Source organism: Rhineura floridana, chromosome 1 (genome assembly GCF_030035675.1).
Source record: "Rhineura floridana isolate rRhiFlo1 chromosome 1, rRhiFlo1.hap2, whole genome shotgun sequence".
In the NCBI taxonomy this organism is placed as follows: domain Eukaryota; kingdom Metazoa; phylum Chordata; class Lepidosauria; order Squamata; family Rhineuridae; genus Rhineura; species Rhineura floridana.
The window spans coordinates 163,244,667-163,370,618 of NC_084480.1; the positions used below are offsets into that span (position 1 = coordinate 163,244,667).

Sequence of the window (125,952 nt, forward strand, 5' to 3'; positions counted from 1 at the left end):
TGCAGCCCCTGGGTGCGGTCATCAGGAGTTTTGGAGTGCGTTGCCATCAGTACGCTGATGACACGCAGCTCTACTTCTCCTTTTCACCTTCTTCAGGTGAGGCTGTTGATGTGCTGAACCGTTGCCTGACCGCGATAATAGACTGGATGAGAGCTAATAAACTGAAACTCAATGCAGACAAGACTGAGACACTGTTAGTGAGCTCTTTCCCTGCCCAGATGGTGGATGTTTCTCCTGTTCTAGATGGGGTTACACTCCCCTTGAAGGAACAGGTTCGTAGTTTGGGGGTCCTTTTTGACCCTTCCTTGTCGCTTGAGGCTCAAGTGGCCTCGGTGGCACGGAACGCGTTCTATCATCTTCGCTTAGTAGCCCAACTACGCCCCTATCTGGACAGTGATGATCTCGCCTCAGTTGTTCACGCTCTGGTAACTTCTAGACTGGATTACTGTAATGCGCTCTACGTTGGGCTGCCCTTGAAGACTGTTCGGAAACTGCAGCTAGTGCAAAATGTGGCAGCCAGGTTGCTGACGAGGACCAATCGGTCCGCGCATATAACACCTGTCCTGGCTCGCTTGCACTGGCTACCTATTTGTTTCCGAGCCAGATTCAAGGTGCTGGTTTTGACCTATAAAGCCTTACACGGTGTGGGACTGCAATACCTTGTGGAACGCCTCTCCCGCTATGAACCTACCCGCTCACTTCGTTCAGTATCTAAGGCCCTCCTCCGGGTACCAACTCACCAGGATGCCCGGAGGATTGTTACTAGATCTAGGGCCTTTTCTGTGGTGGCCCCCGAACTGTGGAACAGCCTACCGGAGGAGATATGCCTGGCGCCTACGGTACTTTCTTTTAGGCGCCAGGTTAAGACCTGGTTATACTCCCAGGCATTTTAATGTTCAATGTTTTTATGTTTAATGTTTTAGTTTAATTTTGTTGCTTTTTATTACTGATTTTATTCTAATATTGTATTTTAATCTTGTTTTGTACACCGCCCAGAGAGCTATCAGCTATGGGCGGTTTAGAAATGAAATAAATAAATAAATAAATAAATAAGTAATTTAGCAGGATCTACACCTTTTCAATGCATTTCCATGGCCATTTGATTTTTCTGCATACATAGAAAAAGTGCAGGAGCACTGTCCTGATTGGCACCTGGTCTCCTAAAATCTGAAATTATGCACAGACAGGAAAAGCAATGTATTTTTCTAAGTGTAGTTACTTGTTTAGGGTCAAATTGCATTGGATATGTGCTGCAGGTAAAGAGCTGATTAAGCATTCCATGACAGCTCCATTCCATTTAAATGTGCCTAAGGAATACATCTGTGGTGGCCAGTGGTGTAGTTGTGCTAGGTTGCATTGGGCCATCGTCCCCTTACTTTTTTGGCACACAGGACCCAGCCAGTTCCCTGTATCTCCAGTGTCCTATGAGCCAATCAGCATGCTGATTGGAGCCACAGTGAAATGGTGCGAGTCAGCCACTTAGAAGACTTTTATCTCATTTTTTGATTGGGTAACCTCCCTGGTAGGCTGTGGGAATGTTGTGGACATAATACATCTCGACTTCAGCAAAGATTTTGAGAAATTGCCCCATTATATTCTGATTAGCAAGCTAGCTAAACAAGGGCTGGATGGAACAACTATCAGATGGATCCACAATTGGCTACAGTATTGTATTCAAAGAGTACTTATTAATGGTTCCTTCTCAAACTATGGGAGGTAATGAGCAGGGTACTCCAGGACTTGGTCCTGGGCCCAGTGCTCTTTAACATTGTCATTAAGGAGGTGCAGGAAATGCTTATCCAATTTGCAGATGATACAAAATTGGGAAAGATAGTAATACCCTGGAGGACAAAAACAAAATTCAATGCTGATTGGCTCCTAGGGAACATCTGTTGTGAGAGAAAGTGTATTCAATGGGGCTTACTTCCAGGTAAGTGTAGAACATTCTGATAATGCAAATGAAATTACATGTGACTGATTGTGGGGGTGGGGGTGGGAGGAGTCCACTCAAAAGAGGTAACTAAAACCCTTCTTGCAGCAATGGTTCCAAGGGGTGCACCATTATTTCATCACAGCTCTTAATTTTCTTTTAAAAATGAATTATATTCCCAGCAATTAAAACACTCTTAAAATCATGGGTAGCACCATCTTTTACTTGTCTGCTCAGCAGTAGTTCACACTGAGTTCAGTGGCGCTCGCTCCAGCAGGACCAGGAACAGTAGACCGCTGGGATCTGCCCTGCATGGACAAACACACAAAGGATTCTTTGTTTGTGTATGAGTGAGTGAACATAGCTAACTCTCTTTCTTAGCTAACCCAACCCAACAGGAAAAAAAAGTGAAGGTGGGGGAAAAGATGTGTGGTTTTGTTCTAGCCCAAATCCAGGAGTTCTGGGCGAGCGAGTGTGTGTGTAGTTCAATCTAGCTGGGTGTGAGTGTGGATATTTCTGTTTGGTGAGGGGCAGTTATGCTTCTGTAGGCCTTTCACCTGCTGATCTTAGGCTGGCAATGGTACATTCAGTGCAAGACCAGGCATTGCATTTCAGATGGAGGGGACTGAAAATGATTTACAGCAATTCTGTTCAGATGCTCATACTGAGATAAATTCAAGATTTAAATAGTTAATTCGAACACCAAGATCTCCTGGTCCATCTGTTGCTGCGCAGTTGTGAGCTAAGTAATGGTTTGGCTTAGTGTATCATCCAAACCTGGGCTTGAGGTTTTTCTTTCAAACCAATCACAAGCTGTAAACCCAAGAAGAAACTTTGGTTACAGTTTGTGGTTTGTGTGGAGTGAGACAAACCACAACCACAGATTCAGACAACAGGCGGTCAATCCATGGCTTGGTTCACAGCAAGGCTGAAGGAGCAAAACAGCTGCACTCTCCTCTTTGGGAGCCCCCACTCTTGTGCATTTGCGCTAAGCCAATTTGGCGTAGCATTACAGGCCAACCAGGCCATGCTCCCCATCGTTCATTTATTTTTATTTCACCAGTATTTATTTAGTGGATAAAATTAATTAAAAAAATAAAAGCAGAAAACTTCCTTAAAAAGTTTGCCAAGATAGAAAGGTCTTTGTGAAGCATCTGAAGTTCAACACGGAAGGACTTTGTCTCATCTCAGCCAGGCAAGAGTTCCACAAAATCAAGCCCCCAATATTGAATGCATGGATTCTAGTGGATACAAGCCATACATCTGAGCTATGGGGGACCTCTAACAGGTACTCCCCCAAAGACCTCAGTGACTGGGCAGGGATATAATAATAATAATATAATAAATTTTATTTTTCAGTCGTCTATCTGTCCGGGTTAGGGACACTCTAGGCGACTTACAACAAGATTAAAAAACAATACCACAAACAAATTTAATCAGTTGGTCCTTAAAGAATCCTGGACCCAAGTTTAAGGGCCTTGTAAATTAATACAAGAACCTTGAACTTGGCCCAGTAACATATGGGCAGCCAGTGCAAGCTTTTAAGTACCCAAGCTATGGGCTGGCAGGAGTCTGTCCCAGAGGAGTATTACCATGCATAATACTTAGGGGTACTGGAGCATTTTCAACCTCACTCAAGAGACAGGAACTTTACTTGTGTTCAGAGGTATTCAATCAAAGGTTCAATCCAAAAAATTGAATCCTAGCTAAGCTACACAGATTCCTAAACAAACAGGAAGCCCCACTGTGGAAAAAATACCTGGGAATTTTCCAAATGAGTGTTCCGAGTCTGCACTTTGCACCGATTTTGCAGCTCAAAGTGAGGGGCTGCACCATAGAATCATAGAGTTGGAAGGGGCCTTGTAGGCCATCGAGTCCAACCTCCTGCTCACAGCAGGAAATCCACAGCTAGAGCTTTTTAGAGTTGTACGAGGACTCTTACATTCTGGTCCTCAAGATACCATTGAAACATCTGAAGCTCGCTGTAACGACATTGCAGGGCACTTCCAAAATAAAATCGCATGCATCCGTAGGGACCTAGACTCTGATGTTACGACAGATGAATCCATTGAAGTGTCCAGAACACGGTCTTGTCTTTCATTATTGGATGAGTTTCAGTTGGTGCAGCTTGAGGAAGTGGACAAGGTGCTTGGAATGGTGCGGGCGACCACGTCTGCTCTAGATCCTTGTCCATCTTGGCTGGTCAAGGCTAGCAGGACTGGTACCACCGGCTGGGCCAAGGAAGTGATAAATGCCTCCTTGAGTGAGGGAGTAGTCCCTAGTAGCCTCAAGGAGGCAGTAGTGAGACCTCTTTTGAAGAAACCTTCCTTAGACCCAGATAACTTGAACAATTATAGACCGGTGGCAAATATCCCCTTTTTGGGCAAGGTTCTGGAGCGGGTGGTTGCCAATCAGCTCCAGGTGCTCTTGGATGAGACCGATTATCTGGATCCGTTTCAATCCGGTTTTAGGCCTGGTTTTGGCACTGAAAGAGCCTTGGTCGCCCTGTACGATGACTTCTGTCGGGAGAGGGACAGAGGGAGTGTGACTCTGTTGATTCTCCTTGATCTCTCAGCGGCGTTTGATACCATCGACCATGGTATCCTTCTGGGGAGACTCGCGGAGTTGGGAGTTGGAGGTACTGCTTGGCAGTGGTTCCGCTCCTACTTGGCGGATCATCGCCAGAAGGTAGTACTTGGGGAACATTGCTCGACACCTTGGACTCTCCATTGTGGAGTCCCTCAGGGGTCGATTTTGTCCCCCATGCTTTTTAACATCTACATGCAGCCTATGGGTGCCGTCATCAGGAGTTTTGGAGTGCGTTGCCACCAGTACGCTGATGACACGCAGCTCTATTTCTCCTTTTCATCTTCTACAGGTGAGTCTGTGGATGTGCTGAATCATTGCCTGATGGACTGGATGAGAGCTAATAAACTGAGACTCAATCCAGACAAGACTGAGACACTGTTGGTGAGTGCCTCCCCTGCCCAGATGGTGGATGTTCACCCTGTTCTAGATGGGGTCACACTCCCCTTGAAGGAACAGGTTCGTAGTCTGGGAGTTCTTTTCGATCCTTCCTTGTCTCTTGAGGCGCAAGTGGCCTCGGTGGCAAGGAATGCGTTCTACCACCTTCGGTTGGTAGCCCAGCTACGCCCCTATCTGGACAGGGATGACCTCGCCTGTTGTTCATGCTCTGGTAACTTCTAGGCTGGATTACTGTAATGCGCTCTACGTAGGGCTGCCCTTGGAGACAGTTCGGAAGCTTCAGCTAGTGCAAAACGCAGCAGCCAGACTGCTGACGAGGACCAGCCAGTCAGCACATATAACACCTGTTCTGGCCCGTTTGCACTGGCTACCTATTTGTTTCTGAGCCAGATTCAAGGTGCTGGTTTTGACCTATAAAGCCTTACACGGCATGGGACCGCAATATCTTGTGGAACGCCTCTCCTGCTATGAACCTACCCGGTCACTTCGCTCAGCATCTAAGGCCCTCCTCCGGGTACCAACCCATCGAGAAGCCCGGAGGACAGTTACTCGATCTAGGGCCTTTTCTGTAGTGGCCCCCGAACTGTGGAACAGCCTCCCCGAAGAAGTACGCCTGGCGCCTACGCTTCTATCTTTTCGGCGCCAGGTTAAGACCTGGCTATGCTCCCAGGCATTTTAAGCGTTTATGTTATAACTTAAATTTTTTATTTATTTATTTTTCTTTAGTTGCTGCTTGTGTTGTTTGTTGTCTGATTTTATTGTTGATATTTTGTATTTTAACCTTTTTGTACACCGCCCAGAGAGCCACTCGCTATGGGCGGTCTATAAATGAAACAAATAAATAAATAAATAAATCTCCCGCAGACAGCTGTCCAGCCTCTGCTTGAAGACATCCAGCGAAGGGGATCCCACCACCTCCCTAGGCAGTCGGTTCCATTGCCGAACCGCCCTTACTGTCAAGAAGTTCCTTCTAATATCCAGTCTGAATCTACGCTCTTGTGACTTAAAACCATTAGACCTAGTCCTACCCTCTGGGGCAGCAGAGAACAAATCTGTACCCTCCTCTATGTGACAGCCCTTCAGGTACTTAAAGAGTGCAATCATGTCACCCCTCAGCCTTCTCTTCACCAGACTGAACATGCCAAGTTCCTTCAACCTTTCCTCATAAGACTTGTTCTCCATACTGGCTATCATCCTCGTTGCCCTCTTCTGAAGCCGCTCTAACTTGTCTATATCCTGCTTAAAATGAGGCGCCCAGAACTGAACGTAGTATTCCAGATGAGGCCTGACTAATGCAGAATATAGTGGGACTATTACTTCCCTCGACCTGGAAACTATAGCTCTGTTTATGCAGCCCAAAACCGCGTTTGCCTTTTTTGCCGCAGCATCACACTGCTGGGTCATGTTCAACTTGTGATCCACTACAATTCCAAGGTCCTTCTCACACGCACTACTGCTAAGCCAGGTATTTCCCATCCTGTAGCCGTGCATTTTGTTTTTGTGGCCTAAATGCAGAATCTTGCATTTGTCTTTATTGAATTTCATTTTATTAATTTCAGCCCAATTTTCTAGTCTATCCAGGTCCCTTTGGATTTTATTCCTGTCTTCCATTGTGTTAGCTATCCCTCCCAGTTTCGTGTCATCTGCAAACTTAATAAGGATTCCCTCCACCCCATCATCTAAGTCATTGATAAAAATGTTGAAGAGTATCGGCCCCAGGACAGAACCCTGTGGCACTCCACTGGAAACCTCCTTCCAGTCCGAAGCAGAGCCACTGACGACCACTCTTTGAGTACGGTTTTCCAACCAGTTGTGAATCCACCTGACAGTATTTCCATGTAGTCCGCATTTGACTAGTTTGCTAATCAAAAGGTCGTGGGGGACTTTATCAAACGCTTTGCTGAAATCTAGATAGATGACATCTACAGCATTTCCACCATCTACTAAGCTAGTGACCTGATCAAAAAAAGAGATGAGATTCGTTTGACAGGATTTTTTCTTGACACCCTTCTCCAATGACAGAAATACACATCTAACCTTCGTGTTCTTGCCTTTTTTCTCCTGTAAGAGTCAACAAAATGCTCAATTATACAAAGTCCTGAGGTGAACTGCTCTACCAAGCAGCTGCAGGAAGCTACAAAATGGGTCATGTTGGGGGGCTTATTCTATTTCCCTGTAGGCCACTCCATATCTCAATTATTTTTCCAGACCTGCCCAGCAACCCATTGGAGATCAATCTGCCTCAGCCAATATATAGGAATCCAATCCAGATCTAGAGCATGGATTGTGTTGGAAGTCAATTAGCTGCCTCAAATGGAAAATCTCCCAGCTTCTCACAAACAGTATTAAAAAGTACTTATTCAAGCATATACACTGGGAAGGGAGGCTTGGTGATGAGATCGAGAGGACAAGTCTTATATGTCTTCAGAGTAGGTTTGGGAAAGGATTACGTGAAGAAATGTACTACTCATGAGAAATTACATCTGAAGGGAAGTGAACTCAAAATCTTGAAGAAAATGAATGCTTTTTATTTATTCACCATATCTAGTTGAGTCTACAAGAACAATACAATGAGCAGCAGAACCCTAGAAGAAAATAACTTTCAGAGCAGATCTTTTTGCTTCGTTCCACCATCTTCCAGGGCCACTACGGCACATTAATGGTGCTGCCCTCCCCAGTTCTCCCTTTCTGTTTGCTGGATTTGCTTCTCTGTCAGAACAACAGGCTTGTATTTCTCATCAAAAAGTTTCTCATTGGCTTCTGAGTGCAGGTTATGGAAAGAAACTGTCCTGAGATGGTCTGGCAGGTACTGAAATTCCTCATCGTTAATGTCCAAATCCCGCAGTTTGGAGTGCAAAATCCACCAGCGTCCCCAGAAGCCCACATCAATGACATGGCTGGAAAACTCCGTCCACTGTGGCTTCAGGTACTTGCAGTGCACTCGGTAGAGATCCGCTCCTGCATCGAAAGGCGCCTCATAGACAAGGGCAAAGAAGAGCAGGCTCTGGAAGCGCAGCTGGCCCCGGTTCCTCAACTTTAGCAGGCGCTGAACGTGCCCTTCCGATTTGCTGCTGCGGGTCCAGGGCGAGAGGAGGAGGAGGGCGCCCGAAGCTTCCAGGAGGCTGGCCTCAAAGGACGCTTCGCAAGGGCTATGCAGGCAGCAACCCACCGCTCCGGCCAGCAGCGAGACGTAGAACCCGGCTTTCCCCGGCCGCTGCCTGACGCCCAAGGCCACCTCTTTGCAGGCTTCGGCGTAGTCATGCAGAAGACTCTTCCACCACGAAGCTGGGGAGGGGAGAAAAAAGAGGAAGGTTAAGGAGAGCCTGGACCTGCGTGTGCCGGGAAGGGCCCGGAGCAGGAAAAAGAGACGACCCTGGGCCGAGGGCTCTTCCCAGGCCTGTAGGGTCTGAGAAAGCAGCAGCGCCCAGCAGCCTCCCCTTCACTCTCCGCCTCCCAGCTAACCTAGGCGGCCGCTGCGGAGCCGTTCCCAGAGACGCCGCTTTTGCTCGGCCCAGCCGGGACTTTGAGAACCCGCCATGGCTGGCTGGCTCAGGAAGGGCTGCTAACCGGACCCAAAAGCAGTACGGACCAATTTGGCCATGACCAGAAGAAGGAAGACACGGCCATCATAGAGATAGAAATGAAGAATGGCAACCCTTCCCGGCTCCTTTTTAATGGGCACCTCCGCGTTACGCTGTTAGGGGGAGTAAATACACTCCTCCATGAAAGTGAATGGAGCTCAAGGCAGCTGATTTCACAGAAGGCCCGCCTGGGGTTGGAAGGCGGGCTGTGATGGAAACTAGAATGACCTTTATTGAAACCTGAGGTTTGTATTGTATTGGGGATTTTTTTATGGTGGTTGCTGGAAATCCAAAATCGGTCCCGAGAGATAATACCTAAACAAATCTGCCGCCCTGTCCTGTGCTCCTTCTAGGAGGAAGGGGGGATATACATTTAATAAATAAACAATCAAATTGTTAGGGTGCCTCTGACAGAAATATAGAACGCTAAACTACACTGCAGGGTTATTGTAAATCATGTTTCTCAGAGTTAGTCCTACTTCTAACCTGTAACCTGCACTGTTAACAGGACTGTCAATAAGTCACTCGCTCGTGGCCTCTGTGCCTCCCCCCGTCCCCGCAATGTGGGGCTAATAATACTGTTATAAAACTACTTTACCCTAGCTGGCCATAATCCGTATGTGAATACTAACACTGGACTAAGTTATTGGCTCTTTATAAACACGAGTCCCGTCTCAGCTCCCACTTACGGGAATAACAACAACAGTGAACTACATTCCACTGTCAGGTGGATTCACAACTGGTTGGAAAACCGTGCTCAAAGAGTGGTCGTCGGTGGCTCTGCTTCGGACTGGAAGGAGGTTTCGAGTGGAGTGCCACAGGGTTCTGTCCTGGGGCCGATACTCTTCAACACTTTTATCAATGACTTAGATGATGGGGTGGAGGGAAGCCTTATGAAGTTTGCGGATGATACGAAACTGGGAGGGATAGCTAACACAATGGAAGACAGGAATAAAATCCAAAGGGACCTGGATAGACTAGAAAATTGGGCTGAAATTAATAAAATGACATTCAATAAAGACAAATGTAGGATTCTGCATTTAGGCCACAAAAACAAAATGCACGGGTACAGGATGGGAAATACCCGGCTGAGCAGTAGTGCGTGTGAGAAGGACATTGGAATTCTAGTGGATCGCAAGTTGAACATGACCCAGCAGTGTGATGCTGCGGCAAAAAAGGCAAACGCGGTTTTGGGCTGCATTAACAGAGCTATAGTTTCCAGGTCGTAATAGTAATAGTCCCACTATATTCTGCATTAGTCAGGCCTCATCTGGAATACTGTGTTCAGTTCTGGGCGCCTCATTTTAAGAAAGATATAGACAAGTTAGAGCGGGTTCAGAAGAGGGCGACAAGGATGATAGCCGGTATGGAGAACAAGTCTTACGAGGAAAGGTTGAAGGAACTTGGCATGTTCAGTCTGGTGAAGAGAAGGCTGAGGGGCGACATGATTACACTCTTTAAGTACCTGAAGGGCTGTCACATAGAGGAGGGTACAGATTTGTTCACTGCTGCCCCAGAGGGTAGGACTAGGTCTAATGGTTTTAAGTTGCAGGAGCGTAGATTCAGATTGGATATTAGAAGGAACTTCTTGACAGTAAGGGCGGTTCGGCAATGGAACCGACTGCCTAGGGAGGTGGTGGGATCCCCTTCGCTGGATGTCTTCAAGCAGAGGCTGGACAGCTATCTGCGGGAGATGCTCTAGCTGTGGATTTCCTGCTGTGAGCAGGGGGTTGGACTCGATGGCCTACAAGGCCCCTTCCAACTCTATGATTCTATGATTCCAGTGCTGTGGGGAGTCGCTCTCAGACACAGCATTCTGCATCTGCAATATGAAAGGACTATAGTTGCAATATGGAATATATTTTAACTTGTAGCGCAATTTTTAAATGTTTAAAAACAAAACAAATGACTTGTTGTACACGAAACATGACTAGAGTTAGAAGGAACATAAGCTTTGTTTCTCCCTTCTGGAGAGAACACGCTGTAGCACACTAAAATCCTGGATTTATCTGTTGTTTCCTATAGACAACTGTCACCACCGCAGGAAAGGACAAAAATCAGTAAAAATCAAAAGTATCCAGGCAATCCCATCGGCAACCAATGGAATTGTCAGTCTACAGTGTTAAGTCTATGAGCACCATAGACTCGTCAGACGTGCGCCGGAAGAGGAGGAGCTATGGGGTGCCCAAGTGGCAGCTGCCGTCCGCAGCCCTTCTGAGCTATTGATGGTGGTCCGGTTTTTCTTTCTCTTTCTCGCCGCCGCTTAAAGGTATCTCTGAGGGATTCCCACGAGGTTCTAAGACCCGTGTCGAGGCTTTGGGTGGGGCCGATCTGAATGCAGCTGGCCTTGCCCAAGCGAGGGGCAATCTCGGTTTGGCAGGAGATTAGCCGGTGCTCAGCCCCGGAAAATATGCGTTGCCGCTGAGCGCTTTCCCACAATTACTGTCTAGCCTCAACCCACCCCCAACAGATAAGCTAATAACACGCTTGGGGTCAGGGTTGTTTCCTTCCATTAGGCAGCCATGCGCGGTGCTGCGTACTGTGGCGAATTAGCAGGAGCTGGGAACATCCCACCCCGTCTCTTTAAATCGAAATGGCTAACTATGGGCCTCCAGAAGTTGTTGGATTACAACTACAATTATTCCTGGCCACTGCCTATGGTGGCTGAGACTGATGGAAGTTAAACAACATTTGGAGGGCCACAGGTTCTCCACACCTGGTTTAAAAGTGCCTTTAACTGTAAGTATTTCCATTTTGCCCAACTCAGCCTCATTACTTTTGTGCGTGTATGTATGTAATGGGTTACATCCAATGCTCTTGTTCTGCTAGCACAAGACAGTTGTACCAGCAGAATGGAATTTTCCCTCCTCTCCCATGCAGCCTCAGGTGTTCTCAAAATCGGCTCCAGAGGGTTGGAAGACCCTCCAGAGAAGATTTTGGGTGTTGGGGGGGGGGGAGAAGATGAGACAGGTGTGCTGCTGCGCCAGCGGAACTCTTCTGATGGAGTTTTGGATATGACCTATTAGATGCATCGACCAGTTTATGGTTACACTTCATGCATCTGATGAAGTAGACTGTGGTGCACAAAAGATAATGCCTTAATGCTTGTATTACTTTTTAAGATACTACAAGATTCTTTGCTGTTTCTGCCCAGTGCTGTCGTTTCCTCCTCCAGGATAATCCAGTTACATCATGGCTGCCCCAGATGAGCTCAGATTTCATGGTGAGTGTTTCCTTCCTCTGAGAGAATTATGGACTTTGACAGGCTTTTGGCCCTTGACTGTGCAGCGTGCTTCCCCCCACTCCACTGAACCTCAATGGGATTTATAGTGTAAGCTTATGCATGTCTTTTCAGAAGTCAGGCTTTAATTCTGAACACATAGTAGGGAGTCAGCCCCACTGAACACAGTGGAATTATTTCTGAGTAAACATGCGCACGAGTAGCTGTGGTGAGACTTGAACTGGGGATTCTTCAACTCACAAATCAGTATATACAGCATCTCTCTCCTACGTTGAGGAGAGCATGAGTCATTTTTATGCTTGTGCTTGAAGGCAGGAAAGACTTTTGAGGAAAGTAGGCAGATCTCTGAGAATCCAGTTTGCACCCTAGCCAAGCTTGAAAAGGATCTACATGTTTCATTCACAACAAAGAAAAAAGAAACACAACCTACTTCCCATTTAACATTAACTAGCCTGACCACTGTTGTCCATGCACTGGTAACCTCCAGGCTGGATTACTGTAATGTGCTGTATGTGGGGCTGCCCTTGAGGTTGGTCCAGAAGCTGCAGCTGGTGCAAAATGTGGCAGCAAGACTGCTCACTGGGGCAGGGTGTCGCCAACATGTCACCCCACTACTGAAAGAATTGCACTGGCTGCCCATTTGCTACCGGGCCAAGTTCAAGGTTCTAGTTTTGGTGTACAAAGTCCTATACAGCTCGGGACCAGGATACCTGAAAGACCGTCTTACCCCTTATATACCTAGTCGATCACTGCGCTCTGCAGGTGAGGGCTTCCTGCAGATACCATCTTATCAGGAGGTTTGTTCTGCACAATATAGGAAATGGACCTTTAGTGTGGCAGCACCTACCCTGTGGAATTCCCTCCCCTTGAATATTAGGGAGGCGCCATCTCTGCTATCTTTTCAGCGCCTTTTGAAGACTTTCCTCTTTCAACAAGCCTTTTAAGTTGAGACCTATCCCAGTCTGCATCTGTGTTAGAATTGCATGTTAATATGTTTTTTACTGTTTTAAACCCTTTTTTAAAAGATGTTTTTTAAGCTTTTTAAAAAATGTTTTTGTTTTGTTTTAATGTATTTTAAGATCTGTTTTTATGATGTTTTAAAGTGTTTTTAGCGCTTCTGTTTGCCGCCCTGGGCTCCTGCTGGGAGGAAGGGCGGGATATAAATCAAATAATAAACTAAAAAAAAGCTAGAAAAAGTAATATATGGTATTGTTGGCAGCCAAACTGAAAATTAGGGTGAGCCATGATGACCTTCAGTTACCAGTGAAGTAATGTCCTTTCAAGTAAAAACCATGGTTCCGTCTCCTATTAGCATTGAAAGTCACCAGGTTGGGGTGTACTACAGCTATCTACATCCTGGGTGGGACAAAAAACTACAGCTGCCTATTAAGATGGCAGAATGTTGTAATACTCTCCTGCTGAAAGCTGCCTCAGCTGATGCATGCTGTTCAATTTTATAATGTTTTCTGATCATGAAATGTGTTGCTAACATGGCATACCTCAGGAAATGGTGGCAAATGCTGCTATGGTAGCTGCTACCCTAGTGGTATGTGTAGTCCGATTGTTTGGAAAAGGTAATTTTATGGTCTTGTAGGCCAAAGCAATAGAGACTCTGATCTATCTAGACAAAGTCATCACCTTTTTACCCAATGCAGAGAGATGAAAAGAAACAAGTATTGAGTCTCCATCTGAAAGTCTTTGTCCTAGAAATGTGTATCTTAAGTGCCATATGGACATCTAAAGAATGTCATGCCTACTCCAAGTGATATGTAGATGAAAGGCAGAAAGTTGGTAGGACTAATTCCTGTTGTATGGAAACGAATCAATACTTTAGGAACAAATGTAGGATCGAGTCCTCAGCATTACTCTTTATTTACCTCCAGCTTAGAGGTAGGCAAGCCTCCTAGTTCCTTGGATTCTCAGGAAAACACAAGTTCTCTGGAAATACTCAAATTTTGTTTCTGCCTTAACTTATGCAGCTTTTTACAGGACATATATTGTAAATGCACTTGCTTTGCATACTTGCTCAGGATGAATGTTTTATTCTGAATGGGATAGTCGCATAGTGAGGGAAAGCATGCTACATAAAGGGGGCAAGGATGGAAACTAAGGGGCAGAAATACAGAAGTTCTGCTTACCAGACAGTGGGGTCCTTTACCTGCCCCAGGATACATGTTTTTTCAGGACTCCAAATTTTGTATTGGGTACCAGATGCACATGAAATTGTACACAAACTGTCTGTATTAAAAGCATACAAGAAGAAAGTTGTCCAGGGTTTTTCATCTCCTTTGATAGCATCCTTCTGGGATCTTAAGCACCAACTAGGTGAAAACAATAGTGCAGTGATTGGCTAGCAACTTCTTCCAGACAAGTAGCTTGGCAGCTTTACAATAGGCAAAAGGGCTATTTATTTTGAAGCTATTTCTGCCTACCTGCAGGACTGCTTTCATTAGTGCTGCACTATGGAAGCCCCTTCCTAGCTTTGAGCTACAGGGACTCTAGAATGAAATCTAATTGAGCTGGTATTTCTGTCTTGATTGCCTGGTGTGTATTTTTTGCAGAATTTGATGAAGCCATAGATTTGCTGGCTGAGAATGCTGATGCCACCACTCCTAGCATCAGTGAGCGACAAAGCCACACAACTATAAACATGTCCTCCAGCTATAATGAGGAACATGAGCCAGAAGAAGAGGATGATAAAACTGAGGTGCAACTGTTGCAAATTTGTTTGTTTGTTTATTATTTGATTTATATCCCGCCCTTCCTCCCAGCAGGAGCCCAAATTCTGTCCTGCATGTTGATTAATAGTTGGGTGGAGAAGTAGCTGTTTTGGGGCCAGAAGGAACCATGAACCCACCCTAGGGGCTACTTTTTATAGACCTGGAAGAGAGTGGGAAGGAAACAGTCGCTCATATTGGAGCTTTGAAGTAAGTCATAGTGATTGGCATCCGTGAGGACAGGGGTTGCACATCAATGGAGGCTGACTTTGAAGTACCTCTTCCCAACATCCCAGAGAAATGGGGGGAGGGCACATTTCAAGCCCTATGTGGAAAAACTGGCAGTTAGGAAAAATTGAATTTAATGTTGGAAAGATTAGCATAACCGCTGTTAGGATCTATAGAACAAGACAAATGAGGGCCTATTTCTCACTAATGGTGGTAAGGTGGGGATTCACATCCTATACTGTATGCAAACATTTCTACTATCAGTAAAATAGTATGTTATGGAGAAAGATTCTAGCCTTGCTTTCTCCCAGCCCTGCTATCTCATGAGTATGCATTGTTTTCATGTGGGAGCATGCTGTCTATCTTTGCAAGTGGTCCAAAGGGTGCTGTCTCTCATCCACAATACATTTCCTATCCAAGTGCAAAGCAGTCATGTTTACTTTCATCCCTGCAGCTCCTGAGTTTCCAGAAGAAACAATCCAATTTCTGGACCTTTGAGTATTACCAGGCGTTCTTTGATGTTGACACAGATCAGGTAATGGAACTCGTGCAGTTCTGGCTTCTTAGGCCCAGCCAAGAATCAAGCACAGTTGGTGAGATGGAGGAGTGTAGGAAGAGAGCTTGCAAAAGCATTCTGGGAGACCTAGTAGGGGCTTGGCAGGCATCTGGGAGGTTTTAAGTGCCATACAGTTTGCAGTTGGCTTAGATGATCCATAGAGTCCAGTTCTTTTTCTGGGGGGGCCTGGAAGCAGTTCTGTGATCTGAACCTAATCTGGCCCCATCTGCACTATACCACTTTAAACAGTCATGGTTTTCCCAAAAGAATCCTGGGAGCTGTAGTTTGTTAAGGGTGCCGAGGGTAGTTAGGAGACCCCTGTTCCCCTCACAGAACTACAATTCTTAGTGGCTTAACAGTCAAACCATCTTATCAGGGAACTACACAACTGTAGCTCTGTGAGGGCAATAGTGGTCTCCTAACAACTCCTAGCAGCTTTAACAAGTTAAGCTCCCAGGATTCTTTGGGGGAAGCCATGACTGTTTAAAGTGGTATAATATTGCTTTAAATGTATAGTGCATTTGTTAATATTCTGTTATGAATATTCTATTAGGAATGTGGTAGCAGAGTTAGAACCATTTTTTTATTGGCTACAAATTGGGGGTCTTCCTGTGTAGATTATATTTTCAGTAACTGGAATCTCAGTGGTGTATGGGAATGGGCGCATCTTTCACTAGAGATTTTTAACCTTAAAGTTAGAATAACTCTAAAAAATGAGGACAATAGATTTGTGCTGCATCTCATTAACATCAGTGTGGCTCATTAGCCGTAATATTGGATTGAAACCAAAGTTCAGTCTTCCTTCCACCACAACCTTGCTTGGGCAATCATATTAGTCTTATATCTGTTCCCTATACCTGAGCAATGGGGTCTAGTGAAAGGCATAGAAATGTCCAAGACTTCCAGTAATCTCTCTGCCATCTCAGATGGAGAGCAAAATGCTCCGAATCCTTGTGTATCAGGAACCATCTCCATGGGGGCCATTTTGCTGAAGCAAGGCCTGTTCCCGCTTATCAGGTGCTGCACAGGATAAAGGGGTCGCTGCTTCCATTCCCAGGGAAGAACTTTGCATGGCATCATTTGCGGAATAACCCTGACCTATATGGTGAGTATAGAGAAGCTCAGACTGATGCAAAGCATGGTCCTTGTTTTGCAAAGGCTAATAAGTCCAGGACAGAGGATGCAACTTGCTCAAACCGTGCTGCAACTCAGCATCCTGACCTGCCAAAAGCAAGACCAGATTAAGGCAAGCAAAGCTTGGCTATTTTCTTGCAATTCCATCTCCATTTACATGTGCCATCATATTTAAGAACATAGGAGTGTAGTCATCTTAATCCTACTCAGAGTAGACCCACTGAAATGATAATTTTGTATTTTCAAAGACTATGCTTTGAGAATGCAGATGTCACCCTAGGGCCGCCCACTTCACCAGATAGCCTCCAGCGATGTTCCCCTCCTCCTCCCCCTGACCCCACTCTTTAGCAGCTTCCTTATGCTCTGGATTTGGTGAACCAGTCAGCAGTTGCCAAGTAGCGTTGAACCTTTGCAGAGATGAGAGGCCTCCTGTATCTTTGGGAAAGGATTTCTGCCCCTCTTTTTGGCCTTCTAATATTTTATTTCTGCTGCTCACAGGGCCCTTCTGGATCTGTGCCACCTTGGTATTCACACTGGCTGTCAGCGGTAACTTGTCCAACTTTCTGGAGAAAAAGGGTAGCTCGTCCTTCCAGTACAGCCCCCAGTTCCACAAAGGTGAGGGATGGACATGGAAGTATCTTTTACAACTTAACTTTTCCAGATAATGTGTCAAGTGTTTTGTTTAATGCAGTTTTAGTCCTTTTATATATTGGGCATTGTAGCCACATCAGGAATGGGCAAAATAGAGGCTGCAAAATTTTTTGAGCAAGCTGCCGTGCATCCTAGATGCAGTCTTGGCACAAAACAAGAGCAGTAGCAATGACTCCCCCCTTTACCAGTTTCACACATCCCAGGTTGCCCTTGATTTACATAGCATCTCTCAGAGCTGAGATGGAGATGGACTGTCACACCTGCCTTCTGTTTACTTGTAACTTGGTACTACTTTGAAAACTACCTTGCAGTTTATGATTACATTGTTACAGATAGCTTCTACTCCAATCTTGTCCTAGAGGAGGTGAGGGAGGGTAGAAGATAGGGGGGGTTGCTGGTAGGTCTTGCCCTCCAGTGCTTTTGCCTTGGAATGAATGCTCCTCTTAATACTGAGTTTTCCTCTTCTGCAGTGACTATTGCAGCAATAGTTATCTACTGCTATGCCTGGCTGGTGCCTCTTGCCCTGTGGGGCTATCTACAGTGGCGGAAAGGAGTCCACGTCAATGTAGACTCCTACACCTTCCTGGAGACGGTGTGCATCTATGGTTATTCCCTATTTGTGTACATTCCCACTGCGGTGAGTAGCCAAATAAGGTGACAGGGAGAAGACTGGTTCATATTTTGCTTTTTTTCAGAACACAGAATTCAACTTTCTGGTACAAATTACTCAAAGTCCTGCTCCATTGTACTTTTCTCAGTATTGCTATTTTTGTGCAGGTATATTTCAGTATAAAGAATATGAATTCCTCAGCGCTGCCACTGGCTGATGCCCTAGTCCTCGTGAATAGTGTATATTTTCTTCATTTGATTAATTAACTTCCCACCACCTTCATTCATAGGTCCTGTGGCTGATCCCTATACCTTGGCTGCAGTGGCTGCTGCTCATCTTTGCAATGGGGCTCTCTGGCTCAGCTCTAGTCCTTACCTTCTGGTCAGTTATCCGCTCAGACACCAAGCTGGCTGCTTGTGCCACAGTGGCTGTCATTGTTTCTCTCCATGTCCTCCTGGCTATTGGTTGCAAGGTACGTTCTCTTCTCCTTCCTTTATTCCCTCTAAGTTAGGGCGAAGTTTGGAGAGTAAAACACTACTTGTGCTAACTTCCTTGGAAAAGATCCTGTTGAGGGTGATAGAGGAATGAAAGGCAAAGGGAAATTAGTCATGCACAATGCACCTAATTCTGCAGCTTAGGCTGCAATCCATGTCTACTCAGAAGTAAGCTCCATTGGGTTCAATGGGACATATTCCCAGGTAAATGTGTACTGGATTGCAGCGTTAATGCGTTAGAAGGGAGCTGACTATTTTAAACTAGTTTTAAGCTTCAGAGGTTGCAGAGAGTTTACAACAGAATGGCAAAAATACATAGGTTTGGAAACTGGAAGGCACTTTTAACCCACACATATGAGATCTTTTAATAAAATGTTAAGGTAGTTTATTAACGTAATACTGCTGCTAGGGTCATTACACAATTTTACTATCTATTAAAGGCACATGGGATTTGGAATAAGGATCATAAGTTTGGATACCCAGTGTTAATTTAGTATTATGAATAGCTCTAAACCACCTTTCACCAACCTGGTCATGCTGGCTGAAGTTGGTAAGGATTGTCTGGAGGGCACTAAGTTGACAAATGCAATATTTGAAGTAGCTTTATATTGGACCCCTGAAAAAAAGGGTTAGAATATGCTGCAAACATTGAGTGATGGGAGTATGGACAAAGTAACGTGAAGTATATCTTGGTGATGGTTGTGCCCAAAGTTAGAGGTGAAGAGCAGGCATTGGATTAAATAAGAAATAACAGGCTGCGATTTATCACTGGAACCTTTATAGGAACAATAATGAATAACATTTTTAAGGCTAACTAAATGTCAGCAGTGAGCTAGCTTTTGAGACCATCACAACTTTTCTTCAGGGTGGGGGTGGGGAGAGAAGTGAAAAAATTGCTGCTAGATATAATGGGAAGGTCAATTCTGGTGCAAAAAGAGTATATGACATTTCCTTCATTTAACTAATTAATGTTAAAAGGCATCCTGGGGAGAAGGAGTGAAGATAACAGAAACAACATTTGGTTCTTTTGCTGGTGGGGAACTTTTTTCCAACCCACAGGCCACATTCCCTCATGGGGAATCTTCCAGAGGCCACATGGCAGCAGTGGGTAGGCTTAGCTTTGTATACAACTCTCCATCCAAGCAAGCATCCTCCATTAAAAGACAAATTCCAGACAGGTAAAAGCACGTCAAGCATATGCAGCAGGATTGGTGGGGCAGGGGAAGAAGCATGGAAGGTTGTGTTTGGTCCCTGGGCCTGAGAGTCCACACCCCTTGTGTAAACAGTGTATTTCATGAGGATTTTAAAGTAATTAATATTCACTAATGGGCGAAAAAAACCTTGCAGTTTAAGAATAGCCCACAGATATTTCTATCAAACTGTAAAAAGCAGGGAAATTGGGCAGCTATAGTGAATGCACCAGGGGAGCAGGAGTCCTGACCTCCTCTCTGAGATATTAGACTGCCCTTCAAAATTGTCAAAATGCAAACACCATTGGGGTTGGTATTTCACAGTCCCATCCACTTCCTGTGTAGCTTGGAAGAATTTGGTAACGTGTGCCTTTTCATTCTACAACAGGCACATGTAGTCTTCCACCCAAATTTAAACCAAAGCTGTCAATGGCCACATCCATACCAGACCTTTATTTCACTTTACAGTCATGTCTTATCCCAGAGAATCCTGTGAAGTGTGCTGAGAGTTGCTAGGAGAGGCCTTATTTCCCTCATAGAGCTACAATTCTCAGAAAAGGGGCTAACTGTTAAACCACTCTGGCCACTGCAGCTGTGTCAGGGGAAAAGAGTCTCCTTCTCCAACTCTCAGCACTGTTCACAAATGACACTTCCCAAGATTCTTTGAGGGAAGCCATGACTGTCTAAAGTGAAATAAAGGTCTGGTGTGTGGGTGGCCCCGATTAACCAAGCCAAGCAGCTGTGAGTCTGGCTTTTAGAACATTGATAGTTGGCTCTTATTGAGCGTGCCTGGGCTTATCATTGACTCCAAAGTTAAATTTCTTAATTAAAAATCGGCTAGGCATTTTTAAAAACTTTTAAACTGCAGAAGGAGGTATGGGGCAAGGTCAGTAATAGGATTACAGGCACTCTGTGAACCAATTAATTTCAACTATTATGAGAACACTGACAGAAAGAAGTCCAACAGGGTTCTGATTCCCCCCCCCCTCTTTTTACACTTTGAACTCTCGATTCTCTCTGACTGTTTTGTGTATCACCATGAAAACTTAAGAGGGTTGTTAAACAAGTGTTTCTGAGTTCAGGATTATAAGTTTTGTAAGTTTTTTTTTTTAAAAAATTAGCTTATGGGAAGCATCAGAATGGCCCGTGGGGGGTATTTTCAATTTAACATTGTGGATAGTGAAAAATCCATGCTGTCTGTATAATATTGGTGCTGATCACTAATTTGCAGTAAGATGGAAAATGTCTGCTGCATCAGCTGAAGCCAAATTTTTCAATTATGGAACATGGCTGGAATGGTGAAGTTGATGAAGCCAGTAAGACCCCACAGTGTTACTTATCCAGACCAGACATCTGCAATGCTCTTTATGTGGGGCTGCCTTTGAAAATGGCTCAGACCATTCAGCTGCTGCAAAGTGCAACAGACTAGATGCCTGTAAGTCTCCTCTCTCCATTTTATCCTCACAACAACCCTATGAGGTAGGTTAGGCTAAGAGACTGGGACTGGCCCAAGTTTATCCAGCAAGCTTCATGGCTGAATGGGGATTTGAACCCTGGTCTCCCAGGTCTAGTCTAACACTATGACCACTACACTACACTAGAAAAATATTGGTGCAGTATGTTCTGTTAGTTTCACTGGCTGCCTATTGGCAGCCAATTTAAGGTGCTGGTCATAACTTCTAAAGACCTGAACAGTTTGGGACCATTTTACCCATATGAGTGGGCAGGGCCCTGAAATCAGCCACAGAGGCACTGCTTGCAGATTTGTCACTAGGTACAGTCAAGTTGGAGGGTGCACCAGACAGGGCTGAGATATGTGTTTTAAGACTTTCAATACACTTTTCAGTCCTTTTGGTTAAGAAAATGGGGATAGTTTTTAGTCTAGCATTGCACTCAAGTATAGTAGTATAGTGGGCGGCTGTGATGATTTTTGTGTTTTTTATACAGCTCTAAGTTTGTATTTTAAGTTCTAATTTGTATTATTTTAATGGGTTTCTAAACTTATTTTTTAAAACTTTATTATGAACTGCTTTCAGAAAACATGGTCTTGAAATGAGTTAAAAAATAAACATTTGGGGGTAAGGTGGGAACCACTAGTATTAATATTTGAATATTCCTTAAAGTCTTCTCTTTTTACTGTATGTTTTCATTTTATATTTTTATACTTTTGCGTCTATATGTACAACTTAAAACAAAAACTTTTAGGCATATTATAAAAAATGAAAATACACTTATCAGTACAAACTAAGCTTTCTCTAGGGCAGACTAAAGATTTTCACGTTCATACATTTCAAAGCTCTGAAACTATACTGTACAATGAGAGATGGCTGCAAGCTGCACTGGATTGGCCATATGCTGCCTACAGCAATGAACACTGAACTAGAATTGGGACTCTGATGCAGATTGTTTGTCCCCACCTTGTTAGAGACAATACCAACTTCACAGCCCAGATCCAGCAAGGATGTGGATTATTGTTCTTAGCTCATGCATATTCTCCAGGGCTTGCTTGGACACCCCAGCCAAAGTCCTAGTCTAAGAATGGAAAAATGATGATAGATGTCCAGCTTTGTGTGGGTCAGGTGGATTAAATTACAAACTAAAATGTTTCCCCACTTCAAGTATTTCCTTAAGTCCATTGTAATGGCAAAACAGGTAGAAACATCATTATACTTCTCTAGGAAATGTCAATTTCATAAAACTTATTTTAGAAAATGGAGCATGATTTATACTTTTTGTTGTTTGTCCAAATGGATTAGGATGGTAATGAGGAAAAGTGTTACACAATGTTTCCAAACATGGATTTTTCTTTGTATATAATCCAAGGACATTGATAAATCCATTTCTTTCAGTGCATGTACCTAAGTGTTCAAGAAACAGGCTCTAATGGGAAATAAATAGTAATGCTTACTCACAAAGCAATAAGCAGAATTTGGACAGCATTGAACCAGCATACATTGTTACCAGTGGGTAATCTTGGATCCAAAATCTATTTTGCCATTTCTAGAATGCTTGAATTCAAAAGTTTTTTCGAAAAACTGGCCCAACTCAGTGTATTTGCCGTTAGGTCACATATACAGTTATAAATATGTAAGTTTTGTTTTTACTTTTTTTGTTTTCAGGTTTTGATTAAACCAGGATATTCTTATAGAGCAGTTCTTAATATTAAAAATAACTGATTGTAGGGGGAAGAAGACAGACCTACTTGATTTCTGTTCCAGCTCCAGCTTATGTAATGTTTTCTTCTTCTTGAAGATGTATTTCTTCCAGAAACCAACCAACACATCATCTCCTCCCACAACAGCAGCCCAATACAGCAGAAGCACACCCCCTCACCTGACCATCATCTCAAACACCCTGCATATGTGAAGGGCAGCTGGTAAGAATAAATGACAAGCAAGAGATACTGAAGATGCTGTTGAGTTTCAAATACAGTTAATGCACCTACTGTTCCCTCATCCCCACCCCTACCAGCGGAAGCATAGGACCCAATGTGCTCTTGGGAGAGAGAAAGGTTTGGCATCTCTGATCTGTTTCCCCCAGTGCTTCTCCTACTTACAAGACTAAACCCATGGGAGAACTTGAGGAAGGCAACAAAATGTCTACAACACCCAATATTTCTGCTTCTGTTGTAGGCTTTGATCATGAATGTCTGGTCTCAGGGAGAGCCCATGGACAGAGGAGAGTACACACCCGCTTATGTTATCCACTCAAGAGGCAGAGATGGGCCTGCAGTAGTGAAATGATTGCAGAAAGGGACAGCACGAAGTGATGATCTATTGTGCCCCTTCTAGTTAAACTTTAAATTTTGGGGAAAGTTGGAACATAACAGTCTGGAAACAGTTGAGAATATTTAGATTCTCAGATGGTGAATTAGTGTGGATTTTCAGGATAGAATAACAGCTTGTTTGGAGGTAAGCTGTGTGGATGACAGGAAGGAGGATCACGTAAGATTACTTGGATTTATTTCAGCCGATTGTTTTCTAGGCAAAGCTACTTTAAATAAAACTATCTGCTTTCTAAGAACAGGATGGTTCTTTCTTTCCAGCCAAAGTTGTCCTCTGTGGGCACGCAATACAATACAGTATCAGAAAAAAGTATCCATTTAAGACACTATGCCTGTCCTACATTGTCTTGAAAGAGGGTTACTTAATTTGGTAGAAAAGCTGCAAATATCATGGTTAGTATACTGCTAAGTTGTGTGTGCTAGGCTTCTTTCACAAATTTTAGCTGTGAATGGTAAAGGACACTAGTGAGGAATCTAACCAGTTACTAGGGCTAAAGGGGGCCTTTGTGCAAATGCCTACACCTCAAAAATAAAGACTTGAAGATGTGAGCTGAAAGAAAATGAGCTTTGTGGTGTTGTATCAAAACCTGGGGGTGGGGAAACCAGCCACTGTAAACAAGTCTTCAAAACCCTCCCAGTTTTATTCAATAGTCACAAAATCAGCCAGACCTAACAATTGACTGTGTAGATCTCACAATTCAGCCACTAATGAGCTTATGCGCAATACCCATCCCCCCCAATTCAGCCCACCAAACCCCCGTTGGGAGCCAAAGGAAATGGCTTAAGTAAAACACATTTTTTCCTCCATAAAATGGGTCCCTGCCAAGTCCTTTCAAGTTCACCAACTAGTGGCTCTTCGAAAGGAAAAAATACCATAAATGGTTACAGGTTACACATACAAAGACTACAAAGAGGCTTTTATAACAGATGCCAGAACCATCTACTCTAGAGTCCCTGGTGGCTACTACAGGGAGCAGGCAAGCCTATACACTAAGCCACTTGGCACCCAGTGTCCACTGCCTGCCCAACTGAAGAGAAAGAGGGACTAGAGAACACAATGTAGACAAACGGGCCAGAAATGGGCGTAGCCAACAAGGTGATCTGAGCAACGAAACTGATACAAAAACTGTTCACTTTCAGCCAGCAACCTTTTTTGGTACATTCATGTTTTAAATTTTTTAACCCTTTGATGCTACATCAAGATTTCCCCAGAGACAGGCAATCATCAGACCGGCTGATAAGATACTCGTGGCACAACAGTTCATCTCGTCTCAAATGTTCTTCCAAGGCCCAAGAACTATAGCAGTGAAATGCTGGAGCGCCTCACGCAGCCAGGAGAGCCTGGGCATTGCTATTCCCTCACAAGAGGAGGAAAACACCTCCCTTAAGTCTTAGCAAAGCAGCAAACATTAGCCCAGAGGGTAGGCCAAGTGAAGAATCAACATGTGGACGAAGGATGCGTAGCTGGATTTTCATCTGCGCCCATTCTACAGCCAGCTGCAGCCCCTTTATTCAAAATACTGGGAACAGAGATGAAGGCTCAGGTTACTAAGCACAGCTGCTGGGCTGCCCACAGTACTGCTAAAGGCCCTGTTGCAGTGTTGCTCTATAGCCTTTGTCTAATGTCGATTAGTCATGGACGATTGAAGAGTGACACTGTTAGCAACATGATTGGTTGTAAGACACAGTGAGCGCAGGAACTCAGTCACGGTTGAGCAAGTTGAAGTTTCCAACATTTCATAAAAAAAAGTGTACAAGTCTGCTATCAAAGAACAAGTGGGGGCGTCTTCTATCGTACATTTCTGGTGAGCCTAATTTTTCTCTGGGGGAAAGGGGAATAGAAGAGATCCAGAGAAGCAACTGCCAAACTGAGGGGCAGAAAGGCAGGGGGGTGGAACTTTTTCTTCATTTGGTTTCCTGGTGTTGTCAGTTCAGAGGATCGGGTGTGGGTCTCTTAGCTCCCATAATGCATTGTGTTGGTGGTGATGGACATGGGGGATGCCATGGAAATGGCGGGGCCTCCCATAGTGAACTGACTGTTGACAGGGTAGTGAGCACTTGATGTTCCTCCACTTTGACCACTAGATGAGCCTGCAGAAAAGAGAAGATTCATAAGTCTAATCTTTGTACAGTAGAAGGAATCAAGCCAGGTTTCCAGCAAAAACAAAAATCCTGAGTAGCCACCTACTTTTTTATACCGGGGACAGACGTCAAGGAGCCAAAGCAATTTCTGAATTTGCAAGTTTCAATTTTAAGTTCCAAAACTCCTAACATTTTGGTGTTATCTGCATATACATTTAAAAAATGAATTTCAACATACACCCCTCGGGGCAGCTACTATATTTATAGAAGGGGGGGACAAAGGGCTGTGGCACAAGATTCTATAGGCAAGAGCCTACTACCATTGATACATGAAGGGGACAAAGGAACTGGTAGGCAACTGAAGCTGTCATGATATACCACCCACTAGCTTCTACGCCCACTTCATGCATCGGACACAGTAAGCTCTTTGCTTAAGGAAATTTGTCATAATAAGCTACTCATTCTCCCCACCCCCAATTCATCTGTTAATTCGCCAGTCATGAAGCATTTTTGGAAAAGTTTACTTTCAGCTTCAGGGATAAGAGTCTTTACAATTAACATGGCAGCCTTTGTCCTCTCATTCCAACACCTCAAAACCCCAAAGAGGAGAGAAATGGACACAGACACCTTTCCCCCTCAACTTCAAGAGAGACCAGGCCAGGTTTACCTTGGACAATCCCTGTGCTCATGATGGATCCCATCCGGGAATGAGTGTGATTTACAATCCCAGTGTTGGCTGCTTAAGAAGAAGAAAAAAACACTCAGACAAGTCCACTAGGCTGTTCATGACAATTTTCAAGCAGCTTACTTTACCTCCACTTCCCCAATCTGCAAGTGTGCACGACAGATGTACTGTTTCCAATGCCACCTGAAAGTAGGCTGTAACCCATAGTGAATACTGCTCTGATTGCTTCTCTCACCCTGCCTCTGGCTGCTAACAACTCAGAAGAGGTAAACGACATGAATCTCCAACCAAGGTTTTGAGTAATGATGCCAGAACTACATGAGCCTAAGATGCCTTGAACTCAATCCAAACGGGCCCAACCAGTAACCAGTTCAAAATAAATAGCTCAGCAATTTAGTTCACAAACAATTCTACTGGAGGGGAGATAACCCTAGAGAGATAGGCCAAGAGAGTCAGGAAGCAGGGAGGAGGTGCTCTGGGACTGGTAGTTCTGCACTGAACTTGGCCTCAACTGCAAGCCGCTTGTCTCAGGGCAAATAAAAAGCAAATTTAATTTAAGTGTGGGTGGCTGAATTTCTAAAGTTTTATATTCCAGTGATGGACTGAATGTGACCGATCTGCATTCATTCTGCCCACCCCACCCCACCCCACCCCACCCCCCAAAAAAATCTCAGTTTAGAGTATAAGCTTCTTAGGGCAGGTACATGACTATTGCCTATGTTAGTCTTATGCCAGCTCACATTTTGTCACAAGCTCCAGAGCTCCTTCAAAGTGACAAAGAAAGAAGCCAGGATGCGGTTACAGACAGGAGTAGGCCAGTTTGCCACAAGGGGCAGGGAGTAAATATATCTCCCCACCTAATAGGGTTCCAGAATACACCAATTTGCTTGTTTGCCCATAAAGGTTAGCAAGTACCATTTATTCCCAGGAGATCAACAAGTGCAGCCTTAGGGGACAAGACTGCAATAAGGGCAATGTTTGCTTTTCAATCCTGACAGTGGATAACCTGACCCTCAAAGGTATGGATCCCACAACGGAATGCATCACCCTCCCCCATCAGTTCTTATCGTAGCAATGTATAAACTCTCACACCCTGCACCCACCTGCAACGGTGATGGATGCTTTGCAAGAAATAATGAGAGAACTCTAAATATGGAAACTTCATTTAGCTATTATGACTGAGAGCAATCAATAGACTCCTCTGTGAAATGTGTCATTTTTAAAAAGCTGGCTATGTGATTCACCACAAGATAAAATAACTGACATTATCTTAGACTTAATGCTGTGTTCTGTGAGAAGTATGTTCTTTTGCCTGCCCTGAGTCTAGCACCAATACATTTCATGAGTAATCCGCAGGTCTGCAGATGTGCCCATGTTTCTGGAAATCATTTGCCCAGGATGCTTAGCCCAAAGTGGAAGGTCTCCCCAAATTCAGCACATATTGCAGAAGATGGGATGAGACTCATCCCTCCCTATATACTTGAAGAATTTGTACAAGTGGTCAGGCTCTCTCTGAACACTCAGAAGCAGCAAGTTATTTTTATGGTGTTGATATATTCATGTATATGGGTTGTATATGGAACCAGCACAACTGGTTCAAGAATGTTCTAGAGGTGGTTTTCACTCACTCCCATCTCCAGAATAAAGTTTTAACCATCTGTGCATGCCTGTAAGGATGGGCTGACCATGTTCCACTTCAGCTGTCTCCTGACCCCTGTTGACTGAGCAGGAGCTCAAGGGATTTGCTTTCCTGCTGCAAATATTAGCAGCTTTATCAGTCTCACTTTTTAGATTAGGAAACTTTTTTCCTCTTAGTGTAGTAGGGCATTGTCCCTATCAGTGTTTCTTCCCACTTTCTTCACATGCGTGTGGTAGGATTCTGCACCATGATATTCTAAGTTGAAGCCTCCTAGTTTTGAAGATCCAGCCATCATAGCTTACTCTGACAAGTTGCCTCTTAGCACTACTAGAAAGCTGTTTATGAGCAAATCTTATGGGCATTAAATGTAAGTTGATTCACTCACTTTTCTAGCTATGAGTTCAATTCTCTCACTGGAGGTGCTCCAGAACAAGAGTGAGAATCAAACTCATGCCTTCCAACAAAATCAGTGTATAAAGTCCACTGGTGCCCTCACCATTTGCTCATAGATCACTTTCTAGCCCTCAACAGAACTTGTCAAAGGTTGGCGGAAGCAGCTATGAAATACTCAGGTGTCACTACACCTTTGTTGCAAGTTCAGGCTGCTGCAATGCCCACCTAGTACTCTCCTGTTGAGAATTGACTCATTCCCCTCCCCCCTTCCAATTATTTAAGGGGTTACATAACCTGTAACATATCACCAAACCATCTATCCCTGTCCTGGCTCCCAACCAAAGAAGCAGACTCCGCACTAGAAGACAGGATTTTTCTGCAGGAAGCTTTATTCAGGAAATCGGTACAGGAGCATAGCATCATACTCTATGCATGAATCAGAATACTGGAACTTCTTTCAGGATACCAAACAGTCCAGGGTTTTCTTAGAAACAAGTCATGGAAGCAATAGCAAGGAGTTGCTGCAATAGCCTTAGACAGGCATTACCAAACTTTTATATCAGAGAGGGATGGGGACTTATTTCTGTGTTAATTCTAGGTCTTTCTTGTTTTTGCTATGTCAAAAGCTCCTTCCAGGAGCTGAAAGCATCTTCTGAAGCCATCTCTTATCTATCCTCCTTGACCTTGGTGGAAGCACAAACTCCAGCTTAGACTGACTGCTTTCATTTTGCTCTCTCAGCTGTTCATTGAGTTCTACAGCTAAACTTGGGCTGGGTGCCTGGGCAGATTCACAGTTCAGGAGAAAGGAGATAGGGTTCTGGGCTTTTCTCAGTAATTCTATTGGCAAGCTGACACACTTCTGAAGACCCTTCCTCTGTGCCTCCTTCATTCGTTTCCACAGTACTGGCAACCTCCCTCCCAAAGATCCGTACCTCACTCTTCATCCTCCCACTCTTGCCAAAGGTCCTCCTTGGGGCCCATGACATTATCCCCCTCCCCCAAAACTCAGGTTTAGGCTGATGGGGGTGTTGTCTATGAACGTTTCTCACTAGATCCAGTGCATGTATGTCTTCTTCAGCTTCCTAGGAGCACTGGAGTCTTCCAGTGGATATCCCTTACAGTGAATCAGATACTGTAGCTGGCTGCAGTGTCAGCAGGATTCTAAGATCCACTCGACTTCATACTCCTCTTGTCCTTCGAATATTTTCAGGTCCTGGGGGCAGCTCTTCCTTCCAATAAGGGTGAGTTGGAGCCTCTGGAGTTAACAGGGATCGGTGAAAAACTGGATGCACTTGGCAGTTCCAGTCTAAACATGAGAGTTGATTTAGGCCTCTACCACAAAAGGCCCAATGTGGCGAGCATCCAACTTCTTACACGGTAAAGAGGTGGGCAGGTAATGGGTAGACAGCCAAACTCGGTTGCCCACCTTGGTATCGCATCCCTCCAGTCAATGCCAGTTGGCTGCACACTTGTATGCAGCCTTGGCCCTCTCTAGTTGTTCTTTCAACAGCTGCTGCACAGCTTGTAGTTCATGAATGAAGTCTGTGAGTGTGGGAACTGACAGGGTGGCTGCAGAGTTCAGAAATGATTGCGGGTGGTACCCACAGCTGGCAAAGAAGGGGGTTTGCTGGATGGAAACGTGAACGGAGTTGTTATAAGCAAACTCAGCCAGTGGAAGTAGATTCAGCCAATTGTCTTGCTGATAATTCATGTAGCAGTGCAGGTACTGTTCCAGGGCCAAGTTGGTACATTCCGGTTGGTCGTCAGTCTATGGATGATGGGCCGAGGAAAGGTGTAGCTCAATCTCAAGTAACTGGAGCAGGGCCTTCCAGAATCGGGCCATGAATTGAAGGCCCAGTCTGAGACCAGGCTATCAGGCAGTCTGTGCAACTTAAATATACTGTCCACAAAAGCCAGGCAGTCTCTTTGGGCAAGGTAGGCCCACACATGGAAGGAAGTGGGCTATCAGTTATAAAGTCCAAAGTTTACATCTTCCATGGGCCAGAGGAGTCGGGAGTGGTTCCAAGGGTCCGGGCAAGGAGCCTAGAGCAACTTTAGCTCTGGTACAGACAGGATAAGACTACACGTAATGTGCCACATCACTCTGTACTCTAGGCCACCAAAACACTCATGTCACAGCCTAGATAGTTTCAAATCGTTCAAAGTGCCCTGACATAGGAAAAGTCACTGTTTCAGAACTCGGGCATGTAGCTCTCTGGGTGTATGTACAGGGCCTGGTAGTGGTATAGAATTGCCTGCTTCTCACATGGAACACTGCAGCTCATCTGGGGGCCACTTGGGGATTTCCTCTAATTTCTCAAGAACAAAAGGATCTTTCTGTTGGGCCTCATGGAGGTCCTCAAGCCAGGAATCCGCACAAGTCCCTACCACCTTGCACTCAGATGGTGTAATGTAAACTTGATCTTCATGTCTGATACCCTCCTCACCTCCCAGTACTTGGTTGGCAGGCTGCCATTAAGACCTTTCAGAAACAGCTGACCAGCTGTAACTGTTAGCAGTGGAGCAAGAGGCTGGCAATGTTTTTGACAATGTTCAGAAGAAAACATGAGGTTATCTTTCTGACCAACTGAGATTTCCAGGATAGGAAATGCCTGACGGCATAAAACATAGCACTTTCTTTGTGTCCTAGGAGCTCCAGCTTCATTGCCACAGTGACTTGGTCAATAGCTCCCAAGATTATCTCCCATCCATCAATGGTCTCCTTTGAGTGGCTGGGACAAGGACAAAGTGGGTATCTTTGTGCTGCAAAGCAAAGTCCATATCCATAAAGTTGGTGGACGCACCAGAATCCAACATAGCAGTAGACTTCACTTTCCTTCCGCCAGGCAAAGAAACTGTGGCAGGCCAGGGAATAGCTGGTTTGGAGGTCGGAGGTACATTCGGAAGCCCCCTCTTGGCCATTGCTCCTAGCTCTTAGACCTCTAGGAGAGCTGGGATTTGAAGTTATATCGGAGCCAGTGCTTTCTCTTTCTTGGCAGGGCAGGCCTCAGCGAAATGGTCTGATTTTTCTGCAAAACAGACATAGTCCAGCCTTGTGATGCCTCTCTCTTCATCCTCTGTCAGGTGCGACCACACTCCCCCAATCTGCAGTGGTTCTTCAGGTGCTGGCAGAGTTCTCAAGCGGAGACAGAATGTCATGCGAGGCAGCAGGACTGGAGGTGGAGGTCTTAAGGCCACAGGCTTCCATGTGGCTATCAAACTGGAGGTGGAGCTGTAGCATCTCATGCAAAGTCCATGGGGCTTGAACCCTGGGCCAGCTCATCCAGGACATCCACACTGAATCCCGACTTATACTGAGCTAGTGGGGCAGAGTGAATCCAGGTCAGGTTCTGTGAAATCTGCAGTAGTGTACGCACAGTTTTTTCCTTGGCACAGGTTCTGCGGACTGGGAGTAGCATTCTCCACATGCTGGGGATCTCGCAGTGTTTGGGCCATGGCTGCCAGAAAACCATCATAGTTATCAAGAAGAGGATCAATGGCCACCAGCATAGCGATCACCCATTTAGCAACCTCTACCTCCAGTAGACTGATGATGCAGGCCACTGCATCCTGGGGAAAGTCCTCATGACAGACCCTTATACAGAATTCACACTGGACTAGAAACAGAACACTTATAGGAGCAGGAGCAGGACCAAGTGCCAGCGCTTGCTGCAGAACAGCCACGGTGTCCAGAACAGCCACAGTGTCCGAGATATGCTGCACCTCTTTTCTCAGGGCTTGGCTCTTGATAATGAGGGAGTGCATGAGAGCCGCCAGTCCCTCCACTGTCAGTGGTGCTGCTGCACCAGGTCCATGGGATCACTCACGTCTCCACTTCCACAACCAACAGGGATAGGTACTGGCTGCACCAAAATGTCCTAGCTCCCAACTGAAGAAGCGGACTCCAGAATAGAAGACTGGATTTTTCTGCAAGATGCTTTATTCAGAAAGTCAGTACAGGAACACCACATCGTACTCTAGGCATGAAACAGAATACTGGAACATCTTTCAGGATACCAAACAGTCCAGGCTTATCTCAGGAACAAGGCATGCAGGCAACAGCAAGGAGTTGCTGCAACAGCATTAAACAGGCATTACCAACCTTTTATATCAGAGAGGGATGGGGACTTATTTCTACAGGTCTTTCTTGCATTTTCTGAAGCTATCTCTAATATTCTTGATCTGGGTGAGAAAATGAGATGCCGGAACTCAGCTTAGACTGACTGCTTTCACTTTGCTCTCTCAGCTGTTCATTGAGTTTTAAGTATTCCACAGATAAATCTGGACTGGGTGTCTGTGCAGATTCATCACTAGATGGTTCAGGAGAAAGGAGATGGGGTGCTGGGCTTTTCTCAGCAATTCTATTAGTGAGCCCACATGCTTTTGTGGCTCTGTGCCTCTGTGCCTCCTTCATTCCCTTCCACAGTCATGGCAACCCCATCCCCAAGATCTGTACCCCATTCTTCATCCTCCCACTCTTGCCAGAGGTTCTCCTTTGGGCCCATGACAAATCCAGCCTGGGTCTATTCCTTTGATGTTAATCACAGCTCATGTGAGATCTCTATCAAGACCCTCATTTTTCTCAACAGCGAGTTCAAACTTGTTTCAGCGGTCACTCTTCTACAGAATTGCCACTTCCTCTACATTTGCCCAATGCATGTCTTTTCAGTGAACTCTGCAAGGATGCTACTTAGCCCATACCATTCACTTTTGTAAAAAAATTATCCTCCGGCAGGGCTCTCTTTTTATGAAGACATCAGCACCTAATTTCAGGGATGTCAGCTTGCCAGTTATGCATATGTGAATGCACAGAGACCACAAGGGGGGTAGAGAGGGAAAGGCAGAGAAAGAAATCAGGATGCTTACCTATAGCAACTGTTATATGTGCAGTCACACCATCTGTATTCCTTCCCCACTGCAGTTGCCTTTTCTTTGTGATACTGGTATCCAAAGTAGTACTAAGGAATGAGCCCGGTCAACATAAGAATTAACCCTTGCGCAACAGGACCTCCCCCCACCCCCATGTTTCACCTAAATCTGTTCTAGGGGGCGGAGTAGGAGGTATCCTGTTGCAGAAGTGGAAATCCTTGTGCTGAAGAGACATATTAGTTGAATACTGCCCTTATTCTTGACACTTATGTGGCGGTTGCAAACACAGTTCCCACCCGTTGTTGCACATTCAGGGTAAGCTTCCTCTCAAGGGCACCAGTTCTCAGGAGAGAGCTCTAGCATGTTCCTGAAGTTGGCTCTGCCCAGGCACAACACCTATGTGTGCATGACAGCACAGAGGAGACATTAGAACATCGGGTACAGGTAAGCAACCTGTTGAATCTCTCGTCACTTCTGCTACTGGAACCTGGCACAGCTCAAACTTTTTGCAAAATACAAACCAACATAGAAAGCGCATCTTTCTGTTCCATCAGAAATCAAGTATGATTGACAAATCTTCTGACAGATAGGATATTAGATATCAGATTTCATATTAGTGCATGAAAACAACAGATTTAAGAAGAAATAATTCTTAATAATAATAATTCAGCAAATGAGTTATGATAGTCCATGAATTATATTTAAAACCAATTACTGAACTGTTTTTAAAATTTTAGTGTCTGAACCATAGATTAATTAATAGAAATGAATTGAAACCATTTTTTAAAAAATAGTTCAAACTCCAAGCTCTCTCGAAACAGCAGGGACACTCTTTCTTCTACAATTGGGCTTAACAGATTAAGAGCAATCTGTGGCCAAGGGCATGTATACCCTTACTGGACATTCAGAAGTCCAGTATTTCACTTGGATGAAGCAGGGCATGCTAGTCTTTCAAAGGACCTCCTCATAAGACCTGAGTCAGGAATACAACCCAAAAGACTGGATGCTCAGGAGACTGTGACTTTGGGCCTTCATCTCGTCCACTGACTCATGTTTCCTAGGATCTTCCCGTTTAGATATAATCTGCTCCACATTGCAGATAAACTCACCTAGAGGAATAAGGTTGTTGTGGCCAACATTGGTGCCACCAGCAATCACGCTGCTGAGATCATAGGCTGTGGGCATCCCTGCAGCACGGGGTAGAAGGGAAGAGGATGAGAAATGAGGAAGGCACTAACCAAGACACACATACCTAGACCTTCAAACATCTTGCCCAGCCCTTTTGCGGCAGGAGAGGCCATTACACTGAACGTGTTACAGACCCATGAGCTTCTTGAGGAAGATTCACATGCTGCACACCCTCCTCCCACAAGCCACTGTTCAGAAAAGGCAGTCTGTTCCAGGCAGAGATGGAATTTTGCATGCAGCAGCTCTCCTGGGCAGATGCTGCTGTGAACCCAGGTCTTACAGAAGAGCAAGAGAGAGGCTTCCTCACTTTGCTCCACAGAATTTGGATGCTCTCTCGTTCCCTTCTATGTGGTCTAGAGGTGACAGCAAGAAACAAACAGGAAATGCTGACAGCACCAGTGCAACAGAGACTCCTCAGCCTCAGTGTTTCATTCAGCAGAAGGGGAACAGCAGTTAACATAAAAACTGTCAACTGGAGGAGGAAAGGTCACATCTGCCGTGTAAGTAAAAGCATCTTCACATGTGTGCTCGGGGCAAGGCAACCACTGTTTGATGCTCTGGGGTAATCTCCAACAGAGTAGAGGGTGCACATGCCCCATGATGATATGCTGTAAAAATGCTACCAATAAAATAAGGGCAGTGGGATGAACAACCCAAGGTTTTCAAGGGTAGTGATTATGTGAAAGCATGATATTCTGCTTTACACACACACCAGCTCTGCACAGACACAGACATAGCTGCTGCACCCCAAGCAAAACTACTCTTGTTGCAAATTACTGCTTCATTAACACTACAGCCACAGTGTCAGAAGAACTCACCCTTCAATGAGAAATTCTTTTCCCCATCACCCCTGAGCAGGGAAGCACTACTCAACATCTAAACTTTGAGACAAGTCAGCCAGAAAACCCTGCCTCTCAAGGCAACAAGGCCGTATGGCTACTTGCTGTGCTTGCCTCTGAAGACTGCTCAATTCAGGGTACATGGGCCTAAGAGGTTCTTGCACTTCCCTGCAGCAAGGACTTTGAATCACCAGGCCTGGATTAAGATACACATACAAACAAAAGCAGATTGCTTGCCACAGGGCATCACTTTACTACATGGGAAGCTCCATAGCCAAACCATCCAGTGAACCTTCAAATAGAGAGCAAAGCTTGAGCCTTGTTGCGTTCAACACTTCTGGCTGATGTCTGGACTGTTCAGACCCCAGGCCCCAAAATGACTGAGGAAGAGTGACCCATCAGCTTCGCCCAGGAGTGATAGACAAGAAGGTACAGTACCAGCAACAGCCATCCCTGTGCTCATGTTGTAGGCGCCACCTGTGTTCCACATGTTCTCTGAAGGAGATGTGTAGTGCGAGCCTGGTGGAGGTGAAGGAGTTGTACCTGTGTACCTGGAAGACACATATTACACATACACTCAAACACCAGTTTAAAGTCAATACAGTGGAGATTATAGTCCCAGCTGATCAGCATTCTAGACAACATGGCTAATTTCCAACCATTATTCAAACTAGCAGGAGATATAGTATATGATTTTCTATACAAACCTCAAATGCATTCTAGGATTTTTTTTAAAAAAAGCTTTAGCTTAAGAGAAGAACACAGTAAAGCAAAATTCTGCCTTTATCTTAGAAGGGGGGGGCTTACTTGAATGTACGTACAGATACACAACTGTTGTTTCACGTACTGAAATACGGACAGTAGCACGCACACCCAGAGTTCCAAAAGGGCAGCAAGAACTCCCTCTAAGTTTTGCACATACACTGTGGGCTACCCTATAGAGACCCAACACAATCATGCCAAAATATTCAGTTGTCTACAGCAACAGGTGCTACTCCTGCTTCAGAGGGTTACTTTTGTAGAGTAGAGCTTGAAGCATTATGAAAATATGAACACACACAGTTTGACTAGAGACTATGGCAGGACACATACAATGCCTGCCCCCCTCTCTATATAATACTATTTCTGAAAAGCTACTGCCAATGTAAAGGTAGTGCCAGAAAGCCTGTATCACCCTCTGGCTCTCTAATCCAATAATAGCCAGCGTGGTGCCATTCCATCAGTGGTCACTAAACCAAGTACTCACTGCATGGTGCAAATCTGTGCTGAGGAAAGGGTGGGTGGATATTTTACAACACAGACTTTGCCCTCGTACCCACCACCAGAAAACAAAAGCAACTGTTCTGATTGCCACTATTTTAAGGGCTCTTCTGCCCTCAACACAAGATCCAGAGAGGCAAGCATGATACTGGAGTTCGAGGGCTTTAGCCATTAGAAAAAGGCCACAAGAAAATGTATGTAAACATTTGTATACTAACCTTCTTTCACTCACTCAAGGTAGATCACAACATAAATTAACATGATGTTGTCATGAAATCAAAACAAAAACTAAATAGATATGAATATCTTAAGAAAGTAAAGTCTGAGCTACAACACACCAGGACCCAAAGGAGATTACTAATCAAAGGCCTTTTGAAAACAGGAGCACCTAAAAACAAGAGGTTGCAACACTAGAGAACCTCTCGGAGGAGGTTACATGAGATTCAGGGTTATATGGCACAGTGGCCTGGTTTGTACATAACGCCAAACCAAATGATGGCAAAGCATGAATGAGCAAATGTGCTCATGCACAGTTAGGAAACCGCAGCCACTTTGCTCCTCCCAAGTCCTACTGGGGCTGTACTACCAGGAACCAAGCCACAGTTTGACTTAAGAGTTGCATGAGAACTGGGGATCATCCTTTATCTCACTCCAAACAAACCATGACCTCTAACCAATTTTTGTTCTTGGCTCACTGCCCACAGTTTGAGGGAGACAATTCACAAGCCCGGGGTTCATACCTTTCACTAGGCCAAGCCACTGCTTAGTTTCTGGTAATGTGGCAGGAGCAGTGGACAAGTGAAGCAGTTATGATTTCCTACCTGTGCACCAGCATGCTTGCTTACCCTTTGTGCCATTGTTTGGCTTAGGGTTACAGGTGAGCCTGGCCAGGGATATCTGGGCTACATTGCACCAAAACTGGATCATGTTACAGCCTTCTTCTCAAGCATAATTTTCTTCTGGTAGCTACCAATCAAGTCTCACTTCTTACTTACCAAGATCTTTATGTAAACCGCTTAGAGATATATCTATATATTTTATTAAATGGTATATACATCTTGCAAAAAAATAAATAAATGCATCTCAAGAGGGCAACCGGCTGATCATATTTTTTTAAAAATGAAGAATGCTGCAAGTTGTGTTTGGGTTCACAGAAAGCCTCCCAAACATTTAGAAAATGTGGACCCTGAAACTGCTCCTACTCAGACCCTAGAAGGCCAAGCGGCGAAGTAGCCAAGTTTGTGGAGGAGACACACTTCTTCCAAATCTGGTTGGCCATGAAGGACATCCAAGTTAGGCACAAGTAGCTCCCTGAAAAGCTATCAGCTGGGTTTCTAAATCCTTTGTTGGTCACAACATAAATTACTCTGGAGGACCTCGGGAAACAGTGAGAGCCCTACTCATGAAAAGTCCCCTAGGAAGTTTATTTTTAATTCTGGAGGAAGCCTAAAGCACAAAACAGTCTCCCCATAGTGACCCTGGACTGAAAACTGCAGCCGTTTCGTTTTTCTTTTCAGTGCATCTCACAAACCCTCTTAAGGTCTGGACCTGGCAATCTCATAAAATACAACACATTAATTATGTTTAAACAGATCAGAACTACACGTATAGTTACAGTAGGGCCCCCTTCCCGGCACTTCGCTTCCTGGTGTTCCACTAATGCGGCGGCTTTCATTTTCCATTTTAAAGCCGATTTTTGTTCTTTGGTGACGTTTTGTGACATTTTGGCGTCATTTTTGCACAATGGCCCCATTATAGTCTATGGGTTCCACTTTACGGCGATTTCCGCTTTACGGCGGGGGCCTGGTCCCTAACCCACCGTATAAGCGGGGCCCTACTGTATCTTACTTTGAATTACAATGGCTCCTCCTCACACATGCTGCATCCTCAGGACATCAGCATTTCTTATTATAGACCCAGAAAAAAGTCCCGGGGGACTCACTGTGACATACCTGAAAAATGGGTTTTTCAGGTCAAGGAGGTTGCTGGACTTAGAGCCTGTCTGATCCACTTGAGCAACAATACTGATGTCATAACTCTGCCTGAAAAAGAAGAGAAAGAGGTACTGATAAAAGGAAGCACCAGTCTCTTTTGACAATTCATCAGCCCATTTCTAATGGAGAGCAGGACTGAACAGAAAGATGAGATAAACTCGCTTATTCAGAAAGGAAATGAAGCAGATACTGGCAGAAATTCCAGCAACATATCCTTCCCAAGTGTTTCGGAGAGCTCCAAAGGTCAACAAGCTGGCTCACCTTCTGCTCTGCCAGCCACACCTGGTTGAGGGAATCTTATTTACGTGGCAAATCTATAGCCTGCTTTTCAGCAACTGCTTTAAGTGAGTTAGAGCTAAATATTAGAGAAAAGCTAAAACTGTAGTGATAATGATAAAACAGCTGGCATTAAAAGCAACATCTTAATTGCAAAAGGTTTGCCTAAATGGATTTTAATAGCTCATTTAAAAGAGCCAATCTCCCAGATCTGCCACAATGAACTTGGTAACTGATTTAAGAACTTGGGGGCCATCACCAAAAACGATAATCTGATGGCAGCCACCAACGTGATTGGATCCATAAACCCAGGGCTTTTCTGTGGTGGAACTAGGTGGAACTGAGTTCCAGCACCTCTTTTTTTGGTGCTGCAGGAGGGGACAGCATGGACACAAATTATGTAAGGTCTCACGTTTCCATTCTTTAAAAAAAACTGTCCAAACTGTACCAATCATAGGCATGGACTGAGTCTGAACTAGACCATCTAGAAACCCTCTGAAAAAGCTTCATTGATTGGTAACAATGTGATCCTGCAGATAATACAAAATACTCTGGCAGAGGGAACTGAGCAGACCATCCTGCTGATTGCAGAGAACACCAATGCCAATCTGACTCTGGCTTTGCTTTGCCTCCACTGAATCACCTGGCTGAAGAAACAACTTGTGCAGAATGAAGTGGGGGGCATGGTTATCCTGATTTCTTGTGCTTTTTTACTCATATGTATGCCCCTCACCTCTGAACCCACAAATACCCAAACAATTATACCTTATGGTGTCAAGAGTTGTCCTATTTCTTCTGTGAGCTAACAGCAGTCAGTACTGATAGTCTGCATTGCAAGCCCTGTTGAGTGCAGTGTAAAATGGAATAGTTTTAAGCCACCAGCTGAGTGGTGCTTATCAGGCAATCTTGGTGAAAACAGACGCCCAGTGTTTGAGGCAGCACAGGTTTGGTGAGGCAGCAGGGATAGATAGATAACTTTCAGGATGATCCAATGGTCCTTGCACTGGTGTGTCACTGCATTGGGCTTTACACAGGTACAAGAGACTGTCCTGTTAGTGAACCAAGGCAGATTCATATATGAATCACTTCTGCATAGTAGGTAAGAACCACTGACTCCTATGAAGAAACTGCCACTGATACAGGGAGCAAGCAAGGAGAAAAGCATGCTGTGTGTTTGTGCAGTTGGAAAATTTGCTTTAAAAAAACCCTGTGTCATTCACAGCATGAGAAGCAATAAGCAGCAAATATCAGGCTACCTGATTGCTGTCTCTTGACTTGTGGTGCCTTTCTCTTATTTATTTATTTATTTATTTATTTATTTATTTATTTATTTATTTATTTATTTATTTTATTTAATTTATATACCGCCCGAAGCCCGAAGGTCTGGGCGGTGTACATAAAAGGTAAAAGCAAGGACAATATATAAATACAATAAATACCATAACTCAAAAAACAAAAACACACAAACAATACAAGAACCAAACAACATCCTGAATACAACATAGTAATAAAATACTATAAAAATACACTTTAAAATGCCTGCGAGTATAAAAAGGTTTTCACCTGGCGCCAAAAAGATAGCAGCGTTGGTGCCAGGCGCACCTCATCAGGGAGACCATTCCACAGTTCGGGAGCTACAACCGAAAAGGCCCTATTTCTAGTCACCACCCTCCGAGCTTCTTGATGGGATGGTACTCGGAGGAGGGCCTTAGATGTTGAGCGCAGTGTACGGGTAGTTTCATATTGGGAGAGGCGCTCCACCAGGTATTGCGGTCCCATGCCGTGTAAGGCTTTATAGGTCAAAACCAGCACTTTGAATTTAGCCCGGAAACAAATAGGAAGCCAGTGCAGACGGGCCAAAACAGGTGTTATATGAGCGGACCTTCTGGTCCGCGTCAACAATCTGGCCGCTGCATTCTGGACTAACTGTAGTTTCCGAACTATCTTCAAGGGCAGCCCAACGTAGAGCGCATTGCAGTAGTCCAATCTAGAAGTTACCAGAGCATGAACGACTGAGGCGAGGTCGTCACTGTCCAGATAGGGACGTAGCTGGGCTACCAATCGGAGATGGTAGAAAGCATTCCGTGCCACTGAGGCTACCTGAGCCTCAAGAGACAGGGAAGGATCGAAAAGAACTCCCAAGCTACGAACCTGTTCTTTCAAGGGGAGTGTAACCCCATCCAGAACAGGGTGAACATCCACCATCTGGGCAGAGAAGGCACTCACTAACAGCGTCTCGGTCTTGTCTGGATTAAGCTTCAGTCTGTTAGCTCCCATCGAATCCATTATCGCGGCCAGGCAACGGTTTAGTACGTTAACAGCCTCACCTGAGGAAGATGCAAAGGAGAAATAGAGTTGCGTGTCATCAGCGTACTGGTGACAACGCACTCCAAAACTCCTGATGACCGCACCCAGCGGCTTCATATAGATGTTGAAAAGCATGGGGGACAGTACCGATCCCTGTGGGACTCCACAATGGAGAGTCCAGGGTGTCGAGCAGTGTTCCCCAAGCACTACCTTCTGGTGACGACCCACCAAGTAGGAGTGGAGCCACTGCCAAGCAGTACCCCCAACTCCCAACTCCGTGAGCCGTCCCAGAAGGATACCATGGTCGATGGTATCAAAAGCAGCTGAGAGATCAAGGAGAATCAACAGGGTCACACTCCCCCTGTCCCTCTCCCAACAAAGGTCATCATACAGGGCGACCAAGGCTGTTTCAGTACCAAACCCAGGCCTAAAACCGGATTGAAACGGATCAAGATAATCAGTGTCATCCAAGAGTCCCTGGAGCTGGCCGGCCACCACCCATTCCAGAACCTTGCCCAGGAACGGAACATTTGCCACAGGTCTATAGTTGTTCAAGTTATCTGGGTCCAAGGAGGGCTTCTTCAGGAGCGGTCTCACTACCACCGCTTTTAGGCAGTCAGGGACCACACCCTCTCGCAAAGAGGCATTGATGACCTCCTTGGCCCAGCCGGTGGTTCCGGTCCTGCCAGCTTTCACCAGCCAAGAGGGGCAAGGATCCAGCACAGACGTGGTCGCCCGCACCAGTCCAAGGATCTTGTCAACATCCTCAAGCTGCACCAACTGAAACTCATCCAATAAATGAGGACAAGATCGTGGTCTGGATGCTTCATTGAATCCAACTGCTATAATATTGGAGTCTAAGTCCCGACGAATGCAGGCGATCTTAGTTTGGAAGTGTCCAGCGAACTCATCACAACGGGCTACAGATGAATCTATAGTATCCCGAGGGCCAAGATGTAAAAGCCCTCGTACAGTTTTAAAAAGCTCCGCTGGGCGGGAGAGTGATGCCTTAATACTGACAGCAAAGTAACTCTTTTTTGCTGCCCTCACCGCTGCTGTATATCGCTTAGAGCAGGCACTTACCAAGGCATAATTGCATTCGTCAGGAGTGCACCTCCATCTGCACTCAAGCCTCCTCCTCTCTTGCTTCATCGCTCTCAGCTCCGGGGTATACCATGGGGCTGTATGAGCTCTACATAGGAGGGGGCGCATTGGAGCGATCGTGTTAACCACCCGGGTCATCTCCGTATTCCACAGTTCAACCAGGGCTTCAACAGGAGTGCCAGTCTTCTCAGTCGGAAAATCCCCCAGAGCCCTTTGGAAACCCTCAGGATCCATTAGTCTCCAGGGGCGGACCAATTTAATAGGTCCCCCACCCTTGCAGAGGGAAAGGGTCGCCGTAAGCCTAAACCTCAGCAAGCGGTGATCTGTCCATGACAATGGGGTAGATGAAAAACCCCCAACCTCCAGATCACCATCTCCCTGTCCAGTGGCGAAGATCAAATCAAGGGTATGTCCCGACACATGCGTCGGGCCAGTAACAAACTGAGACAGCCCCATGGTTGTCATGGACGCCATGAAGTCCTGAGCCGCCCCAGATAAAGCAGTCTCGGCATGGACGTTGAAGTCCCCCAGTACCAACACTCTAGGGGACTGCAGCAATAGCTCCGAGACTACCTCTGTCAGCTCAGTTAGGGAATTTGTTGAGCAGCAGGGCGGGCGGTACACCAACAAAATTCCCAACCTGTCTCTCTGGCCCAGCGCAAGGTGGAGACACTCCAAACCAGTCGTCACCTGTACAGGGTTCTTGGAGAGTGAGAAAGAACTCCTATAGACCACGGCAACCCCACCTCCCCGACCTTCGGCTCTACCATAATGCTGAACCATGTACCCAGGTGGGCAAAGCTGGGAAAGAGCAACTCCTCCCATATCACCCACCCAGGTCTCGGTTATGCACGCCAGGTCAGCCGCCTCCTCCACAATTAAATCATAGACAAGGGAGATCTTATGTTGTACCGACCTGGCGTTTAACAACAGCATATGGAGATCCGAAGGCTGACTGATAGGACAACCAGCAGTCCTGGGGATGTGAGGAGAACCGGAACAGGTCACAGACACTACTTGTCTGGGACGAGTTCCCCTTACCTGGCATGTTCTCCTCACAACACCATACCTCCCATTACCCGTCACTACGCTAATTGGGGCCCCCGAAGGTCTACCCGGTTGATGTATAATACACTCTCCCAGGCACATATTAAAACAGATAAAAGCACCAATACACACACACCTGATCACATTCATACCAAATAATAACAAATAATACCAAAAATTTATATCAAAATACACAAAAATTCACACACATACACGCACACTTAATCAATAATACAATACAATAAACATACACTCAATACACTCAAACAATATTAAACTACAAACACAATTCCAACTAAAGACTCACATAAGTAACAATTCAATCATTCACAAAACATAAACACATTCAAAGCTATTTATTACATCCAGGTGGTAGCAATGAGTTAAGTTGTAGTGCGGGTGGTTTGATTGTTTTTGTGGCTTTCTGACCCCATTCTCCTCACCTTTCTTACAAATTTGAGGAGTTCAGGCTGTGAGCTGGACTAGATTGGTCATTGCTTACGCTCTTATATTCACTGCTCAGCCAATCCCAATGTAAAACTATCTACCATCCATCTCTAGGCAGAAGAACAATGTGGTTGTTGTGGAATCATTCAATACAAGTGGAGATTCCTCATTGGTGAGGCAGGTGCACTTTGTAGATGATCTTCCTATTTATTTCTGAGGCTGATAATTCCAAATACAACCTGCACATTTCCCTTCTCAGTAAGCCAATTGGCAAAAGCATTGTCTTTACATTTTTTAAAAAAGCCAACCCTCCAGAAGATCTGGGAGTCTAATTTAAAATTCATTTTTTCTATGCCACAGGCTCATTGCATGGTACTGGGTATATTTTACTCTGGTAAAGAGCATTAAAACACTTTACAGGATTGTTATGAAGCTAAAGAGAGCATTAGAACACTTTGGCAAGTCTAAACTGCTATTTCAAAATGTAGGATGGTGCAGGGGGTGGTGCAGAGCCTATACGTAGTACAGGAGCATGGATTACATCCTGCTTCCACATCCCAGCGAGGCAGTCCTTCCTAGAGGACAGCCATACACTGGATTTGCTGAGGACCTACATGTAAAATCCAATATTGCTCCCCTGGGCTCCTACTGGGAGAAAGGGCGTTATATATATTTCGTTCATATATATATGAATATATATATATTTGTAGACCTTAATATCCTGGTTGTGTCCTGGTCAGATTCTTTTTTCTTTGGTTTTTAGGGTGGGATTTTTCATGATTCTCAACTTGGCCACACAGATTTCCCCAGTTCAAAATCAGGGCAGGCACGCTGGTGATAAGCCTTTTTATTATTGTCATTATTTATTTATCAGCACTGAGTTTGTATCCATTCCACGTTTCCTCCAAATGAACTTCATGACCAAGTGCTGATTTTAGCCCTGGTCTCTCAGGTCCTAGCCCACTTAATATCCCTCTACCTTATTCCACATTCCAGGGGGAAAGATTTAGAAGTGAATAAGCTGAGGGAGGGGATTAATCTTTTTTCCACAGGTCTGGAAATGTATGGGGTCCCTTATTAACAGTCCTGTGTGACCCTTTTAAGACTAACCAATTCAGGCTACAATCTTGCAAACTTTTCAGGAAGCATTCCCCATGGAATTCAGGTGGGCTTACTTCTAAGGAACTTACAGTTATTGTGGCATGAGCCTGACACTAGAAATTGTGACAGAAAGGTAAGACACTTAGACATTAAACAAAAACTGCAGTGTTTAAGCATTCTCTGTTTCTTTGCAAAGGAAGTAGATAGGGAGACAACTGGAATGGGAGTGGGGGCACACACCTGTTGTCCCAGTAGAGAAGCAGCCATTATAGCAGGGACCCCTTCTAAACATGTTTCAGTTTACTTAGTAAGACACTTTTCAGTTTACTTGCTGTTGTTGTTATGTGCCTTCAAGTCGATTACGACTGATGTCGACCCTATGAATCAGCATTTGTACAACTGCAATGCTTAAGTGTCCATGGTATCTTTGCAAGTGAGGAAGATGGGGAGAAAACTAGGACAGCTGGCTATGCCCCTGTGACCTCATTGCCTACACCTCTATGACTTCCTAGCAGCCCCACCAGGTCCAATGATTATCAGCTGTCACCTGGGAAGGGACACAAGAAATGGAGAGGGATGGGAGAGGCATCTTATAATTTATCAAGATATGAGTTCCAGCACCTCATTTTTCCAAAAAAAAAGAAAGAAAAAAAGCACTGCATAAGCCTCTGGGGTTGGACCATCTGCATCTAAACTATGGGCCTCCCTGATCCTATTTTTTCAGCAACCCTCACATTGGAAATCAGCCAGCTGGCAAGAAGAAGTGTAACTGAACTCAGACGAGGCCTAAAGTCAGACTCTCGTAGCTCAAGAAGGGAATCACAAGAGAAAGTGAGGCAAATCCCAAAACTACTGGATTCTGAGAAGTTGCACAAAACACCACAATGGCTGCTATGGCCAAAGCAGGCAGTGCAAAGGGAAGACTTAGGTAAGCATTGCTGACAAGCCCTTTCTGAAGTGCCAAAAACCAAGCTAGTAGCTAATAAGACTGAGCTTGGATTCAAGTTACACAGGCTCTGAAGTAAGTTAAATCATTTTTGTGGGGAAAGTAACTATTATCCCCATGTGCAGATGAGGAGGGTAACAACTTAATTAGGGAGTTCTGGCAAACAGATTTGAATTCATCTTTCTCTGGTCCAAGTCCCGCAGTCAATTCACTAGACTCCAGTGCCACCAGCAAAATCTGTCCTATCTGCTAGGGGGTTGATTTTTCCATGTGGCTGAGATGGCCTCTCTCAACTTACCTCTTATTTGCGATGAGCAGGCATGTCCCTGAGAGGGTGTCACCAGCCTTAGCAAAAAGTGGAGACTGAAAGAGGCACCGAACTTGGTACCAATGGGTGAGGGGCTCTGTGGGAGCAGTTGAAAGCCAAACGGTCATTCTAGCAGAAAGAGGGAGGCAAGACAGTCATGTTTAGAAACAACAGCAAGGGCTTGGGGTTTCATAAGTCCACATCCTACCCCTCTCAGATTGCTCTATCTCCCAACTGTCACCTTGTCTCCAGCTGCAAACCAGCTGCAGCAGGCCTGACTTATCATATGCTGATTTGTTTTCACTCTCCATGGAGCTACCAAGGTTCCTGCTTTTTCCCCTTCTAGCCAGTACCAATGATGCTATCCCTCTTGAAAGTTTAGCATGGTGACCATGTGCAAATTCTGCAAGTCTCTGTCAGACTTTCTTGTTTGGGCTTTTTTCTAATGGTTGGAGTTAAGTATAGTAGAATAATTTTAAATAATTTTTATTAGTGCTGTTAAGAGAACACTTGTTACTTTTCGAGTACATCTTGGTTCTGGTATGTTACAGCAACAGGAAACTGAAGATATCTTTTCCTTCTAATCGTTACAGTCACTATGGTTTAACAGTTGTTGGAAACAATAATTCTCAAAACACTGTAAAACTCAATTACAGAATACCAAAAGTTAACCCAGCTATAATTAAAAACAGTATAACTAGAGAAGATCTCCTCCAAAACACCCAGCAGAACAGGGCTGTCTTGGTCTGCTTGCAAAACAGCGACACAACAAGACACGCAGATACCCTAAGAGTTCCAGGGCTTTGAGACTATTACAGAAACAAGTCAGCTATGTGGTGAAGCCAATATGGCATCCATAAAAGGTGGTACCTGCTATAGGCTTTCATTAAATATTCTCAGCATCTCATATGGGAGGCAGCACTCTCCCAAGATAATTAGGATTAAACAATTTAGAGCTTTAAAACCAACCACTGCCTTAACTGCGCTTGGAATTAAATAAAGCAACAAAAACAGAATTGGTATGCCAGATTTCTCTCTATCAACCTGAGCAGCCAAGAACAAATCTAGTTTTGGGAAGAATTGCAAGATTCCATTTACTATCAGAGTTTTTCCTAAGTAAGTTTCACTGCTTCCAAGTTAAACATATTTACATTCATCTACTGAACGGCACAAATCAAAAGATAATTTAATTTGAACCTGCCAGTTTCCTGCAGCGTAGGAGTGATAATCAGTCATCTGTTTTACAAAATCCAAGTTCTGATGGGAGGAAAGAGCACTTTTGGCACCACTTACATTGAACCGATGAAGGCTACATCAAACCAGAAAGCCAACCCATGGACTAGACCTGAATGCAGCATGTGGAATTTGAATGGGATTTCTATCCTGGAAAACAAGAGAGGATGCCTGTCACATGAATTCACATTCTCCCTTGCAGTCACAAGGCTCTCTCTTAGTCAGCACACAGTGCATGATAGCTGGCTGGGGATCTAAGATTTAGAACATATGGAGCCAAATTTCACCATCTAGGATCTTCCTTTAAGTTGTGTCTTATCAGACCATGGCAACCACTTTAAATTCCATCTTTCTGCTATTGCACTGCGATTCAAGTGTATTAGCTCTGTTCAGACACATTCAGTCCAGGGTGGGACCAGAAAGGAAACAAAACAATACTGTTGATTAATAATTTAGAATTAATTTAGAATTAAGCAGTGAACCACAAGCGTCTCAAGTGTTCATGGCCTCTCACTGACCTCTCATTTGACTAATGGCGTATGACTGCTTTTGTAGTTAGAAGGAAGAGGTTTTCTCATTCTAACCTTAATATAAAATTTGCACATCAACATTTCTAGGAAATGAAAAGACAGTGATCTTGCTGCTGCAGACTTGACACATGCAAGTACGATACAGAGTCATTCTGTACCAGATGTTTATATCATTTCATTGCTCAACAGCTTTCACTGGTCACAGCACCAGTCTTCTTTGAGAACTCCCATCAGCCCAATCCAGTGGCCATGCTGGCTGGGGCTGATGGGAGTTGTAGTTTAAAAAAGTAACTTTTCCAAGCTCTACCCTGTTCTAGAAACAAGCCCAACCTGGATGTGGGTGAGAATTGGTTAGAGATGTTTTGACATTATATTCTTATGCAGGAAATGGCAAAACACTAGACCCCTATGAGCCAGTTCAAGAGGAAAGACCAGTGTTTTGAGCAGGGCTGTGCAGTCGAAGCAATTTTGGGTGGAGTAGGAGGCTGTAGAAATGTACCGACTCTGACGTCAAAATAAAAACTTTCATGGAAATTTAGGAAAGTTTTCTTGTTCAGAAATTTTAATCAAATAAATATATTTTATGTTCTATCAATCTAGCCTGATGATTCACGTGGTAGTGATGAAATGCCTTGTGCTACCATTTTACTACAGTAAATTTGTTATTACTAGTTAACATACATTTGCCATTTATGGAGTCGGACAGTAGAAAAATAGTCGGAGTTGAAGATTTGGCATACCGACTCCACAGCCCTGGTTTTTGGCTCTCCTCTCTAGCCTACTGATAGAAACTGTCAGATACCAGACACATGACCTTCTCAGCAGAGGCCCCACATCTTGGGAACTCTCCCCAGGGAAATATGTATAGCTGTGTCACTGCTTCTGTGTAAGACAACTTTGAAGACATTTTTATTCTAATCTGTGCTTGATTTATGTACTATGCTAGAAGAATTTTAGCTGCTGGTTTTTAATTAATGTTTTTAAATTAATAGTTAAATTGGAATTGTTGACATTTTTATATATTTTAAAACTTTCTTTAAAACTGCCTTGGTTGGCCTGTCTGCCTTCAAAAGAAAATTATAAATCTTTGAATGAAGAACAGACTCAGTAGACATGCCCTGAAAACAAAACAAGCACAGTAATGGATGGCAGGAACTACACAGATCAGTAAGTCATGAACATTTCAGTTTCTTGTACATTGGCCCTCTGGAGCTTGAAACTGTCTTATATCAATTTTACCCAGTTCTGTCTATCCTGTCCCCAGAGCCTGTCTTCTGCAAGCAGAGCACCATCTATGAATCCTCCAACAACTCTGCTTCTGCACTACCACACCAGAACAAGACCAAGCCTTTCCCAAGCCACCACACTGAATTGGCTAAAGGGTCAGGGGGAGAAGGTTGGGCTCCCAAGCAGACCCAAAGATGACTGGGAAAAGACTGCCTTTGTGCTTTCATGTGGATTATTACACCTCTACATACCCCTCCAACATTGGAGGCCTTCAAGAGGCAGCTGGGCAGCCACCTGTCAGATATACTTTAACTTGGATTCCTGCACTGAGCAGGTTTGATTCAATGGCCTTTTAGGCCCCTTCCACCTTTACGATTCTATGATTCTACCCTTCTATAAAGGCTGTGCAAATCCACTTCTTTACAACTTACCTGTGCAAATCCGCTTCTTTGGCATCTAAGAAGTTCACTGTGTATTTCACAGATTTGGCCATTAGAATCCTGATATCAAAGGTGTCCTAGGGACAAAAAGCACATCACTTAAACTCTCTAGCTGGATCAGGAAGTGGAAATCTACAAACTTGGGCTGCTCTAAACACATTTCCACTCCTAGACAAATGTAGGGGAGAAAGGCCAACTTACTATATCCATGCAATAGAACAGTACCTTTCTTCCCTGCCACACGGGAAACAGATGGTTGCCAGCCTCACTATCTTCCATGCAAAACAGCAGCATGAACCAGGCCTTGCCACCAGCACAATACTCAGCCATCTACTTCCCTCAGATAACAGTACCAGCTCCCTGGTATTTACTCACTCCATAGAGAGAGGCTAGACCAGAGAGATGTTAAGAACATACAAAGAGCCTGCTAGACCTGGCCAGTGGCTCTTCTACTCTAGCATGCCATTCACACAGTAGCCAACCAGATGCCTGTAGAAATCCCACAAGCTGGACCTGAGTACAAGAGCACTCTCTCCTCCTCCATTTTTCAGAAGCATACTGCCTATGACTATGGAGGCAGGGAATAGCCATCATGGCTAGTAGTCATTGATAGCCTTATCCACCATGAATTTGTCTTATCCTCTTCTAAAGCCATCCAAGATGATGGCCATTACTGCTTCTCATGGGAGCAAATTTCATAGTTTAACTATGTGCTGTGTAAAGAAGTATTTTCTTTTATCTGTCCTGAATCTTCCAACATTTAACTTCACTGGATGTCCACAAGTTCTAGTGTTATGAGGGAGAAAAACTTTTCTCTATCCGTTTTCTACATGCCATGCATAATTTTATACATTTTTATCATGTCTCCTCTTACTTGTCTTTTCTCTGAACTAAAAAGCCTCAAACGCTGCAACCTTTCCTCATTGGGAAGTCGCTCCATCCCCTTGATCAGGTTGGGTGCCCTTTTCTGAACCGTTTCTGGTTCAAAATGTTCTTTTTGAGGTAGAGACCAGAACTGTACATAGTATTCCAAATGTGGCCACACCATAGATTTGTATAATGGCATTATGATGTCAGCAGATTTATTTTTTATACTTTTCCTAATGATTCCTAGCATGGAATTTGACTTTTTCACAGTTGCCACACACTGGGTCGACATCTTCACTCAGCTACCCACTATGACTTGTTCCTGGTCAGTCACCACCAGTTTGGACCCCAGGAGCGTGTATGTGAAATTAAGATTTTTGTTCCAATATGCACAATGTTACACTTGTTTTCGGTGAATTGCATTTACCATTTTGCCACCCATTCACTCAGTTTGAAGAGGTCGTTCTGGAGCTCTTCACAATCCCTTTTGGTTTTAACAACCCTGAACAATTTAGTAATAGCAGCAACCATGACCACCTCACTGCTCACCCCGAACTCTAGCCCAGCCTTTCCCAACCGGTGTGCCTCCAGATGCTGTTGGACCACAACTCCCATCAGCCGCAGCCAGCACTGCCAATGGCCAGGAAAGATGGGAGTTGTGGTCAAACAACATCTGGAGGCACACTGGTGGGGAAAGGTTGCTCTAGATCACCTCTATACAAGTTAAAAAGCACAGGTCCCAATACCAATCCTTGGGGAACTCCGCTTTCTACATCCTTCCATTGGGAGAACTATCTATTCATTCCTACTCTCTGCTTTCCGTTTCCTAGCCACGTCCTGCCACAAGCGGGCTTCTCCTCTTATTCCATGACTAAGCTTACTCAGGAGTCTTTGATGAGCAACCTTGTTGAAAACTTTCTGAAAGTGCGAGTACACTATGTCAACCGGATCACCTCCATTTATGTGCTTGTTGAGACTTTGAAAGAACTCCAATAGGTTGGTGAGAAAAGACTTATCCTTGCAGAAGCCATGCTCTTTGTTCTTTGCTTCTTTATTGTATTAAATTTGTTAAGTTGCTTTTCTACACAAATAGGTGCACTCAAAGTGACTTACAGTTAATAAAAATTAATAGTAAAAGATTAATACACACACACACGTACACATATATAAATTCAACATGCCTATATATAGTGAGTGATGGCAATACCTGCCATCTCCAAAGATGGAGAATTATAGTTTTGTGTTTGCTGGTGTTCTTCTTACTTCGCTTCTTTCCTGTGTTATTACTGTTTCTACGGAGAATCTAATCTAGAAAATTTTATTTCCCTCATTATTCATCCTAGAAATCTGTCAAATTTATTTTTATTAATTTCAAGGGCTTTGTATTGGTCAATGTCATATGATGGTGAAGATAGCCTTTTGTGTTTCAAACTGGAGATTATGTTCTATTTCTATTTTGGGTGCATTAACAGTTGAATCTGAAACTGCAGTTTGATGAAAAATCAGACTGATTCCAATATGTTGCTACTTCAGCAATGACTCTAGCTGTTGGGAAAACAGGATGCATGTTTTCAGCCTGCTATGTTTAAACCACTTCATTTAAGGCAAGGTGGGCACAGTCAATTAAAAACATACAGCACACCTAGAATTTTGCTAGAATATATTCCACCTCCCACTGTTTTATCTTGTGCAAACTGAGACACTCCTCATGTCCACTGGAGACTATTCTGCAGAAGTCAGTGTCATTATTCCACAATTATTTTTGGATTTTTTGGGGGTAAATTTTGCAAAGTGTTACTGTATTTCACATATTCACAGAAACAAAAGAAAATTATTTCCTATAGGAAACTTCACTAAAATTGCAAAATAAATTAGACATATTTAAAGTGACTATCTTAATAATGTTGCTTCCTCCCTGCTAAAACAAGATCAGCACAGCACATGTCTTCTTTCTATTATTTGGGCTGACTGCAGGTGTTGCCACCACTCACCATATGCTCAGAGGCACATGCTACCAAATTCTTCCAAGCTACACAGGAAGTGGATTGGACTGTGAAAGACCAACCCCAATTGTGTTTGCATTTTGACAAATTTAGTTTAGGTATAATCTTGGACTCAGCCCTAACCTTTGAACCCCAGGTTGCAGCCGTGTCTAGAGCCACATTTGCAAAACTAAAACTGGTCCGTCAACTCCACCCATTTTTAGGAACATCAGAATTAATGAAAGTAACTCAGGCCTTAGTAACCTCTCGACTGGACTATTGTAATTCTTTATATGTTGGCCTTTCTGCTAGAGCACTTCGACCGCTCAAGCAGGTACAAAGAGCGGCCGCGAGGATGATCACTAAAACTGGTCCTCGGGTTCATACTTCACCTCTTCTTTACCATCTTCACTGGCTCCCTATTAGCTCCAGACATCAGTTTAAGATTCTGGTTCTAACGTTTAAGGCTCTTCACGGACTGGCACCGGTATATTTGACAAACCGTCTCGTTGAATTCAAAACCTATCGCCCTATGAGATCGATTTCTGAAAGCACTCTTATTATCCCCTCAACTTTCATGATCCGCCAAATGAACACCAGGAGGAAGGCCTTCTCAGTCATAGCCCCTACTCTTTGGAATAATTTACCATCTGAGATACGACGTTCCTCGTCTCTCATTGAATTCCGTTGGCGGATTAAAACATACCTGTTTCAACTAGCTTTTAATGTTTGAAGTGAGATTGCTGTCGAACTTTTGAGTATTAATTTACTTATTTGTTTTTAGGTATTCTATTATGCTGTTTTTGTATTATCTCTGTTTTTTAATGTTCACCGCTCTGAATTCTGAGTTTCGGAACTAGAGCAGTATATAAATTTTTGAAATAAATAAATAATAAATAAATAAATAAATAAATAAAATTTGTAGGGCAGTCCAATATCTCAGAGAGGAGGTCAGGTCTCCTTCTCCCCTGGTGCATTCACTATAGCTGCCCAATATCCCTGCTTTTTAAAGTTGGATAGAAATACCTGTGGGCTATAGGTACGTTCTTAAACCACAAGGTTTTTTTTCCTGTTAGTGAATTTCTCTGCCTTTTTAATCCAGGAGGTAAGAAACAGGGCTGTGGAGTCGGAGTCGTGGAGTTGGAAGCAATTTTGGGTGGAGTCAGAGTCGGAAGCAATTTTGGGTGGAGTCGGAGTCGGTAAAAATGTACGGACTCACTTTAAAATAAAATTAATATTTTAATATTAATATTAATACATTAATATATATTTGCCATTTATGAAGGAGTCGGACAGTAGAAAAATAGAGGAATCGGAGTCAAAGGTTTGACATACCGACTCCACAGCCCTGGTAAGAAATGGGATCCAGTTCAAGTTTGCTGAGAACGGATTGATCATTTACATGCTTATTGAGTTCAGTGGGATTTACTCCCCTGCAATCATGCTTAGGATAGGTGAAACTGACCACAGGGGATGGGAGGAGGAGAAGGGAAGGGAGGAAGGGCAGGGGGAGGAGGACAAGTTTGATCATTTGCATGTTTATTAAGTTCAGTGGGATTTACTCCCATGCAATCATGCTTGGACTGCCTTCAAGTTGATCCCAACTTATGGCGACCCTATGAATAGGGTTTTCATGGTAAGTGGTAATCAGAGGTGTTTTACCATTGCCTCCCTCTGAGGCTGAGAGGCAGTGACTGGCCCAAGGTCACCCAGTGAGCTTCATGGCTGTGTGAGGATTTGAACCCTGGTCTCCCAGGTTGTAGTCCAGCACCTTAAAACTGACTGGGGGGAGGGACGGAGGGCTGGAGTTGGCAGGGGAGGAGGAAGAAGGAAGAGGGGAGGAGGAAGGGAGATGAGGAGGGAAGGAGGGAAAAGGCAGGTCTAATCATTTATATGCTTATTGAGTTCAATGGGATTTACTCCTATGCAATCATGGTTTGGATAGGTAAAACTGACCATGGGGGAGGAGGAGGGGGAAGGGGCGGATTGGAGGGGGCAAAGAAAATGGGTTGACACAACTGGAGATGTAAAGGAGAGACAGAATTGTGTGTCATCAGCACATTGCTGACAACTTGCTTCAAATCCCTGAATGACCCCATTCAGTAGTTTCATACACATATTAAATAGCATGGAAGATAGAATCGAACACTGCAGAACCCCACATTGGAGGCTTCATGGAGCCAAACAATACCTCCCAAGCATCACTCTCTGAGAACAACCCTCCAAGTAGGACCGGAACCACTGCAAAGAAGTGCCATCCACCTCCAACTCAGACAGCTGCTCCAGGAGAATATCATGGTATCAAAAGCCGCTGAGACATCAAAGAGGATTAATAGGGACACACTCTCGCTATCTTTCTCCTGACATAGGTCATCATACATGGCAACCAAAGCAGTGCCAAAACTGGGTCTGAACCCTAACTGAAATAGATTTAGAAAATCAGTTTCATTGAAGAGAGCCTAGATTTGGCTTGGTCTTTCACTATTAATATCCCATGCAAGTAAAGTAATGCTCAAGATTCTACAACAAAGGCTCTTACCATATATGGAGCGAGAAATGCCAGACGTCCAAGCTGGATTTAGAAAGGGAAGAGGCACCAGAGATCATATTGCAAACATACGTTGGATAATGGAACGGACCAAGGAATTTCAGAAGAAAATCATCCTGTGCTTTATAGATTACAGCAAAGCCTTTGACTGTGTAGATCATGAAAAACTATGGAATGCTTTAAAAGAAATGGGGGTGCCACAGCATCTGATTGTCCTGATGCGCAACCTATACTCTGCACAAGAGGCTACTGTAAGGACAGAATATGGAGAAACCAATTGGTTCCCAATTGGAAAGGGTGTGAGACAGGGGTGTATTTTATCACCCTATTTATTTAATCTATACGCAGAACATATCATACGGAAAGCGGGATTGGACCAAGATGAAGGAGGTGTGAAAATTGGAGGGAGAAATATTAATAATTTAAAATATGCAGATGATACCATACTCTTAGCAGAAACCAGTAATGATTTGAAAAGAATGCTGCTGAAAGTTAAAGAGGAAAGCACAAAAGCAGGACTATAGCTGAACGTCAAAAAGACTAAAGTAGTAACAGAAGATTTATGTAACTTTAAAGTTGACAATGAGGACATTGAACTTGTCAAGGGTTATCAATACCTCGGCACAGTCATTAACCAAAGTAGAGACAATAGTCAAGAAATCAGAAGAAGGCTAGGACTGGTGAGGGCAGCTATGAGAGAACTAGAAAAGGTTCTCAAATGCAACACTAAAGTCAGGATAATTCAGACCATGGTATTCCCGATTTCTATGTATGGATGTGAAAGTTGGACAGTGAAAAAAGGGGGTAAGAGAAAAATCAACTCATTTGAAATGTGGTGTTGGAGGAGAGCTTTGCGCATACCATGGACTGCGAAAAAGACAAATAATTGGGTGTTAGAAAAAATTAAACCAGAACTGTCACTAGAAGCTAAAATGATGAAACTGAGCTTATCATACTTTGGACATATAATAAGCAGACATGATTCACTCAAAAAAACAATAATGCTGGGAAAAAGAGAAGGGAGTAGAAAAAGAGGAAGGCCAAACAAGAGATGGATTGATTCCATAAAGGAAGCCACAGACCTAAACTTACAAGATCTGAACAGGGTGGTTCATGACAGATGCTCTTGGAGGTCGCTGATTCATAGGGTCGCCATAAGTCATAATTGACTTGAAGGCACATAATAAAAAAATTTCTTTCACACTGCTTTCCACCAGTTTTCCCAGGACAGACGTTAAAGCTAACTGGCCTGTAATTTCTGGGATCCCCCCTGGATCCCTTTTTAAAGATTGGTGTTACATTGGCCACTTCCAGTCCTCAGATATGGAGGCAGATTTGAGGGACAAGTTAGATATTTTTGTTAGAAATCTCTCAGGGAGGAGATTTGTTTCAAACCAGACCCTCCTTAGGTTCTGTTGGCTTTCCCCCCTCAAACAGTTTAAAAGCTTCCACCTTTTTTATTTTAAGTGCCAGCAGTCTGGTTCCATCCCACGTCAAGTGGAACCTGTCCCTTTTGTAAAGGCCCAGCTTCTCCCAAAATGTTCCCCAGTACCTAACAAATCCAAACCCCTCCTCCCGCCACCATAATCTCATCCAAATATTGAGACTACAAAACTGTGCTGTCTACCTGGCCCTGTGCATGCAACTGGTAGCATTTCAGAGAAAGCTACCGTGGAGGTCCTGGCTTTCAACATTTTTTATTTATTTATTTGATTTATATCCCGCCCTTCCTCCCAGTAGAAGCTCAGGGCAGCAAACAAAAGCACTAAAAACACTCTCAAACATCATAAAAACAGACTAACATATATTACAACAAAACACTTTTAAAACATTTTTTAAAAGCTTTAAAAACATATTAAAAAGCAATTCCAACACAAACACAAACTAGGATAAGGTCTCTGCTTAAAAGGCTTGTTGAAAGAGGAAGGTCTTCAGTAGGCACCGAAAAGATAACAGAGATGGTGCCTGTCTAATATTTAAGGGGAGGGAATTCCAAAGGTTGGGGGGCCACTACACTAAAGGTCTGCTTCCGATACAGACCTCATAAGACAGTATCTGCAGGAGGCCCTCACTTGCAGTGCTTAGTGATCTGCTGGGTATATAAGGGATAAGACGATCTTTCAGGTATCCTGATCCAAAGCTGTATAGGGCTTTGTACACCAAAGCTAGAACCATGAACTTAACATCCTACCTAGCAACATTCTTCGAGAACTTCATGACTACATTCCCCCATGTCATTGGTGCCAACGTGCAACATGACCACTGACTCCTCCCCAGCACTACCTACCAAGCTATCTAGATGACAAGCAACATCCATAACCAGGCAGGCAAATCACCCTGCAGTCTGTACGCCCATCACACACCCCACTATCTATGTCCCTAATGATCAAATCATCCACAGCCAGAATCCCTCCACCCCCCAGAGAAGTATCCATGGCACAAGAGGGTATCTGCTCTTTCCCCCAAGGAATGAGACTCTTCTAAGGGATTGTTTCCCTCTTCCTCAGAGTGACACTCTCCTTCCCCAAGGCCCTCATTCTCCATGATAGCAGGGGAGCTATCATCCTGGGAGTGGGACACAGTTATAATGTCCCTGAAGGCAAACAGTCTGGTGCATGAGGCCTCTCTCAGCTTTTCCAAGCCAGCCAACCTTGGCCTCAAGAAAACAAAGTTGTTTCCAGAGACCCAGGAGCTCATTGCACCAAGAGCACACCCCTGACTTCTGTCCAACAGGACGACAGTCGTATATGTGATGTATAGCGCAAAACTCTGTAAAGCCCCCACACCCCTGCTGGCTTCCTATCTACGTAATATTTTTTGTAGTTTATTTGGTACTTTATTGAAAGCTTAGATTTTGTTCAGCTCAGGGTCAGAGTGGTATGCCCCGGCCACCCTGGCCTGGTGCTGAACTCACTTTGCTGCCTTGACACTTGGTTGCTAGGGCAGGGACACTTAACCCACCACCAAGAGAGTAAGAGTTGAATCTCCTAAGGGATCACTATTTACAGAGACTCATTGAGGGGGATCTAGTATTGTGGAGGCCTAGAATAAAGCTTCACCCATGAAACTTCACCCATGCAATCGAGAACATGCAATGTTATCATAGACCCCTGCAGTTGAGCCAAGTACATGAGGCTTGATAAGCAAGATCAGGTGAATGGTAGACAAGTTTCCATTGCCACTCTTAAGACGGGAAAATGTTCTCTTCCAGAATGTTCTGTACTACCCTGAGGTTCAGAAGATGTTGAAGAGATATTACTTATTAGAGCCCCGATCTTGCTAGAGCTTCTGTTTTATGGGCCTGGGAATGGCTTTAAAGTTTACCACAGAAGTCAAGTAACTCCAGGTTACTACAGCAGAATAATTCATCTAGCACTGATCCATGGGCTGTGCACAATTATTGGCCAGAGCCATGGCATCAGGAGTTGCAGCCTGAATCTCTGGGGTGAAGCCTTGGTTGAAGGACTCCTCATCTATTCTTCCCTGGTTACACTGTGGCAGAAGGACAATTACTGGAGAGTTTAGTGTTAATAGGGTCATTGTTGGATCCTATACATTTGCACATAGCAATCAGGTTAGAAGTGGATGCACAGAATAGAGCACCCAGAGTGAAGCCATGATGAATTAAGATGGATGACAATGTCATGCCGTGTGTGTCATTTCTGGTTGAAGGCTACTTCTAGTTCTGTGAACACTGCACTTTCTGCTGCCAGAGAAGAGCTTCTGATAAGACGTTGGCACATAGCTGCCCAACAGTCAAAACAATATCTTAAGTTTAACGTATGTGTGTTGAGCTGACACTATGTGAAAGGGCACTGCTTGGAAAATCACTGAGGCCAGGACCTCAGGGTCTCATTTTGTCGCCCTCCTAGGCAGATTATAGCAATTCATGGCCTATGTGTTGTGGGGTTCCACCCACAATTATTAAAATTCATGTTCAATTATTGGATAATTCCAACTTCCTAATCAAAGTTTGCTGGTTGATATGAAGGGATGTATTTACATTTTAGGAAAAAGCTTTTGCTGGGGGGGGGATTGCCTTTGGATTACTTTTTCTTCTTTTCTTGCTGCTATCTGCTCTGCTGTCCTGCGTTTGTATGTTTTGCCAAGCTGAAGGCTTCACGCCTACCCGCTCATAGGTAACGATCTCTTTCTTTTATCTAATATTCTAGGAAACGTAGGAGTAATAATATACAAGTAGTGAGCTGGAGGGAGTTTTGGAGGAAAATATATTATTTATTTTTATAGTTTATTTATATTTATATATGGGAAGAATTTATATTTATATATGGGAATAATGTGTTTGGCCACAGCATAGAGAAGTTCACCAGGAGGGCTTTAAACTGAATCCTAAGGGGGAGGGAGACAAACTTGGTGGTAACGACTGATGAAGGCTTGTGCACAGTAATGGGAACAGAGAGACAGGCTCTAATAAGGCCCACTAACAGTCCTCAGAAAAATGTAGTAAGGAAGCGAAGCCATAAATCACATGGTCTTCGATATCTGTATACTAATGCGCAAAGCATGGGAAACAAGCAGGATGAACTTGAACTCTTAATACAGTAGGGTAATTACAACTTTATAGGTATAACTGGGTGGGACGACTCCCATGACTGGAATACAGCAACTGAAGGACATAACTTGTTCAAAAAGAACAGAAGGAATAAAAAGGGAGGTGGAGTTGTGCTATATGTTAAAAATATATAGCCCTGCACAGAAATACAGGAAGATGAGCTTGGTAGCTCCACTTACAGTATCTGGATTAAAATTAATGGAGCAAGTAATAAAAGAAATGTGGTGCTTGGGGTCTACTACCGACCACCCAATCAAGGAGAAGACGAGAATGTAACTTTTGAAAAGTAAATTGCCAAGGAGGCATGATGTAGTAATAATGGGGGACTTCAATTATCCCGATATCTGTTGGGAGACAAATTCTGCCAAACACGGTCCCTCCAAGAAATTTCTGACTTGTGTTGGAGATAACTTTCTCCTACAGAAAGTGGAGGAAGCAACCAGAAGATCAGCTATCCTGGACTTGATTCTAACCAACAGAGATGACTTGGTGGGTGAAGTGGCAGTTATCAGAACTCTGGGGAAAGTGACCACACCATGCTTGAATTCTTGATTTTAACAGAAGCAAAAGCTGAGACTAGCCGTACACGCACTCTGGACTTCAGGAAAGCCGGTTTTAATAAAGTCAGAACAATGATAAAGAAGGTTCCATGGCAAGTGACCCAAATGAGAAAAGGAGTCTAAGATGGGTGGGAGTTGCTAAAAAAAGAAATTCTAAAAGTGCAATGGCAAGCAATTCCAACAAAGAAAAAAAGGGGGGGGGGGAACAGCAGAAGAAGCCAATGTGGCTTCACAAAAAGCTTAGAGATGACCTAAAAACAAAAAAGGACACATACAGGAAGTGGAAAGAAGGCCAGGCCACAAAGGAAGAGTACAGGCAGGTATCACGGAATTGCAGGGATGGCATCAGGAAGGCTAAAGCTGAGAATGAGCTGAGGTTAGCGAGAGATGCTAAAAGCAACAAAAAAGCTTTCTTCAGGCAAGACAGTGAAAAGACAGAGAAAAGAAATGGTGGCACAGCTACTCACTGAAGATGGCAAAATGATAACAGATGACAAAGAAAAGGCAGAAGTCCTCAATTCCTGCTTTGGCTCAGTCTTGTCCCAAAAAAGGGTCTATGACCCTCCCAGGAAACATGAAGTAGAAGGGGCAGGACTGGAGCTTGAGACTGATAGACAAATGGTCAAGGAATACCTAATCACTTTGAATGAGTTCAAATCTCAAGGGCCCGATAAACTACATCCTAGAGTATTGAAGGAACCGGCTGAAGAACTCTCAGAACCGCTCTCTATTATCTTTACAAAATCATGGAGGACTGGTGAAGTGCCGGATGACTGGAGGAGAGCTAATGTTGTCCCTATCTACAAAAAGGGCAAAAAGGAGGAACTGGGGAACTACAGACCAGTCAGCCTAACATCAATCCCTGGAAAAACTCTGGAGCAGATTATAAAGCAGTCAATCTGTAAGCACCTTGAAAACAATGCAATGATTACTAGGAGCCAACATGGATTTATGAAGAACAAATCCTGCCAAACTAATCTCATCTCATTTTTTGATCGGATACCTCCCTTGTAGACTGTGGGAATGTTGTGGACATAATATATCTCGACTTCAGCAAAGCTTTTGACAAAGTGCCCCATGATATTCTGATAGCAAGCTAGCTAAATGTGGGCTGGATGGAACAACTATCAGGTGGATCCATAGCTGGCTACAGAATCGTACTCAAAGAGTGTTTATCAATGATTCCTTCTCAAACTGGGCGGAAGTAACAAGTGGGGTACCACAGGGCTTGGTCCTGGGCCCAGTGCCCTTCAACATTTTTATTAACAACTTGGATGAGGAGGTACAGAGCATGCTTATCAAATCTGCAGATGGTACAAAATTGGGGGGCACAGCTAATACCGTGGAAGACAGAAAGGAAATTCAAAGGGACCTTGATAGGCTGGAAAACAACAGAATGAAATTCAACAGGGATAAATGCAAAGTTCTACACTTAGGAAAAAGAAACCAAATGCACAATTATAAGATGGGGGATACTTGGCTCAGCAATACGACAAGTGAGAAGGACTTGGAATTGTCACTGATCAGAAGCTGAATATGAGCCAACAGTGTGATGTGGCTGCAAAAAAGGCAAATGCTATATATTAGGCTGCATTAACAGAAGTATAGTTTCCAAATTGCGTGAAGTATTAGTTCCCCTCTATTCAGCACTGATTAGGCCTCATCTTGAATACTGCGTCCAGTTCTGGTCTCCGCACTTCAAGAAGGATGCAGACAAATTGGAACAGGTTCAGAGGAGGGCAACAAGGATGATCAAGGGACTGGAAACAAAGCCCTATGAGAAGAGACTGAAAGAACTGGGCATGTTTACCCTAGAGAAGAGAAGAGAGGAGATATGATAGCACTATTCAAGTACATGAAAGGTTGTCACACAGAGGAGGGCCGCGATCTCTTCTCAATCGTCCCAGAGTGCAGGATGTGTAATAATGGGCTCAAGTTGCAGGAAGCCAGATTTCGATTGGACATCGGAAAAACTTCCTAACTGTTACAGCCATACGACAATGGAACCAATTACCTAGAGAGGTAGTGGGCTCTCCGACATTCAAGAGGCAGCTGGACAACCATCTGTCAGGAATGCTTTGATTTGGATTCCTGCATTGTGCAGTGGGTTGGACTTGATGGCCTTATGGGTTCCTTTCAACTCTACTATTCTATGATTCTATGATTCATATTTTTATTCTTTTAATTAGCTGATGCAAATACATATATCACATCACTTTAAAATAGTTTCCAAGTTATTGCTATAATGTCAAAGTATTATCTTTGTTTTATTTTTGATCAATCCCATAATACCATTAAGCTCCGTACATCAATAAACTGTATATTTGTTTCAATTATAGTTTTGAGTTTGTGTTCTTCAGTCATGGATTGTGTTTTCCTTTCTGCTCCAGCAGGTTGCAGTTGAGCAAATAGAACCAGGATGATTACTCCAATAAAGGAGTTTGGCGGTGTGTGTATGGGCCTTGCTTGGATCCACTTAGAATTTAGAAGATAATTATCATTTAGATGCTAAGCTTGGGAAGCAATGTCTATTCAACAACAACAGGAAGGGGTTTGTAAAGTAACCAAAAAAATTGCCTTTTTCCCAAACTAAAACTCCAATGACACAGAACACACTTCCAGCCCATAGGGGCCTGAAGATGTGCAAAATCACGTGGGCTGAGTTTCTAGACTTTCCATCATAGCTTACTCATACTTTAAACAGAAACGTATTTCCCGAGTAAACCTTGTGCTCAAAGTGGTTCAGCGAACTGGCAATTTAAGTACAATAAGCTATAACAAAATCAAGATTATAAACTACAACTTACCATTGACATTTCAACAATAATTTAAATTAGCATGCAACATACTAATGTCAATTAATATACAACACCAGTAACATCAACATTATACTCATATTAAGCAAATAATTCAACAGCTGCTGTTAAGAGACCTAAGAGTAAGATAGCTCACCCACATCAAACTAGCACCAAAGAGAAAAAGAACAAAACTGAATGACCCTTAGGCATGCACACATCCAAGATGTCCAGCTAAAAGCCCCACTTTTGTTCAGATGTGATCCAGCCAGCAGGACCCCAACTCTAACCACAAATGAAAGGGCACGATAAATACAAGGCACTTCAGACAGCTGACCCTCCCACAACAGAAAGGGAGTCTTCTCACTAGCATTCCATATCTTCAGCCAAGCAAGGGCATCCTGACTCTTAAGGCAACTCCCCTCCCAGTTATCTATCTCTAGGCAGCAGAGGATCAGAGGAGGCAAGATGGAAAGAGTTCTCCCCTAGCACAAAAACACAACGTACTAAAGGCAGCACAACAGCCTTCACACACCAAAAGTAGCCCCAAGGATGATGGAGCCAGTTCCAGGAGGCAGAAACTTAAAGCAGCTGCTCCTTGCTTCTTTCGGAAGCACCAGTTGCACTCCCCCGTCTCTGTCCTCCGGTCAGATTCAAGAAGCCCTGCAAGGTAGATAACCTGATCTACTGCTCCCCACCAGTTCCCTTCATCCTTCCCCCATCCCATGACTCCCTCAGGGGCTTATCAACCATCAGGAGGCGGCTGGAAGCATGTGGCTTCTTATCAGTGCCACCCTTACCCAGCTGCAGCCCATCTGGGCCGATTACTGACTGAGTTACTTGTGAGTAAGTAGCCAGCCTAGCAGCTCCTTTCTCACACATGACCACATACACACACTTTGATTACCTGACCCCAAAAGCCATAAAATCCCCTTGCAGTTTCTTTTGTCAGCGGCACCCTTAGGAAGGCTCCTAGGGCTGGGGATAGCTTTCAATCACATTACATCCTTTCTCCTCACTATGTTCCTACCACCACAAAGATTTTCAGCTTCTGCCAAGTTATAGGGGAAGACTTACCACAACAGGCTGCCTGAAATATTCATCTACTGCTGCACCCCGAAGTGCTGACAAGTCTACTCCATGGAAGGATGGCTGATACCTGAAAAACAAGACACAGCAGGCTGGGTGACCTGGGAGGGATTGGGTACCGAAGGAGACACTGCTGCGGGGGGGGGGGGGTAAAGATCAGTCTCCTCCCAAAGAATATATTTTGGAAAGAGAGGAATTACACTGCAGAGGACCAGAGAGGGTTGTCAGCTGCTATCTAACTAAAGATAATTAAAACAATAGGTGCTGCTGAGGTCTACCCAAACCTGAGCCTGAACGAAACATTGCAGTTTGGTACATACAGAGCCTTGCAAAAGTACTCAGACCCCTGACCAATGCTTTCATATTACTGAATTACAAGTAGTACATTGTAATTTCATTCTGTATGATGTTTTATTTTGAAACACTGAAACTCAAAATCAATTCTTGTAAGGTGACATTGGTTTTGTGTTGGGAAATGTTTGTAAGAAACATAAAAAACTGAAACATGTTGCTTGCATAAGTATTCAACCTCTGTGCTGTGGAACCCACCAGTTTACACAGCGGAAAGAAATTGCCCTGTTGAGGACACAGTTACCTTACCATTGGCCTCCTCCTGTCAACCATTAAAGTTGCTGTCACATTGTAAGGATAAAAATCCCACTGCTGAAGGATCATTGGTCAGGCTGTGGATCTGAAGGAAAATGAAGACCAAAGAGCATTCCACAGAAGTGAGAGATAATGCAATACAAATGCATAGATTAGGAAAAGGGTACAAACTAGTATCCAAGTGTTTGGGTATCCCAGTGAGCACAGTTGGATCAATAATCAGGAAGTGGAAGCGGCATCACACCACCCAGACACTGTCAAGAAAAGGCCGTCCCTCAAACCTCAGTGCTCAAACAAGAAGAAGACCTATGAGAGAAGGCACAGAGAGGCCAACAATCACTTTGAAGGAGCTACACAGTTCGGTGGCTAGGAGTAATGGTGCATCAGTCAACCATATCAAGAGCTCTGCATAACACTGGCCTGTATGGGAGGGTGGCAAGAAAGAAGCTGTTACTCAAAATGTACCATCTGAAAGCATGTCTGAAGTTTGCCAGAAAGCATGGGAGTGCCCCAGCTGTGATGTGGGAAAAGGTTCTGTGGTCAGATGAGACCAAGATAGAGCTTTTTGGTCAAAACCCAAAACACTATGTGTGGCGCAAACCTAACACTGCCCATGCCTCAAGACACACCATCCCTACAGTGAAGTATGGTGGTGGCAGCATCATGCTGTGGGGAGGCTTCTCATCAGCAGGGACTGGGCATCTTGTTAAAATTGAAGGAAGAATGGATGGAGCAAAATACAGGGAAATACTGCAAGAGAACCTGCCTCAGTCCACTAAAAAACTGAAGCGTGGGAGGAAATTCACTTTTCAGCAGGACAATGATCCCAGGAACAAGACCAAAGCAACATCAGAGTGGCTCAAGAACAAAAAGGTGAATGTCCTACAGTGGCAAAGTCCTGATCTCGATCCCATTGAGAATCTGTGGCTCTATTTGAAAATTGTGGTACACAAGCAACATCCAACCAACCTGAATGACCTGGAGCGAATCTGCCAAGAAGAATGGGCCATAATCCCTCCAACACTGTGTGCAAAGCTGGTAATACCTACCCCAAAAGATTTAAAGCTGTTATTGCAGTGAAAGGTGGCTCTACCAAAAATTAATGTGTGTGTGTGGGGGGGGTGTTGAATACTTATGCAAGCAACATGTTTCAGTTTTCTATGTTTCTTAAAAACATTTCCCAACATAAAACCAATGTCACCTTAAAATAATTGATTTTGAGTTTCAGTGTTTCAAAATAAAATATTATGTAGAACGAAATTACAATGTAATTCAGTAACTGTAATTCGGTAATATGAGAGCACTGGTCAGGGGTCTGATTACATTTGCAAGGCACTGTAACCAGTTACAGTCTTCTGTGGGACAAACTGTAGCAGTCGAGCAACTGGGCCAATATCATTGCATTCCCAGGATAAGAGACTTACCAAAAGTTGGCTTTTGTGAATTGTTCCATGTACAACTGCTCATCTGTGAATGGTGCTAAGTGGACATCCCCAATTGTTGGAAACATATTTCCTGAAATTGAATGGAAGATGGAAATAGTTTTTTAAAGTTATTTATAGAAATATTTTTATGCTCCCCTTCCCATTTTAACAACAACCACCACCACCCCCAAAAAAAACCCTAACGTGGATGACTTCAGGATTTTTGTAAAAAATGAGCAAAACATTCAGGTTATAAATCAGACAGAATGGCAGGTAGGATTAATCAGGTTAAAAACGAGCAGCAGATAAAAGTATAGTATGATTTACAAAACAAAATTATCCCTAATAATAAATCAGCTCTTAAATTGCTTGCGGAATTTCACCTTGCACTATGAATGTCTTCACTCTGCTGCACCATGAGTCACTGAAACACGTATTTGAAAGACATCAACAGCACCTCATTACAAACTTTCACACAGAAGTGACTTGGAGTTCAGTGTTAACCAATGCCCCACTAAGGCTGCAATCCAATACACACTTACCTGGGAGTAAGTCCCACTAAACCCAGAGGAGCTTACTTCTGAACAGACATGTACTGGGTTGCAGTCAAAATCATCTCACCAGAAACCCATTCCTTCTAACAGCAAAATTGGATGACTAAGTGCAAATCAGTTTGGAAGCAAAATGGGGCCATCCAAGAATAAGGCAGTGGATGCTAAATACTTGAGAGACTTCCTACTTCTACTCCCTAGAAGTATAGAAGTCTGTAGTTTAAATTTAAAAAATTAGAAAGTGAAATTTGAAAACAAAGACCTGTGAGCTTCCAGGATTGAAGGCACAGAGATAAGAAAATAGTAACTCATTGTCCGTAGAGAGAACTTCCAGGTTCACATTAAACATCAACAGGAACTCCTGCCTTTGCTGCCTCCTTGGGGGACGGGGGGGAAGGAGAGGAGGAAAAAAAGACACACAGCTGCCCAATCACAACTATATAAAAATCCTGGATTTGAACATTGTTTTCTGTGGGAGTTCTCACTTCTATCCTGGTGAAGGGAACAGAGGGGTTGACAAAAGGAATCAGAAGTTGGGCAGACTGAGCGTTTATCAATCCAGTCTATGATTCAGAGTGGAAGGTTATGGTGTCCACTGGGAAAGAGGGAGGAAGATGGTGGCAGGTTGAAAGCAGCTGAAACGCAGAATGTTAGGATGTCACTTGAGAAAAAGAGGAAGGTTGAGGGCAGGGGAGAGAGATAAGAAATTGGCCTGCTTAAGCCCCTAATAGGTTATAGGTTATACTGGGGGCATGAATTAGTACTTTGAGGCCAAGAGAACTCCCCTGACTGTCTATATCAAGACACTTCAGAAGGAACAAAAGGAGGACACCATTTTCCCTTCTTGCTCTCCAGAGCTGCCACCCCCTTCAGTTATACAACAGTAAGATGCTCATGTTTCGGACTGGGAGCTAGCCCCAAACCTGACCCTTCTACTACTGTATAGCACAGCAGGGAAAAGCCCAGCGGCACTGCAAGGCTCCGACTTCAGGCTGGCTAGAAGCCTGAACAAGAGTGCTGTTGGGCAGGGGCGGGCAGATGGTAGAAAGGGGCCTACTGGTAGATCTCTGAATGATCTGCAGTGGATCCGCAAGAGTTTCTGACTCTGTTTTGTTTACAATACCAAGAAAATGACTTTTTTCTACCTAAATTAAGTGGCTGAAATGAAAAAAAGCTAACCAGGAGTGGACTTTTGTGCAAAATAACAGACAGCTCAGTTTAGTTTCTTGCATAGAAAACAAATTCCTAGGCTCTGAATGTGCTCAGAGAGACCCTGGGTGGTATCAGAAAGACCCACTGAAGTTAATATACATGGCTAACTTAGGTTCATTAATTTCAGTGGATCTATTCTGAGTAGGACTTAGTTGAATACAACCCCCTATTCTTTAATTTTGACTGTATGTCTTTGCACATAGCTCTGGCTGATACATCTTGGGGATCAAGTAAAAAACCACAAAGTAGATTTGACAAACCTGAACACTGCCCACCCCTGCTCTAGGGTGCACATGGGCAACCCATGCAGCCTACTGGCTCCCTCTTCACTACCTAGTTAATTGGTGCTGAAGAACACTCTAAATCAGCATATTCACCAGCTGTTTCCAGTGCCAACCAGCTGGGGGTGCACAATGGGATTGCTGAGATCTCTTTGCACACTTCGCCCCCTCTTCACTGTGCAACTGAATGGTGCTGGGAGCAGCTGGGAAGCACACCCAATTGGAACACTCCTCATGCAGTGGGAGGAGAAGTGGAAACCTCTCCCTTGCCCTGCAGTGACAGAGAGAGAGAGACAGACAGACAGACAGTGTGCATACAAGGGGGGGGAAGCTCTGCAGGTTTGTGAGTGGGGGACCCAGGCACCACTTGCCACTGGCCCAACCCCCGATCCATCACTCCATGGGGCCCTCAGGATAGAAAAGGGTGTCTACCTATGCTCTGGGGCAATAGTTACCCATTTTCTTCACCTAAGGAAAACTGCTGAGGGTCTTGATGGACCACTTAATGGTTGTTCTGCCTGTTGCAGCCATAGTGATGCAATGTGCTAGAGGCTGCATGGTTTTTAATCGTATGTTTATTGCTTCTTTTATTTCTTATATAATGTATTTCATTTTATTATACAATATAAGAAATAAAAGAAGCAATAGAAATGTAATTAAAAATAAATATACATATTTAATACAGACATGCTGCGGACCACCTGAATGAAGCCTGCAGACCAATGGCAGTCCACAGACCGCAGTTTAGGGAACTCTGCTCGAGAGCGTGATCCCTCTTGTTTCTTGGAAAACTGATGATGATTTATCTTAAAAAAACCATTTGTTTTCTAGCTCAAGCGCACAAGCTAGTTGAATGTTAGATAAACAGGATGAAATGGGTGAATCTGAGCAGTTTTGAAATTTGGCTTAAAAATGAAGGCCCTTTGCTTCTACTCACAAAAATTTCACTTTCTGAAGGTTGGAAGAATTCCCAAAATGCATTTACGCTGCTTGGGCGTGCCTTTTGTTGGTTTGGAAATATCCTCTGTGTAGATCAAACTTACTAAGTTAAAACGTTTCCATTTGACTCAATGAAGAGAGAAGTCTGGGCCACTTACCTCATGCATGCTCCGTTGTGCTACTGAAGCCTGCTTGGAGAGGGAAGAGCTGCATCGGCATGGTGGAGCCTGCCGCTTGCTTCCCTTTCGTCTGGTGGGGTAAAGTGGAGGAAATTGGGCTTGGTGGATGTGTGCCATTAGGCATCACCCAAACCAAATTCCTCTTCCTCAAGCTGGACCGGGGGGGGGGGCTCCCTCCCACCACACCTACTTCAGAGGAGGAGCGTCATAGCTCAATGTGCAGCTTGCTGTACTCCCAGCTCCACTACTTTATTGCCAATCCACTACATTACTGAAAGGGAAGGGACTGGACTCCCCCCACCCTGTGCCAGGGGCTTCAGGGATGAATGCATATTTTGCTGTCAGAACTTTTAAAAGTTTAGAAATTACAACAATAGATCAAGTTTTCATGAAAAGCGCACACAGCAGCTTAACATAAGCTTTACTAGAGGCTAGTTGTGAGAATTAAAGAGTTTTAGGATTTGCAAGTATATTTTTTACAGACTTTTGTCCTGCCCTTCAACAGCAATAGTACATATCTTATTAAACATTTATTGATATACCAATGACCCCAGATTCACAGCTTACAAAAGAAGAGAATTAGGATTGAAATACTAACAGAAAAGGTTGAGTTCATGAAGCCTGGGCTTTAAATGAGCACAACATGCAAGGTGGCAGAACATATTTAGTGCTTACAAACCACAGAAATTGAGGCAGGTGTCTTAATTTGCAAATTTCCATGCTTTCTGGTGCCTGAGTGAATTAGTAACAATTTTGTTTTAACCAAACAAGTCCTAGCTCCTGATGTAAACTCTGGCATATAGGGGACCTACATGACTTCCTATCTTCCAATCTCTAGTCTACCACTCCTTTATACTTGCATCAAAGGTGAGTGAAACCCTGGTTAAAACCCACTGTTAAAACCATTAACAGGAAACCAGGTCTTGTCTCCCTTCACCTGCATCTAAGGCAGATAGAGGAGAGGCACCCTAAGCAAGAGAGAGTAGAACTAGGGTAACCTCCTGTTGTCTGCAATATTGTTGCCATATTAAATTATTTTTAATTACTTTAAGCATCATCTGCTTATAGAGTCCAAGAAGTCTTGATGAAGGCTCTTCTACCTGCCCACCCCCATCACTGCACCCCCATCACAAACAGAAGTCACTTACCACTGGGCTTTAAATACTTCTTGGCATGCAGGTAACTCTCCAGCATACGTTCATTGAAAAGCATGTACCCCATCGGCTCCGAGATAATGATGTCCACCTGTTCTGGAAGTGAGACCTCCTCTACCTTCCCAGGAATGACCACAATCCGGTCAGTGAGGTTGTTACTCTTTACTAAAACCTGGTGAGGAATGGGGGAGGGGTCAAAAAGAGACCACCACAGAAATTCCACACCCATCTGGTCCTTAGATATCTATTGTAAGAAAGGGATGGATACTTTTAAGGCCTTATGTAACAGTATTCCAAAAACCAGAGTATCCCAGACAGACAGACATTTACAGTTTCTGCTTATGTTACTGTCAGGACTGGTGACATGGCAGCAAGTGGATGCTTCAGCAAGCAGTTCAGCAGGTGGCTAAGTCGTTCATTCTGAATCTAACCAACAAATTGCTCACACAGGGGACCGAGGCCAGAATCAGAAGCTTTGTTGACTCTTTGTCACCTGATCCCTCTGCTGGACAGGTAGCCGCAGTGCAATCTTTTGGCCATCAGCAGTGGTGGTGCAGAGCTGCCACAGTGGCACAGGGAATACAAGGCACCTTGAACCCGTTGACAGGTGTTCCCAGTTCAAGATACCTAGGGCCTTTCAGATGTTTTATACTTGAGTAGAGATATCCTGGTACAAGACACACATATAGAATGCAGCTGATGATGCACATGTGAAAAATTTGCCACTTTCTCCTTTAAAATAAAAGCGGAAAGAACAAGGGATGCAGCTCTTCGTCATGTGTTCAAACCACCCCTGTTGAATAGCCTAAAGGTTTCTTGTGTTTTCTTTAGGACAGAATGAGCTATTGCAAATTTGTAGCTAGGATTAAATTGGTTCAGGGAAAGTGTATTTTGAACATGTGCAGAATCAGCCTAATTTGGGTTTAGCTCTATTCTGATAAGTTCCAATGGTAAGTCAGGAACAGAGTCCTGTCTTTGCAAAGTGGTTGTTGGGAAAGTTTGGAAATGTTATTTATCACCTTACCTCCCAAAGACTCAGCGTTGCAAACATTGGTGTTGCCCTAAAGAATCTTTACAATCACACTGCGAAGTGAGTTAGGGTGACAGCAAACTACTGGTCCAAGGTGAATTTCATACATGTGCTCAAAAACCTTCAAAAGATACAATATTTCTTCCACTATGCTTCTCCCTGCCTTAGCCTTAGAGATAACCTGAGCCAGATTATATAAAATACAGACAAGCAAAGTAGTTGTTTAGAAAAATGATTACTAATTCTACCCTTGCCTGAAAGCCTAGTTTCCTCAGTGCCTAAATCAATAACACCTTCTCTTTATAAGCATAGAGCAGCACAAGGCGGAGAAGGAAAACTGTCTCTATCGGCTGCAAAATGTGAACATTTGTGACCCATGTATGAGTGGATCCCACCAAGGCTTTTCTTATCAGCCCTGAAACATCACTGACCTCTGCATGTTGAGCCATTGTGCTGGCTTCCACTGCATAGATTTTCCTTGCTCCAGCCTGTGCTGCAAAAAATGACAGGATGCCAGAACCACAGCCAACATCTAATACAATCTGGTGGGGAAAGTGAATAGAGAAAACATAGTCAAGTAACTGAGTGTAAACAGATTCTCACCTCCAAAATAACCCCTGAAACTTATTAAATATTAAGTAAGTAACAGGAAGTTAGTATGCAACAGGAAATTATAACCAAGCCGCTGCAAAATTCTGAAGAGTGGAACTCTTCCATCCTTGAAAGTGGCACTTCAAGTGCCAAGAGATCTTAAGTGGCAGTGTCCTCTTATTCCTCCAATTAGAGAGGAAGTCAGGCCTGAAAGGTTTTAAGCACAAAACCTCATCATTATGACCTGCTCTGGCCTATTCAAGGTTTCTTCGCTGGTCACCCTTACGTTCCTCCCTTGGCTAGAACTTGAATGTGCACATAGAGGATTTCTTAGGGTTCAGGTTTAGGGCCCCTGCCATGATTTCAGTCCTGAGGCCAGGTGTGCAAGAATCACACAGAAGTATAAAAGCTTATGTACATTTCCCCAGTAAGGTGAGCAACTGTTTTTGCTGATCGTTGGACTGTATTTGATTTTATTGATTTTATTGCTGTTAATTGGTTGCACCTATTTTTAAATTTAATATTGTACATTGTTTTCCACATCTTCAGAAGTTATACTACGTTTTAAATATGCTAAATAAATAAAAATTATTTTGAGCACAGAAGAAATGTGGCCTGGATATGAGACTTGCATACAATTGTTCAAGTACATCCAGTCTTACCTTTTTAAAGCTTTGGAATATTAGGAGGAGCAGCCTGTACTGCTTACATCACATATATAAACTCCACTCAAAAAGGGCCATTAGATCCCACCCCCTTACCTTATCTTTAAAGTCACTGTGGTTCTGCAGGATTGCGCGCTGGTATGTGCCTGTTCTGACATAATCCTGCATCATATTTTGCTGCTGGGATAAGTATCCATAAAACTAAAGGGAAAACAAAGAAGCTAAAGCCAATAAACATTCCCTTACAGAAAGGAGCACCACTACCTCTGCATTCTCACCAGATATAGACATTCTTAAGCATCCCGAATGCTAACAATTACTGATGAGTAATTGCTACCAGAACTTGCTTTGATCAATGAAGTTCCATTCCTCAGTTCTGATGAAGCCGCTTAGAAATGCACAGACATTGGCAATGTACAAGCCCTGATCATCTTAGTTTACAGAGCTACTCTTGACATGACATGACCCCAGAGTTTCTGCTAATGACCAGTCATCTGCATAATTGCAGTTAAGGCCCATAACCTCATAATTTTGGAGAAAGCCCTGCATACACCTTGACAGATTCTTCTAATGCTTTACAGCACCCTAAGAACCTATGTAGAATGCCAGTAGATAAGAGCCCTGCTCATCTCCCTATCATTCACCCCTTAACATATGACTTTTACCTTCTCTTTTCCAGAATTCCAACCCTTCTCCCAAAATTCTTACTTCAACAGCTGAAAAAGTTAATGAGAAAGTGGCAAGCAACAAGCACACACTCCGAATTTGCAGAATTTACAATCTGGAGTTTTTCAAATCTCCAAATTATAGAAAAATATGCTGGGAAGTGAGCACAAGGAGCATACACAATGACTCCACACACAGAAGGAGAAAAATAGTAACTGTTGAACTCATCTACCTACCTGAAAATACTGCACAGCAGAAGATTCTTCTGTGCGCTCACTGAACACAGACTGCTCGATGTTGTGGCCCCGGCAGTTTTTCAAGATATTATAAAATGAGCAGAAGTCTAAAAGCAGAGCCAAACACTGCCTGTTTAGCATTCACATGTCATTGTTCAGACACAACACAGAACATCTGACTACCAGGCAACATTTTCTGAGTGATGGAGACTGGGGTGGTAGCAAAAGGAGCAGGACTATCTTCTCATATGTGGCTTTTAACCCATGTGAGCTAGCAAAGTAGCGCTGTACAAAGCTTCACAGCCTCAGCAACAAGTGAGTCAGAGAGGTCCGGTGACCATGCAGCACCCCGAACAGGCCACAGATATTAGTATTGCTGCTTAGAAGGCCACCCTCATGAAATATATCCAGTGCCATCTTGAACCCAGCAAGGGTATTTGCTTCCATGGTTGTTTTTATAGTAATCTGGAGTTTCATAGCATCCAATTTCCAACCTACAGTTTGTTCACAGCTAGTCTGCAGAGATTAGCATTAGTACCCAGAGCTATCTTTAACCAGAAAGGCTTTCCTTAAACTCATACTGTACGTTCCCCAATGTATATAGAAAGCCACTGTATCCCCTCTCACCTTCCTAAGCTCTTTTCATCTCTGCTCATAAATCCAGTTCCATTGTCATAGTCATTCCAGTAGCTTTTTTTCCACTTTCCCCAGCCTTTCCCATCCATCCCTCTTCAATGTAAATGCCCACACAGAATGCTGATGACAAGAACACATGGCATCTAGCAGGGGTGGCCACTCCGCGGCTCTCCAGATGCTGCTGAACTGCAGCTCCCATCAGTCACAGCCAACACAGCTCATGGTCAGGGATGATGGGAGCTGTAGGCCAGCAGCATCTGGAGAGCCACGGAGTGGCCACCCCTGGCATACAGCATGAAGTTTCCTTCAGAAAGTTCTAAATTATGTGGCTAGTTTTATATGTGCAAGGAGGTTTTTGTTTGCATGTTTGTTTTAATATGGGGGAGAATCCAATCCTCCACCTAAAGCATGAAGTAATATAGCCCACCCACAAATACATCACATGCAGCTGCTAGTCATATGCTACAGCTCTGTCTGCCAATCCCTAATACAGAGGAGCTACTTTGCACACAGCCTTCTATCCGTTTCCTATACTGTTGGTAATGGCCTTGGCTTTGGAATATTAGGTAGGTGACACAAGGCTGCTTTCCACTCCCATGGTGGCCCAGCAGTGTCAAAACCAACCTATGCCTATTCCATGCCCCTCTGGGTCAACCATGTGGATACAGAATCTGAAAACTTTACATCCTGCAAGTCTCAGCTTTCATTTTCTTAAAAAAGTTTCTAGGCCTCAATATTGCACAAAAGACTGGAGTGGTTGCCACAAAAATACCAGAATAGTACATACAGTACAATGCTATGCAAGTTTACTCAAGCGAATGTCCCGTTAAGTTCAATGGGATTTACATTCTAGTAAGTGTGTTTAGAATTGCAGCCTACCTTACAGATCATATTTCATGTTCTTAAAGTGGTAACTAAAGTTTAGGCAGGTCTACACATATTTCAATTTTCTCCCTAAAGATACTGAAATGAAGAAGAGTCCCTCTCCCCAACCTCATGAATTCAATATTTCCAGAAATTTTACATCTTTAGCTCCTGATCACCCAGGGCCACCATTTCATGATGGCCTTTGATTCAAACATTTCATAAGGGATGGTGGCTGTTCACTGCATCCACTGAAGGCTGGAAAAGCTGCAGGAGTTTAAAATTATATTTAAAGTATATTACAACTTGCCCAATATGGAAAAGAAATTCCTTTGTTTGAGGAGAACTTTGTAGGATGCTTCAAGATATAGGAAATGTTGCCCTGGGATTATTTAAATGGAAGCAACACCCCTCATCTTTGATAATGCTGCGTATTGACAGTATCTCTATTTGCAAAACCAATGTTGTGGCTTCCCAGCCCCCTGAGCAGCACATTTGTGTAAATCAAGCACAAATCTACTGGCACATACCACTTGGTGTAGCAAATTGTATAAGGACACTGTTACATCCCAGCGTGATAATGAAGGATTGCTTGCCCACTCGACTGCACTCTGTCTCCTTTGACACAGAACACTTGAACACACAAACATCATCTTCTGTGGAGAGAAAGAAAGAAGAAAAAAGTATCAGTGACTCCTGCATATTTTGTCTTTCAGAAATTGTGTATTTCATCCTCCAGCCAAGTAAAATCTATGGCATCACACCATACAATATGACTGCGAAACAGCCAAGACACCCTTCAGCTCCTACCTGTCCCTGTTATTAAAACACTTTTCCCTCTGTTTTTAGCTCCCAGGTTTACAGGAAATGCAAAACCAGAGCGCTGAAAAGATCTGCAGAGAAGGTAATCAATATTCACACTCAGGGTAAGTATGACTAACACAAGGCTGAATCAGACCAAAGGAGTCCTGTCTAGTCCAGCATCCTGCTTCCCACAATGGCCAATCAACACCTCTGGGAAGTCCACAAGCAAGACATGAGAGCAATGGACCTATGCATCTGTTTAAAATGCTTTTTTAAGTAGCCAGGCATTTTAATAACCATTTTGTATTGCTTCTACAGTGCTGCACACTGCCCTGAGGGTACTATATATACAGTGCCTTGCAAAAGTAACCGGACCCCTGACCAATGCTCTCGTATTATCTCAAATGGTACATTGTGATTTTTTCCTGTATGATATTTTATTTTGAAACACTGAAACTCAACATCAATTTTTGCACGTGACACTGGTTTTATGTTGGGAAATGTTTGTAAGAAACATGCAAAAGTGAAACATGTTGCTTGCATAAGTATTCAACCCCAGTGCTGTGGAAGAATCCCAGTTTACACCAATGAAAGAAATTGCCCTGTCAAGGATACAATTACCTTACCATCAGCCTCCACGCTGGACTAGATGGGCTTTCAGTCTGATCTTCTTGTCTTCTTATGAATCTTTAGACAACCCAGAAAAGAAACTAAAAACCACTAGTCGAGGTCCACATGCTTTTTGTACTACCAAATCTTTATCATCTCAGGTGTGCAATTGCGAAATAAAGGATTTATGCTTGATTCCACGTGCACATATAAAACAAAATCACTTACTTGAAGACTAGGTATCAAAAATCTCCCTGAAACAAGGACTGGTAGTTACTGGGCAGGACAGTGTTTCTCCATGACATGGGAAGTCCCTATTGTTTAGTTGACAATGTCTAAATATATGTTGAAAGATACCATCATGCAATGTATTTTACATTCCTCTCCTTTTGAATAACCTGGGGATCTTTTTTACTCCACAATAAGTGGCAGCATGCCTGAGTCGTCAAAGAAGAAGGCACGCTGGATTCTGACATCTTTTCACCCCACCCCCACCCCAAAAATGGGTGCAAGGATCAATATAAGGTTCTTCCTGTAAATTGTGCCTTGGACATATGTATCAAATTCCATTCTAATATTTCAATGCTCATCCTGAATTCAAGAGCCCAACTTCCACACTATCAAAGGCCCAGAATCCTACCCTGAGCAGTTTGGAAAAGAACCCTCTCTCCTTTCAACATGGAAGTGAATAGAAGTAGTTACTCAAGTGGTAAGATCAAACATAGCTGCATGCCATTTTCCCTACAGAAGAAGATTCTTATTGTTTGGGTACCTAAATAATTTAATCCTGGGACCACAGAAATCCCAGTTATTCTATAAAACAAAAAAAGAGTGCCAACTGGAAAGGAACATCCATTTCCTCCACTGGAGTGGAGCACAGGCAGTGGGTACCATACATAGAGTCATCCACATGCACTAGGCACGCATTCACCTCTAGGCAAGAAATCAGAACACAAGCACAGAATTGCAGAAGTTCCATCAACAAGTACAGAGATAGCTCCAACAGTTTTCAATTTTTAGTTTATCCCAAGCATCAAACTGCCCTCTTGGCTTCTGTATAACAAAAGAATGCAATAACTAGCACATAACTGCCTGAAATAGAAGTGTGAAGGCATCTTTTACACTAGAATTACACGAGGGACCTATCAGTTTTGAATGTTCAATTCTAAAGTTCCAGTTTCTAGCTCCATTCATTCCCTTGGACAAAATATAACATGCTGTGGTGGAATAGGAAACTAGAGGGCATGATAGCAATGAAGAGAAAAAAGCAAGAGTTCCACCAAGCAATTTTCCTGCACACCAAAAGCTGCCAATTCAATTACAGGTCAGAGACAAGGCCATGAGCTCAGCAGGAGTCATTTTACTACACAATATAGTAGTAAAATTATCACAATGAGGCTTGGCCTCCTAAAGACAGCAGCAGCCGGATAGGATATGAACAATGCCTCAGAGTGAATTTGACTGTAAAGGCAAGGGTTACTGCAAGACTAGGAGGGGATAAAAATCCCAGAGCATTTGTGTGCCTTGCAAAGAACACAATTCAGATCCTAGAAAGAAGAGCCCTGCCTTTTCAAGATTCTGTTTAGAAAGCTATGCATGTAAATGTCTCCTCCCATGCACATTAATTAGGCTGTCAAGCTGGGCCTCCAAGTTCTTTGTGAGCGCTAGAAGGGGCAGCAGATGTGTCCTGGCCTTCCATACACACACAGCACAAAGGGCTGAATGCCTGATGAATTCAAGAGATTCAAAAAAGCCACCAGAGCAATGTCACATCAGAGCTCAATTCATGAGATGAGATGCTTGCCTTGCTTCCACTCCAGAGTTCAGCTTTCTTTCAATAGAAAAGTTTTTATCCAAGTGTATCTCACCCAAGATTATAGCTAGGCTGAGCTCCACTGCTCGTGCTGCAAAGCCAGAAGAAGTTGCTACATCGGAACACCCTCTTACTAAGGTACCTTCTGTGTGTATTTCCATCACATGTGAGACTTAAATAAATAAATCCAAAGACTATTTATGTTATTGTGTGATCACCGTACACCAGAGGAGAAGCATTAGGACTAAGGACAAGCAATCTGAATTTAGCCAGATTTATATTTCCCAACATTTAGACTCATAAACCCAGTGATGGAAAGCAAAAGACAAGACTGTCAGCTCGCCATCAAACAGCACACACTGGGCACTTGGAGATATACTAAGTAGTGAAATGGCTCAGACACCATTTTTTCAAGCAATCCAGAGATGGGTTGCAAGCAAGACAGTCCATGAAGCCAAAGAATGGCCCCCTACACAGCATTAATCCTTTCCCTGGGAAATTGCTAGTAACCAGCTGCCTCACACGCCATCACCCCATCTCTCTTGACACTCCAGCAACCAGGAACATGTGAATATCACTGGAGAATCAGCATAGCTATACTTAGTTCGAAGTAAGTCTGTAATCATGGACCCAAGTGACTTTAGGCAAGTTGCTAGTCAGCCTGAGTTCCCCATTTTGATGATGGCAAGCTGCCTATCTCACTGGATTGTTGAGAATTTGAATACAAAGACTGCTCCTCAAATCTTTTGAAGTGGGACCCACCTGTAAACTTACTCAGCCTTCCTTTCAGGATCCACTTATTTAATTTCATGCATTGTTATCCTGCTTTTTAGCCCCGCCAACACCTCCCAGATGACTTACAATTCTCTCTGCCATTAAGCTTAAACCTAAAAGACTTGACAAAAGGAAAAAAGATTGGAAAGGAGGACAAAAAACAAAAAGGCAGTTTTTCTTAGTTACAGAGTACTTGTAATTAAAAGATTTCAAGAAGGAGCCAAAAGTTGCTGGTCTTTCAGCAGAGCTGACAGCAAGGCCCCATGATCCCATTTCTCATCCTTTCCTGTAAGTAAGCCTGATAGAATGGCTGCTGCTGACATCTGTAAAAATACAACCTTGTGAGGCATACTCTCCCTCTCTACAATTAATTTATGTTTTAAATTGAACAAGTTCCTATGTTATTTTTCATTTTAATATTAATATCAGGTAGGTCTGTTTAAGCATGACATACTGGGAGCAAGCGTCTTTAATCTTAAAGAGGCTGCCAGCCCTGGAAATGAAAAAAGACCCCTGTTTCAGAAGCATCAATAAAGTGAACTCCAGTCTACAAAAGCTTATGCCACACAAAACAATTGTACCTTTTCCTCTTTTCCTTAAACATTTGCAGGCAGTGTTTATACTAGGTGCCAATGTTCAGAGGGCAAAGCTGTCTGAAGGTCGCCCGGTCGAAGCCCTGGTAACAGAGTGGAATAGGGGGATCACCGGGGCAATAGACCGGGTGGCTCCGAAACGTCCTCTCTCCCTGAATAGAACTCAGATCGCATCCTGGTATACACCATGTCTGCGAGGTCTGAGGCAGGAGGTGAGACGACTAGAACGCCGGTGGCGGAAATCGCGCTCCGAAAATGATCGGACACTGGTTAGAGCAGCAATAGCAGCCTACCAAGTGGCAACAAAGGCAGCAAAGAGGGATTTCTTTGCTGCCTCTATTGCATCCGCAGAGTGTTGTCCCAGGAGGTTGTTCCAAGTGGTCCGAAGCCTGGTCGGTCCAGTTGCGCAGGAACCCATGGAGCACTCTAAAGCCTCCTGTGACGCATTTGCAAAACACTTTGCCGATAAAATCGATCGCTTGAGGAGCACGATCCCGTACGCCGTGGATACAGGAAGCGGGCCAGAGACGGCCAGTTGCATTCCGGTCCGGTGGGATCAGTTTCAGCCTCTTCCCTCTGAGGAAGTGGACAAGGTGCTCTCTACTGTGAGACCAACCACCTGTTTGTTTGATCCTTGCCCTACGTGGCTCATTCTGGGCTGCAAAGAGAGACTGAGCGAAGGGATCAAGGCGGTGGTAAATGCTTCCTTGGAAGAGGGTGCACTGCCATCTGCCCTCAAGGAGGCGATAATAAAGCCCATCTTGAAAAAGTCCTCCTTGGATCCCCAAGAACTGAACAACTTTCACCCAGTCTCCAATTTACCGTTTTTGGGCAAGGTGATCGAACGAATGGTGGCCAAACAGTTACAGACACACTTGGAGGAAGCAGATTATTTAGATCCTTTCCAATCGGGCTTCAGGACTGGACATGGAACTGAAACAGCCTTGGTCGCTCTGGTGGATGATTTGAGGAGGACGTTGGATAGGGGAGAACACTCATTCCTCGTCCTCCTGGATCTCTCAGCGGCTTTCGATACCGTTGACCACGGTATCCTCTTGGATCGCCTGGAGGGAATGGGAATTGGGGGCACTGTTTTACGGTGGTTCTGTTCCTATCTCTCTGACAGGCACCAACGGGTAGCATTGGGAGACGAGGTTTCAGACCCTTGGCCCCTTAATTGTGGTGTGCCACAGGGCTCTATCCTCTCTCCCATGCTATTTAACATCTATGTAAAGCCGCTGGGGGCCATCATCAGGAGATTTGGGTTGCAGTGCCACCAATATGCGGATGACACTCAGCTCTATCTCTCATTTAAGTCCTCACTGGAGTTGGCTGTGGATACTATTTCCAAGTGCCTGGAGTCCGTAAGTGGATGGATGGGAGGTAACAGGCTGAAACTAAACCCCGACAAGACCGAGGTACTGCTTGTGGGAGACAAGAGAAGATTAGGAGATACTGACCTGGTGTTGAACGGGGTAAGATTGTCCCTGAAGGACCAGGTCCGCAGCCTCGGGGTCATTCTTGACTCCCAGCTGTCCATGGAGGCTCAGGTTTCAGCAGTGAGCCGGGCAGCTTGGTATCAACTACATCTGATACAGAGGCTGCGACCCTACCTTCCTGTCCATCTGCTCCCACGAGTAGTACATGCCCTGGTCTCCTCTCGCTTAGACTACTGTAATGTGCTCTACATTGGGCTACCCTTGAAGACGGTCTGGAAATTACAGCTGGTACAGAATGCGGCGGCACGGTTGCTTAAGAACAGCCGCCGTCGTGACCATATCACCGAGAAGCCCGGAGGACAGTTACTAGATCTAGGGCCTTTTCTGTAGTGGCCCCCGAATTGTGGAACAGCCTCCCAGAAGAGGTACGCCTGGCGCCTACGTTATTATCATTCTGGCGCGAGGTTAAGACCTGGCTATGCTCCCAGGCATTTTAATGTTTAATGTTTATAATTTCTTAAACCTTTATACTTTGTTTAATATATTATTTTGTTTGTTGCTTGTGTTTATCGTCTGTAATCTGATTTGATTGTGATACTTCTGTATTTTAACCTTTTTGTACACCGCCCAGAGAGCTACTTGCTATGGGCGGTTTATAAATGGAACAAATAAAATAAATAAAATAAATAAAGATCTGCACTGGTTACCAGTTGTTTACCGAGCCCAATTCAAGGTGTTGGTGTTAACCTTTAAAGCCTTACACGGTTTCGGTCCAGTTTATCTAATGGAACGCCTCCAGCATCACCAAATAGGCCGCCTGACAAGATCAGCCTCACAAGACCTTCTCTCGGTCCCACCAGTTAGAACAGCTAGGCTGGTGCGGACCAGAGAGAGGGCATTTTCGATTGTGGCTCCCACCCTCTGGAACTCTCTGCCATATGATCTTCGGCATACCCCCTCCCTGGTAATTTTCCGCCAAAGATTGAAAACATGGCTGTTCCAACGGGCATATAGGATTTCGGGGTAATTTTAGTTTATAGTGTATAGATGTTACAGATTGTTATAATTGTATAATTGTATTTATATGTGTACTAGTGGCCGTTCATTCGGCCAGATAGGCGGCCTAAAAATAAAATTTTATTATTTTATTATTATTATGGTATCTACACATGGTAACACACCCAACCCGTCACAAATGCCAGTCACATAACCATCCCTTTTTCTTGCCGCTCCTATGTACAAATGGATGAAGTTATACAGAAACTTCAGTAAGGATGCATTTTGAGCATATGCAGAGATATGTAGATTTATACATGTAGACCTCAATAATAAAATCTTCACTTCAGTATGAAACAACCATAACTTGCATTCTCAAGCAAAGGATACTATGCTAATAAGAAGAACAAAAAGTATGAGCAATGGGATACTGGACAGCTGTGGTCAATGACTGCGTGAAACCAAACATGCCCTTCTGCAGATGGTGGACGGCCTTTCTATTTTCAACACGGTGTTGTCTAAATGTGCAAAAACTGGAGAGTGGCTCCTTAGCCATGCTGGATTAGGGCTACACAGACTCTTCCACTTGGTTCTAAATAAATGCCAAGAATCGGTCAATCCTTTGATCACTGACACACATTTGAACACTGTTAATTCAGTAGACAATAGCTTAGAATTTAATTTCATAGGAATAATTCCAACACAAAATGAAGAAGGCTTAAACCAAATGAAATCAATAGAATTAAGCATGCATAACTGTGTGTTTGGAGTTCAGCCAGAACAACTAACTTGGTCTTTACATAGTTCTACTAAATTAGTAACTGAAATACCTAAAGATGTAACAATACTTGATAAAATGACCAGGTATTTCATTTATGCTAGCTTACCGACCCATGGAGATTTTCCATGGAGATTTTCCATGGAGATTTTCCATGGAGATTTTCACATCTTTCAACAGGAAAACCAATTATACGAGTGGATTCAACTACATTAGGGATCCTAACTACCAAAACATCAGATAAAAAAAAAATCCTTTACTGATGGCAATTATGGAAGAAGACTGATCACTCCAGAAGGCAGTATTGTATTGTATATGCACCAAAGAGTGTCAGCTTCAAGTTTCTACGAGGTCAAGTCATTATCTTACAAGTGAAGTAGTGAGGGGAAGAAAAATAAAAGTATGGTGTCCTGAATAGCAAAAAGATACTTTGGAAACTAGAAGGAAGCAGAAAATGCCTGCCTGAGCATATTCAGACATATGAGTTTAAATTCATCAGCCACGTAAATGAAGCAATATCCAGAGCCCAGTAGGCCAAACAAGTTAGGACCAAACTGATCTTTCTTTCTCTCTCTTTTTAGCTTATATGGGAAAAAGATTAAATTGGCATATATGAAATATGCAATTAAAGGCTGCGGAGTGTAGACTCCCTAATTTCCAAACAGGTTTTCCAACTCCGCATTCTCCAGCTTTTGTCTATCACACTGAAGTAGCTACACATGCTTAAAATCTACAGCCCTGCTACATTTGATGCTCATTTGTAAGACACATGCACTCCCTAAAATATTTTTCTCCTCTGCAGAAGAGGAGTTATGCTAGTCCACAGTGGCTCTTTATAGTGCATAACATTTCTAAAACAGTCCAGTGAAGAAGCTTACAAACCACTACTGAATAGAACAGAGCTTAGTGGATGTCTGAAGGAACATGCAAGCATTCAAGTTTTGCAGGTGATATACCTCCTGGAGCAGTAGCAACCTTCATGTCATTCTTGAATACTAAATAGGATCTTAGTACCACTTCGGTACTAGATCCTTGCCCCTCTTGGCTTATAAAAGCTAGCAGGGATGGAACAGTTGGCTGGACCAGGGAAGTGATAAATGCCTCTTTACGAGAGGGAGTGGTCCCTGGTTGTCTGAAGGAGGCGGCAGTAAGACCACTCCTGAAAAAACCTTCCTTGGACTCGGAAAATTTCATCAGCTACAGACCAGTAGCGAATGTTCCATTCCTGGGAAAGATCCTGGAACGAGTGGTTGCTGGCCAACTCCAGGCGCTATTGGATGAAACTGATTATCTAGATCCATTTCAATCCGGTTTTAGGCCTGGTTTTGGCACTGAGACAGCCTTGGTCGCCCTGTTTGATGACCTATGTCGGGAGAGGGACAGAGGGAGTGTAACTCTGTTGATTCTCCTTGCTCTCTCAGCGGCTTTTGATACCATCGACCATGGTATCCTTCTGGAGAGGCTCATGGAGTTGGGAGTTGGAGGCACTGCTTGGCAGTGGTTCCGCTTCTACTCGGTGGGTCGTCTCCAGAAGGTAGTGCTTGGGGAACATTGCTCGACACCGTGGGACCTCCAACGTGGAGTCCCGCAGGGATCGGTTCTGTCCCCCATGCTTTTCAACATCTACATGAAGCCGTTGGGTACGGTCATCAGGAGTTTTGGAGTGCGTTGTCATCAGTACGCTGATGACATGCAGCTCTACTTCTCCTTTTCATCTTCTTCAGGTGAGGCTGTCAATGTGCTGAACCGCTGCCTGGCCGCGATAATGGACTGGATGGGAGCTAACAAACTGAGGCTCAATCCAGACAAGACTGAGATGCTGCTCGTGGATGGTTTCTCTGACCAGGTGGTGGATATTTACCCTGTCCTGGATGGGGTTACACTCCCCCTAAAGGAGCGGGTTCGTAGTCTGGGAGTTTTCTTAGATCCTTCCCTGTCACTTGAGGCTCAAGTGGCCTCGGTGGCTCGGAACGCGTTCTACCAACTTCGGTTGGTAGCCCAGCTACGTCCCTACCTGAGCAGAGGGGACCTTACATCAGTTGTACATGCTCTGGTAACCTCGCGATTAGACTACTGCAATGCGCTGTACGTTGGGCTGCCTTTGAAGACAGTTCGGAAGCTACAGCTTGTCCAAAATGCGGTGGCCAGATTAATAACGAGGACCAAGCGGTCGGAACACATAACACCTGTTCTGGCTTGCTTACATTGGCTGCCAATATGCTTCCGGGCTAGATTCAAAGTGTTGGTTTTAACCTATAAAGCCCTATACGGCGCAGGACCACAATACCTGTCGGAACGCCTCTCCCGATATGAACCTGCCCGGACACTGCGCTCTACATAGAAGGCCCTCCTCCGAGTCCCGACTCATAGAGAGGCTCGGAGGGTGGTGACAAGAACTAGGGCCTTCTCAGTGGTGGCCCCCAAACTCTGGAATAGTCTCCCCGTTGAGGTGCGTACGGCGCCGACGATGCTGTCTTTTCGGCGCCAGCTTAAGACCTGCCTCTTTTCTATGGCATTTTAATTTAAATTTTAAAAAATTATGTAATCTGATTTTTGCACTTTATACGTTTTTGTAATATTTATTATGCACTTTTTATGAGATGTTTTTCGTATTTTCTGTTGTACACCGCCCAGAGAGCTATTGCTAGTCGGGCGGTATAAAAATCTAATAAATAAATAAAATAATAAATAAAATAAATAAATTAGCGTACAATGGGAAAGACGAATCAGCTGAATGTCTACCTGGTGATTTAGAACTATACTCCAGACCAATTATTTTCACAATGATCAAACAATCCTCTGCCCCTGATAGAAATTCTTTATCTACATATGTAGCAAGTTATTTGGAAAGCTGTACCCGTTGGTTATCTGCCAGGATTTTTTACTACCCCTACTGGAATTTCTACCTGGGAATTTACATTCCTTATCAAATTGAAACAACTTGTTATCTTAATGTAACATTTCCAAGCATCTCTTGGGTGAGGGATAGACAAATCCGAAATTTCAGAAAAATCAGATGGGAAATCCATATTTAAATAAAGAAAGGCTTAAACCCCCACTTTATATATCATAGAGCTATTAAAAGTCTAACAATCCAATCTGAAGACAATCATATTTATTTAATTTATTTAAAATACTTATACCCCGCCCTTCTTCCAAGGAACTCAGGGCGGCTCACAATTAAAACAATAAACAATCAGAACAACCAATATACATGTTAAAAACAATTAAAAATAGATTAAATCAAAATAGATTAAAACTATAACATTTTCAGTTAAAAGCCTGCCTAAATAAAACAGTCTTCACCTGGGCGCGAAAGGATGATAGCGAGGAAGCCAACCGAACCTCGCTAGGGAGGGAATTCCACAATCTAGGGGCAGTATGTTGGGATCATAATCTTATATGCTTATGGTGGTAGTCAACTTCCATATCGCTGAAATAGGAATTTTCAGTTATACCTTTATTTTTTGAAACTCTTTCGTAAGTTAACAAAAAAAATATCAATTTCTGACTTCTCTTATTGTTTGCCTTACAAAGGAGAGTACCCATCACAAACATTAGGTTCAGAGGACTAATAGAATGTTCATGCTTTATAATGACAGAACGCTAAAAACATGGCTATACAGATGCTCCCACAACTGTTTAATCAGAGGATACCACGGACCTGGGTGCTACTGGATTTCACTGAGCTTAAACTGTGAAGCAGCATGATCTTATGCATACACTTTTTCTTTTTAGCAACTGGAAACCTTGCCCAATAACTAATTTATTTATTTAATTTATTAGTCACCCATCTGGCTGGCTGTCCAGCCACTCTGGGCAACGTACAAAATAAAAAATACATTAAAAGATTAAAAATCTCAACAATAATAATAGGTAAAGATGTCCCCGCACTTGTAGTGCGAGTCGTTTCCGACTCTTAGGGTGACGTCTTGCGATGTTTACTAGGCAGACCGTATATATGGGGTGGGATTGCCAGTTTCCTCCCCGGCCTTTCTTTACCCCCCCAGCATATGCCGGGTACTCATTTTACCGACCACGGATGGATGGAAGGCTGAGTGGACCTCGACCCCTTTTACCGGAGGTTCAACTTCCTCCTTCCGTTGGAATCGAGCTCCGGCCGTGAGCAGAGCTTCGGCTGCGTTACCGCCGCTTACCTCTCTGCGCCACGAAGGGTCAATAAAACCTAACCCACCCCAAAAGCCTGCCTGAAGAGCCATGTCTTCAAGGCCCGGTGGAAGCTCCTCATAGAGGGGGCATGGCAGAGATCATTTGGGAGGGAATTTCACAAAGTAGGGGCCACAATTGAAAAACCCCTCTCCCTAGTTCTCACCAGTCTAGCTGTTTTAACTGGTGGGATAGAGACAAGGCCTTTTGAGGCTGATCTTGTTGAGCGGCATCCCTGATGATGTTGGAGGCGCACCTTCAGATAGACTGGGCCGAAACCGTATAGGGTTTTAAAGGTCAGAACCAACACCTTGAATTGGGCCAGGAAAACAACTGGTAACCAGTGCAACTCCTTCAGCACTGGAGTGATGTGATCTCACCGGCAGCTGCCTTTAATCAGGCGAGCCGCCGCACTCTGTACCAGTTGCAGCTTCTGGACCGTTTTCAAGGGTAACCCCACGTAGAGCACATTACAGTAGTCTAGGCAAGAGGAGACCAGGGCATGTACCACTGATGGGAGCAGATGATTGGGAAGGCAGGGGCGTAGCCTCCGTATCAGATGGAGTTGATACCAAGCTGCCCGGCTCACAGCCGAGACCTGAGCCTCCATGGACAGCTGGGAGTCAAGAATGACCCCCAGGCTGCGGATATGGTCTTTCAGGGGCAATTGTACCCCATTGAGCACCAGGTCCAAATCCCCTAGCCTTCCCTTGTCTCCCACAAACAGTACCTTGGTTTTGTCAAGGTTCAGCTTCAGCTTATTCCTTCCCATCCAGCCACTCACCGACTCCAGGCACTTGGACAGGGTTTCTACAGCCAACCTCGGTGAAGATTTGAATGAGAGATAGAGCTGCGTGTCATCCGCATACTGGTGATACTGCAGCCCAAATCTTCTGATGATAGCCCCCAGCGGCTTTATATAGATGTTGAACAGCATCGGGGAGAGGATGAAGCCCTGCGGCACCCCACGAGTGAGAAACCAAGGATCTGAAACCTCATTCCCCAATGCCACTCTCTGGTACCTACCAGAGAGGAAGGAATGGAACCACTGCAGAACAGTGCCCCCTATGCCTAACCTCTCCAATCGGTACAAAAGGATACCGTGGTCAACGGTATCAAAAGCCGCTGAGAGATCCAAGAGGACAAGGAAGGTGCATTCGCCCCATCCAACACCCTCCTCATATCATCCACCAAGGCCATTTCAGTCCCATGTCCAGGCCTGAAGCCTGATTGAAATGGATCCAGATAATCCACTTCCTCCAAATGCTACAGACATTAGGACTGTTGTGACCCAGGTTGGGAGGGGAGGCATTGATGCGGGCAACACTGACTTTGAGGACTGGGGCGACGAGCTGAGAGAGGGGTCAAACAGCGAGGAGAGCTCACAGCATGCCCAGACCCCTGTCCCTGTCAGTTCAACTCCCCCCGATGCTGGCCCCCCTGCTGGAGCACAGCCTGAACTGTCAGAGACTGCTCCATTAGACACGTCCCCCTCGCTCGCACCAGAGGCGCTGCCTTGTCAACCTGATGTTCCCCAGCCGAGCGTCCCGCAGCTTCCCACACTCAAGCAGATAGATAGCCCCCACCAGTCGAAGGGGGAAGCTGAGATCCAGCCCCTATCGCCCTGCGCTCGGAGGCTTCAGAGGCGGGAAGTTCAACGGACAGAGTTGAGGTGGAGCCGTCATTTATGCGCAAAACCCAAGCCTATTTAAGTTGACTCGGGTGAGGGGTTAGTTGCTGAGTCAACGTCTGGGAGCTGCAAAGACCTGCTTACTCAGAATTAGTTCAGGGCAAAAGTTCCTACAAAGCATAGAGAGGTTAATCAGCCGCAAAGCTGTTGATATATCTATAACTTTAAAAAGAGAGAAAATTACAGACGCGACTGAGTCGACTTCAGGCAGGGCAAGGACAAACTTTCCAGTAACCAGATAAATGTATGTCCAACTACTATACATCATTCCTTTCTTTTCTGAAACATTAGCTATACTATCAGGCACAGAATTAAATGGACCTCAGATACCATCTAACTCTCACATTCCTAACTTTGTCACACCTACCCAGAAAGGATATGCCAAATTGGGCAGCTGTCCCTTTCAATATGAAACAACCAAGGAAACAGCAAAAGCTATTTATATGGCTGACTGGACTGAGATAACAAAGCAATTTCATCAGGTCCCTGCTGGTCTTACCATATACTAAGATGTACTAGGAAACTGGCCCAGTATTTCACTCGTAAGGAGATTGGATGGAAAAACAGGACACATTCACTGTCCTGAAAGCTGCTGCTTGACAAGGGCGGTTTCGTTCCCTGGTAACCTGAAGAAGCAAAGCCTAGAGAATGCACTTTTTGTTGTATTGTTTGAAGGTTTACATTCCCTGCTGTTTCTGTTTTATTTTCATTTTTCTTGGGTTGTTGATGGAATTAAGATTTTTCTGTCACTGATTCTTATATGTATTGTAATGTTTTTTATATTACTGCAGCCATTCCAAGGATCTTCTGGTTGAAGGATATAAGTAACTTAGTTAATAAATAAAGGCCATCAAAAGTGTTGTATGTGGTTTGCAAGGAACTCACATCTATACCCTGGTGGGTGCCTAAAGACCAGCTAGCAATGAACTCCACTGAAGGAAAGGTGAGATAGGGAAAATATACAGGACAACACAAACAAACAGTTATCTAGAGGGAAAAATGACTAATTAAGAGGAGGGAAACAGTGAACAAGGCAGTTGCACTTGCAAAAGAAAGCACCTCTTATAGTATAAATCACTTGTTTTAAACTGAATCAATACCTGATGGAGCGCCTCTCCCGATATGAACCTACCCGTACACTACGTTCAACATCAAAGGCTCTCCTTCGGGGACCCACCCAGAGAGAAGACCGGAAGGTGACAACAAGGAAACGGGCTTTCTCTGTGGTGGCCCCCGAATTATGGAATTCTCTCCCTGATGAGGTACGCCTGGCGCCAACATTGTTATCCTTTCGGCGCCAGGTAAAAACCTTCTTGTTCTCCCAGGTATTTTAACATTTTAATATCTACTTTTAACACCTACATCTATCACTCACAATCTTAATTTTAGTAATTTTAACATTAACATCTTAAACAGCTTAATATTTTAACTGATTTAATACATTTTTATACTTAACATTTTAGGATTGTGTCTGTCGTGTCCATGTGTTTAACTATGTTTAGTTATTTTGTTATATTGTTTCAATGTGTTTGATATATGTTTTTAATTGTATACTGGATGTTTTTATGCTGTAAACCGCCCAGAGAGCTTCGGCTATTGGGCGGTATAGAAATATAATTAATAAATAATAAATAAATAAATAAATCAGCCAGAGTAACCGTTTCCCATACTGCTCAGTGCTGGTAGTAGGGATACTGTGACAAGCGGAAAAGGATTCATAGGAGAGTTGAAAAAAACTGACTATGTTTAGCCTAAAGAGATGATTAAGGAGGACCCATGCTGACTTTTCAAATATTTCAAACATACGTTCTGCAAATTCACAGCACTATCAATGACTAACTTGCAATGATCCATGAAAGCAGAATTCACAATATTTTGCTTATACTGAATCTAACTAGCAACAGTTCTGCAAAACTGATGAGCGCCAAGGATGCAGATTCTCAATCTCAGTTTAATACACTGGATTTGTCAGGATTATATCATTCCTTCAAGATGGACTGAGTAATCTACTGAAGAACTGTTTGTGTGTGTTTAGCTGTTGGGTCTTATCAGTGATGTGGGTTTCCCAGAAAATTTACCTATTCAAATTAGGGTAATTTTCCTATGCAAATTTGAGTAATTTGCATTGGAAGGTTTTCAGTTTGCATCTGAAAATTTTCTGATGCCAGCTAGACAGCGATCTAATTTTGCAGTTTCTGTTACTTGTATTTAGTAAACAAAGCTAAAAACCTTGAAATTGCCAGGCTTGTCTAATATTGTATTTGCAATTGGCATCCATTCATTGTTACTAATGAACTTATGAAATGGAAATTTTCTGTAGAAAAATAAAGCAGTGGAAAAATTTCCACCCATCACAGGGTCTTATTCAGGGACTTTGACTATTGTATTTGCAGACAGGAAGGCACCATTCCCATGGCTTGCAATGAGTGGATCTTCCAAAGTGAAGCAAAAAAGAAACCAGACCTTTTTGTAAAACAAAATCTGTTCACCTGTCAGCATTTGCACTCCTGAGTCCCACAGCCTTCCCTAGCATAAGTAACCACACGACTGCATGTGTGCACCCACACCCCAATTAGGGCAACCTATCTCATACATTAGAGCTTTAGTGGTTTTGTGCTGTTCCCTGCAACTCAAAAAGAGTGCCTAGCCATCTTCACTGAGGCTTTTGCTTCAATTTCTAGCCCATTTCTTTCAAAACCTCCAGTGAATTAACAGGCCAATTGTACAGAAGCCATAAAGTCCCAAACCAACACTAGAGTATGTTGAAGTTTTCCATAATCTCCACATCACTTCTCAGATCAACTCAGCTTGAACAAGGTGCTTCTTGTGCAGCAGAGTGGTCAGTTATATCCCAGTTGTATCTCCTGCTATTCCAGACCTCCCAGCACCAAGGACACACATTCTATATTGGGAGAGTAGCACCTATTATGATGAGCTATTTTAGACACTTCTCTTGTATGACATCATCTACAGTGGATTAGATTGAGAAGTAGGATCAGCAGCAATGAGAGGGAGGTTTTCTTTTATTCCAACATTCAGTTCTGATTTTGCCTCAGTTATGAACTCACAATGTATGCAAACCTCATGTGCTCAGAAGTAATGTGATAACAACATTGACAAGGTTGTAGAAAGCATTAAAGATCATGTATATGAACTGCTTTGAACTGGTTTAGTCCAGCTATTCCAGCAATGGGTAGTCATATTAGCAATGTAGTAGTTATATTAATGAGTCACCATGCATTATGTTACAATGCACATGGTATTGCAGAGCTCTCATTACAGTCACTGGCTTCTCTCCACAGTAATACGCATAGTAAGTTGAAGTCCCCCTACCCAACTATCTCCATGAAAGCCATCATCATCAAGCAAGCACACACATTTCATTCTGTGAAGCAGTTATTGACTAAAGTTAATAAGTGACAATGTTCTCTCCAGGTCTAAGAGCAGTTACTTTAGAAGAGCACCCAATAGTTTCAAGACTATCAACTCTGGCATGCATATATATATGCACACCCAGCACTAGTGCCTGCTCCTTCCCTCACTGTTGTGAGCATATGAAAACCCTTAGAATGGCAGCACCTTTTGATCACTTCCATGATAACATTTTGGTCACCTCATGCTTCAGTTTCCTTCTACTTTCCCATTTTCTCCATGGTGCTAGTAATCCTCGCCACCAGGAACAGGTGGTGTGGAACAGGATACATTTGAGAAAAGCGTTTCTGTCCCAGAACCTAAAACCACTTGCGCTACTCCTTTGTATATGACTTACTTATGCTACAGTTTTAACCCCTTACCTGGGAGTATGACTTACTTCTGAGTAGACTTGGATTAGGATTGCACTACTTGGGAAAATGGAAATGGACTGCCTTCGTCAATCCCGACTTATGGCTTCCCTATGAATAATAGGGTGTTCATGGTAGCGGTATTTACAGCGGGTTTACCACTGCCTCCCTCTGAGGCTAGTCCTCCCCAGCTGGCTACAGCCTGCTCAGCTTGCACAAGCCAGCCCCTTCCTTGTCCGCAACTGACAGCTGGAGAACAACTGGGCTCCTTGGGACTATGCAGCTTGCCCACGGCTGCACAGGTGGCAGGGCACAAACCCGAGCCACTCACTGTGGGGGTGATCTTTAGCTGGCCTTTTATGCTCAGGAGACACAAGCAGGGATTTGAACTCACAGACTCTGGACTCCCAGCCAGGCTCTCCTCCCCACTGTGCTATACCAGGGAACCTGTACATATTTACCTGGGACATTACAATCCCGTACATATTTACCTGGGAGATTAGTCTCTCTGAACTGAATGTAACTAACTAAACATGCACAAGATCAGGCTGTCACCATCTACCAATGGTGTAGCAGAGTGGTTTAAACTGGGAGCTGTTAACTAGGAAGATCCAGTTCAGATCTCACTACAGACATAAGTTCATGAGGCGACCTTTGACTTTCATCCTCAGCCTTACCCTGGGATGATAATACTGATTTATTTTATATATGGTTACTGAGATAACGTACACAAAAAGTATGGTATCTCAAGTATGATATAGTCACCAAGCACTATCATTACAACTACAATGGTGGGAATACTTCAAATAGCAATTCCAGCACCTTATGAAGATTCTTAAAATGTCATTTTGTACCCAGAACAAATGAAGCTCACAATGTGTGCTTCTATTGTTTGATTATTAGCTTTATATCAGACCTTCTTCTGATATTCAAAACAACCTTTTTAAAAACTGTCAGATGACGGTCCAAAAGTACACTTTGAGGATATTCTCTACATATGCTAGTGAAACGACTCTTTTAAAATGTTATTCCTGTTTCAGTCTCATTTATTGACCTAAACACAGTTTAAAACCTTTACCTACCTAACCAATTCATTTCAGTCCCATTTGCTTTCTTCTGTGCTAGAATCACAACAGACATTTTACATTCAGTTTTCACAGTGACCCCCATCAGCAAATTATGTGATAATTTGAAATGGCATGGGGGCAGAGGATTGTTTAATTATGGTACTGCAGATGCTAGGCATCAGCATCTCATTTTTAAGAACCAAATATTGGGATTTCCCCCCAGTCTCGCATAAGCATATCTTGCATATGAAAGGCTTTCAGGCAACAAAGAACTAGTCATCAAGCAAATAAAAAATTCCGAGAGACCTGGAATCTGGATACGCGTGGGATACCTCCTCACTCACTCTGCTTGCAAAGAAAACAAAAGGTTATTACAGCTCTGCTGCCCCTATTCCTGACAAGTGAAGTGGTCGCCCCCGCCCGTTCCTTAGAAGAATGATGTCGGGGCTCGTGCCTGCCTCGTCTGAAGACCATGCAGTCCCTGACCTCCAAGTCCAGTCCCCGAGCCCAGATGCAGGGCGGGAGGTACACTCCCCACATGTTCAGAGGCACCTAGCTGCAAACTGACCATGGCTACAAGCAGGCCTGCCTCGCCTTAAGGGCGAAATGGCCTTTTGTGCGAAGAAAAGAAGGAAGCCACAAGGATGAGGAGGACCGGGGGGGACGCTCTGCATCCCCCGACTCTTTCATTCATTCATTCACACACAACCCTCTACCCACTAGGCCTCCACCTGCCCGCTCGCTATTAAGCCCGCGGGCCAACTAGAACTTCCCTACTCACGGCTGTAGAGAGCGAGGCAGGCAGCGTCGGGCCCAGTGCGCGCCTCAAGGCGGAGCGCTTGCTGTTCCTGGTGTCGCTGGATCTCGCCGTTGGCATCGCCAATGGTCAGGAGCCGCACGCCGGGGAAGACCGACACCGCCGCCGCCATCTTGGCATCCCAGGCCCGCTCCGCGGCGACGGCTGCTGCTGCAGGCAAAGGCTGAGGACGACAAGAATGGAGGAGGCGGCAGAGACGGAGAGGCCGGAAGCCGCGTCCTGTAGTCTCCCAGGCTGAAGAGAGGGTCAGCGGGAATGGCGCCCTCGTCCGGATGGCGGAGGGAACGACGGAGAGGCCGCTTGGAGTGGATGAGCCCCTGCCGTTTGCCATCGGAAAGACAAGCAAGCGCTCCCTACCGCTAGCGAGGAGAATAACGATGTCCTCCGGCGCACGAGGGACGGCGACAAGACTAAGGAGCTGAAGCATTCATGGTTCTTCAACGATATTTCCGGATCCCAAGTGCAGATAGAAAATCCTACTTGTGCGGGGCAAATGCAGTGGGCACACATTGCAGTTTATTAACACGTTTTATGTATTTATTTGTTATTTGATTTATATCCCGCCCTTCCTCCCAGCAGGAGCCCAGGGAGGCAAACAAAAGCACTGAAAACACTATAAAACATCATAAAAACAGACTTTAAAATACTAAAATAAAATGTTAGTCAAGCAAGTAGGGCGAGAGGAACTTCTTTTCCTTGTAGTGCTTTGAAATAAATTGTGCTCTTTATAATTAGGCCACTGAAGTAAGAAGTGGTAACGACTGTTGACTTAGAAGGTTTTAAAAGGGGGATTGAACAAATTCATTGGGAAGTCTATCAACGGCGATGACGGGAGCTCCAGGTTCAGAGAGTCCACTAAGGATGCGGGAGAAGACCTGCCTTTTGGAGGCATGTGGCTGGCCCTACTGGGAACAGCAGGCGAGTCTTTTTGCAAAGATAAAAGAGGGGAGGGGAGCACCATATGCACAACCTTAAGCAGCAGACTGCCTCGGACAGCCGTGGTAGAGTACAACTCCACACGAGGAACTGAGAAAAGCCCCCCCCTGCCCATTAGACACATCTGAGCGAGTCAATTGGGAGGAATGCTGAATGGACCAATGATTCTTCCATGACCCCTTTGAGCGTCTCCCCACCTACCCCGTCCCACCCGGACATCCAATGCACACACCCATTTGTCTGATAAACCAGCCTCCTCTCAGTGTCTCACACACCTTGGCAGCAGCACCACCCGTATTTGTGAACCCTGAGAGGAGGCGTTCACCCTCTCAGTCCAGGAAATGCGAGCGAGCAGAGAAAGGGAGGCACTGTCCATCAGCCCATTCAGCTCCGCTAAGAGCCCTATCCTGAGGTCCACTGAAGCCAGATCCGGGGGAGGGGGGGAGAGGACTCTATCTCCCATGCCCTGGCAACAAAGTGGCAGAGTCACAGCTTTTCTTGAAGAACATGTGGCGTGGAGTGGGGGAGATCCTGACAGGGAAAAATGCAAGGAGTAGGCTAGCCAGTCATCCAACAGTAGCTCAACAGACAGCAGGGTAGCAGGTGCCTGGTGGCTTATAACCCGAGTTCCATACTAGGAACCAACTGCATAATTGTTTGTCATGGAGCTTGCAAAGATACAGGAGCAAGAAGGAACTCCCGGGAGCATCCTGGTGACTGCCGCTAACCCTCCCTCCTAGACTTCATTAGGGAGGCAGGCACAAAGAGAATAGCAAGCAATAGGCAGTTGCTGCAGCACAAAGTCCCTGGAACTGTGTGCATAGCAGGTGTTTGTGAAGGAAGGGCGGGGTATAAATAAAATAAAACAATAATAATAATAGAGTGAGAGGGAAGAGGGAGTGGTGCCATCTGAGTACTCATGCCTCAACTTTCCCTGCTCCCTTCTCTTCAAGGCAAAAGGCCTTCTAACTGCTTGACAAGCAGTAGTAGTGCTTGGACTCAGGTTTCTGGCCTTTGCCAACAGAAATCTGCATGTGGAAATGTGTGGTTCCTGTATAAGATACACTAATCCCTAATGTTGGCAGGTGATGGTAGTGGTGAAGGAGTGTAAATGCAATACCATTCAGACAAGACACAGTATCCATGTAAGAGAAGGGGGGGTCAGTTTTCACTAGCAAAATGGCTCTGCCAAGAGAATTTTCTGTCAGTGTATTGGGGTAGTTCCACTGGTTCGAATGTCAAGTTGGCAATATATTCAAAGATCTGCTTCCACTGCTTCCTACAGCCCCTCAACTGATGAATCTTGAATGTAGGATTGTGCCCTTATTCTTTTATACATATAAACAAGCACTTATTTACCAAGAAACCAAATTAAACGCATACACTAAATAGTGGTTTTAAACTTTTCTACTGTCTTCTGTTCTTCCTTTCTGTACTCATCAACAGCCCAGCTGCCTTTAAAAAAAAATACCCCCTTTTTTCTGTTAATAAGACACATAAATATTTAAGACCACTGCAACAGAAAGAAATTTCTGTTTGTCTTTACATTTTCTTTCCCGACAATTCCTCTACCTCAGTTTTGGAGAATTCTAACAGAAACTGTAGCAGGCTTGCGTGGGTCTGTCTTTCTTTTCAATACTTGTTGGGCAAGACTGGGCAACTGCACTCCATCCTGGGCAAAAGTCCATTGGCTACCTTCTCAACAGAAGGGGATGGGCTATGCACCTCTGTCTGGATGCCTTGGCATCTACCCACTCTCTCAAACAACAGCATCAGAAAAGGAGCCCATCAAAGCAAACAGCAGAAGTTTGTTCATTGCTGCATTGACAGTTCTGCACTACTGATAGTACAGAAGGAAAGTACGTCATTGCTGGAGTTAGGACTAGAGTAACCTACTGCCACTTAAGAGGGCTGGTGCGAAAGCACTCTGTGAAAGGCACAGATACCACCAAGACTTTGTCTACAGCTGGCAAGGCCAAGTAGTGTAGTGGTAAGTTCAGAAGTGTAGGGTCCCTTCATGATAGTCACAGGCATGCCCCCTTCTAAGATTTTACAACCCTCTAAGATTGTAGAATCATCTGGTGAGGCTTGAATACTGCTTTCTGCTTCTCTGTCACTGTCACCATTCGACTGCTCTTTCTCACTGTCAGAGATATGGCTTGAATGACTGAATTCAGGGTCTACACATTTATCTCCTGCTGCTCCCAAACTGCCTGATGATGTAGATGGGATGCTATCATCAGGATTCACTGTCTCTTCTGCAATTACAGAATTCTCACTCTTCATAACTTGTAGTGGCTTTTTGCAGTAGGAACTAATAAAGGCTTGCTTGCAATTGACACTCATTATGGCCCGCATAATTGACTCAGAAAGCCCTATAGCAATAATGAAAAAACAGACTTATATATTGAAATGTTTTCATTATTGTTTATGACTATTGTTTGACTATTTATATTGTTTTATTTTTGTAACTGCTAAAATTATGTACTTTTTTATGTTGTGAGCTGCCTTGAGAAAGGTGGCACACAAATAAATCAGGAGGAGGAGGAGGAGGAGGAGGAAGCATGTTAGAAGACTCTTCTCAGTGGCCAACACACTCCCCTTTCATGCTGATTGGGTCGTAAGGTGCTGGAGACATAGGGATGTGGCTGGGACCTGGCTGCCCAAAAAGTAAGGGGTCTATGACCCCCTGAGAACTTGGATGACTACACACCCCTGGCAAGGCCAGTCTGGCAGCCCCGCTATGGGCAATGAGCAGTATAGCCCCGCTTAACTCTGTTTGCCTCCCTCCACGTAAGTGAGAACCAAACCAGCCATTCTTGGCATCACCAGTTTGTGAAGCATAGGCCAGTCAGCTAAGATATTTGCAGCTGAGACTTTAATCACTGCTGCTGTGCCGGGGTTGGGGATATGAGGCCATACAGTTTTCTTGCCCCCCCCTTCCCACTCAGCATGGCCATGAAGCAGCTGCAGGCCAAGAGGGGTTTCAGGTAGGGTTGCCATATTGCCCGGTTTGCCGGGTTTTACCCAGATTCTTTGCATGCCACCTGGTGCCCGTTTAGCCCCTTAGGTGGCCCGGATTCTCAGCTTTAATTTTTTTAAAAAAATTAAGTTTCTAGGTGGTCCAGTTCTTGAGATATACATAAAAACGTCAGCTGCCCCCCCCACAGTTAAATCTTTCTTTAAACAGTACTGTATAGCACTTCCTAGCTTTAACCCCACCCGTTCAGGATTGCAGCCAATCAGTGAAGCCAGGGTTGCATTTGGTTGACCTGAGGCAGTGTCACTCTAGAAAACCTCATTGCAATGCCAGAAAATGGTGGTTTCCCCCCGTTTATCTGAAAATAAATTGGGTAAGTATATACATTTCAGGTTTTTTTCCTCTTGTGTGCAGGAGTCAGATCCTGAGCAGTGTTTTGAAAACCTTCCCAATACTTGCTTTTGTAAAAGCAATGCTAATCCCATATGCCCAGAGTAAACCCCATTGAATTCAATAGGACTTACTTTTGAGTAGACATGGTTATGAATGTGCTCAAAATCAATGGGACTTTGGAGTGAACGTAAAAAAAAATTGTGTTTGTGTTCTAACTCTTTCTGTCCCCTTCTCCAGTCCTATTTTAAAACAAGTAGGCAGGGCTTACTTAGGTATTACAGTTTTTATTCTGAAGGAAACTAATACTGATTTTTTAAAAACTAATACTGATTTTTCTGCAATGACCAACTGGTTTGACAGTAAACTGTTATATGGGCTGTATGCATTTATACATCTGCAGTGTGTGCGTGTGTGTGTATGGAGTCTTATGATTCGGAAATTTGGGTTGTGTGAATGAAGTTGCTTATCACTTGAGGTTGCATTTCCGTCCCTGTTTGAGTAAGCCCCACTGAATACACTGGGACTTGCTTCAGAATAAATAAACCTAGGATTGCACTATAAGTATCTTTACAGTTTGTGTAAATAATAAATATATTTGATAGTCATGTTTATATAAATATTTATTCATTTATCATATTTTTGGTTTTTGGTTAGGAATCCTGACTGCTTGTGGGATGCTTAGTTTTCTGCTTTACTCATAGGAATCTTGTTGTGGTTGGTATGGTATTGCATTTAGGAAAGTGTTACTGCCTTTTGTGTTGTTTTTTTCCTATTTGCATTTCACTTATCTTTAACCTCACTCCGTTACAGCCATAGAAGCAACAGCAGCCATATGCAAGGTATGTGGCTAGGAGTGCTTTCGCTCAATTAAGATTGGTGCGCCACCTGCGCCCGTTCCTTGACCAGTCAGACTTGACCACGGTGACACATGCCTTAGTTACATCCCGATTAGACTACTGTAACGCGCTCTACGTGGGGCTGCCCCTGAAGACTGCTCGGAAACTGAAATTGGTACAAAGAGCTGCAGCCAGGATGTTAACTGGGGCGGGATATAGAGAACATACAACCCCGCTGTTGTATCAGCTCCACTGGTTGCCCATTTGTTTCCGGGCACAATTCAAGGTGCTGGTTTTGACCTATAAAGCCTTATACGGCTTAGGTCCAGGCTATCTGTCAGAGCGCCTCTCCCTCTATGAACCTGCTCGGACTTTAAGATCCTCCAGCGAGACTCTACTTATTACCCCTTCCTTCCTGCAAGTTCATCTTGCAGAGACACAGAATAGGGCTTTTTCGGTGGCCGCCCCTAGACTGTGGAACTCTCTCCCTAGTGAGGTCCGGTTGGCTTCCTCATTATCAAATTTTCGTGCACAGGTGAAGACTGTTCTATTTAGACGGGCTTTTAACCAATGTAGTTAGTTTTAACCTATGTTTATTTAATTCCATTTTAAATTGCTTAAACTGAATATCATGTTTATTAATTATTGCTGTTTTAATGTTTTAATGTAAGCCGCCCTGAGTTCCTCGGAAAAAGGGCGGGGTATAAATATTTTAAATAAATAAATAAAATAAATAATTAACTCCCATTAGTGATAAGAGCAAGAATTTATAATTATTATTTTAATTAAAACAAGAGGCTTATGAGTACTTTGAAGAGGACCAGATATTTATTTTCTTTCTGAGCCCAGCACTGTGTCTTTCATGATGTCCGGGGGGGAGCAGGAGAGTAGCCCATAAGACAGCCATCCTACCATTGGTAATCTAATTAGCAAGGTATGTGTGGGGTTGTTGCACACTTCCAGGCCCAGTTTCATTTTGAGTATGGAGGTGGAAACTCTGTAGATGTGGTTGATCAAAGGGATAAGGAATTTTAAGCAAAGCTCTGCTTTTTTAAAACCTAAGAAACATACAGATACTTTGAATGTCTGAGTGCCTGCACCAGTGGAATACTGGAGGAACTTGTAAAACTTGCTGCAACAGTATTTAGAACTGAGCATGTGGTGTGAAAGACTCCTTTTCCTAACATTTTGGCTTCTTGTTTTTCTCTACCCACCACATCTCTGAAATATATCGTATATGTAATGGTTAACCATACTAAAAAATGTAAATACATTTATTTCGGTCAATGACCAGCAAAGGTTAACCATACTGCTGCCCTGACTTACTTTATGTTTATTGCTATTTGTGTTTTTATTATGTTTTTATATTGATTGTGTATTTTTATTGTTTTTATTATATTTGTAAGCTGTGCTGAGCTCTGTTTTTAGCAGCAGAAGGGCAGGATATAAATCCTCTTAATCAATCAATAAATACTCCATAGTGTTGGAAACTAGAGTCTAGGCATTTAAGGCTGAAAATGTTGCTTTTATAAAAAAGATTTCTCACATCTTTCCCCAGTTTTTGGTGGTAATTCCTAGGCACAAAAACAAAACAACTGGACAATCTAAATATTAATATGCAAATAATTTGCAAATAATTTGCATAATATGCAAATTAGCCTGCCCGGATTTGTGGAACTGGAATATGGCAACCCTAGTTTCAGGAAGTGACCTCCCTAATGCATTTCTATGCAAGGAATGGCTTTGCTCCTGATTTCTCCCGCAGGACAGAAAAAATGTGGCAGCAATCCATCTAGGTCCATAGGTAGGGGGCCTCTAGGCAGAAGCCCTTCCTTGTCTGCCTTGTTTGCTCATTAAATCATAGAGTGGTAGAGTTGGAAGGGGCCTATAAGGCCATCGAGTCCAACTCCCTGATCAGTGCAGGAATCCAGTTGTTTCTCCGGGCAGATCTGGGTTTAAAACCAGATTCACCTGGGTTTATCTACTGCTATCATCACACTGAGCCAGAATCATTCAGTTTGTGAATTGCTGGCAGAGTAAGAGCCTTGTATGCAGTTGCCATTAAAGGTGCTTCCAAATGGGAGTTTATTGGGGCTACTCAGGCATGCAAGTTTTCACACTATCGACGGAACACTGTCCTTATCAAAATGACACTGTGTACCTTTTTTACATTTAATCTGGATTTTCCAAAGTATACCGAAAATTGTATAAGTAAAAATTAAGCCATTGTACACCGTTACCATAGGTGTGCAAGCTGGTTGGTGTACGTTTGGGTGGACAGTTTGACATTTCAGTGGGTGTTCTATTGCCACACCCCCTACCTCTGCTTGGGCCTCCCCTGAACACAACCGAGCTATCGCCTGGGCAGCTGACTTCCTCCTTTTCTTCCCCATTCATAGCAATGGAGAAGGGGGAGATGCAGGGGGAATGAGAGCAAATGACTGAACAAGGGTTGGCTGGAGTCCCGGCAAGGGATATTTGGGGGCCCGAAGCTTATTTTCCGAAGCGGGGGCTCCTGTTTTGCTGGAAGGGGCCACAGGCTGCTGTAAAGGCCACTGGTCAGTTCGCTACGGGCGGCTGCGGGGATGCTCCGCCTCTGCCGGGACAGACTGGCAAGGGGGCGGGGCAAGGGGGTTGAATGCTCCGTGAGGTTGAGAATGGCAAGAGGGACGGGGAGAGCGGGGCGGAAGGCGAAAGGGGAAAAGACTCGAGCACGTGCAGGACAGCCGAGCCGGGCTGCAGGACGCACACAGGAGGGGAGGGAAGCGCCAGTTCCTGAGCCGCTTGAAGAGGCGCCCGCTGCTTACATAAAAGGAGCACCAAACGCCGGCAGTACAGCAGTGAAAATGGTGGCTGACAAAATGGGTGTGGCCATTTCCATGGCAATTCTGCACACGGAAAAATCAGATCTGAAAGAATCGTTTACATTCACAAGATAACACCCCTGGGCAGTGTTCAACGAAGTAGCTGCAAGGGCAAGTATTAGTTCTAGTGCAACGGGATTCCCCTCTGCTTTGGAGGGTTGGGGAAAGTGGGGAGCTTGGGGGGAGGAGAACAGTCCATTGCACAAGGAAAAATCCTTGCACTGATGGAACATTCACCTTAATGCTACACTGAATACAACCCCCTGTGTGGATGCGGCTTAAGACACCTAAGTATGCTTCCACACACACTGGCCATTTAATGTGAAATTGCCATGCTTCATCCACTATCTTCTTCAGGGCATCCAGATGATACCATCATTCATTCATGATAACCCTGTATTTCCCTGGTGGTTTTCTGAGAAAGTCTGACTTCTTTCAGAAGAATAGAATCACCACAGGTGTAGATGTCTGTAGTGTCACTTTTCTGCCTTTTTCAAAGGGCAGAGTAGCAGGAAAATGAACTGAACACAGCTCAATTGTTGTTATGTGCCTTCAAGTCGATTACGACTTATGGCGACCCTATGAATCAGTGACCTCCAAGAGCATCTGTCATGAACCACCCTGTTCAGATCCTGTAAGTTCAGGTCTGTGGCTTCCTTTCCTCTTGTTTGGCCTTCCTCTTTTTCTACTCCCTTCTGTTTTTCCCAGCATTATTGTCTTTTCTGGCTATAATGTGTTTAATGAAAGAGATCATAGCGATAGCACTATGACACCATAATCCTACTGTTTTATTCATTTTTTAACTTTTTAAAAAACCCTTTCTGGTTGCTGTCATTAACCATGTTGCCAAAATGACTAGAAACTGGGTGAGGTTCATTACATTTTAAAAGAATTTTGCATTGTTGTACTATATTATCATTATAGCACTATGTATAGCACCATAATACAAAACAATTAACATTATAGCACCATGTTGCTACAGCTGTATATCTAAATCCTGAAAAGTGTTTTAGAACTAATTAAAAGATCAACCTTTTTAAAAAGGATGGTTTTTAAAATGTCAGTCAGCACTAGGGCTATAGAACATCAGAGTGAGGAAGCTCTGACCCATGAGCCTATTTATTTATAAAAATATGTGTATGCCATAATTGGTGTCATCATTTGGAAGAAACAGAACATCCTGTAGAAGTAAAAATCAATAGGCTCAACCAATGCCAACTAACACACTGGTTAGGCTTCATCTTGAATACTGCATCCAATTCTCGACAGTGCCCTTTAAGAAGGATTTGTTATTTATTTATTTATTTAGTTTAATTTATATACCGCCCTAAGCCCGAAGGCTCTCTGGGCGGTGTACAAAAAGATAAAAACAAGCACAATATATAAATACAATAAATAATAATAATAAAAAAACAAACAATAACAAACCAAACAACATCCAAAATACGGAAATGCTGTTTAAAATACACTTTAAAATGCCTGGGAGTATAAAAAGGTTTTCACCTGGCACCGAAAAGATAGTAGCGTCGGCGCCAGGTGCACCTCATCAGGGAGACTGTTCCACAGTTCGGGGGCCACTACTGAAAAGGCCCTGGTTCTAGTCATCACCCTCCGAGCCTCTCGATGGGATGGTACTCGGAGGAGGGCCTTAGATGTTGAGCGTAGTGTACGGGTTCCACCAGGTATTGCGGTCCCATGCCGTGTAGGGCTTTATAGGTCAAAACCAGCACTTTGAATCTAGCCCGGAAACAAATAGGAAGCCAGTGCAGACGGGCCAGAACAGGTGTTATATGAGCGGACCTTCTGGTCCACGTCAACAATCTGGCCGCTGCATTCTGGACTAGCTGTAGTTTCCGAACAGTCTTCAAGGGCAGCCCCACGTAGAGCGCGTTGCAGTAGTCCAATCTAGAAGTTACCAGAGCATGAACAACTGAAGCGAGGTCGTCACTGTCCAGATAGGGACGTAGCTGGGCTACCAATCGAAGATGGTAAAAAGCATTCTGTGCCACCGAGGCCACCTGGGCCTCAAGAGACAGGGAAGGATCGAAAAGAACTCCCAAGCTACGAACCTGTTCCTTCAAGGGGAGTGTAACCCCATCAAGAACAGGATGAACATCCACCATCTGAGCAGAGAAGGCACTCACCAACAGCGTCTCAGTCTTGTCTGGATTGAGCTTCAGTCTGTTAGCTCCCATCCAGTCCATTATCGCGGTCAGGCAACGGTTTAGCACGTTAACAGCCTCACCTGAGGAGGATGAAAAGGAGAAATAGAGCTGCGTGTCATCAGCATACTGATGACAACGCAGCCCAAAACTCCTGATGACCGCACCCAGCGGCTTCATGTAGATGTTGAAAAGCATGGGGGACAGTACCGATCCCTGCGGGACTCCACAATGGAGAGTCCAGGGTATCGAGCAATGTTCCCCAAGCACTACCTTCTGGTGGCGACCCACCAAGTAGGAGCGGAGCCACTGCCAAGCAGTACCCCCAACTCCCAACTCTGTGAGTCTTCCCAGAAGGATACCATGGTCGATGGTATCAAAAGCAGCTGAGAGATCGAGGAGAATCAACAGAGTCACACTCCCCCTGTCCCTCTCCCGACAAAGGTCATCATACCGGGCGACCAAGGCTGTTTCGGTGCCAAAACCGGGCCTGAAACCGGATTGAAATGGATCAAGATAATCAGTGTCATCCAAGAGCCCCTGGAGCTGGCCGGCAACCACCCGTTCTAGCACCTTGCCCAGGAACGGAACATTCGCCACAGGTCAATAGTTGTTCAGGTTATCTGGGTCCAAAGAGGGTTTCTTCAGGAGCGGTCTCACAACCGCCTCTTTTAGGCAGTCAGGGACCACTCCCTCTCTCAGAGAGGCGTTTATTATCTCCTTGGCCCAGCCAGCGGTTCCGGTCCTGCCAGCTTTCACCAGCCAAGAGGGGCAAGGGTCCAGCACAGATGTGGTCGCCCGCACCAGTCCAAGGATCTTGTCAACATCCTCAAGCTGTACAGACTGAAACTCATCCAATAAACAAGGACAAGACCGTGTTCTGGATGCTTCATTAGATCCCACTGCCATAATATTGGAGTCTAAGTCCCGGCGAATGCATGCGATCTTATCCTGGAAGTGCCTCGTGAACTCATCACAGCGGGCTACAGATGAATCTATGATGTCCCGAGGGCCAGAATGTAAAAGCCCTCGTACAATTTTAAAGAGCTCCGCCGGGCGGGAGAGAGATGCCTTAATTGTGGCAGCAAAATATCTCTTTTTTGCTGCCCTCACCGCTACTATATACCGCTTAGAAGAAGCACTTACCAAAGCATAATTGCATTCATCAGGAGTCCGCCTCCATCTGCACTCAAGCCTCCTCCTCTCTTGCTTCATCGCTCTCAGCTCCAGGGTATACCATGGGGCTGTATGAGCTCTACATAGGAGGGGGCGCATGGGAGCAATCGTGTCAACCGCCCGGGTCATCTCCGTATTCCACAGTTCAACCAGGGCTTCAACAGGAGCGCCAGTCTTCTCAGTCGGAAAATCCCCCAGAGCCCTTTGGAAACCCTCAGGATCCATTAGTCTCCGGGGGCGGACCAATTTAATAGGTCCCCCACCCTTGCAGAGGGAAAGGGTCGCTGTGAGCCTAAACTTCAGCAAGCGGTGATCTGTCCATGACAATGGGGTAGATGACAAATCCCCAACCACCAGATCACCATCTCCATGCCCAGTGGCGAAGATCAAATCAAGAGTATGTCCCGACACATGCGTTGGGCCGGTAACAACCTGAGACAGCCCCATGGTTGTCATGGAGGCCATGAAGTCCTGAGCCGCCCCAGATAAAGCAGTCTCGGCATGGACGTTGAAGTCCCCGAGTACCAAAAGTCTAGGGGACTGCAACAGTACCTCCGAGACTACCTCTGTCAGCTCAGTTAGGGAATTTGTTGGGCAGCAGGGCAGGCTGTACACCAACAAAATTCCCAGTCTGTCTCTCTGGCCCAACACAAGGTGGAGACACTCTAAACCAGTCGTCACCTGGACAGGGTGCTTGGTGAGTGAGAAAGAACTCCTATAGACCACAGCAACCCCACCTCCCCGTCCTTCGGTTCTACCATGATGCTGAACCGCATACCCAGGTGGGCAGAGCTGGGAAAGAGCAACGCCTCCCTGATCGCCCACCCAGGTCTCAGTTATACACGCCAGGTCGGCAGCCTCGTCCACAATTAAATCATGGACAAGGGAGATCTTATGGTGAACCGACCTGGCGTTTAACAACAGCACATGGAGATCCGAAGGCTGACTGATAGAACAACCATCAGTCCTGGGGATGTGAGGAGAACCGGAACAAGTCACAGACACTACTTGTCTGGGACGAGTTCCCCTTATCTGGCACGTTCTCCTCACAACGCCATACCTCCCATTACCCGTCACTACGCTAATTGGGGCCCCCGAAAGTCTCCCCGGTCGATGTATAATACTCTCTCCCAGGCACATATTAAAACAAATAAAACTCACATATACACACACACCAAGTCACAGACACTCACACAATGCACATTCACACCAATACACACTAAATTCACACACACACACGACATACACACACACAATCCTCACTCATACAACACAACAACATTAAAATAATAAAGTGCCAGTAGTGATGGCAATGTCCACACTCAGGTCAAGGCAATAGCAGCCGCAGTAACAGCGTCCACAACGGTTCTAGGCAAGCGACAGATGACAATAGCAGGTGACAATAGCACACAGCAATCGACCGCAGCAGCTGATAGAAGCAGGCAGCAGATGGCAGCAGCAGATGATAGCAGCAGCACAGTGATGGTATTAGCGTCCTCTCCCGAGCGACAGCAACCCTATCCAGGCCAACGACCGCAACAGAGATCCAGACAGCTGGGGCCTGGTCCTGCAAGGTGCCCATGTGCAGAGCAGGAGCCCGAGAAGTAGAGAGCAGAGATGTTGACCAAGCAGCAGCAGCAAAGCAGGCAGATGGCTCTCCCTCCCTGGGCGGTGATGGTCCTCTTCCCTTGCAGGCACTGGATCTCCCAAGTCCCCTCAGCCAGCCGGCTTATATATCCCCTCCAAAGAAGGGACAGGTGGAACAGTATCAGGCACAGCTGGCTGAGTACCTGGGGCCTGGTCCTGCAAGGTGCCCACGTGCAGAGCAGGAGCCCAAGAAGGAGAGAGCAGAGATGCCGGCCAAGCAGCAGCAGCAAAGCAGGCAGATGGCTCTCCCTCCCTGGGCGGTGATGGTCCTCTTCCCTTGCAGGCACTGGATGGAGACAAACTGGAACAGGTTCAGAGAAGGGCAACAAGGATGACCAGGGGACTGGAAACAAAGCCCTATGAGGAGAAACTGAAAGAACTGGGCATGTTTAGCCTTGACAAGATGTGACTGTGTGAAAGCTTGTCACACAGAGGAGGGCCAGGATCTCTTCTTGATTATCCCAAAGTGCAGGACACGGAATAACAGGCTACGGTTACAGGAAGCCAGATTTTGGCTGAACATCAGGAAAAATCTCAGGGCAGTATGACAATGGAACAGCCACCTGTCAGGTATGCTTTAAGTTGAATTCTTGCATTGAGCAGGGGATTTGACTCAATGGCCTTATAGGCCCCTTGCAACTCTATGATTGTTAAGTCAGGTGGTCCCTGTTCTTTTCACACTTCCTATCCTGGCTTCCAAACCAGAGAAGCAGACTCTGGACTAGAAGACTGGATTTTTCTGCAGAAAGCTTTATTCTGGAAGTCAATACAGTAATACCTCAGTTAACAAAGTACATGCATTTCTGGACATTACTACTTTCATAGAAACTTTGATACAAGATGAAGGAATGACATGGACAGGATAGGGATAGGTTTCTATACCACAAAGAAGAACAGCAGTTAACATAATTCAGCAAACTTTTTATTTAAATCTAACAGTATGCATGTCTGAAATGAAACAACCAGATCAGGTAAGTCTTGTATACAGACCACTTGAAGACTTTTGACTTCAAAAGAGGAAACTTCACAAAAATGAGGGGATTGGTAAAAAGAAAGCTGAAAAACAAAGTCCAGAGGGTCACATCACTCGAAAATGCTTGGAAGTTGTTTAAAAACACTATATTAGAAGCTCAACTGGAGTGCATACCGCAGATCAGAAAAGGTACCGCCAGGACCAAGAAGATGCCAGCATGGTTAACGAGCAAAGTCAAGGAAGCTCTTAGAGGTAAAAAGTCTTCCTTCAGAAAATGGAAGTCTTGTCCAAATGAAGAAAATAAAAAAGAACGCAAACTCTGGCAAAAGAAATGCAAGAAGACAATAAGGGATGCTAAAAAAGAATTTGAGGAGCACATTGCTAAGAACATAAAAACCAACATCAAAAAATTCTATAAATACATTCAAAGCAGGAGACCATCTAGGGAGACAATTGGGCCCTTGGATGATAAGGGAGTCAAAGGTGTACTAAAGAACGATAAGGAGATTGCAGAGAAGCTAAATGAATTCTTTGCATCTGTCTTCACAGTGGAAGATATAGGGCAGATCCCTGAACCTGAACTAACATTTGCAGGAAGGGATTCTGAGGAACTGAGACAAATAGTGGTAACGAGAGAGGAAGTTCTAAGCTTAATGGACAATATAAAAACTGACAAATCACCGGGCCCGGATGGCATCCACCCGAGAGTTCTCAAAGAACTCAAATGTGAAATTGCTGATCTGCTAACTAAAATATGTAACTTGTCCCTTGGGTCCTCCTCCGTGCCTGAGGACTGGAAAGTGGCAAATGTAACGCCAATCTTCAAAAAGGGATCCAGAGGGGATCCCGGAAATTACAGGCCAGTTAGCTTAACTTCTGTCCCTGGAAAACTGGTAGAAAGTATGATTAAAGCTAGATTAACTAAGCACATAGAAGAACAAGCCTTGCTGAAGCAGAGCCAGCATGGCTTCTGCAAGGGAAAGTCCTGTCTCAGTAACCTATTAGAATTCTTTGAGAGTGTCAACAAGCATATAGATAGAGGTGATCCAGTGGACATAGTGTACTTAGACTTTCAAAAAGCGTTTGACAAGGTACCTCACCAAAGGCTTCTGAGGAAGCTTAGCAGTCATGGAATAAGAGGAGAGGTCCTCTTGTGGATAAGAAATTGGTTAAGAAGCAGAAAGCAGAGAGTAGGAATAAACGGACAGTTCTCCCAATGGAGGGCTGTAGAAAGTGGAGTCCCTCAAGGATCGGTATTGGGACCTGTACTTTTCAACTTGTTCATTAATGACCTAGAATTAGGAATGAGCAATGAAGTGGCCAAGTTTGCTGATGACACTAAATTGTTCAGGGTTGTTAAAACAAAAAGGGATTGCAAAGAGCTCCAAAAAGACCTCTCCAAACTGAGTGAATGGGCAGAAAAATGGCAAATGCAATTCAATATAAACAAGTGTAAAATTATGCATATTGGAGCAAAAAATCTTAATTTCACATATACGCTCATGGGGTCTGAACTGGCGGTGACCGACCAGGAGAGAGACCTCGGGGTTGTAGTGGACAGCACGATGAAAATGTCGACCCAGTGTGCGGCAGCTGTGAAAAAGGCAAATTCCATGCTAGCGATAATTAGGAAAGGTATTGAAAATAAAACAGCCGATATCATAATGCCATTGTATAAATCTATGGTGCGGCCGCATTTGGAATACTGTGTACAGTTCTGGTCGCCTCATCTCAAAAAGGATATTCTAGAGTTGGAAAAGGTTCAGAAGAGGGCAACCAGAATGATCAAGGGGATGGAGCGACTCCCTTACGAGGAAAGGTTGCAGCATTTGCGGCTTTTTAGTTTAGAGAAAAGGCGGGTCAGAGGAGACATGATAGAAGTGTATAAAATTATGCATGGCATTGAGAAAGTGGATAGAGAAAAGTTCTTCTCCCTCTCTCATAATACTAGAACTCGTGGACATTCAAAGAAGCTGAATGTTGGAAGATTCAGGACAGACAAAAGGAAGTATTTCTTTACTCAGCGCATAGTTAAACTATGGAATTTGCTCCCACAAGATGCAGTAATGGCCACCAGCTTGGACGGCTTTAAAAGAAGATTAGACAAATTCATGGAGGACAGGGCTATCAATGGCTACTAGCCATGATGGCTGTGCTCTGCCACCCTAGTCAGAGGCAGCATGCTTCTGAAAACCAGTTGCCGGAAGCCTCAGGAGGGGAGAGTGTTCTTGCACTCGGGTCCTGCTTGCGGGCTTCCCCAGGCACCTGGTTGGCCACTGTGAGAACAGGATGCTGGACTAGATGGGCCACTGGCCTGATCCAGCAGGCTCTTCTTATGTTCTTATGTTCTTAAGACTTCTTCCAAAATGCATCCAAGGATGCCTGCTTTGCCTTTTTTTCTTTTTCTTTTTTAATAGCATCTTGTTATAGCATTGTTAAGCTTTGAGCACAGTTCTCCTCTCCATACACTCAAGCAGGCAGGTAAGGGGCAGCCACTGGCACCACCACCCTGTGTTTGCTCTCTCTGTGCCATCCTCCCCTACACTTGAGCAGATGTGTCTGCAGTAAACAGTGCTTCTAGGGCACTTCTAGGGCACCTGAAGCACTATTTACTACAGAAGTGCCTGCTCCGCCTGGCAAGGAGCACCATTCCAGCCACACATGAGAGAGCTGCATGCAACAGCCACAATCCATTAGACAAGGAGCCACATTCTGACTATGTGCATCCCACCCCCCACACCCAAAAAATACTTTGTTAAAAGGAGTTTATTTCCTGGAGGATTTGTTGACTTAGGTATTACTAGACAGGAACACAGCATTACACTAATTGGACATGCATCCCCTGGAATATCTTTCAGGATACCAAACAGTCTAGGCATGGAGGCAACAACAAGGAGTTGCCGAAACATTGCTAAACAGGCATTATCAAACTTTTACATCAGAGGGAAACTTACTTCTGTGGGTTAATTCTAGGTCTTTCTTGGTTTTGCTGTAAGGCAAAGGCTTTTTCTAGGAGTGGAAAGCATCTTCTGAAGCCGTCTCTTATCTAATATCCTTGACCTTGGTGAAAGCATAAACTACTACTCAGACTGACTGGTTTCACTTTGCTCTCTCAGCTGTTCATTGAGTTTTAACTGCTCCATAGCTAAATCTGGGCAGGGTACCTGGGCAGATTTTGTTAAGCCAGATTGGCTTCTTCGGCTGTCTTCCACATTTTTTCCTTGTTGAATTGTTTGCAATTGTGCCTTTAGAATTTCCTTTTTAAGAAACTCCCACCCATCTTGGACGCCTTTTCTCACTATGGTTGTTTGCCATGGAACCTTACTTATTATTGTTTTGAGTTTATTAAAGTTGGTTTGCCTGAGATCCAGAGTATGCATATGGCTACACTCAGCTTTTGCTTCCTTTAAAATCAAGAAAAGTATAATATGGTCACTTCCCCCCAGAGTTCTCATAGCTGCCACTTCATCCACTAATTCATCTCTGTTGGTTAGAATCATGCCAAGGGTAGCTGATCCTCTAGTTCCTTCCTTCAAGTTATCTCCAACACAAGTCAGGAATTTCTTGGAGGGACCGTGTTTGGCAGAATTTGTCTCCCAACAGATATTGGGGTAATTGAAGTCCCCCATTACTACTACATCATGCCTCCTGGAAACATTAGAAATTTACTTTTCAAAAGTTTCATCCTCTGTTTCTCCTTGATTGGGTGGTCAGTAATAGGCTCCAACCACCATGTTCCTTTTATTCCTTGCCCCATTAATTTTAACCCAGATACACTCAGTGGGGCTACCAAGCTCATCCTCCTGTGCAGGGATAGAGATTTTGAACATATAGTGTGACTCTGCCGCCCTTTCTATTCCTTCTCTTATTTTTTAGCAAGTTTTATCCTTCAGTTGCTGAATTCCAGTCATGGGAGTCATCCCATCAAGTTTGTTACACCTATCAAATTGTGTTCCTGTATTAAGAGATCAAGTTCATCCTATTTGTTTCCCATACTCTTGCAATTAGTATACAGACACTGAAGACCATGTGATTTACAGTTTGGCTTCCCTGCTATATCTTTATGAAGACCATTATTAAGTACCTTTACAGTCATTCTCTCAGTTCCTGCACATAAGCCTTCGCCAATCGTTACCGCCAAGTTTACGTTTCCCTCCCCTGTAGGATTAGGTTTAAAGCCCACCTGATGAAGTTCTCCATGCTGTGGCCAAACACATTATTCCCAGTCCTTGTGAGGTGCAGCCCATCACTTGCCAGCAGTCTATCTTCCAGGAAACGTAGCCTGTGGTCCCAGAATCCAAATCACTCATGTCAATACTACCTCCAGTTATTCACCCAGAGTATTTTTCTTTCCCTTTCTACTCCTCTCCTAAATACTGGAAGGATGGATTCGAAGATTATCTGGGCCCCAAAGTCCTTGAGTTTCCTTCCCAGAGCTTCAAAGTCTGCTGTGATTTCTTCGTAGCTCCTCTTGGCAGTATCATTTGTTCCCACATGGATGAAAAGAAATACATGTCACTGGGTTTTATGAGTGATGGCAATCCTTCTGTCAGATCTCTAATCCATCTTCCAGGGAGACAGCATATCTGGGTCTTCTCAGCATGCTTGGGTTTTAATCCCACGCAGTAGGGAGTCTCCCATTACTACTACTCTTCTTGTTGTTGTGGGGCGTGGTTTCATTGCCTCTGCTTGACTGAGCTCCAGCCTCTCACTTGCTGTCACGTGGGGTTTCCTGTAATTCTTCCTCTGCAGGCTGTCCTCCAGTCTCATCCTCAAGTGCCTGAAAGCGGTTCCACAGTTCCATTGGTGCAGGATATATTCTAGCTCTCCTGCTCCTAATTGTTACCCTTTCTGTTTCCACCACTTCGTTGTTCCTCTCCACAACAATCTCCTCTTCTGCCTCAACATGCTGTTCTTCCACCTCCTGTACTTCTCTTTGCTGTTGTTGTTCCAGCATTCTAAGAATTCTTCAAGTTCTCTTATACTCTTGAGGGTGGCCACCTGCCTCTCCCCTGCAGAGAGAGGAGCTACAGGCTATACAGCAACTGCTGCAAGTACAACTGGACAAGGCTAAGACTATATACAAAGAAGCTGCAAACAAACTTTGGCAAGAAGGTGCAGAACTCAAAAGTGAGATACCAGGTTTGACTATCCACTCATCTTTTCTTCACATGCACCCAGTCATAGGTTAGTTGTGTGTCAAATGGGACCATTTCAACCTGAAGCTCAAATTAACTCTGTAACTTTCCAGCTTCACCTGCCTTCTTCAATACAAGTTCACCCAGTATTTCATGCTGCCTCCTTGCCTGTGACGCCCAAGCATGCTCATTGGGTTTCCAAACCACTGCTGGTGTTGGTGAATGGGCAGGAGTGGTTTGAGATCGCTCATTGTTTGTACTCCCAGTATCATCAGGGACAGCTGCAGAACATGATTGACTGGAAGAGCTATGAGCCAGATGAACACTCCTGGGAAACAGCCACTGATATACACACTACTTGGTGCACAACTTTCACAAATGTTATCTAGGTCTCAAAGAGTTGGGAGGGCAGGTTATCATGGGAGAGGTATCATGGAAGACGGTGTCGTTAGCACCCCGGTTTCATCAGGCTCTGGCCTGGAGTGGCAGTCTCAGCCAGAGGAGGAGGAGGAGGAGGAAGGAACAGAGGATGTGGTTGAGTCATGGCAATCCAGAATGGAGGGCGGAAATTTTGACCCTTTGACTCTAGCTCTTAGGGAAGGAGGAGACTCACAGTCTCTTTCCTTCCACCCCTACTGTGGAGCAGAGAGCCATACTGGGAAGTGGGGAGGAAACTGATCAGCCGAGGGGCAGGCTGTACAGGAGGTAGAGCTGGAGTCCAGGGACAAGACACCATCCTGGCACTGAGAACGAGGCACCATCTACGTCAATAGGAACAGATGCACTTTCCCAGAGAACCACGTGTTGCAAAGGGCACTATACACATGAGGGAAGAGAGTCTTGCAAGTAAGCTCACCCCACTTCGCCTTTTAAAGGCTTGGCAAGAGGGGCATGACAGCTTGCAGGGACATCTTCATTGATTATGTCTAGTCCTGAACTTCTGATCCAGTTCTTGGAACTATCAGGTTCCCTGTATTCTGTGCCTGCTACTGAACCTGTACCATTGCTTGCTTCAATAAAGCTTTCTCTGTTACTTACAAGTAAGACCCTCTGTTGTTGTGTCTTCGGATGGGAGCTAGGACAGCAGAAAGGTTTTGAATGAAAAAATAAAATGGTTCAGGCAGGCATTAGTGGGTGTGCCTTGATCCCAAAGCTATAATCAGAAAAAAATCATGCCTGGCTATATAGAATTGAGATGCAAATAGACCAGCCTTTCCCACCCTTTGGGTCCCCAGATGTTGCTGGACTTCAGTTCCCATAATTCCTGGCCATTTGCCATGCTGACTGGGGCTGATGGGAGTTGTAGTCCAGCAACATCTGGGGACCAAAAGGGTGGGAAAGGCTGAGCTAGACTATGAAGGACTCCTGGAAGTCATGAAAACAGTAAGTCCCACACAAGGAGCTGACAGCATCACAGGATGAGGCCTTTTGGGACATTATAACTGCGCCCCCACTCCCAGGATGATAGCTCTCCTGCTGAAATGGAGAATGAGGACCTTGGGGAAGGAGAGTGTCATTCTGAGGAAGAGGGAAATGATCCCTTAGAAGAGACACATTTCTTGGGGGGTGAGCAGATATTATATTATGCAGAATATACTTCTGGGGGGGGAGGTGGAAGGATCCTAGTAGAGGGTGATTCGATCATTAGGAACGTAGATAAAGGGGTGTATGATGGGCGTGCAGATTGCAGGGTAGGGATGAGTTCCATTAGCTGGTGCCACTTCAAAAGCATTGCATCAATCTAACAGGCAGGATTGATTTCAGTTCATTATTTGCTCACTATCAGCTACTTTTACTGGTCTCATTTTTCCCCTCTCCAAAAATATTGATATTAACATCGATATTTTGAAAGGAAATCTCCATAAATAAAACATCAATATCTTGAAAGAAAAACTATCAATATTTTGAAAGAAATAAACTATCAATATTTTGGAAAAAATCAATATTTTGAAAGAAAATATTGATAAAGCAGTTTAGTTACTGCTGCCACCTCCTCTGTTGTGACTGAGGCTGATCAGTTTTCACCTTAACAAGCAAACAGAGACTGGCTGTTTTCCTTTTTGAAAGGGAAAGGAAAGAGGAAATCAGCTTTCAGTCTCCCCCCCCCAAGTCAACATGGGCAAGACTTTTTCCCTCCCACCTGGAGTTTTGATTATTCAGGTGGTGGGGGGTGGCAGAGAGAGAGAGATGCACTGCTGTGCTGTGCACAGAAACCATGAGAGGAAAAAAATGATGTTGAAGGAAAGCCACTGAGTTTTGGAGCAAACAGGATCACTCCACGAAGATATAGAATTTGTGGACCATTAAAAAAATCCAGTGCTAAATTCAAATGCAGCAGAATTCTCGCCCATCCCTGCTACAGGGTGATTTGTCTGCTTGGCATGAAGGTTTCCGTAGTCTCCCATTGTCTAAATAGTTTGATGGATAGTGCTGGGGAGGAGTCATTGGTTATGGTGCACATTGGCACCAGTGTTCCATTGTAACACGTTTTTGTTCATTTCCATGCCGCCTTTTGGGCAAAAAAGTCCCCGAGGCAGCTCACAAAGAATATGCGCAAATACAAAATACAAGTAAGAAAAAACAATACAAATTACAAAAAATTAAAACAATGAAAACTTAACAGTTTAAAAAAATCAATGACATAAGGAAATGCAGTTCCAAGGTTGTGAAACCAAAATTCAGGTTGCTAGGTAGGATGCTGAAAGCCAGGTCTTCCAAGGTAGCTTCTCTGAAATGCTACTGGTTCCACACACAGGCAGGGCCAGTCCCAAAGGGTGGCCAGGTTGGGCCCTGGCCGAGGGCCCCTGGAGCCACAGAGGCCACTGAGGGGCCTCTCGATAGGGTGGGGGAGGAGTAGCGCTCCTTTTCTGTGATCCACAGCAGAGTAGCTGCCGCAGATCACAGGAAGTTTCTTCCACCACCACCTACCCATCTCTCCTGTCTTTTGCAGCTGTGTGGGCAGGACTGCCATTAATCAAGATGGCGGCTGAGGTTTCCCTAAGAGGCTGAAGCCTCTGCCACCATCTTGGTTGATGGCAGCAATGTGCGTGTGTAGCAGCCTGCACAGCTGCAAAAGACGGACAGATGGAGCCAGCGAATGGGCAGGCGGAAGAAGCTCCCTCCCTGTGAGAGACAGGTAGGTGCGTGTGTGTGCCGGTGCCCGAGGCAAGCTGGTGTCCAGGGGGCCTGGCATGTCTGGCGCCGGCCCTGCACACAGGGCCAGCTAAACAGGCGCAAAGACCTATAAAGGTAGCCAGGGTGCTCATGGCCTTCCATTGGAGTTAGCTGGGTTAAGCTCCTTGAAGGCCACACTGTTCATCTTCCAGGAGGAAAGAAAGACTGCTGATTTCATGTTGAACTAGGCTGGCGGCACATATAGTAAGTAGGGCAAATTTTACTGCAATTCCATGTTCTGTATATTTTGTTAATAAAAGAAATAGTTATGTTTAAAGTACAGCTGGTGTGCTTTGATCCAAGGGAATCTTGTACAACCTATAATATCTCATTCCTTGGGTCTTTTAGCCAAACTACACTAGAGTCCTGCTGCTCTGTCTCCAGTAGGTGGTGGCAGCTAACAATCCATTGGGCTATTATATTATGGGTTTAATCCTAGTATCAAAGATGGGGAATTTAAATGCCCAGGTAAATGTATATTCTTAGTGACTGCCAGAGGGTGGCAGGGTACAGAGAGGGATAAGGACTCTTTTAAGGACCCCTGGGTACATCACGGGGGGAGGGGAGAGACTGAGCGATAGGAAGCAAAAGAAAAAAGAGGGGGGATGGAGATGGGGGTCCAAAGGGAGAGACATAAGATTGCACACTATGGGGCAGAAAGAGAAATTGGAGGATTCACAGGGCCTTATGGTGAGGGAGAGAGAGAGAGAAGCAAAAGCGTATTCTGGGTTGTGGAAATAATAAAACAAGTTAACAAGGAAAGAAAACACTTAAGTAACATGGAAAGAAATATTGTTCTTCATGATGAATGGAGCAATAAAGCCGCCTTGAGTTTGTAGGTAGCTTTCAGAGTGATAACAGTTGTGTACCTCTGGTTCAGCAGGAGAAAGGAAGGCCATGTCTTTTTTTCCCTTGTCTTTTTTTTGCAGCTGGGTTCAGGCAGGCACATTAAACACACAGGCTGTTTCCAACATGCACCACTCTCGGGCTTGACAGGGCCAGTCATACAGTCAACAGAATCAAGTGGGAAACCTTTTTTGTGGATTATACCACTTCAAGCTGCAGGTGAGCAGCAGCATTTTTAAATTTTCCCTCAGAAAACAAAATTTTAAATTAAAAAGTGTTCAGGAAGCCAAATCAAACCCTTCTAAAATGCTATTTTTCTATATACAATGAACTGGAATAGCACCCAAACATACAAATCCCTCACACCTGCCAAGCTGAAGTGGTACAATCCATGCACAGCTTTATTCTGCTAAATGTTTGAGGCAGCTACCAGAGCCTCAGTGAGATGAGTATGCTGGTAGGGGCAAGTGAACTGGTACAATGTGAGTAGGAATAACATTGCTTAGCATGGAGGGAAACAGTTCTGGGAATATCAACAGAGAAATGAGAGCGGCAGCTATTTTGAGACCAGTGGTTAAAGTAAGAACTGTGCATTGTTCAGTAAAATGTGTCATTCCATGCTTCAATCCCTGTTCCATTATTTTCCAAAGATTGCAGCATCACATATTAAAACTAGAGCGGTGTAATTTGTAGTGGTTAGAATGTGAGCCATGGACTAGGGAGACCCACGCTCAAATCCCCTCTGCAATAAAGCTCAAAACAGTATGTATTTCACTCCAGGTCTTTGGAGGAAGGGTGGGATGAAAATAAATAACAATTCAAAGGAAAAGACAGGAGGGGCTTTGTATTGCCTCCGTTCTCAGTGTTAGCTGGAAAGGTTGGGCTACCCTAACTGTGTTTACCCAACACAGTCCTGCTTCAGAGAGCAGCTTCTGAGGCCACATTCTAACTTCTAGTGGTGTTTTTGGCAGCAAACAGACACAAGGATCTCCCCCAGACACCAGTGCAAATTAACTCACCAGCATTCTTCTTTGTATCTGTCTCTACCTGTGGACCCCACTTTCACTGTGAGCCCCTTAACCTAAATGAATTCCTCCCTACAACTTCAGCCCTTAAAGCCACTGTAGCTATTCCTCCAAGAACTGGTGCATTCTTGATAGTGCCTAGGTGCAGTGGTATGACCTTCCTCAATAATATTTACTCATACAGAAATGTTTCACATCTACCCACTAGACGCAGATAAGCTCTGCTTTCTCATTGGGGGAGGGCATTGAGTATATTTCTACTTTGTCATTTTAATTGGGACAGAAAATGTCTCAAGAGATTATCAGACCAGACTTCAGCTTCTTCGTCACTATAGCCTACAAACTGGGAAACAGATGAATCTCCATGGTCCCTCCAGCCTAGTTTCTGCGGAGTCCATTAATTCAGTATACTGTAATGTAGCACAAAAGGGTTTACCATGTCCCTAAATAAAATTGTTTCTCTTCCAGTAAATGCTGAAAGTGTTGTGTGGAAGATAACCCCATTTCTGTCCAAGCTGGTCATTATAAGAACTTTGTAACACTAAGAATTTAGAATTTCCTCTCCCCCCCCCCATCCTTTTTTCCTTCTGTACCATGTCTTTTTAGGCTGAGGGAAGGGACTGTGTTATTTTTATTGAATTGTAAGCCACTATCTGAGCTTTTCTGGCTGAAGAGTGGGGTACAAATGAATGTAAGCATTGGTGTATGGTTTGCAGTATGGTAGAATCATAGAATAGTGGAATTGGAAGGGGCCTATAAGGCCATCGAGTCCAACCCTCTGCTCAATGCAGGAATCCAAATCAAAGCATTCCCAACAGGTGGCTGTTCAGCTGCCTCTTTAATGCCTCCAATGTTTGATAGCCCACCACCACCTCCCTAGGTAATTTCATTGTTGTACTGCTTTAGGAAATTTTTCCTAATGTTAGTTGGAATCTAGGTTCCTGTAACTCGATACAAATGAGCACATGAAGTCAAGGTCTAATAAAACATGAGATGTTTCTGAAAAATATGTAGAAATCAATAGGGGAAAATATGGTCTATGACTGATAGCCAATATATTGCACAATAATGACCAATTTCTAATGCACATGCAATTTACTGCTACAAACTGTGATATAAACTGCTCTCTGTGCTGACAAGAAGTACATGTACTCCCAATGACAATGCAGCAGTAAATTACAAACGTATTCTAATACAGAAGTATAAAATGCAAAGATAAAGTACACCACACATCTCAAATAATTTGCCAGACGCATTTCGACTTAAGACAAGTCTTCTTCAGTGGCAGCTATTCAGAGAGCTTCCCTTTGTGCGTGGATTTAGATAAGACAATACTAAAAAATAAAAAAATACTTATTTACATAAAAGAACATACCAATTCATACTGAAAATATACTTAAGTTTTTTTAAAAAAATAGGCCTACCATGTGAACTATGTTGCTGCTGCAAATACTCGCCCAAATGTTCTTACTCTTGTTTTAGCTCCTATTCTGCTTCCTGTTCTAAGTCCATGCTCAAAAATAAGCTGATTTATATATTTATTTTTATATGTTTTCTTTTTTGTAATAACTCAGCAAGGATGATGCATTGTTTAATCATCCAGGGCTGATGCAATACTAACACCCCTGTGTATGCGCTTCATTCTGTCAGTACTTAACATATTTTTTAAAAGGTAAAGGTGTCCCCCACACTTATAGTGCAAGTCATTTACGACTCTTAGGGTGACGTCTTGCGACGTTTACTGGGCAGACCGTATATATGGGGTGGGATTGCCAGTTCCTTCCCCGGCCTTTCTTTACCCCCCAGCGTATGCTGGGTACTTATTTTACCGACCACAGATGGATGGAAGGCTGAGTGGACCTCGACCCCTTTTACCGGAGATTCGACTTCCTCCTTCCATTGGAATTGAACTCCGGCCATAAGCAGAGCTTCGGCTGCATTACCACCGCTTACCACTCTGAGCCACAGAGGATCTTTAACATATTTAGTACAGTGATTTAAATTTACAGAACTATAAACTGTATACAAAGGATACAATTGGCATAAGAAGGAACTTACACATCGCAGATGGTCAGTCACATTTGACTTGACCTCTGCAAGTAGTCATGAAGATTTAGATAGTGATAGATCTGGCAGTCACAGTCCACATCCCAGCAACAAGAATAGGAATGGGGATAGGGCTGCCAAAATAAACAGAGGGATTTGCATGTCATCATTCAAATAATGAAGATGTATCTTCTTTAGGAGCTGCTTGAGGGAGAGGATATGGAAAAAGACCCAGATGAGGGGACACCAGGGGAATAAACAGGAGACAAGTATTCAGAACCAATTAGTAGTCAAGTTGTCTACAGTTGAATTCACCAAGTTAGACATCAGTGTTCTACTGAAAGGTCTTTCATTTATTCCCACTCCCAGACATGACTCCTGTCAGACCATGGTTCAATTACAACAATTATTCAGGAAGATTAGGTTAGCAAATCACTTTAAAGATAGGATGGATTCACCACCAGAGAAGGTTAAATTCAAGCCAAGGTCCACATTCAATCCATCCAACAATCCATGCATTAAGGTTTTACAAGATAAGGTCATTAAAGAAGTTGCTAACATTGAGCAACAACCAATGCATGTTTGGCACAATCTGAATAAACTGCAAAAACAGACCTTGGAACATTTGAGGAGGAAGGATGTTATATTTAAACCTGCAGATAAGGGGGGAGCTCTGGTCATCTGGGCAGGAAAGATTACATTAAAGAAGCTTTAAGGCAGTTGGACAATATGAAGCATTGTGCACCATGTGTCACCAATCCCACTTGTTTGATTAAGAAGGACATTATACATCTTATTGATGAAGCTTTAATCCAACAGTACATTCCCAAATCCATTTATGATTTTCTTTTAGAAACAGATGACAGAATCCCCCAATTTTATCTGCTTCCTAAGATACATAAAAACCCCACCCAATACCAGGAAGACCCGTTGTGTCTGGCTGTGGCTCTTTATTCGAACTATTAGCCGTTTATATAGACTTTTTTCAGAAACGGTTCCTTGATAAAATAGAAGCATATTTGAAAGACACAGGAGATTTTTTGAATTTTATTAACAACGTAGTACTACAATCTACAAACATTTGGCTAGTGACCATGGATGTTGCAGCATTGTATACCAATATACCCCAGGAGGAGGCTATCACTGTGATTACTGAGACCGTAGATAAACGGGACATTCTGCATCCTCCCACTATTTTTTTGAGTGCACTTAAAGAATTAGTATTGAAGGGTTTTTTCCCCCCAGTTTTGGGATAAGATGTTTTGGCAAATTTCTGGTACAATTATGGGGTGTCGCTTTGCTCCAGAATTGGCAAATATTTTTATGGATAAATTTGAAAAAGTATATTCTACCTGAGAGCAATCCCTATAGAAATGAGATATTGGTGTACAAGAGATATTTAGATGACATTTTTATGATTTGGATGGGGACTGAAGGTAGACTTAAGGATTTTGACAAATTTATCAACACTATCACTATCAACCCAACTATTAAGTTTGAAACTACTTATGATGCCAAGTTTATTCAATGTTTAGATGTGGATCATGGGATTTTTTTGCTGAGATTAAGGAGGAATTGTAGCCATATGAAGGATTTTCTCACCCAAGCTAATGTGTTGATGAGACAACTACAACACAAAGGGTATCCTTGTAGGATCCTAAAACAGGCATTATATAAAGCCAAAAATATCTGTCGTATAACCTTACTTACATGAAGGCAGCAATTTAGTTCACTTGTATTGTCTCATCTAAATCCACGTACAAAGAGAAGCTCTCCAAATAGCTGCCACTGAAGAAGACTTGTCTCAAGTCGAAATGCGTCTGGCAAATTATTTGAGATATGTGGTGTATTTTATCTTTGCATTTTATACTTCTGTATTAGAATACTTTTGTAATTTACTGCTGTAATTGGGAGTACCTGTACTTCTTGTCAGTACAGTGAGCAGTTTACGTCATAGTTTCTGGGAGTCAATTGGATGTGAATTAGAAATTGGTCATTGCTGTGCAATCTGTTGGCCATTAGCCATAGACCATATTTTCCACTATTGATTTCTGCATATTTTTCAGAAACACATTATGTTTTATTAGACCTTGACTTCCTGTGCTCATTCGTATTTGTTTATTGGTCAAGGAATAGGTTCTCCATGTTAAATTCCCGTAACTTGAGCCAATTATTCTGTGCCCTGCACTCTGGGATGAATGAGAAGAAGTCCTGGCCATCCTCTGTGTGACAGCCTTTCAAGTCCTTGAAGAGTCCTATCATATCTCCCCTCAGCTTCTTTTCTCAAGGCTAAACATGCCCAGTTCTTTCCATCTGTCCTCATGGGGCTTTGTTTCCAGACCCCTGAGCATCCTTGTTGCCCCCCTCTAAACCTGTTCCAGTTTGTCTGTGTCCTTCTTAAAGTGTGGTGTCCAGAACTGGATGCAGTACTCAAGATGAGGCCTAACTAGTTCCAAATAGAGGGGAACTAGCACTTCACATGATTTGGAAACTATGCTTCTGTTACTGAAGCCTAAAATAGCGTTTGCTTTTTTGCAGCCACATCACACTGTTGGCTCATATTCAGCTTGTGATCAACAATTCAAAGATCCTTCTCACATGTAGTGTTGCTGAACCAAGTATTCCTCATCTTATAACTGTGCACTTATTTATTTTTTCCTTGGTGTAGAACTTTTCACTTATCCCTGTCAAATTTCATTCTGTTTTCAGCCCAATGCTCTAGCCTATCAAGATCACATTGAATATTGTTTGTCTTCCAGGGTGTTAGCTATCCCTCCCAATTTTGTATCATCTGCAAGTTTGATAAGCATTCCCTGCATCTCCTCATCCAAGCCACTCATTACTTCCCCCCAGTTTGAGAAGGAACGATTGATAACCAGCGGTGTCACTAGCGGGAGTGCGGGGGGGGGGGTGCGGACTCCTGGCACGCGCCCTCCCAGGGGCATGGACAGGGGTGGCTGGTCTCGCGCGCGCACACCACACACTCCAGGCTGACGGTGGAAGGCCCGTCCAGGCTTCACCACCAGCAAGCGGGTGCCTGCTTTTGGTGCACACCAGACCGGGTGCCAGGGGGCAGCGGCATCACTAGCGGGAGTGCGGGGGGGTGCAGCTCTGGGTGTCACCCCCCTCATGGTGTCACCCGGGTGCGATCCACACACCCCGCACCCCAGTAGTGACGCCCCTGTTGATAAGCACTGTTTGAGTATGATTCTGTAGCCAACTGTGGATCCACCTGATAGTTGGTCCATCTAGCCCACATTTAGCTACCTTGCCAATCAAAATATCATGGGGCACTTTGTCAAAAACTTTGCTGACGTAGAGATATATTATGTCCAAAGCATTTCCACCATCTATCAGGAAGGTTACCCGATCAAAAAATGAGATAAAATTCATCTGGCAGGATTAAGTTCTTTATAAATCCATGTTGGCTTCTAGTAATCACTGCATTGTTTTCAAGGTGCTTACAGATTGACTGCTTTATAATCTGCTCCAGAATTTTCCCAGTGACTGATGTCAAGCTGACTGGTCTGTAGTTCCCTGGCTCCTCCTTTTTTATCCTTTTTAAGGATAGGGACAATATTAGCCCTCCTCCAGTCATCTGACATTTCACCCATCCTCCATGATTTTGCAAATATAATAGACAGTGGTTCTGAGAATTCTTCAGCCAGTTCCTTCAATACTCTAGGACAGTGGTTCCCAACCTGGTTATTGGAACCCCAGGGGGGTTGCAAGGAGCCAAGAGAAAAATTATTTATTAATTAAAAAATAATTAATGGCTGGCCTGTGTACCACCAATTTGTGAGACTGCACTAAATATGTGTGCAACCGCCTCCACCTCCCCTTCCTTCCTTCTGGCCAGTGGTTACTTCCCGCCATGCAGAGAGCTCAGCAGCACAGCACTCAAGCAAATGCATCAAGAGAAGAGGCCAACTGGGCTTATTGAAGCTCCAGCACCCCTCACCCCACACAGAGCTTGGAAGTAACTAGTTACAAGTAATGAATTACTTGTAATTCATTACTTTTTTGAGTAAGCAGTGGGTAATTCCTTTACATTTTGATTGTAATAGAACTAGGAGTAATTTTACTACTTTTGTGGAGTAATTGTAACGTTTCCAGAATTACTTTTGGGCATTACTTGGGGGGGGGAGCAGGGGAAGTCTTCTGCTCCTCTGATTTGTGGATGAAAATCATGTGCCTCAAACTGGACTTCTGTGCAGTGTCGCTCTTTCCTCATGCTCTGTGGGTGAGTAGGAGGCGATGAGGAAGGAGGCGGAGAGTGAGACGGGGTGGAGTGGAGAAAACAATTATTTAAAAAATGGATAGTGGTGGTGAAGAATGGAGTGGAGGGGAAAAGGATCCGGTCAAGGTCAAGAACATGGATAAAGGAGGAGAAGGAGGCAGCCGCAGAATGGAGATAAAGAACTATGGAGGTGAAAGATGGCAATGTGTGTGTGTGTGTGTGTGTGTGTGTGAGAGAGAGAGAGAGAGAGAGAGAGAGAGAGAGAATACTGTGCTTGCACTTGGCACACAAAGTGGCCTCCACCACCCTCTCTGGCTACTGTGCTGCATTTGCAGTATTTTAACTTTTTTGCATCTCAGGGGACAATGTTTGCTTGAGTGTCCCTTAGTTGGTGGCAGGGCAGGGTCTGGGCGGTGGTTAAGTGAGAGAGATTATGCTGGCTGGCTGGGGGGGGTTGCACTTGGTTTGACGTGCAAAGATCTGAGTAGTGGCCTCAGCCTTCCTCCCAACCACCCTTACCAGTGGAGAGACCACCATTGCTATCTTATGAATAAAAATAATTATTCTACTACCTCAGTATGTGTTTGTTTATTTTTACTGTTGTTTTAGGCTACTTAGATGTGCAGCAGCCAAGGCCAGCACCTTGTAGGCTTTTTTTAAAGTAACTGAAATGTAATTGTAGTGATTACTTTGGAGTAAAAGTAATCAGTTACTTTCAGAGCAATTATAATTTTAACGGTAATTACTACTTTTTTGGGCCATGTAACTGTAACTGTAATTTATTACTTTTTAAAAGTAATCTTCCAAGCTCTGACCCCACACTTTCTTTTGTCAACGGCAGCAAGGAAAGATCTATCGAGCTGAGTGGCTCTGGTAGTAGAGACAGAGGGAGGCTGGGAGGGAGCCACCTGCAAAAAGAGTAATGGGACAGAGTCCCTGATTGTCCCCTCACAGGCACTCATTAAAAATTACTTATAGTACAATAGATACATATCTACAAAGAAGTAAGTCTCTTCATATTTAATGGGGCTTACTCCCATATAAATCAAATTGCAGTAATCAGACCAAACTAAGATTCTGCCTAAATTTTGAAACTGTATTACTTGGGGGGGGGGCGAACATGTGACTTTATAGTACAAAGATGCATCATTCTGGCTAAAGGAAGTAAAAATTTATGTCTATAATACAAGGACTTAGGCTGCAATCCTAACCAGGTCTACTTAGAAGTAAGTACTACATAACTGAATGGAGCAACAGCCATATGAGATATCATCATCATATTTGTTTTTGTGATGAATAAAAAGTGACAACATTTAATGCTTCATTAAGTATTTTTTCAATTAACAGAGACTAAAATTTCAACAGTTAGCATGTGGTGGTGACAAAACATTTTGAGGTACTCATAAAGGTTGGGAACTACTGCTCTAGGATGCAGTTCATTGGGCTCTGGAGATGTGAACTTGTTCAAAATAATTAGGTATTTCTTGACCATTTGTCTATCAATCTGAAGCTACAATCCTGCCCCTTCAACTTGTACTTCACGTCTGCCAGGAGGGTCATAGACCCTCTTTTGGAAGAAGACTGGGCCAAAGTAAGAATCAAACACTTCTGCCTTTTCTTTATTAACTGTTATCATTTTGCTATCCTCATTGAGTAGCTGAACCACCATTTCTTTTTGGTCTTTTATTATGCATTTACCTGAAGAAAGCTTTTTTTTTTTTTGC

General features: G+C 44.1%; 3 protein-coding genes across 9 annotated transcripts; 1 reads left to right on the forward strand and 2 right to left on the reverse strand.

Moving 5' to 3' along the window:
• Window positions 1–7,422: 7,422 nt before the first annotated feature.
• Window positions 7,423–8,560, reverse strand: TIMM29 (translocase of inner mitochondrial membrane 29). The gene is made up of 2 exons (XM_061583427.1): window positions 8,378–8,560; window positions 7,423–8,200 (listed from the first exon to the last, which is right to left on the reverse strand). Exons 1-2 carry the CDS (start codon window positions 8,451–8,453, stop codon window positions 7,572–7,574), a joined length of 705 nt encoding a protein of 234 aa, XP_061439411.1. The 5' UTR covers window positions 8,454–8,560; the 3' UTR covers window positions 7,423–7,571.
• A 75-nt stretch (window positions 8,561–8,635) lies between these two features.
• Window positions 8,636–23,340, forward strand: YIPF2 (Yip1 domain family member 2). 4 transcript variants are annotated; one of them, XM_061583383.1, is made up of 11 exons: window positions 8,636–8,741; window positions 10,522–10,765; window positions 11,619–11,719; window positions 14,299–14,444; window positions 15,137–15,217; window positions 16,256–16,343; window positions 16,871–16,987; window positions 17,494–17,660; window positions 17,923–18,105; window positions 22,570–22,693; window positions 22,950–23,340. In XM_061583383.1, the coding sequence occupies exons 3-10, from the start codon at window positions 11,689–11,691 to the stop codon at window positions 22,681–22,683; spliced, it is 927 nt and encodes a 308-aa protein (XP_061439367.1). In that variant the 5' UTR covers window positions 8,636–8,741; window positions 10,522–10,765; window positions 11,619–11,688; the 3' UTR covers window positions 22,684–22,693; window positions 22,950–23,340. The 4 variants fall into 4 exon arrangements, with proteins under 4 accessions (XP_061439367.1, XP_061439387.1, XP_061439397.1 ...); XM_061583403.1 differs by having other exon boundaries at window positions 11,651–11,719; XM_061583413.1 differs by having other exon boundaries at window positions 11,672–11,719.
• Window positions 23,341–23,723: 383 nt separating this feature from the next.
• On the reverse strand, window positions 23,724–94,141 carry CARM1 (coactivator associated arginine methyltransferase 1). Of its 4 annotated transcripts, none has more exons than XM_061583354.1 (16): window positions 93,757–94,141; window positions 74,994–75,119; window positions 72,964–73,070; window positions 72,158–72,262; window positions 71,237–71,347; window positions 69,770–69,947; window positions 65,460–65,550; window positions 63,418–63,499; window positions 49,007–49,092; window positions 46,879–46,968; window positions 45,577–45,714; window positions 38,009–38,098; window positions 35,235–35,347; window positions 33,879–33,956; window positions 25,851–25,919; window positions 23,724–25,192 (listed from the first exon to the last, which is right to left on the reverse strand). In XM_061583354.1, exons 1-16 carry the CDS (start codon window positions 94,121–94,123, stop codon window positions 25,056–25,058), a joined length of 1,968 nt encoding a protein of 655 aa, XP_061439338.1. In that variant the 5' UTR covers window positions 94,124–94,141; the 3' UTR covers window positions 23,724–25,055. The 4 variants fall into 4 exon arrangements, with proteins under 4 accessions (XP_061439338.1, XP_061439329.1, XP_061439358.1 ...); XM_061583345.1 differs by having other exon boundaries at window positions 25,851–25,922; XM_061583374.1 differs by lacking the exon at window positions 38,009–38,098 and having other exon boundaries at window positions 25,851–25,922.
• Window positions 94,142–125,952: the final 31,811 nt, after the last annotated feature.

Coding starts and splice junctions, on each gene's coding strand:
- TIMM29 (XM_061583427.1), bottom strand. CDS start 8,453: ATGGCGGGTTCTCAAAGTCCCGGCTGGGCCGAGCAAAAGCGGCGTCTC. Junction 8,201..8,377: donor GCTCCGCAGCGGCCGCCTAG/GTTAGCTGGGAG, acceptor TCCCCTCCCCAG/CTTCGTGGTGGAAGAGTCTT.
- YIPF2 (XM_061583383.1), top strand. CDS start 11,689: ATGGCTGCCCCAGATGAGCTCAGATTTCATG. Junction 11,720..14,298: donor AGATGAGCTCAGATTTCATG/GTGAGTGTTTCC, acceptor TATTTTTTGCAG/AATTTGATGAAGCCATAGAT. Junction 14,445..15,136: donor AAGAGGATGATAAAACTGAG/GTGCAACTGTTG, acceptor TCATCCCTGCAG/CTCCTGAGTTTCCAGAAGAA.
- CARM1 (XM_061583345.1), bottom strand. CDS start 94,123: ATGGCAAACGGCAGGGGCTCATCCACTCCAAGCGGCCTCTCCGTCGTT. Junction 45,715..46,878: donor GTAGCCTTCATCGGTTCAAT/GTAAGTGGTGCC, acceptor TCTTTCTGCTAG/AATGACCGTTTGGCTTTCAA. Junction 35,348..38,008: donor CTGAAAAACCCATTTTTCAG/GTATGTCACAGT, acceptor TGTGTCTTCCAG/GTACACAGGTACAACTCCTT.